We start from the raw sequence: 105,687 nt of genomic DNA, 5'->3' as shown, positions 1-105,687 counted from the left end.
AACATCACTGTTATATCAGTCAAAAAAAAAAAACCTTTTCAAAGAGTCTGTGTTCCAAGAACTGATACCTAGTTTTGTCAGCAATTGATTGATATTTTGTTACTAAGTAGCAATCAGTTGTCAAAAGAAACTAATTTGATTAATCTCTGATATTAATATTTTTTTTTAAACAAAAACATCTTTCATTCTGCACTACAACACGATACACTTGTTAGCGCAGACCAGGGCTTAGTGTTTGAGGTTAAAAGTTGCTAGTTATGTCACAAAAAAGAAGGAAAGTGTAAAGAGGGCGCCGTGCATGGCATAACGGAAATTGGAGTGGTCAGATCGTATAGCGAAGCCTCTCTGAAACCGCCACCTTGCCTTTTAGTCCGCTTCCTTCAGCATAAATTGAGCAGTGGTGCCTGCTCTCCTCAGGTTTCCTCTTTTTTGAAGATTCCAGCCTTTCATGGAATAAATCAATTCCTGCTGCTCTCAAGAGATCATCAGGAAAAATTTCCCAGCTTGCTTATGGGGTAGAGGGGAGGGAGGGGTAAGAACCCACATCTGTAGGTGTGTAAAGATGATTCATGTGGGAGTAGAAAAGGTTCTTTTAAAAAATAACTTTTCTATTTTTTCCTTAAGATAAAGTAAAAACAAAGACATAAAATATTTAAATATAAATACAAGGGATTTGATTTTTTTTTACCTTAAAAAAGCAAAATAGGAGACGTCGAGGAGTTGCAGCAAAGATAATGATCCGACATGGACCCATGCAACCATTATTATGACCTTTGTCATTTAAGACAACAGACTTGTCTTTGTATTTATCATGTTTAACGCTTAGTTTCCGCTTTCAAAATCCATACATCACTTAAATGTGTCTTAGGGATTAAGGGAGCCACATTAGGCTGGTCATATCTAACAGACTGATCCAAGTCAAAAGACTCTTTTTTTATCATTAAAAACTCATTGTAGTTGTTGTAAAGAAATTGTAATAAATAAAAAAGTTTTTTTCTTGTTTGTTTGAAACGAAAATTCCTCATATGATCTGATGTTTTGCTTTCAAGTTGTCGTTCATCTTAATTTCTTTTACAATTTGACACAACAGATAAAATGTGAAGGTTGAGAGCAGACATAAGGTAGGAGGGTGTCTGCAGACTGCAAAGATACAAACAAATCTTGGGGAAATAAATGCAGAAAGGACAAGACAGAGAAGGTCGAAGAACTGAGATGACACGGAAATGATAAGGGAGAAAAATACTTTTGGACCAAGAATGGAGGAAAGCAGCGCTGGCAAGGTTTTCTCCCAGACAGTGTGCCAGAAGTCCTCTCTCCTCTCTGTCCCATGTAAATGTCAACACAGCCTGAGGGCAATCAGGATGTGCACTGATGAAGATATGCAGCCAAGAGACGGAGTGATGGAAGATGGACAGCAGGTTCCTCACATCAAAATCCAGTTGGATGTGCAAGAAGGTTTGATTGATGAAAAACAATCAGTTTAAACTCCAGTACAACTAATAAGAGTTGGTAGAAAGTGATAAAAGCAAAAATATAGAAAAATAAATCCGCTCAGCTCAACCACAACAAAAGCGGTTCAGTTTTGGATCTCCTTTTTTTCTCAAATAACTTACATGTGCCAAAATGACACATAGATGCCAAATCAATGTTTTAATTGTATTAGAAGTCTCTAAAAAAACTATTTCATTAATTTCCATGGACAGCAAAACTTTCCTTAAAACTTCCTGCTGTCCACTAATTCCCTCGTTAAGACTGCCTCATTTTCTTTGGCGCCTCCTTGTGGATTATCTTTGTTACTGCATAAAAACAAAACAACTTGCCAACAATAAAAGAAAACAGCCACAAACCTAAACACAAGCCTACATTTTTGACAGCTTCTCTAAAAATCTGAGGAAAAAACTGTTACAAATCATCATAAATTAAACAAAAAACCCTTAAACTTGCATTTAGAATGCTACAAGCAGATGACTTATGCTTTCTTGGAGTTTTGACGCATGATTACACCTACATTAACTTTTATTTTAGTATCTTTTTGAACATTGAAAGAGTTCAATAGATAAGTAGTCGTATCAGCTGTATGAGTCACACTAGGAGGCCTCTTTGTCAGCAGAGTCAGGTGACAGATAACCATATGGGTCATGTTTGACAACACACTGTACACTGTGGACCAGGAACCTGCCCTTCAAAAATGAAAGTCGGGGAATGTATTTTATAACCAACGTGTTCTTCTCCACACTTTTAAAAATGCCACACATAATATACAAGACACAGAGCGTGTTACACCTTCGGGAAAGTCATCCGGTTGAAGAAAAGCAACAAAAAAAAAAAGTCATGTTAAACACAGATATAATAGTGAGATAACCAAGTTATTTTAATTTATGATAAACACGACAAAGCAGCAAACTAAAAGTAGAACCTCACATAATACAGTTAACTGACCATAAAATGACGTGTGTGTTCAGCTATAAGCTTTGCAAGCCAAATTAAGGCATCACAGTCTGAGGTCATTCAATAAAGTACAGTCAAAGTCTAAAGAATGTCTTCACGGTGCAGCAGAAAATTATAATAAATGTCGAAATAAATTATTTTGCTTTTATGTCAGGACAATTTCCCAAGGATTAAGTAGAAACAAAATGCCGGATCACCTTCAGAATGTTACATACTTTCATTTTACGCGCATCACTAAACGGGGCTGCTTTGCTGCACCAAAAGAGACTGATAAATCTCAAGGAAAGGAAATTCAACCTCTTAAAAAAGGAAGTAATGTTCGCATTTGAAAAAAAAATCCCCACCAAGGTACAGATGGAAGCCAGCTCAGATACAATCTGGTTTACATAAAGGCAACATTTCCCTAATTAATCAGTGTTTCTGTTCAATACTGAGAAAGCGGAATATGGATGTTTTTTGCAGAATAGGTTTTAGGCGTACAGGGGTTGGTAGCCGTTCCTCCGGCTTTTGCTTTTACAGGTGATCACACACACACTCAGCATCCCAAAGAACTGCAAAAGGAAGAAAAAAAAACAAAATTACAGTGTGCTTTCAGAAATGCCACTTTTCAATAATGTAATTGTGAGTTGTGAGACGATAATTAAGAAATGAGCAGGAGAAAATCCCATTTGAATGTTTTCCTGCTGTGTGACTTCATTTCTGAGTTGAGGCTTCTTCTAAAAACATAATTGAATCAGCAAAGTTTGTAAACATGTAGCGGTCAAGGGGTGACCCGGTTTTTCCGGTCCAGCGGCAGACGTGAACAGAAATCTGATGCAACAGGAGTCAACTCCACAGCAAAACCAATTCTTAACAAAAAAGTTGACTTTTCAGTAATGCTTAGCAAGTCATATTATTTAGGGTGTAGTTTACCTTTATAATAGCAAAACCAAGAACCACCAGCATGGCATAAGTCAAAGCATCCTGAAGGAAGCGCTCCAGTTTGACCTCACAACCCTATAACACAAACAGTTGAAAGTCCACAAGAGTTTTTTTTAGATAGAACAACAATGAGCAGCCCTGTGGTAAAAACAGCAGCAGTGGGGTTTACCTCGGTGTAAATGAGATTTGGTTGATCCAGTCTGCCAGTGCACTGTGACACATTTGACCTGCAGCAGGATATGGGCACACTGTTGTTGTGGCTGGCAAACCAGGTGGTGCTGGTCCAGCTGGTGTAGTTCAGGACACCACAACACTGAAGCTGCACAGATAAGATAATAAAATAAAGTCAGTTCGCCTTACAGGAAGAAGACAGCTGTCCTCAAAAGCTGTGCTTCTGTTGCAAGGGTTCAAAAGAAAAATAAAACCTTATTTTCTAGACCAAAATGAACTATTCTTTACTTTTAATAAGAATAGGAAAGGTTTATTAATTTTGTGAGGAGAAACAAATAAAAGTGACTTTAAAAAGGTCTAACTGTTTTGAAGATTATTAATTCAGTCACACAAAACACTTTGGATCAGCATTTCATTTACTGCTGACTGATAAGAAAAAGGACATTGTGATTCCCATGCGGAAAGAGCAAAACATAACAGTCAATATTTTTTTAACATACTGGAAAATTCAAAAGGGTAAAGAAAATGCCCCAAACTAGACCTGAAACGCAATAAAAACACAGTAAGTTCTGTATATTGACGCCCACCCAGCAATGGGTGAACGTTAACAGGAAATAAAAATATAATCTTCAATCAGAGTTGGCAAAATTAGTCATTTCCAGTTAAATATTATTTAATCCTTTAAGATTTTTTATGAGCTTTTTCCAACCATCGAGTCACTGTTTGCTTAAACAGAGATCAGGTTCATGGAATGCGGTTTTAGCCGTTTGAGATTGAAACTTCGAGTGAAGGAAATGCAACCAGGCAGGTGAAAGCATGAAAACAAGCAAAACAGAAGAGGTCGACGAGTGCGAAAGTAGAACCAAATAAAATGGCAGCTCTATTACAGAACATCAGAACATGACACAAAACCTGTTTCTGCAGTAAATCCACAGCTTTGGTCGCAGCATCTTCCTCTCCAGTGTACTTTGAGAAGGTATCATTCATGGAATGCTCCAGGTTTTGATTTATCTGCAGACCAAAGGTATCGTTTTAATTTCACATGATTTCGTATTTGTAAAAATAACAATTCAAACCTGAAAACTTTTTTTTTTCTAAAAGAACATATTTACCTTGCCATGATAGATGAAGGTAAGTACCAAAGCAGCCACTTCTGCTGCAAAGATCACCATGATAATAATGAAGAACTACAGAGGGAAAGGAGAGATCGGATTGGATTAGAAAACAGAAGCAAATCTAGTAAAAGTCAGATTTTAAAAAATCTGACACAGATGATCAAACATTGTCCTTTTTTATGTTTTTACTCCACAGCTTAACCAGAACTTTTTCTGTTACAAACACAGATGCTTACCAAAGTGAGGCCAAATTTGGACTCACGAAGTGTGGAACAGCATCCCACCAGACCAAAGATCAACATCACCACGCTTATGCAGATGATGGCGACTGCTGGGATCAGTATCTGCTTGTCCTGAATGAGGCCTTCAAAGGTGTCATAGCTCTGAATGACCCGGGCTCCAACCCAAGCCAACACACCGCCGGCGGTCTGCAGAGAAGAAGAGAGCCAGCTTGGTGACGCCACGACAATCCAATACAAAAAAAAACAAACAAAAAAAAAAACTCTTCCAACAAATGATAAACGGTCAAGAGTTTAGGTTGGTTGAGCTCATTACTTGTCTTTACATTTAAATATTTGATATTTGCACTTCCATGGACACAGAGAAGAAAAAGGTTAAAAAGATTTCCCTGCTCTGATTTGTTTCAGACTATGCCAAGTGAGCCATTTCAAGTATCAATCCCTTCATATTTTGATTTATTTTATATCTGTGCCAATTTTAGCCAAAATCTAAACACCTGTGTCATTTTCCAGGACATAGTTTCTGCAGAGCGGCAGGAATTCTTCAGAAACCCATCTCAGAGTTGTGGGCACAGAGTAAGTAAGACGTACGTGGATCTATTTGTCTGCAAGTGGAGGCATCAGAATGAAGAAGGGAGCTTTTGGTTGGACAATTGTAGTTTTTACGTCAAACTTACAAGCTTTTTTTCCCAATGCAACTTTTTCGTCTGCTCCTGATTCACGACGATTTGAATAAACAAATATGCAGAAAAGCAATTTTAAGCTCAATTTTCTTGATCCTTGAACTCGATCGTAAAAAAAAAATGCCACAAGAACATCAAAAAACGATTTTCATCAGAGTGGGTTTTTAAGCAAGCATGGGAATTATCAAAAATGGAGGGAGTGGGGCACTTTCTAATCTCAATATAATAAAAAACTAGAAGAAATGTCACAGTGCCATTGAATCGTATTTACACGATTCATTTGCAAGAAAGTCTCTAAACCTATCAATGCAAAGTCCGCAGGATATTCAACAACTTTCCCTTATTTGACTAAAGGACTTTCTTACTGTTTGGGGCAGTAAATCATAAATTGAAATCTGAAATGTGTTTAGTGTCTGTGCAGAAAAGTAAATATTGTGTAAACCTGTTCCACACTATAAAAGAGAAAAAAAAGCAGGTCAGGGGCGGGATCAGTTGTAAAGGACAATAATCCTCACTCCGATGCGGACTCTGGACTTTAAAGGCACAACGCAGAAGCAATAAAAGCTAAATGAGACAATGGAAGACTCAGAAAAGCCAACGAAAGACCTGAAATCGTATTTTCTTACATTCACAGTTGTACATACTAATTTAATTCGAATACACCTTCGTTGCCTGTAATTAGAATATCCTACTGTTACATGTCAGTGAAAAAAAAAAAAAAAAAAAAAAAAAAAAAAAAAAAAAAAGGGGGAGCCAGTTTAGCTCGTGCTGGTTTGCGGCGCCTTCCGTCCGTGAAACCCAGGTTCGACTCCGGGCTGCTCCCTGTTCCCTTCTCTACCTCTGCCGGTTCCAAGCCCGGTTTGAGAAGGTTGCGTCAGGAAGGGCATCCGGCGTAAAACATTGCCAAATTTACCATGCGACTCGTTCGCTGTGGCGACCCCTAATGGGAGAAGCCGAAAGTGGAAGTTACATGTCAGTGAAAAAAAGACAAAACAAAAGCCAGTGTTAAACCCTCATTTAATGACGGCCAAAGCTCTTTCCGTGTTATCTAGGTATCCCATGTGATCACCCCAGGCTGGGAAATTAGAGAGATTACTCCAGACTTTATGGAGGACTTCTATGGTGTCTACATCACCAGTCATGAGACTGCATGCATATGAGTCAACTATTTGTAAGATGTTAACTGTAAAAATGACTGGTTTGTGATTACTGTTCATTTTATATTTTCTTCACAAGGCCAAGAATGTGTTGCCTAAACTCCTGGAAACAGGAAAGACTGTTGAGAAAACAGTGGTAGTGAGGCGTTTAACTCTTTATCAGAAAAAACTTCCTTTAGTTCTATAAAAAAATGGGATTTGAAAGTAATGAAATAGAGAAATAAAGAAAAACAAACTAGCCTTCTAACTGAACCCTTTTTGTTTTTCTATGACATTTTAAGAGTTCAAATATAAAAACTGACGTTTAAAGTGAAGTTAAAATGCTAAAATCATAAAATTTACACACTTTGTGAAGTAAAAAAAATGTGCCCAACTTGTTGCTGGACATTAATGTTGTTTTAAGTTCTACAAACCTGGTAACAATTCACATTCTTTCTTACTGGGTTTTGTGTGTGAAGATGTGACTTTTTTACAATTCATCCATCAGTTGAGCCTCATGACTCACTTCTCTAATCACTCCACAGTCACGGGATCCCTGTGGGGTTGTTCTTCCACACCTCCTCCACTGCTCACCCCCTAATCTCTTCAAAAAATCTGATCTTGTGCCTTAAAAGCAGCACAAAGAGGCTTACACAACATATACCGAAATCCTGGAATGTGGGAAAACCACAGAGGCTGAGATTCTTTGCTTCGTGAGAGATTTTAGATAAAAATGTTGTTTGACACACAAAAAAAAAAAAGCGTTGGTATCTAGTATGCCCTAACGCTAGTGGAATGAAATTTAGGCCTTTAATCTTCACCTTTTAGCTTCATATAAGTATGCTTCTCAATACATTTTCATTGGAGCATAAAGCTGAGCGATTTACAAAAATAATGTCTTTATATTTCAAATTGTGGGTATTTCTTTAGATATATTCCTACTTTAACAAATATTTAAACAAAAACTAAACTAGTTGAGAAAACAATATACATATTTTTTGAAAAATAGAGACAGGCACTCGTGTTTTGATTGTAAACTTCTAGCTTAGGAGCAGCCATGACACCCTATTTAGCCAGCACATTTACAAGACTCAACTGAACACTGACCTAGCTTCCAAAAACAAAACAAAAAAATCACTGTGTTTGTGGCTGTTTGAGCAGAATTACTGATGCCTAAAGGCAGGAAAACATGATTTAAAGGCAGCGTTAAGTGACTTTAAAACACTAAACTGCCAAAGTAAAGGAAAAAAAATACGGAAGCGAGTAATGGAGATATGGTAAACAACAGGCAGATCTCCAAACAGACACATAGATGGACTGCTTTTACCACACAAAATCAAATTACACAGATATCAGCTGCTGACAAGCAGAAACAAACCAGTGAAAAAAGAAAAGATCCAAAACAGTACAAACTTCAATCTGGGTTTACTGTAAGTGTGACCTCTGATCAGACACAGGGAGAGTTAAAGTTCAAGATGAGATTTTAGGCCAAAGTTCCCATCATGTTTTAGAGAACCACAGCAAAGGAGAAGTTAGAAGCCCATTCAACAATTTAAACTAATATTTCTGCCTCTCATTTGGTTAGAAGAAGCTCTTCCTCAAATTGCAGGTGTTCTTTTGGTTTAAACAGCAACAGAAAGCAAATGAAGGGGTGGAGGAGCGCCTGTTGCGCAGCAGCAACCACTGCAGGTGGACTACTTTTTTTTACATTCATTTTTATCTTTTTATAAAAAAAAAGTAACAAACTTACGCAAAACACCAAGCTGAGGAAGAGGAGGATGGTCTTGGACGTGGCGACCCCGCAATCCATGTTGCTAGGCAGAGATAAAGAGGTAGGAGGAAGAGCACGCCGTTCACTTTATACAGGATCTGAGCCTCAGTCACAAGTTTGGCTCACACTCTGTCTGAGCTGCTGTGTGTAGGTATGAGTGTGATGTCACATGGTCACATGGTTTGAAGGGAAAAAAGAGCAGCCCTCTGCTGATAGGAGGAAGGCCTCACAAGAGAACCATGAGGAAAATAAAAACTTATATATTATTTTTTAAATAAATACTTAAAATGAAATCCCTTTTTAATTCCCTTTATCTTCTTTTCTTTTTTATTTAATTGGATTGTTAAAAGATTCTCAGTTTTATTGATTCAGAGTGACTTTTTCTGAGAGGTCTTAATTTAATTTTAGAAAAGCAAGATTAGCTGATGATGAATTGCGAAATTGATTTGATCAATCTTTTGAGGGAACACATCAGGTTTCAGCTGCTCTACTGACTGCAACAAACCTAAAAAAAAATCATTTTTCAAAATAAAAGACACTCAAACTACATAAAGTGGAGTTGCAACAAGTTTAATACAGTTCAAGACTAAATATTTCACGGTGAGTTGAACAAAGCCTGGTTGTGCAGCTAAACAGACTTTAAGCATGACTTAGAATTATATTAGACACAGTTGTAGTTTGTGTAATGCAAACACAACTATCTCTGACAGCAAAAGAGGAAGAAAAACTAGATTTACCCTTTGTATACTTGTGTTTTACAGGAAATACTTATGTCTACCACATGTGAAACTTGAAGTACAAAGCAGTAAAAACTGTTTACACTCCTTTTCCGCAGAGCCACAGACATTTGCAATTCTCTTATCTATTGAACACAATGTTTGACGTGTAATGTGTGACATATTTTCACAGATTCAACCCCTCCCTGTGAAAGATGTGGCAGAGCAGCCACAGAACATATCCATGTTTCACAGTTGGGACGATGTTCTCGTCTGTGTAGACTTCATTGTTGTGCCAATGAATGTAAAACTCACATGAATTACAGAAAGCAGCGATTTTGACTCATTTATCCTAAGGGCAATCTCCCTGTGGTTTTTAAATCTGCTTGTAATGGAAGTTTTCGGCTTTTAACAGTGGTATCTTCATTGGACATGTTCCACAAGGTCCACTTTGGCTCAAACTGTGAGATGTCACTCTAATCTTTCTTGTCCCTGCAATTAATTCCCTTTTCTTTGGGGGGTTTTCTGGGCTTTACATTTGCTATTCCTATAATCGATCTCCACAGTTTGTCACCATCTCACCAGCAGCATGTTGACTAAACAGGCAGACAGATTGATCAATAGATTAAAGATGATGCTAATAAGAGGACACACCTTTGCCTAGTGTGTCTATAGTCTAATGTTTTTTACTCCTTTGTTTTTTAAATTTTTGTTTGAATGGTTTAGTTTTAAAAAAGCCTGACTTTACTTTTTATTTATTTAGTTTATTTCTATTTTTATATATTTTTAATTTTTTCAGCTTTAAGTTTTTTTTTCAGAGACTTTTATGGGGATTTCCAGTATTTACAGAGAGGAGCAGCAGTTTTCTATTACTCGTGTAACATTTTGTCTGCATACACACATAAGACCTGCAAACATGGAATAATTACAGCAACTACACATAAATAATATGTAATCAACTAAAGAAAATTTTTATTTTAAGGAATTTAAAAACTTGTCCACTAGCGGGCCACATAAAATGACATGGCGGGCCACATTTGGCCCGCGGGCCTTGAATTTGACACGTTGTGTAAAGGCTATAAAACCATCTCTAAGCAGCTTGAAGTTCCTGTGACGACAGTGGCACATATTATTCAGAAGTTTAAGACCCACGGGACAGTAGGCAACCTACCTAAACGTGGCCGGAAGAGGAAAATTGATGTCAAATTGAGGAGACGGATAGTTGGAACTGTATCCAAAGAACCCAGAACAACCTCCAAAGACATTAAAAGGTGAACTCCTAGATCAAGGTACATCAGTGTCAGATCGCACCATTCATCGTCGTTTGAGCCAGAGTGGACTTCATGGGAGACGACTAAGGAGGACACCACTGTTGAAAGGAAATCATAAAAAACCAGACTGGGATTTGCAAAGATGCATGTTGACAAGCCACAAAGCTTCTGGGAAAATGATGAGACAAAACTGGAGCTCTTTGGTAAGGCACATCAGCTCTATGTTGGTAGACTCAAAAATGAAGCAAACAACGAAAAGAACACTGTCCTGAAACATGGAGAAGGCTCAGTTCTGTTTTGGGGCTGCTTTGCTGCATCTGACACAGGGTGTCTTGAAGTTGAGCAAGATAAAATGAAATCTCAAGATTATCAAGGCAATCTGGATAGAAACGTGCTGCCTAGTGTCAGAAAGCTTGGTCTCAGTCACAGGGCATGGGTCTTCCAACAGGACAACGATCCAAAACACACAGCCAAAAAAACCCAAGATTGGCTAAAAGAAAAGCGTTGGACTATTCTGAAGTGGCCTTCTATGAGCCCAGATCTGAATCCCATTGAACATCTGTGGAAGGAGCTGAAACATGCCATTTGGAGAAGAGACCAGTCAAACCTGAGACAACTGGGGCAGTTTGCTCATGGGGAGTGGGCCAAAATACCTGTGGACAGGTACAGAAGGCTCATTGACAAATGCAGAAACCGTTTCTTTGCAGTGATTGCCTCAAAAGGTTGTGCAAGTTATAAGTTAAGTTATAGGTACCATCATTTTTGTCCAGCCCTATTTCATTAGATTATTTTTAATAATTCTGTTAATCAACAAATCAAAAGTAATGGCGGATTTTGTTTTTCTTTTGATTTCAATATTTTTCCTTTTGCTTTCAATTTTTTTTATGCTTTCAAAAACTTTTTTTTGCTTTCAAAAACTGTTTTGCGTTTGCATACAAATGTTTTCACATGTGTTTTTATCAGATCTCGCTTTTTTAATATTTTTGATTTTGCTGACTACTCTGAGAGCGGCTTAGCATGATAAAACTGCCACAGGTAAAAAGTTTTTGCATGCATTGTGTGTCACATCACTTTTCTCCCTATCTTTGATTTTGCAGACATTAGTTCCAGTTTAGCCTGAGAAAGCTGCCATCAAACAGCATTTTATAGCATTATATATATATATATATATATATATATATATATATATATATATATATATATATATATATATATATATATATATATATATATATATATACTTGTTTGTTTTTTTTCAAAGTTGTTATCTTTCTTCCAGAACTATATAAGTGGCAGAAACTTGTTTTCTTCTTTCTGTTTCCTTTCATTTTATTGACTATTGATGTGTTATCCCTACCATGACAAAGGTGGAGAGGATTCCATGTAATCCATGGACACCAATGAAGATCACAAATCATTGAAGAAAATGTTCAGCGCACTGTCTTGTGGGGTCTAGATGACCCCACTCCCAATGTTAAAGTGCCTAGAATAGCACAAGGGTTAAAGCTCTTTTAAGATCTTGTGTAATATTTTCCTATTTTTATTGTTTTATGAAAATGAAAAGAAATAAAGGAAAAAGAAAATCAAGAAAGTCTTACAAAAACTTTGGTCAAGAGTTAGGCTGTTTTTAAAAAATATCCTAACTTAAGTGGACACTTTGAGTGTAAAATGGGATTATAAAGCTCCTCTTCACATGTTGCTGATTTCTGTGGTCATTTGAAAAACAGGTTTGTTTTGAACAGCACTCAATTGCCACTAAGAGGCCTTCAAGAGAACTGCACCTCTGTTGAGTTCTTCTGTCCTCAACACAAGGTGGTCCTATCAGTTCTACACAGAAGGCAAAGCCACATTTGCCAAATACAGAGATACTAGCATTATCTCATATTTATTAAGGATAAAAAACGCGGGAGAGCAAAATGTGCTCTTTGCTTTTTTTTTATGAACATGTTTTATTTTTTTCACTGCAAAGTTTGACAAAGAATGTTTACTTTTATACTATTATTGACAACAGGACAGAAAGTCTATTTCTATTTCTATTGATTACATTTTTACAAATCAATAATGTTGATTTCGTTGTTATTTCATTGCTGCACTAAGCAGATTTCTTACAATTTTTTTAACTTAGTTTATGTACCAAAGAACACAAATCAATTCTTGCAAGTTGGATTTTTTTGTCCTAAAAAATCAATATGAATAAGGTTTTATTACAACTTTATCAATATTTCTTATATTCATTATGAGTTTAAATATATTAATATTTTTATTGTAGAATGTTATGTTGAAATAAAACAGCAGGCAACAAACCTTAACCACAATGCTTCAGAAACCAAATAAAACACAAATCCTTTGAACAATACAACTTTTTTTTTGTTCTTTCTGATTTTTATTTAGAAAAAATAGAAAAAATAGAAAAAAATATGAAGCAGTTTTAGATCGTCTGGTAAATATGCAGTTGAATCTATTGACATTATTCACTAAAATAAAAGTGAGGTAGCCCAAAAGACAGAAAAACCCGGGAAATTAATCTTAAATTCTTTTGTCCAACCACCCTTTCTTACAGACTGATAACTAATTTTCTGGCTCAGGCCCATTTTTCGCCGAGATAAAGTGATTATTGTGGCTTTTTTTGCATTATTCAGTTACTTTATACATATTCTCCTAAGTGTTTCTCAGATAAAATCATCAAAATCCTTCTTTGTTTACTCCTGCTGCAGGCGTGAAGACGTCCCACCACTTTGAGATAACCTCAACTGAGCAGGGGGCTAGCTGTGTTTCTTTGTTCCTTTGTGAGAGGGTATAAAAAACAAAAGCAGCTTAAATGAAACAAAAAATTTTAGCTAACATGTCATAAACATTAACCTCTTGTAGTCTTTTGAGTTAGAACTCCCTTTACTTAACTGTTTGGACACGGTGACCTTATAACTTGTCCAAAATCCATCAGTCCAGTGAAATTTGGCAGGTTGCAAGCCAGAAATTCCTAACCATTTTTGTTGCTTTTTATCAATTTAACCAATAAAAAAGTAAATATAGATTGTTGAGGTTCTGGGTCTTCTCATAAGATACTTTTTGGTGCACTATTAAGCTTTTATGCCTACATTTTCCAGAATAATTCACTTAAAGAAAACACACTCATGTCAAAGAACCACAGAAGAGGCGCGTCTTTGTGGCGGGATGGTCTCCACACGGTTCTCATGGGGGTTTGAAAAAGCCAAGCTCTGCCAAGAGGGTAAGCAGAGATATCACTCTGTCTTGTCTGTGACCTTACTGACCTGACTCTGCCCTCAGAGATCCACGATGTCTTCTGCAGCTATCGCTTTGCCTGCAGCACCACCAGCTAAATCTCCCAAAAAGAGATCTACCAAGAAGGCGTCGGGCCCTTCACTGGCGAGCCTGATATTGAAAGCTGTTTCTGCATCTTCACAGCGCGGCGGTGTGTCCCTGGCAGCCCTGAAAAAGGCCCTGAAAGCGGGAGGATACGATGTAGTGAAGAACAAAGCCAGGATCGTGGTGGCCATCAGGCGACTGGTGAAGAACAAATCTCTGGTTCGCACCAAAGGAAGCGGGGCGTCTGGATCCTTCAAACTGAACAAGAAGCCTCCCTCACCGCGAAAGAAGAAGGTGGTGAAAAAGAAGGTCAAAAAGGTCAAGAAGGCTGGTGCCAAGAAAGCGGCAGGAGCTGCTTCTGCAGCCAAAAAGTCGCCTAAAAAGAAGAAGGCAAAGAGCCCCAAGAAAGCCAAGAAACCTGCTGCGGCCAAAAAACCCAAGAAGCCAAAGAGCCCCAAGAAGACCAAACCCAAGGTTGCTAAGCCCAAGAAGACCAGGGCTGCTAAGAAATGAAGACTGCTCTGCAGGACCATCAGCAGGCACTTCTTTCTGCCCCTCAACTCTGTGTGGACTATAAAGCATTCAACTTTCTTTGCTAAAGCTTTATTGGTTTCTGTTGTAGAAAAACCTTAAACTTGATGCTATTGCACTTTCCTCCTCCTCTTTCTGTCATAGTCTTTAAAAGACTAAAATGCAATAATAAAGTCATTTTTGATGTATTCACTTGTTTTGCTTTATTATTTAAAATTTACTTTGAGGGCTTTTTTTTTTCGTTAAAATTATTCTAAATGTATTCTCTGGTGCAAAATTGGAAATTATCACTTTTCTAAATAATCTGGGTTTTTAAACAGCAATACACAAAAAACATACCTGCAATGTCAGGATGCATAGCTAAACTCTACTGAATTATTAACTGTTTACTTTTTTATAAATTTGTGTGCATGTTTACTTGGCATGCTCTTAATTACCCTTGTGCTATTCTAGGCACTTTAACATTGGGAGTTGGGTCATCTAAACCCACCATACAGTGCGCTGAACCTTTTTCTTCCCATGATTTGTGATCTTTACTGGTGTCCATGGATTACATGAAATCCTCTTCACCTTTGTCCACCTTTGTCATGGTAGGGAGAATGTATCAAGGCAAGGATGGGGTCATAGGATAGCACAAGGGTTAATCTCTATGACTGACAGAAACATTGTTTCTTACATTTGCTTCCAGGCTTACAATTCCAAGTCAATAGCAGCTTTCCATGAAGCAGCAGGATACTGTAGTCAGTATATTCAGGCCTGTATTGTTGATCACAGAACAGCAGAAATGGGCGTAACGATCATTTCTCTTCTTATCTGCAAACAGACGTTAGACAGAGGGCCACACATTTTGCCCTCACCAAAACAAACAAACACAAGAATGTTGTAAAGTCTATGTTTGAGATGAACATTTCTAAAGAATTTTTTGTTGTTACATTTACAAACCGTTCAGTAGGTTGGACTACTGTGTACTTCAGTTTTTAGGCAATCATCTGCCCATTTGTTGCCATCTGCTGGACAGATTTAGAATGAATGTATCATTTTATTTTTTTATTTATCAATATTCAAACACAAGCAGGCTGTGATCTCAATTTTTAACCAAAATTCATAAGAAATGTACACCAATAGAACTTAACAGACACAAACTCCCACTAAAAGTCATACCCCAATCAGAAATCTTCCTGGTGGACTCAAACCCTCAGTCCCCCCAAACAAAACTATAATGAGCAAAAAGATGCTGCCTCTGTGCTGCACTGGTCCGATCATTTGGAACAGCTTCCTCTTTATAGGTTGAATTCAAATATTAGAATACAATAAAAAAAGAACAGTTTCTGGCAGAAGTTAGTCTAGGTTTATGATTAAAAAAAACACCAGGTTCCATGAAAGAAGAAGGAACTTTCGGGGTGGAGACTGGGGAATCAAAAACAGAGATAGAACAGAATTAGAATAGATTTGAACTTTGCTGTTGTTGCACATTTCACGAGTACACAGCTAGAATAAATTTAGCAATAGAACTATATAAATATACAAATGTAAAATGGAGAATGAAATCGTTTTAACAGGTTTAAAATATGTACAGTGTGTTTAGATTGATGGTCAGTGTGGAAGGGAGACGAAACTTCAGGTGTACTAAGACCAAGACTTTGTACTAAGACCAAGACTAAGACTTTGAGACGACTGTCATTAAAGATACTAAAAGAATACATTACTCATAAATATTTTGTTAGGCATTTATGGTTGAAACTTTGTTTTAGTTTGAGTGTACTCAACATTTCCTGATAACAGCTAAAGAGGCTTTATCATCTTTAGAAATCACATAAAAAAAGGAGATGAAGTTTACGTTTGTACACTGTTTTTTCATTGTTCTGAATATGGTCCCTATAGCAGACAATTATGAAAAGAACCATAATTTGTTTAAAGAAAACTACTTAAACTCTTAAAACACCAATATTTTTACATTTTTTTCATGCAGACAATGTAAACCAAATTTTAAAAACATACAAAATACTACTTTTAAAAGGCTTATCAAAAATTATTTACTACACTTTCTTGCTGTAAGAAAGTAAAGATGAAAACGGAACTTCTTTTTTTTTGTGTACCTTGCCTGATTCTGCAAAGAGGGAAATATAGACAGAACAGCAACACTGACATTTATATCAAGGAAGTAATGTAAAAATGGCAATAATTTACTATTTTGCATTAAAAGATCATCACAATATTAAACATTGATTGAAAATCAAACAGACCAACCTTCCAAAAGTAATAGAAAATATGGAATTTTTCTACATTAAAGGTCCTAGAACCAAATTCATTTAGCATTAACATTGTTCCCATTAACCCTTGTGCTATCCTAGGCACTTGAAATTTGGAGTTGGGTCATCTAGACCCCACAAGACAGTGCGCTGAACCTTTTTTTTCAATGATTTGTGATCTTCACTGGTGTCCATGGATTGATTACGTGAAATCCTCTAACCTTTATCCAGCTTTGTCATGGTAGGGATAATACGTCAATGTAAGGGTGGGGTCATAGGATAGCACAAGGGTTAAAATGCTGCGGTGTCAGATGTGTTCAAGTTCAGACATGAGGAGATTTTCAGGACTTCCCAAATGACACATATTCATGTGATGAACCTTGAAGCTACTTCTGTTCTGCACTCTGGGTCTTCGGTTTCAGATCCGTTTTTAATTGAGCACACTTCAAGTTACTTTTAAGGGTGTGAAACCTTATTTGTTTGTTCTTGCTAAAAGAAGGAAGTTGCTATAGAAATATACAAACAAGTGGTTCTTTGTTGGATTTTTTTGACGCAACTTCTTCTTCTTGGGAGGTTTTTGTGGCTGCTTGTTTGAGTTCTCTACCCTGAAAACTGCAAGCAGTTAGAAATGATAAATGATTGTTAAAGCACATTTTGAAAATTTCCTCTACAACAGCATAAAAAAGGGTTTCTGATTTTTATTGATAATCTTCAGAGTTCTGCAAAGATTTAAAAGGAGACATATCAGCCAAGAGTTAGATCCTTAAAAACTAGTTTGCTTGTTTTTTGACAATAAGCAGCTTTCTGGTGGAGTAAAGCACGCTTGAAAGCATATCTTCAAAATAAGAGAAGTGGAAAGTGAAACAAACACAAAAATCACCCTTGATATTTATACATAAAGCCTTTCCCTTTGTTTCCCCATGACAACCCACTTCAGAAAAGAGGTGGGGCGGAGCTCACACTTTAAATTAAGGTGCCCCAGCCTTCATCCTGACAGAGCCACCATGAAGGCATCACTGCTGCTCTGTGCTTTCCTGTTCTTTCACACCTGCTTTTCAAACCCAGTAAGTCGGCCGACCAACTGGCTCAGACAATGCCGTGCCTCCACCAACCTCTCCCTCACAGCACTGGAGGTGCTGCCGGGTGGAGGCTGGGACAACCTGCGGAACATGGATATGGGGCGAGTCATGAATTTTAGCTACTTCCAATGCCAGACCACTGAAGATGGGCTCTATCTTATCCCAGATGAGGTGTTTGTTGTTCCCTACAAGGAGACGGGCGTGGAGACCAACTCAGAGATCATCAGTTCCTGGCTGGATCAGAAAGGCTCGACAGCTGCCTCCATAAACGATGATGTTTCATTTCTCCCTGTCCTGAACGCCAAGTTTTCTGTTGAGATTACAAGGATGAAAACCCATCAGGTCAAGGACTCCTCAACTACAGCCAGAGTGCAAGTAAGTTTACTTTTTTTTTTTTTACTTTAATAAGCAGAAATTACATTTAAAATTATAGTTGGGTGAAAATTTTGTGTGCTTTGTCTTTGAGTTGCTTCAATGTAAGAAAGGCAATGATCTATCAAATCTAACCCTGTATACTCGTTTTGTCTGAAGGTGCGAAACTTCATCTACTCGGTTAAGTCTTACCCAGACTTTGCTTTGGATTCCCGCTTTGCTCACCAAGTGAAAGAAATCGCCGACGCTATTGAAAACAACCAGACGAGGCGTGCCGACTACCTCTCAGAGAAGATGGTGGTGGATTTCGGCACTCATGTAATCACAAGTGTTGATGCTGGAGCTTCTTTGTCACAGGAAGACTACCTTCGTTCCTCTTATGTCTCCAACAGCGTCTCAGACAGTTCCTCGATTAAAGCATCGGCTGGATTGAACTTTTTTGACAAACTGAAGTTTGACATAAGCAGCGACTACACCCAAAAGAGTTCGACTCTTCAAAACTACCAGTCCAACATTACGTACTCCATCATTCAAAGTCATGGAGGCACCCCCTTTTATCCTGGTATCTCTTTGCAGAAGTGGCAAGAGAGCACCAAAAACAACTTGGTTGCCATCGACCGTTCAGGAGTCCCCCTCCACTATTTGATCAATACCAATACAATACAAGATCTGCCACAACCTACCCTTAACAAGGTGGCTCTGACAGTGAGTCAGGCCATAGAGCGTTACTACAGGATTAACACACGCCCTGGCTGTGTCGACGTCACAGCTAAGAACTACAACTTCCAAGCCAATGTTGATGATAAGTCTTGTAAGGGTCCTGCCACAAACCTTAGCTTTGGGGGCGTCTACCAAGCATGCACAGAACTGAGCTCAGATGCAGGTCCACTGTGTGAAGAACTGGCCCAGAAAAACCCAAACACAGGGGACTTCTCCTGCCGCTCCCCTTACACCCCAACGTTACTGCGGTCAGAAGTAAGACAAAAGGGTTACACAACTTATGACTGCTATGACATCCGTTACTCATGTGGATTTCTGGGTTTGTTTACTTGCCACAGAAAACAATGTCAGGACAACTACCATGTACGCAGTGCTCGCATTTTGACCTACTGGTGCTCTGTTAATGGGAAAGCCCCAGAAAGTTCTGGGTATCTGTTTGGGGGCATTTACAGCCCATCCTCTCCAAATCCCATTACCAATGCCAAAAGCTGCCCTGCAAACTACATCTCTTTGAGATTTCTTTCAGATGGCCAAAGGATCTGTGTGAGTCAAGACTATGAATTGGCTACCAGATTTTCTGTCCCATTTGGAGGTCTGTTCAGTTGTGAATCAGTCAACCCTCTTGCAAACAACCAACGCAGGTGCCCTCCCGGGTACAGCCAACACCTTGGGACAGTCAGCGATGGTTGTGAAATCCTTTACTGCGTCCAGTCAGGGTTGTTTACTGGTGGTAAACTACTACCAATCCACCTGCCCCCCTTTACGAAAGCCCCACTGGTCAGCATGCAAGCAACCAACACTGTGATGGTAATGACTGAAGGAGACAATAGCTGGGTCCGTGTTGGTGGGACAAAAGCATGGAAACTGGCCAAACCAGAGGAAATCAATAAAATAATGAAAGAGATTCACCCAGAGCTGAATGAGATGTCGAGCGGGCAAAAAGCAGGTGTAGCATTTGGGGTGATTGGTTTGATGGTGCTCATCGTTATTATGGTGGTGGCTCTGAGGAGGAAGAGGAGGGGGTCTAATTTTAGAGCAGGAAGCTACGAGGCAATACCTGCTAGTCTGGAGAACGCAACAGAGCAGGAAGTGGCATAAAACTGAGGTTATTCTGGAGACAAACAGGATTTTAAAACTTTTATATTTTCTTACTATTCATGTTAGCATTTTATCTCTCCAAAAACGTTTTCTTTGTAGCAATAGATATTTCTTTCATTAAAAATGTTTTGATTTGTGTACTTTTTCAATAAAGGGAAGTTATGAGGTATGTGTAAACTTTAACATGAATGATTGCTGCCATCATGTGGCCAAGAGTCATAATTCCCTGTATTAGACACCAACATATCTTTTATGAACATCAGTTGCTTTCTAATAAACTACACACACAAAATATGTACGTTCAATTTTGTGTACTTTGCTATAATCTAATAAATATAAGCTTTTGTTTACATGATTGAAATGATTTAGAATAAAATATATGTTCCCACCTTTTGTTATCGTGGTGTTGAACCTTTTCCTGCTTTGTTCTCCAACCATGGCTGATCTTCCTCCGGGGTTCATCCCCCTCGTTTGGACCCCTGGAGCCTCCAGAGCGTGTTAAGTCAAAGAACCAGTATCAGTTCTTGTAGAAGAACTTTCTTTATTACTTTTCTCCCAACTACAAAGTTGCCTGCCTGAAATACTCCAAGGGTCGTTCATTTTTGAGTCAACGAACGCAGCTTCATTGAGAAAATGAAAAAGGATTTCTGGTATTGACTTTTATTTTTAAGACATAAATGCTTCTATATAACGCATCATTGTGGCTTGTATTCAAGAGTAAAATGACCTTCTCTGGCCAATAGAGGTACACTTTCACAGTGGTATGAGAAAGTTTGGGCACCCCTTATAATTTTCAATTTTTTTTCTTCATAAATCATTGGTTGTTCGGAATTTCTATTTCAGTTAAATATATCATATAGCAGATGAACATAGTGATATTTGAGAAGTGCAATTAAGTTTATTGGATTTAAATAAAACTGTGCTATAATTACTTAAACAAAAATAGACAGGTGCGTAAATATGGGCACCCCTGTTGTTTTATTGATTTGACTACGCTTAGCAATAATTATTGGAACCCTATACCCCACCCTTTCTTTGATGTGTTATTCCTACCATGACAAAGGTGGATAAAAGTGCACTGTAAACCCGAATAGTCCAATGAGCTCAAAAGTTTTATAATCACTGAACTCAAAAGTAACAAACAAGTTGAGTCAGCTTAAAACCTATAAGCCGATTCAACTTTTGCCACAGTTATATGTTTATTGGACTAAAACATTTTGAGTAAATGAAACCTTGGAGTCAAAACTTATGAGTAATGAGACGTGATGATGTCATAACGTACGCCCATGAACGTGAACTCAGCCACAGAAGTCTTCAAGATGGCGGAGGTCTGATGCGAGTGTCAGCTGGCCCAAGTTGATAACGCACATACGTCTAGGTAAGTCGTATTATTTTATTTTTTATTATATTTTATGACTTTCGCCTCTGTATTATATATTTGTTGCTTCTTTTGATGTTCCTTCAAGTATATCCTTTGTATTCATGACGTGCTCCATGAGTTTGTATGTATCTTCGAATATTTGTTCTGAATTAAACAATTATGTATGTTTTGCAGTATCATGTCATCAGAGAATTATTGCTTGTGGTTAAAAGAAGTTGTTGGGGCAAAGTTTCAAGTTTTACTTTTACCGAGTTGGTTGGCGCACATTTTAAATTATCTAACCGTTACTAGCTAACCGTTACTACTAGCTAACCGCTAGCTAGCTCTGGCAGAGCGGCTGCCACAGCCACAGATATACGACTCGGTGGGAATTGCCTTATTTTTCTACTACTTTTTACCATAGGCTCTGTGATTTGGTAATCGTTATTTTTTTGTGTAACTTGTATTTCACGTAGTAACCTAATAAATGCAAATGTGGGCTAAGCTAGCTGCCTTACGCTAACATGTTCTCGTATCTTCTTTAGTGAACCGGCGGTGCGTTTGAAAAATAAGAGCGGAGGTAAGTTTTGATTGTAAATAACATGGCTGCAATATTTAAGACACGAGCAGCTCCCAGTCCCACGAATCCTCCGGCTATGGAGAACATTTGACCTTATTGACAAATTAAATTAATTATAAATAAGTAAAAATGTCTAAGCTACCTTAATGTTATGTAGCAGTTATAACTTTGTCCTGGATTGGGCTCGAGTTAAAATACTAAATGTATCATAAAGTTTGCTTAAGACTCAAAAACTGTATTTTGGCCACTGGTTTGGTTGTGATTTGTGTTTCACAATGTCAAATATTTTAAAATAACTTTTTTGTCTCTTCCTAAAACATCCTCTATGTCATTCTAGCTAATGCACAAGTATTTAAAAAATATTAATATAAATCATAGATTACATATTGTGGACAGAGTATTGAGGCTATTGTGAAATGCAGCGGTTTTTCCAAGCTACCAGTAGCTTGAAAAAGCTTTAAAATGTGTTTAACATTTTAAAAAAATTTTTGTAGATGTGAGCTGAGTTTCATCGCATCACAAATGTCAAACTGTTAAAACAGTTTTATTTTGACCTGGACAGACAGACGCAGAGGATGCTGATCTTTTTGAGAGAGAAGGCAGCACGAACCGGAAGGCTCTATGCGACTTTCTGCACCTCTATGATAAACAGGTGAGGTGTAACTGCATGGCATAATCAACATTATGCATTAGTATAGCTAAAAGAAGGGGCTGACTTGGATTGATTCATATTGATCACTGAGCGTTTCTAATTCAGTGAATGAGTGTAAATGTTTACTTCACTGGAGAAAAAAACATCAATGTTGATCCCAATGCATTTGTAAATATGAATGTAATGTCATCTTATGTTTGGTGTATTTTTTGAAATAACTGTACAATTTTAAGATTATTAAAAAGACTAGATGAACTGAACTGAGCCAGACCAAAGGGTGCAGTCATTTGAAATATGTTTGCCATATTAATTTGTCTTTGTCTCTGTGCAGCAAGAGCAGACTGCTGATGTCAATGGTACTCCTGTCCTGTACTGGCTTCCCATATACAAACGTGAGGAGGACCCACAGTTCTTCAAAGTTTGGAATGTAAGTACTTTATGATGGATATGCTGGTTAATACTCCAGCTGTGTGGGTAATACAACTTAACCATAAAGTCATGCCAAAGCAATATTATGTGGCAGAGCACATAGTCTCCTAAAATATTGCACTCCAGCTCATCTGTGCTCCTGTACCTGACCGTGGACCTCGCCTCTGGCTCATCTCGGGCCCACAGCCGTCCCCTATTTCATCTGGATGACGCCAATCTGCTGGACTTAAAAAATGCAGTTGTTGAACTAGAAAATGTAATTCTTCTCAAAGAGTTCTGGTACATCGCCTGTCCGTCCTGGGGAGGAGTTTTTTTTTATTTTATTTTTATAAAGGAGTTTTTACTAACTGTGTAAAAGGGTCTAATGGCAGGGATGTGATGTGTGTAAATGTGATCCTGTTTTCAGATGTCATATTTTTTTGTGTACAGTGCCTTATGGAATCATGAGGACTCTTACATATAGTCTTATTTTGATTCCATTTGATTTTGTATTATATAAGCTCTGTTCTTCCAGATCCTTTTCAAGCAATAAATCAAGCTCTACATGACTTTAGTTAAAGATCACTGTATTGAATTAAGCAAATGTGATTTAATTGACGTTTTTGTTTTATTTTCTGTCTTTTTAATCAATGCATTTCATCATTTCTGTAATGAGTTTGATAAATATGTGTAAATTTTTTATTGCTTTGACTACAATCCTTGAAATCATTAATTTAAATCAATTTTAATAATTTTCCTGATGTGTCATTTCTGACCTTCTCTTAAAATGTCAATTTCAGGTTGTAGTTTTTGCATAAAGTTTTCTTCCCTCAAGCGATCAATTCTCTCTCTTTAATACTACACTGTTTTTTTTCCTTTGCAGATTAAAGAGTCACCAGAGGCAGACATCAGCAACACCTCTGTTGGCATTCTGACCGTCAGCAACAACAATACAAGTTCAGTGCATTTCTGTCCGCTCAGTAGAGCAGTTGTGGTGGAAGATGAGCTTGTGGTAGGCAAATTTCCTAAATGGGTATTTTTTTGAGCGCTAATGTTTATAGGGAAATGGCAGCCTAAGAAAATACAGTTTTATGTGGGAAAAGTATAAAAAAAAAGGCTGATAAACAATTTTTGCTTTTCTTGAAATGTAAGAATGCTCTTTTTTTATGAAGTTGTATAAGGAAATGGTGTTAAAAAGATTAGTGCTCATTTTTTGCTTTTCTTGAAGACTGATTTATTTATTTTTTATGGCTTGTGCACTTTTTCTTAACACAAATTGTGCTTTGTTTTACCTTTTTGTAGTACCACAAGTTGTTCAAATGTACTTGTGTAAGGTGGTTTAAAAATAAACTTGCAATTACAATTCTGCCTCAGTTTTTCTTTTGTAAGAATGGCCCTGACTAAGAAGGACAAATAAGACTAGTTTAGACTTCAAATGATTAATTTTGAGTTGAGATATATTAAAGTTTTTTAGTTAATTAACTAATGTATTAAGGTTCAATAAAAACAAAATATTCTAGTTCAGTAAAGTAAGAATCTTTAAGTTAGTTAAATAAAAAGTTATAGTTTAATTTTAGTTAAATTGTTTTATTTTATTCAACTCAAAGATTTTAAGTTCAAATAACTTATACTTTTTAAGTAAGTCAACTTAAAAATTATGTAATCTGTTTCCTCAAAAATTTTGAGTTCACTGAACTTATTCGGGTTTACAGTGTGGAGAGGATTGTAATCCATGGAGACCAGTGAAAATCACAAATCATTGAAGAAAAAAAGTGCAGCGCACTGTCTTGTGGGGTCTAGATGACCCCACTCCCAATGTTAAAGTGCCTATGAAGGCACAACGGTTAAGGTGGTCGAGAGCAAGTTTTTCTCCTCTTTGAATCTTCTCTGAAGAATGTCAACGTGGGAACCCAAAACAGCTGTCAGATGACCTGAAAACAAAGATTGTTAAACATCATAGTTTAGGTGAAGGATGCAAAAAGCTTGCTAAGAGATTTCAGCAGTCAATTTCCACTGTGAGGAATATAGTGAGAAAATGGAAGACCACAGGCACAGTTCAAGCAAAGGCCCGGCCCAGAAAAATCTCAGATAGGCAGAGGCGAAGGATGGTGAGAACAATCAAACTCAACCCACAGACTAGCTCCAAACACCTACAACATGATCTGCCTGCAGATGGTCTCACTCTGCATTGTTCAACCATTCAGCGCACTTTGCACAAGGAGATGCTGTATGGAAGAGTAATGCGGAAGAAGCCTTTTCTGCGCACATGCCACAAACAGAGTCGCTTGAGGTAAGCTAAAACAAATTTGGACAAGCCAGCTTCATTTTGAATAAGGTGCTGTGGACTGATGAAACTAAAATGGAGGTATTTGGACATAACAAGCAGCGGTCTGCTTGGCGAACAAAAAACACAGCAATTCCAAGACAAACACTTACTACCCACAGTCAAATTTGGTTTGGTGGGGGTTCTATCATGCTTTGGGGCTGTGTGGCCAGTGCAGGTACTGGAAATCTTGTCAAAGTTGAAGGTCGCATGGATTCCAGTCAGTATCAGCAAATTCTTACAAACAATGTTCAAGAATCAGTGACAAAGTTGAAGTTGCGCCAGGGCTGGATACTTCAACAAGACAATGAGCTTAAACACTGCTCTAATTCTACAAAGGCATTCATGCAGGGGAACAAGTACAATGTTCTGGAATGGTCATCTCCATCCCCAGACAGGAATATTATTGAAAATCTGTGGTGTGATTTAATGCGGGCTGTCCATGCTCGGAAGCCATCAAATCTGACTGAACTGGAGATGTTTTGTAAAGAGGAATGGTCCAAAATACCTTCAGCCAGAATCCAGGCCCTTATTGGAAGTTGTAGGAAGCGATTAGAGGCTGTCATTTCTGCAAAAGGAGGATCTACTAAATACTGATGGCATGTTTCTGTTGGGGTGCCCAAATTCACGCACCTGCCTATTTTTGTTTAAGTAATTACAGCACAGTTTCTTTAAATCCAATAAACTTCATTTCGCTTCTTAAATATCACTGTGTTCATCTGCTATATGATATATTAAACTGAAATTGATGATCCAAACAACCAATGATTTATGAAGAAAAATCTTGAAAATTATCAGGGGTGCTCAAACTTTGTCATACCACTGTATTTATTAGGCCTTGGTTGGATTACTGCCTCCCTACATTTGTTCTTTAATCACAAGGAGAAATGTGGAAACTTACTCCGTAAGATCAAAAGTCCAGTTGTTGCTTTCTGTTCCATATGCATGCACAGAGCTGGGGGGAAAAGCTTTTGTCCGCTCTGCTCCTTTTGCTTGGAATGTGCTGCAGAAAAACATGAAAATAACTGAACTGACATCTTTCAATGCTTTTAAGAACAAGGTCAAAGCATTAGAGACTGCAACAATAATGTGCAACTGCATTTTATGACTTATGGGATTTTAACAATATTTGTTTATATGTATTTTTTGCATAAAAATTTGTTGAATTTGTTTTCATGCAAAAGCTTATCAAAAGATTGTTTACTGCACTTTCATGCCATAAGAAAGTAAAGATGAAAGCAAAATATAATCTTACTTTGTTTTCCTTGTGTCCCGTGTCTTATTCTGCAAAAAAGAGCATGGGCACAGCAGCAAAAACTGATCTTTAAATTGAGAAAGTAATGTGAAAATGGCCAATAATTTTCTATTTTAATTTAAAAGGTCATCACAGTGTAACACCCATTAGTTACACTAATGACTGTATTTAGTTACACAGTCATTGTATGGCTTAACGTACTTCCTACATTCACCAGCAGAGTGTGCATTCAGAGAGAGCTGTTTCTTTTTTTCTTTTAGGATACACTCCTGAAAGTCAGAACACGCACAGAACGACGTTAACTCTGAGATTTACATACTCTCTGGGAGTAATAACTTGGAGCTCTTGACTGTTGCTTTTTTTAACCAATTCTACTTTTGGGAGTGAGTGTTGTGTATCGTGTACACACCAACTGTTCTGTTTATTTCTTTTTTATTTTGTAGAGTGAATCTTTGATGAGTTAAAGTGTGATTAGCCTCGAGACTAGAATTGTAACGACCCAGCACTTCACTGTCACTGTAACAGGGTAAGAGAATCAAGCTGTGATTTAATTGGCTGCATAGGAGATTTTCCATGTCCCATACATCACACGATTCCAGACAGTCACAAAGAGGAGGAAGTAGGACAAAATATGTATAATCTTTTCCATCATCAACACCCAGTCATTTGAATGCCACACAAACAGCATGGACCTTACTTCTGCTCACAGCCCCCTCACTCATGGTAAGCAACTTTACACCCAATATTCCTCACTTCCCATGAGCCTTAGGAGCTGAAGGCGGGGCTAACACCACAGACTGGGACGTCCACACGGGAAGGACACTGACAGTCTCACTGACTGCATCACGGACTATGTCAATTTTTGTGTGGAAAACACTGTGCCAGCAAAATCAGTGCGGTGTTTTTCCAACAATAAGCCCTGGGTTACTCCTGAGCTGAAGACCCTCCTAAATGAAAAGAAGAGGGCTTTTCTCTCTGGGGACAAGGAGGAGCTACGCAGAGTACAGATGGACCTGAAATACAACATCATAAAGTGCAAAGACTGCTACAGGAAGAAGCTGGAGCAGCGCCTGGAACAGAACAACATCCGTGATGTGTGGAGAGGTCTGAAACAAATCTCGGGCCACGGTGAGGCTGGAAATGGTTGCCAGGTCACAGGTGACCAAGCCTGGGCAAATGAGCTGAATCTGTTCTTTTTGATTTGATTCTGCCCAGCCCCCAGTCTCCACCCACACGGCCCCATCTTCACACTTTTCCAGCTCAGGCGTCTCCTCCCAGCTCCAGCTGTTATCACTTCAGCACCAAGCAGTCCACTCTGCCCTTCTTCCAACAGAAGCAAAGGGACCCCCCCCAACGATTCACAGCACCAGGGGTCCGAGTCGCCTTCACCTGCTGAGGAGAGTGAGGTCGTTCAGCGTGTGCAAACAGCTGCTGAGGACCTTTTACGACACTGTGGTGCCCTCAGTGGTCCTTTATGGAGTTGTGTGCTGGGCGCGTGGCAGTGCAGGCAGAGACTTGAAGAGGCTTAACAAACTGGTTAGGAAGGCCGGCTCTGTCCTGAGCTGCACACTTGAGTCCATCGAGGATGTGGCGGACAGGAGGATGTTAGCTAAGCTAACATCCATCATGGATAACCCCTCCCACCCCCTGCACCAAACTGTATGGGCGCTGACCAGTTCCTTCAGCACATGACTGTTACAACCACAGTGCAAGAAGGAGCGCTACCGCAGGTAATTCCTCCCCACACCCATCAGACTGTACAACACCGTGTTAAAGTGACACTCCACGGTCCCAGGGGTGTTTTTCAGCAATTGTTTGCATCTAGTTGATTTTATTTATTTAAATGTATGTCATGGGGGAAAATAAGACATTGATACAGTGAGAAAATACTATACTGTGCAGTAAATAAGATAGAGATATTTAGAACATAAGTGAGGCAGAACAAATTCTTCATTCTTAAATTGAGAAACTACCACTACTGCTTCGTGCAAGTTGGTTTTGTTTGTTCCCAAAGTGAGTTACAAAAATGGCGAGCCAGAACGTGGGTCCATAGACCAACAAGAGGTACGCAGGCCTACACGCATGGAGGGTTGCTGTTGTCTGGAAGGAGGATAACCATCTTTTCAAGCAGATAAGATGAGAGAGATGGACAGTGACAAAACACTGAACACTGACTAATGACAAAGACTGACGGGAGAGATATTTTTTCCTTTGTTTGGGCTCATTTTCTTCATTCCTTTTGTATTCAACTGTCATTCATGCTAAGTGATATAAAAAAACCATAGTTACGGTTAGTGAAAGGAACTTGTGAAAACAATTCATTTTGAAAACGCATTATCTACATTCTGTCATTAAAATTGTTCTGCTATTCTTTGCACCTCCTTGTCTATGTTCACTTTATCCTCCCCTAGAGCAACTTACCTCTTCTTATATTGGTCCAGGATTGTTGTGAAGTGATTTCCAGGTTTTTTTGGGTACCACAGCCTAACTCGTAGTGTTAAAACATCATTACACAATGATTAATAATCAGTGTAGAACAAAAGTCAAAAAGAGAACTAACCAACTTTCCAAGAATAACACTGAATGGGGGATTTCTCTACATTGAAGGTTACATTCAGTTTAATGACAAACAAGTTCGACCAGCTGACATTGTTTTCTTGAAAGGCTGTTGTGTTCAAGTTCAGATATGAGGAGATTTTCTGGACTTCCCAAAGTCCACACACTCATGTGAACTATGCAGTTACGTCTGTTTTGCACTCTGGGTCTTCGGTGTTAGATCAAATTTTATTAGAGCACACTTCAAGTTACTGTACAGGTTGTGAAACTTTATCTTTTTGTTGTGGCTAAAAGAAGGTAGTTGCTAGAGAAGTATTCGATTCAATTCAATTTGATAATCACAACAGTCGTCTCAGTGGGTTTCATACAGGTAATTATAAAGTAAACATTAAATCATGAGCATCAAGAATACATAGAATCTTTGTTGGATTTATTTGATGCAATTCTCTAACAACTTCTTCGTTTTTTTTCCTTCTTAACTTGTCCTGTCCAACAGCTGGGCAAACAGATGAGAGCTGAAGGCTTCTTGTGTTGGACATATTTTACTTTAAAAACAGGGGTTATGAATTTTCTGACAAGAATTTTCTGGAAGAAGAGAGAGGGATGTTGGGGGGGGTGGTGAAGGGTGATTATAAGGGGGGGGGGGGGGGTAAAACCATGAAGCATCATAAAGCCATAAGTTGCTGGGTGTTTATCATTTCGGTCAGGTTCAGATGTAATACAAATCTAGAAGGAGCGGGGCCTGTCCACACATGCACTCAAATGTTATAAACACACCTGTTGGCGGCAAAAATGTCCACATGTCAACATGTACAGACAACAGATTGTGTTCACACACGCATACTTACGCCTTCAAACCAACTAGTGTGAAATATTTCATTCAATCACACAAAATATTAGTGCAAATGTGAGCTAACACCTTTGCTTTAGTGAGTGTTTATGTTCTTCAAAAATGGATGGTGAAATGTGAAAAGAAGGAGGGAGAGTTCCCAGCCACCCCCAGACCAAGACCCCCGCCGCAAAAGCCACGGCAGCCAGAACCCAACAACGCCACTCGGCAGCAGGCAGAGAACAACCGCCCCCGGGCGATCACATCCACCACCCAGGCCAGGGCCAGCAGGACCGCCACGAGGCCCCCAGAGCCAGAGAGCAGGGGGGCACAAGGGGACAGAGAGCCCAGCCCAACCAGGAGAGCAGCCCCCCCCACTGCGCCGGGAGGGCCCAACGCCGGGCCCCACCCGAGAAGAGTGCCCACAGCCCCAGACGAGCACCCCATCACCACCCAGGAGTTCTGGGGATCCGCCTGCCCCACCCCTGGCTGATCATCCTCTCTGGTTCACCCCCACCGTTCAGACCCCCAGAGGTTCCAGAGCATGTTAAGCCAAAGAACCAGTCTCAGTTCTTGTAGAGAAACTTTATTTATTACTTTTTCTTAAACTACAAAATGACGACTGACTGCATGTGAATTGCGTTCCACTTACTCACAGTCGCGCTCTACCCCCTCTCCTCCTGCACACGCTGAGCTCAGACACACCGGTTTTGGCGCACACACACAAAGTCATCCCACAACACTACCCCCACCCTGGATGGCAATGAATAATTCCACTCCAGCAGTTTTACGAACAGGTACACAACTTTCTCATCTGCAGGCTTGAAAACAATAAAGAAGTAGTGTACATTACAAACAAAAAATATTACTAAACTGAAGCATGAGATTGGCTGTCAACTTTGCGCAATATTAGCTCTTTAAAAGGTGCACAGGCATGAATAATGTAATACACTGTATTTCCTTTTTTTTTCCAAACACAAAGAGGTTCCTTTAAAGATGAATAGAACTTATAACGCAAAACCTTTTTCTTTTTCATTCTAATTAATTGACAGAATGAAGAAAAAGCCGTTTGGCAGCTTGATTTTTCCTTTTATTTTTGAGTCAACGAACGCAGCTACATTGAGAAAATGAAAAAGCATTTCGGGTATTGACTTTTATTTTTAATTATGAGACAGAAATGCTTCCATACAATGTGTCATTGTGGCTTGTATTCAAGAGTAAGATGGCCGTCTCTGGCCACTAGGAGGAAGGGACATTGGTACACTTTTATTTACAAGGCCTTGTTTGGATAACTGCCTCCCTACATTTGTTCCTTAATCACAAGGAGAAGTGTGGAATCTTGCTTCCTAATATCAAGCATCCAGCTGTGCCTTCCTGTTCCATTTGCACGCAAAGAGCTGGGGAAAAAAGCCTTTGTCCGCTCTGCTCCTTTTGATTGGAATATGCTGCAGAAAGACTGGAAACTAACTGAGCTGGTGTCTTTAAATGATTTTAAGAACAAGCTCAAAGTATTACAGACTGCAACAATAATGTGCAACTGCTTTTTATGACTTATGGGATTTTAATGATGTTTGCTTGTATGTATTTTTTGTATTGAAATGTGTTGATTTTCATGCAAAAGCTTATCAAAAAATTGTTTACTGCACTTTGATGCTGTAAGAAAGTAAAGATGAAAACAAAATATAATCTTCCTCTTTTTTCCTTGTGTCCCATGTCTGATTCTGCAAAAAGGGGCATGGGCACAACAGCAAAACTGATCCTTATATTGATAACGTAATGTGAAAAAGGCCAATAATTTTCAGTTTTAATTTAAAAGGTCACAGTGTAACACCCATAAGTTACACTACTGACTGCATTCAGTTATATAGCCATTGTATGGCTTAATGTACTTATGTACTTCCTACTTTCACCAGCAGAGTGAAAGTTCAGAGAAAGACTTTTTTTTTGGTTGTTTTTTTTTTTTTTGGGATACACTCCTGAAAGTCAGAACATGCACAGACAGAAGGATGTGAACTCTAAAATATACATACTTTTTTGGAATAATAACTTGGATATATTGTATTTTATATTTTTAAGCAATCCTACTTTCTGGAGCGAGGGTTGTGGACAAATCCGCTGAGTGAAAATATCATTAGCCTCGAGAATAGCATATTAGGCGATGTCATTTTGCCTAATCAGTTATTGTATTTTGTGCATTTATGTACATGGTCTGTGTTTTTAAGTCTGTCAATAAAGAAAATCAATTCAATTTATTATTTTATAGCACTTATAAAAGCCAAGGCAACCAAAGTGCTTAACATAAAATCCAAAAAAAAAACAAAACAATATGATGCAATAAAGAAACAATAATAAAATCAATTGAACAATAAAAGCAATAAAACAATAAAAACATTAAAAGAATAAAATTAATAAAATGAACAAGTCCCACTAGATATGCTCACTGGAGTTAAAAGATGTGTTTTTAAAAGTGTTTTAAAATTACTGACAGTTCTGGCAGACCTCACAGAATAGTGGAGAGCGCGGTGCGAACGCGCGGTACGAAGCGCGGTAAAAACGCGGTGGGCGTGGTGGAATTTCTCCAGCGGTGCTCCGTGAAGCGGGTCCTGAGTTCCACTGACGTCACTCGTGGCAAAGGTCTCCTGAAGCAGGAGAGCAAGGTTAGTCAAAGGTGAGACGCAAGACAGAGAGCAAAGCAAAATCTGACTTGAGACCAGGCTTAGTCACCATAAGGGGTAACGATCTGGCGATGAACTGGTGGATGAGGTCTCCTTTTAACAGCAGGGTTTGATGAGGTTGAGTGACGACAGCTGGTGGTGGTTAGGAGAGGAGCAGCTGGAAGAGGGGAGGGGAACTGATCCGGGCACCATGACACTTAGGCTTGCTGATGTTTTCAGACACAACATTTGACATAAACTGGGTCTTGGAATTTTTTACAGCAGCCTGATACTCAGTCAAGGAGTTTATAAAAATCTGTAATGAAACATGAAGACCGTCTTTTTTCCATTTACGCTCCGCGCGACGGCAGGAGCGTCTGAGCGCGCGAGTATGGTCATTAATCCAAGGCTCCGGGGCCGGTTTACTGCGTTTAACCTTATATCGAGCAATGACATCTAAAATGCCTGTGCAAACAGAGTGAAAATCCTCCAGGAGCTTATCAACATGTCCATCCTGAACACATCCAAGGAGCAAAGCTTAGAAGCTGAGAAAGCTGCTGAAAACTGCAGCGCCGTCTGCGCGAGCTCATCAAAAAATAAAACCAGTCAGAGGTAGACTGGGTACATGTTGGTTATAGTGTTATTCGTGTGAAAATCCAATATTAATCCAACTATTGGAGTGTTGTAGTCAGCAATTGTTTGCATCTAGTTGATTTTATTTATTTAAATGTATGTCATGGGGAAAAAAAGACACTTTGCACTGGTAGGCTATTACAAAAATATATATTTTTATATACACAATTTTTGTGTTGCTGTAAAACAACACAAACTATTTTACAGCTGTGTTAATTTTATCACTGAAATCCCCCTTTCATTGATACAGTGAGAAATTACTATACTGTGCAGTATATAAGTAGTTAGAGATACTTAGAACATAGGTGAGGCAGAACAAATTCTTAATTTCTAAATTGAGAAGTTACCACTGCTGCTTCGTGCAAGTTGGTTTTAATAATTTGTTCCCAAAGTGATTTACAAAGATGGCGAGCCAGAACGTGGGTCCATAGACCAACAAGTGGAACGCAGGCCTATGGCATTGAGTGTGCGACGTCTGTCGGAGCTTCGTTGTTGACTGGAAGGGGGATAACCATCTTTTCAAGCAGATAAGAAGAGAGAGATGGACAGTGACAAAACACTGAACAGTAGCTGCGTTTACATGGGCGTAATCGGAAAGAACGCCTGATCGGAAAGAAAATGCGTCATGTAAACGCGCCGTTCGGAATACTCTGCCCTGGTCAGACTCGTTCGGATCAAAATTTCTTTCCGATCGAGATAGCTGGGTTATACCAATCGTTTTGTCACGGTGCTTGTCAGTCACCTCCCCCCTCCCTCCTGCTCCTGCTCTGCCGATTGGAACCAGCTGTCCTGCATCACCGATCATCCTGACTGCCTTCATAAGGGTTCTACTCACCAGTATCCAGTGCCAGTTTGTTATACTCACTCCGGTGCTTATGTCTGGCCTTTTAGTATCTTCTAAACCAAATCAAGTCAATTTACTTTACTTACCTCGATTGTGCTCAACTTCAGGTTCATCTCCCACTGGTCACGCTGGTTCCTGCGGCAGAGCTCCTCTCCACGTTCCACGCTGGTCCCGCCGTCTTCGGCGCCCACGCCTCACTCCACGTTGATCCCGCCGTCCTCGGCGTCCACGCTTCGCCTCAAGTCGCTCCGCCGTCCTTGGCATCCTGCTCCACCTCAAGTTGGTTCCGCCGTCCTCGGCTCCCCCACGCTACGCTCCTCAGGTTCCACGGTCCGCCGCACTCCTGGGACGTCAGCTCTTCATACTAAGATTATTCAAGCTATGCCCTCTTGGAGACTCTGTAAACCCCCAGGAGAATTAAAACCTCTTTGCAAACCATTTCTGGTCGAGAGTTTACTTCCGGGTTTCAGCAACTGGGTCTGCCACATCTACGACGTCATGACACGTTTATCCGATCGTGGAGCACGTAAACGGTCATTCCGATCGTGTGTCACTACTGCTCTGGTTCACGTCATGCATAGACGGTGTTTCGCTTAGAGAAAGCTTTGGAGCTCATACGGGACCGACCAGCTGCTCTCCCCTCTCTTACACCCCTCCCGAGGGAGATGCGTGGCAGGAGCGCTTCGTGCCCCCCGACGCTCACTCGGTCCACTGACACCCGAGTGAGCAGAGCAGCTGCATTAATAACTTTGTGTCTGAGAGGAGGAAGGATGCTCTGTTACATGTGCGTTTCTTTTGTTTTATGTGTGGGAGAATTCAAACTGCGAGCCGTCCCGCCGCTCTGGGTTAGCGGCTGCAGGACTCAGGAGAGCCGCCAGCTCACGCAGCGAGTTTGGGGAAGCAGAAATAAATGTCGCTCAGTCCTTAGAAACTGTTCAAACAATCACGTGGACTTGTGTTTCCAGTTGTGTCCCGACAAAATAAAGACTGTTATTCCCAGACATTTACGTGCAGCCAAGATGCAGATTGCAGGGTTTCATGGTCCTGGATTTTGTGTCCATCAGGCTAATGTTAGCCTGTGTTTATAGCCTGTCCTAACCCTTTTTCCAGCACTGATCACACGGATTAAATAAAACGATGAGCGAACAGGCGCTTCATAATATTCATGACATTAATAAAAGCACGTTTGGAAGATCGTCTCGTATATTACCGAGCTTCTGCATAAAATAAATGTCTGTGGCAGCGGTTTGTTTACAACGGGACCTATTTCCTCATCCGGGAGTTTTTTACACTACTCCTCATGCCCAAATGATTCATTCCGACCAAAAATGTGAGCACTGGGAACGTTTGTTCTAATCGGTAAAAGGTTTTCTGATCCCATGTCTTCTTTCTCTTTCGGCTTTTCCCATCAGGGGTCGCCACAGCGAATCATCCTTTTCCACCTCACTCTATCATGGACATCTTCTACCCTAACATTAGCCAACTTCATGTCCTCTGTTAAGACATCCATGTATCTCCTCTTTGGCCGTCCTCTTGCCCTCCTGCCAGGCAGCTCCATCTCCAACATCCTTCTACCAATATATCCACTATCCCTCCTCTGAACATGTCCAAACCATCTCAGTCTGGCTTCTCTGACTTTGTCGCTAACACAGGCAACATGAGCCGTCCCTCTGATGTACTCGTTCCTTATCCTGTCTAACCTGGTCACTCCTAAGGAGAACCTCAACATCTTCATCTCCGCTACCTCCATCTCAGCCTCTTGTCTCTGTCTCACTGCTACCGTCTCTAACCCATAGAGCAGAGCTGGTCTCACCACTGTCTTGTACACCTTTCCTTTGAGTCTTGCTGGCACTCTTCTGTCACACAACACTCCTGACACTTTCCTCCAACCGCTCCAACCTGCCTGCACTCGCCTCTTCACCTCTTTTCCACACTCCCCATCACACTGAACTGTTGACCCCAAGTACTTAAACTCCTGCACCTTCTTCACCTCAGCCCCCTGTAACCTAACGCTTCTACCTTGATCCCTCTCGTTCAGACACATGTATTCTGTCTTACTACGACTGACCTTCATGCCTCTTCTTTCCAGAGCAAACCTCCACCTCTCTAGCTGTTCCTCCACCTGCTCTCTACTCTCACTGCAAATTACAATGTCATCCGCAAACATCATTGTCCAGGGAGATTCCTGTCTTACCTCATCTGTCAGCCTGTCCATCAGCATAGCAAACAAAAAAGGACTCAAAGCTGATCCTTGGTGTAGTCCCACCTCCACCTTGAACTCCTCTGTCTGACCTACAGCACATCTCACCACCGTCATACTTCTCTCATACATGTCCTGAACTACTCTGACATACTTCTCTGCCACTCCAGACGACCTCATACAGTACCACAGCTCCTCCCTCGGCACCCTGTCATACGCCTTCTCTAAATCTACGAACACACAATGCAGCTCCTTCTGACCTTCTCTGTACTTTTCCATCAACATTCTCAAAGCAAAAATGGCATCAGTGGTGCTCTTACGGGGCATGAAACCATACTGCTGCTCACAGATCTCCACCTTCTTCCTAAGCCTGGCTTCCACTACTCTTTCCCACAGCTTCATTGTGTGGCTCATCAACTTTATTCCTCTATAGTTGCTGCAGTTCTGCGTGTCACCCTTGTTCTTAAAGATCGGAACCAGAACGCTTCTCCTCCATTCCTCAGGCATCTTCTCACTCTCTAAAATCCTATTGAACAACCTTGTTAGAAATTCCACTGCTGCCTCTCCTAAGCACTTCCATACCTCCACAGGAACGTCATCAGGACCAACGGCCTTTCCGCTCTTCATCCTTTTCAGAGCCTTCCTAACCTCATCCTTTCCAATCTCTGCTACTTCCTGCTCCACAACAACCACATCTTCCTCCCTTCTTTCCCTGTCATTTTCCACATTCATCAGCTCCTCAAAATACTCCTTCCATCTATTCTGTACACTCTCCTGAGTTGTTAGCACCTTTCCATCTCTGTCCTTAATCACCCTTATCTGTTGCACGTCCTTCCCATTTTTCTGATCCCATGTGCACGGGTGAATTTTAACCCGACCATTGATCCGATCAAGATATTCTGCCCATGTAACCGCGGCTACTGATGACGACGAAGACTGACGGGACAGACATTTTTTCTTTTGTTTGGGCCCATTTTCTTCTTTGCTTTTGTATTCAACTGTCATTCATGCTAAGTAATATAAAAGAAACACTAGTTACGGTTAGTGATAGGAACTTGTGAAAATAATTAATTTTGAAAATTACTTATCTACATTCTGTTATTAAAATTGTTTTATTCTTTGCACCTCCTTATCCATGTTTACTTTATCCTCCTAGAGCTATGAACTCTTCTGATATTGGTCCAGGATTGTTGTGAAGTGATTTTTTTTTGGGTATCACAGCCTAACTCGTAGTGTTACAACATTATTACACGGTTAATAAGAATCAATGTAGAACAAAAGTCAAAAAGAGAACTAACCAACTTTCCAAGAATAACACTGAATGGGGGATTTCTCTACATTGAAGGTTACATTCAGTTTAATGACAAACAAGTTCAACCAGCTGACATTGTTTTCATTGAAAGGGTGTTGTTTTTAAATTCAGGCATGAGGAGATTTTTTTGGACTTCCCAAAGTCTACACACTCACGTGAACTGTGTAGCTACATTTGATTTGCACTCTGGGTCTTCAGTGTTAGATCCAATTTTGTTAGAGCACACTTCAAGTTACTGTACAGGTTGTGAAACTTTATCTTTTTGTTGTTGCTAAAAGAAGGTAGTTGCTAGATAAGTATTCGATTCAATTCAATTTTACTTATATAGCCCAAAATCACAACAACAGTTGTCTCAATGGGCTTCGTACAGGTATTTGTAAAGTAAACATAAAATTGTAAGGATCATAAATACATAGAAACTTTTTTCTATTTATTCAATCTAATTATCTAACAACTTCTACTTGGGAGGTTTTTGTGGATGCTTGCTAGCCTTTTTTACCCTGAAAACTGCAAGCAGTTAGAAATGATAAATGATTATTAAAACACATTGTGAAAACTTCCTTCACAACAGCATAAAAACCGGTGACGGATTCTTATTATGTATCTTCAAAATTCTGCAAAGAGTTTAAAGGAGACTTATCAGTCAGGAGTTAAATCTTCAAAAACTAGGAGGGTAGTAGTTTTCTGGTTAAGTAAAATACGCTTAAAAACATATCTTCAGAAACAGAAAGGTGGAAAACAGCAAGTGAAACCAAACAAAAAATTCCCTATGATATTCATCAAGCCTTTCCTTTGTTTCCCCATGACTTTAGAAAAGACGTGGGGCGGATCTTACTTTATAAAAGTGCCCCAGCCTTCATCCTTACAGAGCCACCATGGAGGCATCACTGCTGCTCTGTGTTTTCCTGTTCTTTCCCACCTGTTTTTCAAATCCAGTGAGTCGGCCCACCAACTGGCTCAGACAATGCCGTGCCTCCACCAACCTCTCCCTCAAAGCCCTGGAGGTGCTGCCAGGTGGAGGCTGGGACAACCTGCGTAACATGGATATGGGGCGAGTCATGAATTTTGGCTACTTCCAATGCCAGACCACTAAAGACGGGCTCTATCTCAACCCAGATGAGGTGTTTGTTGTTCCCTACAAGGAGACGGGCGTGGAGACCAACTCAGAGATCATCAGTTCCTGGCTGGATCAGAAAGGCTCGACAGCTGCCTCCATAAACGATGATGTTTCTGATCTCCCTGTGCTGAACGCCAAGTTTTCTTCTGAGATTATAAGAATGAAAACCCATCAGGTCAAGGACTCCTCAACTACAGCCAGAGTGCAAGTAAGTTTTTGTTTATTTTAACAAGCAAAAATTACATTTAAGATTATAGGATTGGTGACAATTTTTTTGCTTTGTCTTTGAGTTGTTTCAATGTAAGAAAGGCAGTAATCTATTAAATCTAACCCTGTATACCCGTTTTGTCTAAAGGTGCGAAAGTTCATCTACTGAGTGAAGTCTTACCCAGACTTTGCTTTGGATTCCCGCTTTGCTCACCAAGTGAAAGAAATCGCCGACGCTATTGAAAACAACCAGACGAAGCGTGCCGACTACCTCTCAGAGAAGATGGTGGTGGACTTCGGCACTCATGTAATCACAAGTGTTGATGCTGGAGCTTCTTTGTCACAGGAAGACTATCTTCGTTCCTCTTATGTCTCCAACAGCATCTCGGACATCGTCTCGATTAAATCAACGGCCGGATTGAACTTTTTTGACAAACTGAAGTTTGACATAAGCAGCGACTACACCCAAAAGAGTTCGACTCTTCAAAACTACCAGTCCAACATTATGTACTCCATCATTCAAAGCCATGGAGGCGCCCCCTTTTATCCTGGTATCTCTTTGCAGAAGTGGCAAGAGAGCACCAAAAACAACTTGGTTGCCATCGACCGTTCAGGAGTCCCCCTCCACTATTTGATCAATAGCAATACCATGCAAGATCTGCCACAGCCTACCCTTAACAAGGTGGCTCTGACAGTTTATCAGGCCATAGAGCGTTACTACAAGATTAACACCCGCCCTGGCTGTGTCGACGTCACAGCCAAGAACTACAGCTTCCAAGCCAATGTTGATGATAAGTCTTGTGAGGGTCCTGCCACAAACCTCAGTTTTGGGGGCGTGTACCAATCATGCATAAAACTGAGCTCAGATGCAGATCCACTGTGTGAAGAACTGGCCCAGAAAAACCCAAACACAGGGGACCTCCTGCCGCTCCCCTTACACCCCATTGTTATTGCGGTCAGAAGTAAGACAAACGAGTTACACAAGTAATGACTGCTATGACTTGAGTTATTCATGTGGATTTCTGGGTTTGTTCGATTGTGACAGTAAATATTGTAAGAACTACTACCATGTACGCAGTGCTCGCATTTTGACCTACTGGTGCTCTGTTAACGGGAAAGCCCCAGCAAATTCTGGGTATCTGTTTGGGGGCATTTACAGCCCATCCTCTCTAAATCCCATTACCAATGCCAAGAGTTGACCTGCAAACTACATCTCTTTGATGTTTCTTTCAGATTACCAAAGGACCTATGTGAGTCAAGACTTTGAATTGGCTACCAGATTTTCTGTCCCATTTGGAGGTCTGTTCAGTTGTGAATCAGTCAACCCTCTTGCAAACAACCAACGCAGGTGCCCTCCCGGGTACAGCCAACACCTTGGGACAGTCAGCGATGGTTGTGAAATCCTTTACTGCGTCCAGTCAGGGTTGTTTACTGGTGGTGAACTACTACCAATCCACCTGCCCCCCTTTACAAGAACCCCATTGGTCAGCACTGTGATGGTAATGACTGAAGGAGACAAAAGCTGGGTCCGAGTTGGGGGGACAAAAGCATGGAAACTGGCCAAACCACAGGAAATCAATAAAATAATGAAAGAGATTCACCCAGAGCTGAATGAGATGTCCAGCGGACAAAAAGTAGGTGTAGCATTTGGGGTGATTTGTTTGGTGGTGCTGATTGTTATTATGGTGGTGGCTCTGAGGAGGAAGAGGAGGGGGTCTAATTTTAGAGCAGGAAGCTATGAGGCAATACCTGCTAGTCTGGAGACCGAAACGGAGCAGGAAGTCATATAAAATTGAGGTTATGCTGGAGACAAACGGAATTTAAGATACTTTCATATTACTATTCATGTCAGCATTTTTGAAGCAATAGATATTTCTTCCATTTAAATGTTTTCTTTTATGAAGGGGATTGGTGCTCCTTTTCAACAAAAAATTTCTGAGGTATGTGGAAACATCAGCATGAATGCTTACTACCATCATGTGGACAAGAGTCATAATTCCATGTATTAGATACCAACATATGTTTTTTATGAACATTGTTTTATGCAAATAGAAAACATCAGCTGCTTTTTAATAAACTACACAAACACAATATGTACGTTCAATTTTGCACATTTTGCTATAACATAATAAATATCAGCTTTTGTTTACATGATTGCAATGATTTAAAATAAAATGTATGTTACTTCCTTTTGTTATCATGTGAACCTTAATAAAGATGCCTAATTAGTTGGATGTTATGTTGCCACTTTGTAAGAGTTAAGGCAACAAGGGTCTCTTTAAAAAATAACAAAAACACAAACACATTCACTCTAACAGACAACGCGCACATGCATGCATCTTCACACTGTTCACACTAACACATTTCCAGTAATGCACATGCACACACAGCAAACACAGATCTGAGAGGGATTCACAGAACTGGGACTACATCTTGAATATAAACTCATTCAGGCTGCACAGATTCAAAAAGGCCTTCAGGGTAAAGAGAGTAAGAGGGAGAGAGCTGCAGACATGCAGAGATCCTCCCTCCTTTTCAGGAGGAGAGAAAAGACGGAAGAGTGCACCCACAGGCTTTCAGCACAGACGGTCGGCCATACTGAAGCTTTCTCAGTTGGTGCTTTGTTTATGGAGGGATCCAGGAATTCAGCAAACTTGTACTTCAGCTGTAATTTTCTGCTGAGCCATCGACAGCTAAATAGAGAAGAAAACTGAGGATCAAGGGAAAGAGATCATTGCAAAGTCAAGGCTTCTGCTAAATAACAGCCGACAAAAGAAGACATTTTTGAAGGACAAAAAGAAAACGGTATGAGTCCATTCTGCTCTATAGTTCCTCTCTGGGATGTTGTTTTGAACATGGTAATTGTGACAGGATTTTAAAATATAAAGGAGATTAACCCCTTGATGCCTGAATTTATTTCCAAGGATGAAAACAAAACTTCATGTGTTTTAATTTCAAGTACTGTATTTTCCGCACTATAAGTCGCCCTTTTTTCATGGTTTGGCAAGGGGTGCGACTTGTACTCCAGAATGACTTATATTTAAAATAAATTACATCGTTAAATAATTTCACATGTTCGTTATTTTCACACTGACCACCACAAGAGGGCGCTCCAGGCTCAGAGTGGTACTTAGTGGTACTTTCATACCCCTAAAAACAACTGAGGAGGGCTGAAAAATGCCACCAAAAAGAAAATCATATTCTGCAGATTACAAGCTGCAAGTAGTGAAATATGCAGCCGAAAATGGTAATCGAGCATTAGAAAGAAAGTTTGGAGTGGGCGAGAAACTTGTGAGGGACTGGCGAAAAGTGGAAGTTACTCTTACTGGAATGAAGAAAACCAAAAAAGCTAATCGCGGGCTAAAGGCTTGGTGGCCACAGCTAGAGGAACAAGTTCGCTTATGGGTGCTTGAACAACGTGCCGCCGGGAGAGGCTCGTCAACAGTGCAATTGCATCTCCACGCCAAGGTGGTTGCCAAGGAGATGAATTTAAATGACTTTGCGGGAGGACCTTCTTGGTGTTACCGCTTCATGCAACGCAATCGCCTCTCTATCAGAGCAAGGACAACGATGTGCCAGACACTGCCAGCAGACTTCCAAGCCAAGGTAGAGAGTTTCCGTGAGTTCGTTGCAAAGCATGTAACTGAGCACAGCTTGACACCGGATCATATCATTGACATGGATGAGGTCCCCCTCACATTTGACATTCCCATGGGCCGAAGTGTCGCAGAAAAAGGACTAAAGAGTGTGAATATAGTAACAACTGGTCACGAGAAATCACGCTTCACAGTGGTGCTGGCATGTTGTAGAGATGGATCAAAATTGCCACTGATGGTCATTTTCAAACAAAAAACAATGCCAAAAATCCAGTTCCCGTCAGTTACTGTCGCCGTGAATAAAACAGGGTGGATGGATCAAGAAATGATGGAGTTATGGCTTACCAAGTGCTATAATAAGCGTCCAGATGGCTTCTTTAAAACACACAAAGCCCTGCTCGTGATGGACAGCATGCAAGCGCACATCACGCAACAGTTCAAAGATAAATTAAAAGTTTTCAACTCCATACCTGTCATCATCCCCGGTGGCTTAACCAAAATTCTCCAGCCACTTGACATCTCCGTGAACAGGAGCTTTGAGGCAGTATTGCGTAACTTGCGGGAGCAGTGGATGATGGATGGCGCGCACAGCTTCACGGCAACTGTGAAAATGCGCCACGCAACTTTCCTGGAAGTCCTTGAATGGATCGACAAAGCATGGGCTTCAGTGACAACCGAAACCATCCTGTCCAGATTCAGAAAGGCTGGAATAATTGGAACCGCAACTGATTACAAGTCTGATGAAAGCGACGCAGAAGAGGAAGCAGGGCTTCGTCTACCTCCTGAATTGGCGGAGTTGTTTAGAAGTGACACCGAGGATAAAGAATTAAATGGATTTTCTACTATGGAGTGAGACTGGTTGTTTGATAAACTTGGCAGGATGTTCATTATGTTATAGTTATCTGAATAACGTGAATAATATGTTAATAAAGCGGGCACGTACTCAGTTCGTTGTGCGTCATGTAGCTACGGTAACCCTATTTAGCCTGTTCTCTAACCCCCTGTTATTTTAAGTTGCCTTTCAAGATGAGATGGAGGTTCTTGGTCTCAGATTTTGTCAAATAAATTTCCCGTCAAAATGCGACTTGAAGTCCAGTGCGACTTATCTGTGTTTTTTCTACTTTATAATGCATTTTTGGGCTGGTGCGACTTATACTCCGCAGCGACTTATAGTCCGGAAAATACAGTAGGTATTAAATTATCCCTTACATTGTCTTAAGGTCAAATTTGATCCATTTTCCCACTTGAAAACAGGTCAATTTTGAACTGAAGACAATATAAGGGTCAAGTTAGGAGTGGGATCCATTTGATGCACATTGGCATCAATTGGGCTACGTTCACACTGCGGGCTGAAACGACCCAATTCCGATTTTTTTGCCCCTATGCGACCCGGATCCGTCTTTTCATGACAGTCTGAACGACACAGATCCGATCTTTTCAAATGCGACCCAGGCCACTTGGGTTTGCCGGCCTGAATCCGATACTTGTCCAATCTTTTCAAATGCGACCGCCGTCTGACCGGCCAGGCGACTTGATTTCGAACCGTACTTCATTGATACGCAACAAACGTCATAATTCTGCGTTGAAGTAGGCGGGAACGAAAACATAAACAACAACCATGGCGGACGATGCTTCCGAGACCAGTCAGTGGAAGGAATCGAGGTCCCCGATTAGATTAATATTTGGGGTGACAGCTCTATTCAAGCCAAACTCCGGGGCTCTTCTCGCAACCGGGCAATTTTTGAAAATATCTCCAGCTAAATGGCCAAGCGTGGTGTTGAACCTTTCCCGCGATTACTTTTTCTTTTTCTTTCTCCCCTTTCCGACCGTGGTCAGAAGCGCGGGGGACCCAAGGCAGATCCTCCTCCTCCTCCCTGTTCTGACCCTTAGATTCTCCAGGATTCTCAAGAACGGGTTAATAAAGAGTCCGTAGCATTTATTCTGGGGGAAACATTCTTTTATGACTGTTCTCCTTCCTCCGTAACACCGAACATGAATGCGTGCCCACACTGCCCCCCCCCCATTCTCCACCGCTGCACGCGCTCTTCTCCTGTCTCTTACACATGTGACGCGCGCGGCCACAACACATACACATCCCCATTCCACTACAGTGGGTACAGACGATCCCGACTCCATTGCCTTCTTAAAATGAGAAGATTGTAATTGTGCTGGCTCCTTCGTGAAAATAAATTTAATACTGCAAAAAGAGCTCCACTGTTAACAACACTGTTGTTGGCATTCATTGTTCACGTTGGCTCCGCAAACAACGAGTGATCGTTCACCGTTGAGTACTCTTCTGCGCATGCGGGTCAGTTTTGGGTCGCTTCACGGTCACACTGGAGATCACAAAATTTCGGATTTACTTGGAAATGTGAACGGTCTTGCAAAAAAATCGGATTTTTCAAAAAATCCGAATTGAGTATTAAGCCCTGCAGTGTGAACGTAGTCTTGGACTCAAGAGGCATGTGCTTGCATTGAGTTTAATGGTCAGCTTTGGAAGAAAAAAGATTTGTTTGACATATTTTTAAAAAAATCATGCAGAAAAATCTACATTATCACCCCTCATTGTGCTCTGTTAAATTTAGGTAACCATGTCAGCAGGAAGACACCAGTGGGAGAGTTTTGTCTTGTTTGCAAAGGCTTTGTTGCTTGTTCTGGGGGTCCACAGGGTCCAGGCCTGTCGGATTGGCACAGGACCAGAGTGTGAGAAAGCTCCCTTTGTTCCTGGCCACAACCTTGCAGGCGAGGGTTTTGATGTAGTGCGGTTGCGTCGAACAGGAGCGTACGTCATTAATGTCAAAGCTCATCTGTCTGACAACCACACCTGTACGCTGTGTCCAAACCGCTTCCAGAAAGGACAGGTAAAAACTATAAAACCTTCTCTCTGCTTTTTCTCATTTTGTTTACTTTTATCCTGCTTCCATACATTTTTTTATCGTTCCTGAAAATTCCAAGTTAAATTTTTAGATTCTATATCCCAACAGTCTGTCTTTCCTCTCAGATCCAGAGGTTGCCAGCATCAGTGCTGGACTGGAGGCCTTTCAGTCGCTGCAGTAAGCAGCTTTCCAGTGCGCTCCACCACTCTGTGGAGTCCCTACTGCGCAGCTCCAACTCACTGGTAAACAACAACTGGGGGTTGGGTTTGAGCCTCGAGAGTATCGGCCATGGCGTGCTGGGAGGAAGCCGCTCGGATTTGGCCAAGTTTGCCAGTTCGCAGCACAGTGTGGACAAAGCCACATTTGCCCTTCACGAAATCAGCTGCACCTACTACAGGTAATATGGATGCACTGGGTAGAACATTGGTTGGATAAAATAAAGAATTTAAAATCATATACTAAATTAAATATTTTTGAGTTTATAAACTTGCCCGAATTGACACTTCATGGAAGAAAATGAAGGTTAAAATGTGTGCTCATCTTTTTCTTAAATCGAGACAAAGTAACAAACCTACTCTGACACAGAGCTGCTTGAAAGGACATCATGTATCTATTTTATTTTGTTTGAACTTTGGACCATTTGTGTTTGTAGCTTTAGGCTGGCCGATCATCCTCAGCTGAGTTCAGAGTTCATCAAGCATCTGAGAAAACTCCCACAGACTTTAAACTCCGACCAGAGCAAAGCCTCATACAGACGACTCATAGACACCTATGGAACACATTACATCCACCAGGTCAGTGAAACCTGCAGCTTTAACGTTATTATAGATGCTGCAGGTCTTCAATCTACTATCCAATGTTTTGGTAGGTCCACCTTGGAGGCAAGGTGAGGCGGATCACCGCCTTCCGGACCTGCCTGGCTACGCTAAAGGGCTTCTCAGAGACAGAAATTAAAAACTGCCTTAATGTTGAGCTCCGGGTTGCATTGGGTTTCATCCCTGCCAACATGTCTTTCTCCAACAAGTGCGATGGCCTCCTGAAAGGGAATATGAGCATGGGCTTCTACCAGGGTTTTATGACTCACAAGATTGAGGTGATTGGAGGGGAGAGGTACTTTCCCGACATCCTTTACCAGCAGGAGCCTTTGGATGCATACCACAGCTGGATGAACAGCCTTCATGAAAACCCTGATGTGGTTTCCTATGCCATCTTCCCCTTGCATCACTTGGTGGAAGACTCACGTGTTAGTGCTAACCTGAGAAGCGTGGTCACAGAGTACATCAAAGAGAACCAGCTGCAGGAGGAACTGCTGGGCTTGAAAAACTGTTCTCCGACCCCCAACCTGGATCACAACTGTTGTCCGTTAAGGGCTGGAAGAGGAACTCTGACAGTGGAGATCCACAGAGGAGCAGGACTGAGGGCAGACACCTTTACAAAAACAGACGCCTTCGTCAAGATCTTCTACAGCGGCATGTACGAGGAGACTGAGACGGTGATGGACAACAATGACCCAGTGTGGAACGCCACCTATGAGTTTGGTTCGGTGGAGCTGGGTCAGGCCCTGAGGTTTGAAGTCTGGGATAAAGACGTGCTTTACAACGACATGGCAGGGACGTGCGTCGTCTATCCCGAGAGAGGAAGGCACTCTTTGGGCTGCAAACTGCGCAAAGGAGTCTTCTATTTCACCTACACAATAACATGTGACGCCCACTTGACAGGGTACAGATGTGGAAGGTATTCTCCAAATGCAGAGTAATGGTTTTATGAAGGAACTTCTTCATTTCACTTTATCATGTACATTTAAAATGGTTAAATACCTGATATTTAGTAAATAGATATCTGTAATCAGCTGTCATTTACATTTATTTTGATTGTATGTGAGAACTGGACCGCGTGTGATGTCACCCATAAGAAATAACTTACTTCTGGCTCCAAAATGCATTCAGTAGCCATTTTATCATGAAATGGATGCTTCAATGTTGGAACCAGACTGCATCAGTAAGTAGTGACTGGTCTGAAGCAGTCGCAAATCAGGAGTGAGCCTTTTTGGAAGACCACACCCATTCCACTGAAAGTGGGCTTGGGAGAATCTGTCAGTCAAAAGTTTTGAAAGACGTGGAGGCCAGCGGGATCCTCATACTTTCATTAATTGGTCATCTTAAAACTTGAAAAACGGAAAAGGAAAGAAAACATAATGAAAAAAAAATTGGATGATGAAGAACCAAAAGTTATCGGATCAAGAATGGTTATTCTAACAAACAAAATGACTGAATGATAGCTGTGTGTTTCTCTATACAGGTCTATGGGATTTTGGCTTTTGGAGCCAGCAGGTACTTCCTGTTTGGATTGCGAGGAGGTTTTCTCACATACAGTCAATGCTTTTAACTGATGAAAAGTACATCTAGAAGCTTAAAACAGTGGTTAAGAGGTACAGTACATTTACTTTAATTAAATCTTTTGTGCAGTTCTTGTAAAGCTGTTTTATTGAAGGGGATTCTGAAGGAGACAATCTCTTCCAAGAAACTTATTCAGGGACCAAAAAACAGCCTAAACTAGGACTTTCACTGGGACCTACGTCCATTTCTGCTGATACACTGTTAAAAATGTCGTGAATGTCTCGATGTGGTGGTTACTTTGTTTCAAAGCATATAAATTAGGGGTCTGCAACATTTAACACTAAGAGCCTATTTCTTACAACTAAAACCCAGCTGTAGCAGCACAGCCCCACCTAACTAAGTAAAATACACTTATTTGTTTATGTTTTTGTGGCCTTACCTGTTAAGTTTTTCTATAATTTAATTATAACTGTTATAACAAAGTTATTTTCAAGATCATACACCCCGTGTCATATTAGATCCTCCAGTTGATACAGATTTACTTAAATTAAAAATGTATGACAGTCAAACATATTTTCTCTCGCTATGACTTTGATGCGTTGTCATCTCTTTTCTCCAATTAATATCCAATTTAATTATGACAACATTGGTGTAGAATCATTTTTTAATCTATACATGGAAATGCAATATTTTTTTCAAAACTGAACCACTAACAGATGAAATATTTTGCTATAATGTTGCTCAGTTATCTAACAAGTCTAAGAACAAATGAAAAAGCTTAATAAACTAAAAATCAACTACAAATCCATTATTTATTCATTTTGTAAGCAAGCCACAATGGACTTGGGAGAATCAAAAGATCTGAAAGACGTGGAGGCCAGCGGGATCCTCATACTTTAACAATGGAGGGATGCATGTGGCTCCGGAGCCTCAGGTTGCAGACCCCTGATTTATTCTAATGTTTGTCTTTGAGGCATGAACGCCAAACTGCTTTGAGGCACTTATGAACAACAGTCTTTCTGAAGCAAAAAGGAAGTTATTTTTTGTCGTTGAATAATCATAACTGGAGAGAAAAAGTCAACAGGTAACTCAAAAGGAATACTGAGGAAAGGCAAACATTGGCTGGAGTAAAACGTTTAAAGCTTTGAATGGTCAGAAATGTGGCAACTTCTCATCTCACCCTCCAGTTTTGATTAACTTTTGTTTTGCTGAGATTTTCAGTGAAGTATTTTTTCAAAGAGTCTGTAAAAATAAACAAACTATAAATAAAAATCAAGATTGCTCCTTAAGACCGTGCAAGTGAATGCAAATGGGTTGTGCTCTAAAAATGTGCGTACTGTAGTTTCTGTGTTTAACTCAAATAGCTTATGCAATATATTCTTATTCCGGTAGGGCTTTAAGCCTACCGGTATATTTTACCGTTCAAACTTTCTAGAGCAAATAAAATTGAAAACATAATTGTCTTAATTTTATAGAGAAAGGGTTCAAGATGTTTCTTCTTTCCTAAACATTTCCTCTCAAAGATTTTAAACTTTTTGTAGCTAATAAAGTAAAAATTGGCACATCTTTTGGGAAAAATGCAGCCTAAACTTTATATGTTTCAGAGCTTTAAAAACAAATGGAGCCCTGTAAGAATAAAAATCTTACATTTTTAAAACATTTAAAGCTTGCTTTACATATCAATCACTGGGTCACAAATATTTATTTCAATATTTATTATTCAATTTTAACATGTACCTAAAAAATATACAAAGAACACGAACAACTTCGGTGTTACACAAAAATCGTTTGGTAAAATGTAAAGAAAAACAACTTAAACATGTTGGCCCCTCATACAGTACATTGATCCAACAGCTGACCCAAATGTGCCTCTGCTGGCATAAGAACTTTGAAAGGAAACTCTTTGCTTAAACTTCTGCTTTACCTGCAGGAAAAGTCGAACTGATTTGAACTTAAACGGAGCGAGTAATGACCACATTTTAATGTGCTCTGATTTAGAAAAGATCAATTAATTTTTGTTAATAAATGTATCTAAAAAGAGGTGTGAGCACCTAAATGGAATCCTGTTCTAAAGTTTTCCACAACTTACGGCGTCTCGGTTGGTTTCTGAAGGGGGTTTTGTGTGCAGTATTTGGTCTGATATAGGCTCCCCTTTAGCTTTGGAGTTTAGGTGCATTCTTCATGTTTTTTTTTTTTTAAGTTTACTAAAGTGTGTATTGTCCCTAGGTAAAACCATATAAGTGCTGCTTATATGCACACCTCAGCTCTTTCTCAGTACAGCAGCAGACCATCATCATTATCAGCTCCAAGGCAAAGAAAAGAAACAGTTTTCAGGGCTCAGCTATGCAGCTGGAAGGGCCAAAACACAATCAGTCTAGCAGTTGAAAAGCAAAAACTGTGAGCATGCCCAGCAGTAGTCCAAACACAACTATGGATGTTCAAAACTTGATGAAAGGTTTCATGATTCGTTTGGCCTGGGAAATACGATCCCTCTCAAAACGACTTTGGTCCTCGTGGGATTTCTGAAGTGAACATATTCAAATTATGAAATAAAAAACCCTCAGCAGAAGTAAAACATTTTAATCCTTCCAACATAAAACATTAAGACGGCAATAAGTAGCTTAACCTAAACTACGCTGCTGTGGTTAAAAAGCACATAGAAAAACTTTTACAGATCAAAAGCACACAAGTTTGGTGTTTAAAGTCCCACCCAGATCATCTTCTGATCTATTCTAAAAGCGTTCCTTTTTCTTTTAATTATGACTATGCTATTTTTAGCCTAGATCTAAAAACCTATGTTGTTTTCTAGGACATTGTTTCTGCAGAAATTCATTAGAAATTTCCCTCCGAGTTGTGGGCGGGACCGTTGGCGGAACTGGACTGAGTGACCCCGACCCGCCCTCACGCTCCAAATAGGAAGTAGCTGCTGGCTCCAAGAAGCCAAAAAAATCCCATAGAATCATGTTATTTGACAGAATAACCATTCTTGCTCTGATCTTTTTCTTAACATCTTCTTGCCAATTGTATTGTAATTGTAAGTTCTTTTAAAACAGCATATTTTCATCTGCTCCTGATTCACAACTATTTAAATGATGAAATACTCAGAATTATACTCTTAATTTTCTTTCTGTTTGTCCTCATCACAAAAGTGCTACAAAAACATGCTAAAAAAAATCCTAAAACACCATTTTCATGGGAGTGGGTCTATAATGTGCAGTAAATAATTAGATAGAGATATTTAGAACATGAATGAGGCAGAACAAATTCTTAATTTCTAAATTGAGAAACTACCACTACTGTTTTGTGCAGGTTGGTTTTGTTTGTTTGTTGCCAAAATGAGTTACAAAAATGGCAAGCCAGAACGTGGGTCCATAGAGCAACAAGTGGGACGCAGGTCTATGCGCATGGAGGTTGTGACATCTGTCGGAGCTTCGCTGTTGTCTGGAAGGAGGATAACCATCTTTTCAAGCAGATAAGACGAGAGAGATGGACAGTGAGAAAACACTGAACACTGATGACGAAGAAGATTGATGGGACAGACATTTTTTCTTTTGTTTGGGCCAGATTTCTTCTTTCTTTTTGTATTCAACTGTCATTCAGACCAAGTGATATAAAAGAAACTCTGGTTACGGTTAGTGATAGGAACTTGTGAAAAGAATTCATTTTGAAAACTAATTATCTACGTTCTGTTATTAAAATTCTTCTGCTATTCTTTGCACCTCCTTGTCTATGTTCACTTTATCCTCATAGAGCTATTAACTCTTCTGAAATTGGTCCAGGGTTGTAGTTGAGTGATTTCCAGGTAGTTTTGGGTATTACAGCCTAACTCGTAGTGTTACAACATCATTACACAGTGATTAAAAATCAATGTGGAACAAAAATCAAACAGAGAACTAACGTTCCAAAAATCACACTATATGGGGGACTTTTCTACATTGAAGGTTACGTTCGGTATAATGGCAAACAAGTTCGACCAGCTGACATTGTTTTCATTGAAAGGCTGTTGTGTTCAAGTTCAGACATGAGGAGATTTTCTGGACTTCCCAAAATACACACACTCATGTGAACTGTGCAGCTACATCTTTTTTGGTAATTGGCGTATATATAGCTCTTTTCTACCTACAAGGCCCGAAGCGCTTTACAGTCAGAGACCCATTCACCCAGTCACACACACATTCACACACTGGTGGCGGCTCCGCTGCCGAACACTGGCGGCAACCTCCCACCAGAGGCAAGGTTTTGCACTCTGGATCTTCTGTGTTAGATCCAATTTTATTAGAGCACACTTCAAATTACTTTAAAGGTTGTGAAACTTTATCTTTTTGTCGTTGCTAAAAGAAGGTAGTTGCTAGAGAAGTATTCAATTCAATTCAACTTTATTTATATAACCCAAAATCCCAACAACAGTCGTCTCAATGGGCTTTGTACAGGTAATTATAAAGTAAACATGAGATCATAAGGATCATGAATATACAGAATCTTTTTTAGATTTATTTGATGACATTCTCTTACAACTTCTTCTTGGTGCGGGTTTGTGGCTGCTTGATTGCCTTCTCTACCCTGAAAACTGCACGCAGTTAGAAATGATAATTGATTATAGGATCACATTTTGAAAACTTCCTCTACAACAGCATAAAAAAAGGATTTCTGATTTTCATTCTTTATCTTCTGAATTCTGCAAAGAGTTTAAAGGAGACATATCAGTCAAGAGTTTAATCCTTAAAAACTACAAGGCTTGTAGTTTTCTGGTTAAGTAAAGCACGCTTAAAAGCATATCTTCAAAATCAGAGAGGTGGGAAGCAACATGTGAATTCAAAGAGAAATAAAAATCCCCCTGATATTTATACATCAAGCCTTTCCTTTGTTTCCCCATGACTTCAGAAAAGAGGTGGGGCAGATTTTACACTTTATTAAGGTGCCCCAGCCTTCATCCTGACAGAGCCACGATGAAGGCATCACTGCTGCTCTGTGCTTTCCTTTTCTTTCACACCTGCTTTTCAAAACCAGTGAATCGACCCACCAACTGGCTCAGACAATGCCGTGCCTCCACCAACCTCTCCCTCACAGCCCTGGAGGTGCTGCCGGGTGGAGGCTGGGACAACCTGCGGAACATGGATATGGGACGAGTCATGAAATTTGGCTATTTCCAATGCCAGACCACTGAAGACGGGCTCTATCTTATCCCAGATGAGGTGTTTGTTGTTCCCTACAAAGAGACGGCCGTGGAGACCAGCTCAGAGATCATCAGTTCCTGGCTGGATCAGAAAGGCTCGACAGCTGCCTCCATAAACGCTGATGTTTCTGATCTCCCTAGGCTGAACGCCAAGTTTTCTGTTGAGATTACTAGGATGAAAACCCATCAGGTCAAGGACTCCTCAACTACAGCCAGAGTGCAAGTGAGTTTTTTTTTACTTTAAGAAGCAAAAATTCATTTAAAATTGTAGGATTAGTGACAATTTTTTGTGCTTTGTCTTTGAGTTATTTCAATGTGAGCAAGGCAATAATCTATCAAATCTAACCCTGTATACCCGTTTTGTCTGAAGGTGCGAAACTTCATCTACTCGGTTAAGTCTTACCCAGACTTTGCTTTGGATTCCCGCTTTGCTCACCAAGTGAAAGAAATCGTCGACGCTATTGAAAACAACCAGACGAGGCGTGCCGACTACCTCTCAGAGAAGATGGTGTTGGACTTCGGCACTCATGTAATCACAAGTGTTGATGCTGGAGCTTCTTTGTCACAGGAAGACTACCTTCATTCCTCTTATGTCTCCGTCTCGGACAGATCCTTAATTAAATTGCAGGCCGGATTAAACTTTTATGACAAACTGAAGTTTGACATAAGCAGCAACTACACCCAAAAGAGTTCAACTCTTCAAAACTACCAGTCCAACATTACATACTCCATCATTCAAAGCCATGGAGGTGCCCCCTTTTATCCTGGTATCTCTCTGCAGAAGTGGCAAGAGAGCACCAAAAACAATTTGGTTGCCATCGACCGTTCAGGAGTCCCCCTCCACTATTTGATCAATAGCAATACAATACAAGATCTGCCACAGCCTACCCTTAACAAGGTGGCTCTGACAGTGAGTCAGGCCATAGAGCGTTACTACAGGATTAACACCCGCCCTGGCTGTGTCGACGTCACAGCCAAGAACTACAACTTCCAAGCTAATGTTGATGATAAGTCTTGTGAGGGTCCTGCCACAAACCTTAGCTTTGGGGGCGTCTACCAAGCGTGCACAGAACTGAGCTCAGATGCAGGTCCACTGTGTGAAGAACTGGCCCAGAAAAATCCAATTACAGGGGACTTTTCCTGCCGCTACCCTTACACCCCATTGTTATTGCGGTCAGAAGTAAGACAGGAGGGTTACACAACTCGTGACTGCTATGACATCATTTATTCATGTGGATTTCTGTATTTGTATACTTGCCAGAGAGAACAATGTCAGGACAACTACAGTGTACGCAGTGCTCGCATTTTGACCTACTGGTGCTCTGTTAATGGGACAGCCCCAGAAAATTCTGGGTATCTGTTTGGGGGCATTTACAGCCCATCCTCTCCAAATCCCATTACCAATGCCAAAAGCTGCCCTGCAAACTACATCTCTTTGAAATTTCTTTCAGATGGCCAAAGGATCTGTGTGAGTCAAGACTATGAATTGGCGAACAATTTTTCTGTCCCATTTGGAGGTCTGTTCAGTTGTGAATCAGTCAACCCTCTGGCAAACAACCAACGCAGGTGCCCTCCCGGGTACAGCCAACACCTTGGGACAGTCAGCAATGGTTGTGAAATCCTTTACTGCGTCCAGTCAGGGTTGTTTACTGGTGGTGAACTACTACCAATCCACCTGCCCCCCTTTACGAAAGCCCCACTGGTTAGCATGCAAGCAACCAACACTGTGATGGTAATGACTAAAGGAGACAATAGCTCGGTCCACGTTGGGGGGACAAAAGCATGGAAACTGGCCAAACCAGAAGAAATCAATACAATTTTGAAAGAGATTCACCCAGAGCTGATTGAGATGTCGAGCAGGCATTTTGAGAGATTGGTTTGATGGTGCTGATTGTCATTGTGGTGGTGGTTCTGAGAAGGAGGAGGAGGGGGTCTCATTTTAAAACAGGAGAGTTTGAGGAAATACCTGCTGGTCTGGAGAGGGCAACAGAGCAGGAAGTGGCTTAAAACTGAGGTTATGCTGGAGACAAACAGGTTTTTATTTTCTTTACTTTCATTTTCTTGCTGTTCACGTTAGCATTTTCTCTCTCCAGAATCGTTTTCTTTGAAGCAATAGATATTTCTTTCATTAAAAATGTTTTATATTGAAGGGACTTGTGTACTTTTTCAATAAGGGGAAGTTCTGAGGTATGTGCAAACTTCAACATGAATGATTGCTGCCATAATGTGGCCAAGAGTCATAATTCCATGTAATAGACACCAACATATCTTTTATGAACATTGTTTTATGCAAGTAGAAAACATCAGTTGCTTTCTAACAATCTACTCACTCAAAATATGTATACTCAATTTTGTATATTTTGTTATAACCTAATAAATATAAGATTTTGTTCTTGATTGAAATTATTAAAAATAAAATGTATGTTACCTCCTTTTGTTATTGTGGGAACCTTAATAAAGATGCCTAATCAGTTGGATGTTATGCCACTTCTTTGTAAGCACTGACCTCTTTAAAAAAAAACAACATATTTAGTCCAACAGACAACACACACATGCATGCATCTTCACACTGACACATTTCCAGTTGAAGAGCTCCAACCAATGTTTTTCTTTGCTCGAGTCTGCATAGAACTCTTCCTCCCCCACACACACATGCAGCAAACACAGATCTGAGAGGGATTTACAGAACTGGGACTACATCTTGAATATAAACTCATTCAGGCTGCACAGATTCAAAAAGGCCTTCAGGGTAAAGAGAGGAAGAGGGAGAGAGCTGCAGACATGCAGAGATCCTCCCTCCTTTTCAGGAGGAGAGAAAAGACGGAAGAGTGCACCCACAGGCTTTCAGCACAGACGGTCGGCCATACTGAAGCTTTCTCAGTTGGAGTATGGAGGGATCCAGGAATTCAAACAAACTTGTACTTCAGCTGTAATTTTCTGCTGAGCCACCGACAGCTAAATAGAGAAGAAAACGGAGGATCAAGAGAAAGAGATCATTGCAAAGTCAAGGCTTCTGCAAAATAACAGCTGACAAAAGAAGATATTTTTGAAGGACAAAAAGAAAATGTATGAGTCCATTCTGCTCTATGGTTCCTCTCTGGGATGTTGTTTTGAACATGGTAATTGTGACAGGATTTAAAAAAAACATAGAGGATTAACCCCTTGATGTCTGAATTTATTTCCAAGGATAAAAACAAAACTTCATTTATGTTTTTACTTTTAAGTAGGTGCTAAATAATCCTTAATATTGTGTTCAGGTCAAAATCGACCCATTTTCCCACTTGAAAACAGGTCAATTTTGACTCACATACAATATAAGGGTCAAGTTAGAAGAGGGATCCATGTGATATATATTGTCATCAATTTGGACTCAAGAGCCTATAACTCGAGTTTAATGGTCAGCTTGGAGAACATAAATTTTTTTGACACATATTTTTAAAAATCAAGGGAAAAAAACAAAATTTTCACCCTTCATTGTACTTTGTTCAACTAGGTAACCATGTCAGCTGGAAGACAGCAGTGGGAGAGTTTTGTCTTGTTTGCACAGGCTTTGTTGCTTGTTCTGGGGGTCCACAGGGTCCAGGCCTGTCGGACTGGCACAGGACCAGAGTGTGAGAAAGCTCCTTTTGTTCCTGGCCACAACCTTGCAGGCGAGGGTTTTGATGTAGTGCGGTTGCGTCGAACAGGAGCGTACGTCATTAATGTCAAAGCTCATCTGTCTGACAACCACACCTGCACGCTGTGTCCAAACCGCTTCCAGGAAGGACAGGTAAAAACTATAAAACCATCTCTCTGCTTTTTCTCATTTTGTTTACTTTTATCCTCTTTCCATACATTTTTTTATCGTTTTTGAAAATTCCAAGTTAAGTTTTTAGATTCTTTATCCCAACAGTCTGTCTTTCCTATCAGATCCAGAGGTTGCCAGCATCAGTGCTGGACTGGAGGCCTTTCAGTCGCTGCAGTAAGCAGCTTTCCAGTGCGCTCCACCACTCTGTGGAGTTCCTGCTGCACAGCGCCAACTCATTGGTAAACAACAACTGGGGGTTGGGTTTGAGCCTCGAGAGTATCGGCCATGGCGTGCTGGGAGGAAGCCGCTCGGATTTGGCCAAGTTTGCCCTTTTTGCCCATTTGCCCTTCACAAAATGAGCTGCACCTACTACAGGTAACATGGATGCACTAGGTAGAACATTGGTTGGATAAAATAAAGAATTTAAAATCATATACTAAATTAAATATTTTTGAGTTTTAAACTTGCCTGAATTGACACTTCATGGAAGAAAATGAAGGTAAAAATGTGTGCTTATCTTTTTCTTAAATCGAGACAATGTAACAAACCTATTCTGACACAGAGCAGTTCATTGCTGCTTGAAAGGACATCATGTATCTATTTTATTTTGTTTGAACTTTGGACCATTTGTGTTTGTAGCTTTAGGCTGGCCGATCATCCTCAGCTAAGTTCAGAGTTCATCAAGCATCTGAGAAGACTCCCACAGACTTTAAACTCCGACCAGAGCAAAGCCTCATACAGACGACTCATAGACACCTATGGAACACATTACATCCACCAGGTCAGTAAAACGTGCAGCTTTAACGTTATTATAGATGCTGCAGCCTGGTCTTCAATCTGCTATCCAATGTTTTGGTAGGTCCACCTTGGAGGCAAGGTGAGGCGGATCACCGCCTTCCGGACCTGCCTGGCTACGCTAAAGGGCTTCTCAGAGACAGAAATTAAAAACTGCCTTAATGTTGAGCTCAGGGTTGCATTGGGTTTCATCCCTGCCAACATGTCTTTCTCCAACAAGTGCGATGGCCTCCTGAAAGGGAATATGAGCATGGGCTTCTACCAGGGTTTTATGACTCACAAGATTGAGGTGATTGGAGGGGAGAGGTACTTTCCCGACATCCTTTACCAGCAGGAGCCTTTGGAAGCATACCACAGCTGGATGAACAGCCTTCATGAAAACCCTGATGTGGTTTCCTATGCCATCTTCCCCTTGCATCACTTGGTGGAAGACTCACGTGTTAGTGCTAACCTGAGAATCGTGGTCACCGAGTACATCAAAGAGAACCAGCTGCAGGAGGAACTGCTGGGCTTGAAAAACTGTTCTCCGACCCCCAACCTGGATCACAACTGTTGTCCGTTAAGGGCTGGAAGAGGAACTCTGACAGTGGAGATCCACAGAGGAGCAGGACTGAGGGCAGACACCTTTACGAAAACAGACGCCTTCGTCAAGATCTTCTACAGCGGCATGTACGAGGAGACTGAGACGGTGATGGACAACAATGACCCAGTGTGGAACGCCACCTATGAGTTTGGTTCGGTGGAACTGGGTCAGGCCCTGAGGTTTGAAGTCTGGGATAAAGACGTGCTTTACAACGACATGGCAGGGACGTGCGTCGTCTATCCTGAGAGAGGAAGGCACTCTTTGGGCTGCAAACTGCGCAAAGGAGTCTTCTATTTCACCTACACAATACCATGTGACGCCCACTTGACAGGGTACAGATGTGGAAGGTATTCTCCAAATGCAGAGTAATGGTTTTATGAAGGCACTTCTTTATTTCACTTTACCATGTACATTCTCATGTACATTCTCCTTAAGACCATGTGCATTTAAAATGGTTAAATACCTGATATTTAGTAAAGAGATATCTGTAATCAGCTGTCATTTACATTTATGACTGCATCAGTAAGTAGTGACTGGTCTGAGGCAGTCGTCAATCAGGAGTGAGCTTGTTGGAAGACCACACCCATTCCACTGAAAGTGGGCTTGGGAGAATCTGTCAGTCAAAAGTTTTGAAAGACGTGGAGGCCAGCGGGATCCTCATACTTTCATTAATTGGTCAGCTTAAAACTTGAAAAACGGAAAAGGAAAGAAAACATAATGAAAAAAAATTTGGATGATGAAGAACCAAAAGGTATCGGATCAAGAATGGTTATTCTAACAAACAAAATGACTGAATGATAGCTGTGTGTTTCTCTATACAGGTCTATGGGATTTTGGCTTTTGGAGCCAGCAGGTACTTCCTGTTTGGATTGCGAGGAGGTTTTCTCACATACAGTCAATGCTTTTAACTGATGAAAAGTACATCTAGAAGCTTAAAACAGTGGTTAAGAGGTACAGTACATTTACTTTAATTACATCTTTGGTGCAGTTGTTGTAAAGCTGTTTTATTGAAGGGGATTCTGAAGGAGACAATCTCTTCCAAGAAACTCATTCAGGGACCAAGAAACAGCCTAAACTAGGACTTTCACTGGGACCTACGTCCATTTCCGCTGATACACTGTTAAAAATGTCCTGAATGTCTCAATGTGGTGGTTACTTTGTACTGTTTCAAAGTATGTAGATTAGGGGTCTGCAACATTTAACAGTAACAGCCAATTTCTTATAACTAAAAACCAGCTGTAGCAGCACAGTCCCACCTAACTCTTTAGTAAAATACACATATTTGTTTGTTTCTGTGGCCTTACCTGTTAAAATTTTTCTATAATTTAATTATAACTGTTATGTTTTTCTATAAATAACAAAGTTCTTTTCAAGATCATACACCCCGTGTCATCTTGGATCCTTCTGTTGATACAGATTTACTTAAATTAAAAATGTATGACAGTCAAACATATTTTCTTTCGCTATGACTTTGATGCGTTGTCATCTCTTTTCTCCAATTAATATCCAATTTAATTATGACAACATTGGTGCAGAATCATTTTTTAATCTATACATGGAAATGCAATATTTTTTTCAAAGCTTAACCTTTAACAGATGAAATATTTTGCTATCATGTTGCTCAGTTATCTAACAAGTCTAAGAACAAAAGACAAAGCTTAATAAACTAAAAACCAACTACAAAACCATTATTTATTCATTTTGTAAGCAAGCCACAATGGACTTGGGAGAATCAAAAGATCTGAAAGACGTGGAGGCCAGCGGGATCCTCATACTTTAACAATGGAGGGATGCATGTGGCTCCGGAGCCTCAGGTTGCAGACCCCTGATTTATTCTAATGTTTGTCTTTGAGGCATGAACGCCAAACTGCTTTGAGGCACTTATGAACAACAGTCTTTCTGAAGCAAAAAGGAAGTTATTTTTTCTCGTTGAATAATCATAACTGGAGAGAAAAAGTCAACAGGTAACTCAAAAGGAATACTGAGGAAAGGCAAACATTGGCTGGAGTAAAACGTTTAAAGCTTTGAATGGTCAGAAATGTGGCAACTTCTCATCTTAACCTCCAGCTTTGATTAAAATCTGTTTTCAGATTTTCAGTGAATTATTTTTTCAAAGAGTCTGTAAAAATAAACAGACTATAAATAAAAATCAAGATTTCTCCTTAAGACCGTGCAAGTGAATGCAAATGGGTTGTGCTCTGAAAATGTGCGTACTGTAGTTTCTGTGTTTAACTCAAATAGCTTATGCAATATGTTCTTATTCCGGTAGGGCTTTAAGCCTACCGGTATATTTTACAGTTCAAACTTTCTAGAGCAAATAAAATTGAAAACATGATTGTCTTAATTTAATAGAGGAAGGGTTCAAGATGTTTCTTCTTTCCTAAACATTTCTTGTCAAAGATTTTAAACTTTTTGTAGCTAATAAAGTAAAAATTGGCACATCTTTTGGGAAAAGAATGCAGCCTAAACTTTATATGTTTCTGAACTTTAAAAACAAATGGAGCCCTGTAAGAATAAAAATCTTACATTTTTAAAACATTTAAAGCTTGCTTTACATATCAATCACTGGGTCACAAATATTTATTTCAATATTTATTATTCAATTTTAACATGTACCTAAAAAATATACAAAGAACACGAACAACTTCGGTGTTACACAAAAATCGTTTGGTAAAATGTAAAGAAAAACAACTTAAACATGTTGGCCCCTCATACAGTACATTGATCCAACAGCTGACCCAAATGTGCCTCTGCTGGCATAAGAACTTTGAAAGGAAACTCTTTGCTTAAACTTCTGCTTTACCTGCAGGAAAAGTCGAACTGATTTGAACTTAAACGGAGCGAGTGATGACCACATTTTAATGTGCTCTGATTTAGAAAAGATCAATTAATTTTTGTTAATAAATGTATCTAAAAAAAAGGTGTGAGCACCTAAATGGAATCCTGTTCTAAAGTTTTCCACAACTTACGGCGTCTCGGTTTGGTTTCTGAAAGAGGGTTTTGTGTGCAGTATTTGGTCTCACCATATAGGCTCCCTTTTAGTTTTGCTGAAAAACATCAGGGCTAAAGTTGATAAGGGACGAGGAACAGCAGCCACTGTCTTGAACCTATGTATTCTAGGAGAATTTCTATGGAAACATTGTGGCAGTTTAGCTAACTTTCACACACCTGCCCACTATCACTGTGTTTAGGTGCATTCTTCATGGTTTTTTTTTTAAGTTTACTAAAGTGTGTATTGTCCAGAGGTTAAACCATATAAGTGCTGCTTATATGCACACCTCAGCTCTTTCTCAGTACAGCAGCAGACCATCATCATTATCAGCTCCAAGGCAAAGAAAATGAACAGTTTTCAGGGCTCAGCTATGCAGCTGGAAGGGCCAAAACACAATCAGTCTAGCAGTTGAAAAGCAAAAACTGTTTGCATGAAAAATCAAAGCAACAATGCCACAGGTTCTACTGATGGCAGGTCGCCCAGCAGTAGTCCAAACACAACTATGGATGTTCAAAACAATGGGTGAACAGAAAACGCCATTATTCAGTTAGACGTGATGTGTTTGCGCATCACAGACCCAGTGAGGCTTTCAGCAAAGACGCCATGTCTTCAGGTATGGTTCCCTCTGCACCTAAAGAGAAATTCGTTTAAAATATTAGTGATTTTTAAAGGGTTCAAGACACTTTGTATCAAAAGATGCCATTATTTACATCATTTGTTTTAGATTTTTCTTCCTCTTATGGTTCATTCAAATTATATCCTTAAAACCTCCAAAAACTAGAATACAAAACTGTTTTGCCAAAATATTGCCATTTTCTTGTGTGAATATTTCTAAAACATTTTCAGAGTGTGTACAGGTGTCCTCACCTTCTTCAGTAGCAGTCATTTCTTGCTCTAGTTTGAGTTTCTTTTGGCCCAGCTGCAGGATGCAGTCCTCTATGGTGTCTTTACTGATCAGCTTTATCACCTGGACAGTCCTGGAGAACACAACGACGACACAAACAAATGCTTGTAAGTCACTGCCTTTCAGAGGAACTATTTCTGGAAAACATGAAAATGAAAAAGATAACAAAAACCATCCTACCAAATAAAACTGATTTCCATATCTAACTATCTAACCTGGTCTGACCGACGCGGTGACACCGGTCTTCGGCCTGTTTGTCGTTGTACGGATTGCAGTCGATGTCATGCAGGATGACGACATTGGCTGTTGTTAGGTTGATGCCAAGCCCTCCGGCACGGGTCGACAACAGGAACACAAATATGTCGGGGTCCGTGTTGTACTCATCTATCAGCACAATCCTGCAGGGAAGACAAGTTATAAAAATCGTTACATACGTGTGCAGATTCTATCAGCTTCTATCTCAGTTTTTAACCAAAACAAGACGGGAATGCCGCCCCGCCAGAATGAGAAAACCAATAACCTGTAAGAGCTGTAGGGAGGGGCTCATTCCTACGACGGAGTTTTAGGGCCACCAAAAAAAAAAAGGAAAATTAAGACATTTTATCTCGCAAATTTACGAGAAAAAAAGTCATAGATTAACAAGGAGAAAACACAGAAGTTGTCTGTTTATCGGAGCATCGCTTGAAGATGAAATATGTGGTGCCTTTTATGAAGCTTTATTTCCGGATTATTATAGGTTTAAAACAAAGAGATTCTGAACCTTTGGCGACTCAAAATCAGATTATTGTCAGTGGAGCCGGTTTTCCGGGGTTCTGTGTCAGTAAAGCGGAGTTTCATTTGTAAAATAAGGAGCTCAGAGACAATTTGGGTGCAGAGGATTGTTGCAGCTTTTGTTCTCCTTTTCATTCACAAACCCTGAAGTTCATCTGTCACCTTACGTCATGAATCTGTCATCAGATCCGAACACCAATGCGGAAGTAAACGTCCCGTTATATCATTAAACAACAAAGATGAATGAAAATAGTCTATTATATTAGCATTAGAACGTTGAAAATGCCAAAAAAAGTGCTCCTCCTCAGACGGAAGCGTCACACAAACGCAGAGATCTAGTCTTTGGTGGAGGATCCTGCAACCCAACCATCAATAAATAAAACTTTAATAAATTGTAAATAAAAAAAATGAGCTTCCAGATATTTGGAACGTTATCAATAAACATTCAGCTCACCTGTTCAACTGAGTTTAGTCGGTCTGCTCTGTTGCTGCGCGGCGTTCACCTGCTGCTCTGCATGCTCACTTCCACTTAATATCGTAAATTTGCGAGTTTTTTTCTCATAAATTTACGACTTAAAATTTTGTAAATTTACGATTTTTTTTTCTCTCATAAATTTACGAGTTTTTATCTCGATAAAAACTCGTAATTTTACTTTTTTTTTGGTGGCCCTAATACTCCGTCGTACATTTCACTTTCCTCCTTTAAAAAAAAAAATTATCAAGTCTTTTGTGTTAGAGTGGGTTTGTAGAATAATATTGAAATATTTTAGCTTATAGAAGCCAACTGGTTTCAGTGTCTGGATCTCACCTATCAGCTATGGGAGTGGATCCATCCAGCCGCACATAACGGTGCTGAAGATGTTTCAGCAGCACCTCCACAATGTCCAGCATCATGGTGAACTGACTGAACAACACCACTCTGTCTCCCTGGAGAACAAAAGGACATTCTATCTCTTCACACAAAGTCCGTCAGTATGATTTAAGTCCTCACAGGAGGAGATCCACAAACATCTACCAACCTTGCTTTTGAGTGTAGCCAGCAGCTTTGTGAGGTGATGAAATTTCCCAGAATCCAGCACGAGACCAATATCCAGCTGGTAAGAACTAATGGATGAGAACTGCTGACACAAACGGTGCAGCTCAAAGTCAGACATCACTTCCATGTCCTCCTGAATTAAAGCAGCATCTGCATCAAAGTGTGTTGGCTCCTGAAAAAAGAACAAATAATTCATTTAAGAAAGAGTCCAAAACATTAGAACAGAGTTTTGAACCAGGTCAGGATGACTGACCTTCAGCATGAGTTTGCTCATAGCTTTAAGCTTCTCCTTGGTGTAGTACTGTCTGTGAAGAAGAGGGTGGTTGGCCATCTTCCTCAGCTGCATCATTACATTGGAGAGCTCTCGCTCTGAGGAGGGGAAAACGAATCATTGAAACCTTCTGCTGTGGGGGATTGCAGCAGCAGAGAACATTTCAAACATGAAGAGAGACCTACTCTCTCCAATGACTGCAGTCTTTAGCTTTTTAAAGAGGTTCTGGTAGAGGGGGATCTGCTTCTCACTCATCGGGCAGAACTCCACCGTCTCTTCTTTGGCAGGAAGCTGCTGGAGGACCTGGGAAAAAAAACGAAAACATCAATATTTTTAGATCATTTTCTGTGAGGGAAATCAGGAAAACAAATATGGTAAAAACAATGAATAACTAGGGATGACCCTTGTTTTAATTCGGCAGACAGAAGAAAATGACCTTCAGGCTAATTGACTTGATAAGTAGCACAAAAATGTAAAAAAGTCATATATTTTAGTAATATTCAAGCATAAACATATTTATTTAGCGTCAACCACATCCATCTGCTGTAAGAGGTTCAATTTTTCAGCAAATTAATTTCTAACAGGGAATAGTTCTAAGAAAAATTAAAGAATAAAAACCAACATTTAATAGTTTACAGCCTGTTAGAGTATTTAAATGACAACCCTCCCAATGACAACAGTTTGAATGACTCGCCTCACTCTTGACTCTTCGCAGGATGAAAGGTTTCATGATTCGTTTGGCCTGGGAAATACGATCCCTCTCAAAACGACTTTGGTCCTCGTGGGATTTCTGAAGTGAACATATTCAAATTATGAAATAAAAAACCCTCAGCAGAAGAAAAACATTTTAATCCTTCCAACATAAAACATTAAGACGGCAATAAGTAGCTTAACCTAAACTACGCTGCTGTGGTTAAAAAGCACATAGAAATACTTTTACAGATCAAAAGGACACAAGTTTGGTGTTTAAAGTCCCACTCAGATCATCTTCTGATCTATTCTAAAAGCGTTCCCAGTGCTCTTTTAATTATGATTATGCTATTTTTAGCCTAGATCTAAAAACCTGTGTTGTTTTCTAGGACATCGCTTCTGCAGAAATTCATTAGAAATTCCCCTCCAAGTTGTGGGCGGGACCGTTGGCGGCATTGAGTGTAAATAGGAACTGGACTGAGTGGCCACTCCTCTCTCACGCTCCAAATAGGAAGTAGCTGCTGGCTCCAAGAAGCCAAAAATTCCCATAGAATCATGTTATTTGTCAGAATAACCATTCTTGCTCTGATCTTTTTCTAAACATTGTCTTGCCAATTGTATTGTAATTGTAAGTTCTTTTAGAACAGCATGTTTTCATCTGCTCCTGATTCACAACTATTTAAATTATGAAATACTCAGAAATGCAATCATACTCTTAATTTTCTTTCTAAATGTCCTCATCACAAAAGTGCTACAAAAACATGCTAAAAAAAATCCTAAAACCCCGTTTTCATGAGAGTGGGTCTTTAAAGTGAATAAGCACAAGCCAAAGCAGCTACTTTACAGTGACTTGGTGCTGTTAATTCTTGGAATAGCTCCAACAATCAAAGACATGTTAGCGTTACCATGGAAAACATTTTGGAGAGTTGTGATGTAGAGCTGGAAAACATTGAGGGCATAATGAAGTTCAGGAGGGACATCAGTTCCAGGAGGTTGTTCTGTAAAGGAGTTCCTGTCAGCAGCAGGCGATGCTTTGCCTGGAGGAAAAACAGACATGGTGACGTTCTGAACTGATCTGTGAAGGCTGTACATGTAAATGTGTGATTGTGAAATCTCTGGCCTGTTATCAAAGCTGTATGGTATGATAGCAATGACAGCAAAAAAGTATATTTTAATCAATCTGTGTAATGGTATTTAAAATAACTTGGGAGTACTTTTCTAGGGCTATCCAAAGGTACTTAAGTCGCATACTGCAAAATACTCTAAAAAAACTCAAAATTCTGAGTCTTTGTATTTCTGAATATTTTCCCTCAATTAGCGTATACTTTGGACCATAAAGATTTCTTAAAATCCCATAATTTTCTCAAAATTATTTTCAATGATTTGTCCCAAAAATCAACAGTGCATCTTATGTAGGAATTCTGGTTGTACTTACTGACTTCAAACCTATATATGTCTTATTTGGCTCAGCATAATAAACTGAGAAACTGACTACAGTAAATTGTTTTGTATTTTATGAGTTAAGAAAAGTTTGACTTATTTGTCGTGTTTCACTCTCTCCATAAGCAGATTATTGCGGGGGAAAAAGAGGCCCACAGTAATAACAACGCAGGTTTCCAAGCTAGAAAACATACAAAACTTTCCATCAACCCCTCTGACCAATCACCTACCTCTCTGCCCCTCTAGGCATTCTGGGTACTACAGTCACACTACATTTTTAGACTGTTTTGATTGACTAATGCACCTGATAATCTAGTGCGTTTTATGTATGCAAATAGACCGTATTTTGCCCGTTTAGTAATATTGTGACTTATAATCCGGTGAACTTTATGGTCAGAAAAATACAGTACTCTATGCCCCAAATCTCCCCAAATGCCCCAAAGTCCTTGAAATTCTGCGTTAGTGAAAGTTGAACGAATGTCCCAAAGGATTTGTAAATGCTCTTCTTAGACTGATAAAGGAGCCAAAATGTAAAAAGTGCCTTTGCTGGAAAAGTGAGGAATGAACTCACATTGATGGACATGAGGTGACGGTAGCGTAAAGAGTTCATGTTCTTCAGCATGTGGCCCTCATCGAACACAGCATAAACCAGAGGAAGCTTCCGAAAAAGGCTGCGGTCGCTGTCGTTTCCAATGGCCAAGTTATACCTGTAAATCACACACTACAATCTGAAAACGGCAAGATCTTAAAGCACGCATGCTTTTAGTTTTATAGTAGCATCCTTTATTAACAAACCCTAAAGCTGCGTTCAGGATCATCAGAAGTCTCTGAGCCTCTCTGTTTACTCACGTTGTTACAATGACGTTAAACTGCACGTAGTTGTTGAGGATTTCATGTTTGAGGTAGCGGCGCTCATCCACTGATCCTGTAAATCAACAAAAGAGCCACTTCATTTGGTAAACTGATTCAAAGATCATCAACACCACATTTAAAAATGTCGCGTTTGAACAAAAAAACCTCCCCAAATTTCTATGATGACACTATTTAATAAGTAATAAGTGCAAGTTCAACTGCAAAAAACATTTAAAAACTCTAGGTTTGACCAAAACAAGATATTAAAATGAACATTGTCAGAATAGGTCTATTTTTGCATTAAAAGTTACCATAGTAAATGAGAACTTCAAGGCTTGGACACCACAGTTTCAGCTCTCTGACCCAGTTGTCTGAAAAGCAGCAATAATAAAGATCAACATTCAACAAAAACTCCATATATGTGTCTATACACTAATCTTGTCATAAGACACAGAGCTCATTAAAAGTTGAGAAGTAGAGCAGCACAGCTAGTTTTTGTTGAGACAGTTACCCAGTGTAGAGGCAGGCACAATGATGAGGTGAGGACCGTCTATTCCAGTCTCAAAAAGTTTGGCCAAAAATGCAATAGCCTGGATAGTTTTCCCCAAACCCTAAGAAAAGAAAAAGTCAATAAAAGGCAAAAACAGCAGGAAAATATAAAAAATTAGGAGTTTTTTTAATGTAACATAATCAAACACAGAAAAGATGTATATAATGGAAACTATATGCAGATTTCAGGTTAGTATTTGTACCATTTCATCAGCAAGGATACCACTTAGGTTATGTTCATGGAGAAGCAAAAGCCATTTCAGACCGATCAGCTGATACGGCTTAAGCTTGAACCTGAAGGAGGAAAAAACACTTCAATGTTTGACCTTTTTTTAAGAAAAGGTATTATTGTATAATCAGCAAAAACACAAATTAAATTGTACCCACATTGTACAATAACCAGCGTTAGAAATGAGGGGGCAAGTCAACTTGGTTGTCCTTACCAATTTTTGTTTGTCCTTCAATACCAATATTCAACGGCAATGAAACCTACTCAGATGTCAGTACTTACATCTTTATTTCTTCTATACATCTAATATCAACTGCCTCTTATGATGGACATTTAAAAAACTCTTTAAATATCAAAAACAAAAATTTTACTAAATATTGAAGCATCTGGTTACACAAAGTATGCCCAAAAACCTGAAACTAATATCTTAAATATATTGGTTCTCTTTTTTTCTTTGGTTTTGATAATTGTTGCTTAAAGAATATAAAATACAAAGACTGTTGTAAAAATTTAAAATATCATATTAATCCCAGGGAAAAAGTTTTTTTTCAGCTCATGTCAGTCTGTTCTGTTATGAGTGAAAGTTAAGGTGTGTTTTATATTTTATGTATGTGCTTTAAATCTTTCTGCGTGTTTTGGAGACCTCTAGCGGTCGCGCCAGGTACTGTTGTTTAACACATTTTTTGAATAATCTTTATTGAAAAGTGCACATGTACAAACAGAAAGGATTGGTTAGCATGCACGCACTTCGTTTGTCAGTGGAAAGAATTTGCTGAATACGTCTCGATGCAGAGGTTGCCAAAAAGTAACCCTTGAAACTTGAAAAATAGTCGAAAAATACCAAAATGTTTAAAAAACCTGGTTGTCACACGAACAACCATCAGGTTCATTTTGGTTGTCCTCCGTGAAATCTGGTTGTCTCAGACAACAGGATAACCGCTTATTCGAACACTGACAACCAAATAAAATTATTCAAGAAGTCAAAGTTTAAAGCTTTATAGTAAAAAATATCAGTTTATAAAGTGAGCTTTTGACTTTAAATTAGTAATGAACATTTTAAAAGTAAAACTAAAAACAGGAAGAATCTAGGATTAAAAATGTAAAACCAAGTGCCAAATCTGGGGTTTTTAATCAGTCAGGATTCGATAATCAATAAGCACCGCAATCAAACTTGGTGATATAAAAATAATAATAAAAAAACTAAAAACTGTTGAGATATAAAAAGGTTTTTAGTTTTGCCTTTTACTTACTGGTTATTGAGTACAGAGGGCTGATGCATGGAGGCTGTTCCGTTCTCCATCACCTCTGTGACCTGCTTGACCATTCTTTTAGAAATGCTCTGACACTTGGACATGAGACCGAGGACAACCTTACGCTCTTTGAGGACGACCTTGCAGCCCAGCAGCAATTCTTCTGAAAGTCCGTTTCCTTTATGAAACACATCACACTGAAGACAAAAAAAAACAGTTGTTTCAATGTTAAAAATAGATTTTTTTACATTTTTAACATGATGCTTGACTTTCTGAGAGTGCAGACAAACTTTTCTTTGACCAACACTTTTAGGGATATAAAGCGACTTAAAAAACAAAAAGGAAACCTTTTTATTTTAAATAACATTTTATCAGAAATTTCCTTTTTTTTCATTTTCAATATTTCCTTTAATTTTTCAATGTGTACTTTTGAGTTTAAAACTGTTTTTAATCTGCTTTTTTTATTAATTTTAAGCTGATCCTGATTTGACCCCATATGCCTGGTTTCCACTATGCAGTCCGGTACAGTACAGTCCGGTAGTACGGTGTGGTCAGGTATTTATAGCGTTTCCGTTGTAAAATTGACCCATTAATACCAAACTGTACCTCTTGGGGGGCCTCCACTGGTCTAGGTACATTGAAAAGTGGAACGGAACGGTTGAGGGTGGAGCCGCTGTAGCCACCAGTTGATTGGCAGATAGTGATGACAACATTACAAAGCACCAATGTAGCGCTGGGTGGTCCAAACGGGTGTGTCCAAATTTGAGGGCTGCGACCTTTAATGGCAGCGGCCTTCATAGGCGACGTTGGCCAAGTCCTTCGTCGAGCAGATAGGATGTGAGCGGCTGTGAATTTGCAAAAGTCTAGTCTTTAGATAATTCCAGCCGTTACATTGGTGAATGTCCTGTCGCCTAGCAACCATGAGTCACAAACAAAGAGGTGTTGTGAACCAGGCATGGAGCTCAAACTTTTAATGGCTTATTTGATCCAACTTTTAATCTTGGAGTTGCAATTATAAAAAGGTGCAATTGTCTCAAACTCCGGGTCCAGCTTCACATACCGCCAATGTTGTCCGAAAATCTCCGGGTTCGGCTTTAATGAATCTTGGGATATAAACAGTATAGATCAGGGGTGGGCAATTATTTTGACTCGCGGGCTACATAGGCTTCTAAAATTGGATAGAAGGGCCAGACCAGGAGCAGATGCGTGGAGTGAGAAAGAAATAACATGGAATCTGAATAAAAAACATTTGGATTGAAAACTATATTTTAAAAACTTTTGTTCTCATTTTAGAGCCAATTGCACCAACGGTTTGATGTACCAACAAATCTTCCAACACCACATGGAAGCTAAAGGCAGAGTCCCCAAACCTTTTCTTGTGAGGGCCACAATAACTCTTTTTCTTTAAAACTTCCAACTTCTTTTATCTTTCTTTTATTGTAAAGCCCTTTAATAAAGTCTTAATAATTTGCTGCAGAAGGGTGGAATAAAATGTCACGCTCTATGCAGGTCTTGATCGTATGGCCAGGTATAAATAAAAAACACGTGTTTCTGATTTTGTTTAGTGGGCCGGACCAAACATGGAGGCAGGCTGGATCCAGCCCACGGGCCGTAGTTCGCCCACCCCTGGCATTTAAGGATGAACGAGACCCATCCTTGAAATCATGAAAAAGAAGGCTGTGTTCGTTGGCCGCATTTGAAGGAGTCGCTGAATTTGGACAGCACTTGACGCTGTGACGTAAGCTGCCTACAAATGCAGCCCAGGAAGAAATTTGGACACAGCAAACGTTTCCAACGTTTGTAAGTATTCTTAGCCGGCCGCAATATTCTTTCAAACAATAAATTCCTGTTATACACGATGTAGCAAAAGTAAAGAGATAAAAAGACGAGCTGCTGATTGACCTCCATTGTTGTTGCTTTTTGAGTCATCACACTGCAATGACACGCTGGCGGTCTACACCACCCATACACCGGGAAAACAAAACGCTCAGTGGAAGCGAGGTTTAACTGAGTGGAAACGCTCGCCAGAATAAACTGGGCCGTACCGTACCGCTCTGTACCGTACCGCTCAGTGGAAACCAGTGGAAATCGGTGTTTGTCACAATTTGGAGCAAAGCAGATACATAAGTATTGTACATCCTGCAATGTTCCAAGCCCCCTCTGTGTTTGTACTCACCAGCATTTCCCAGTTGTCAAAAGGTCTCAGTTCAACAATCCTCTGGGCCTTTTTGATAGAACAACCTGAGATGAGTGTGAGCTCGTCTATAGATGCATCCTGGAAAAATTGGAGAATCTCCTTTTTTGTTTCCGTCAAGCCGCGATTCTCATCAGGCTCCTCATCTGAATCCCCAAAATCGCTTGATACTGCCTCGTCTTCATCATCAGAATCATCCTCTGAACTAATTGGTTCATTTGAGGAATGGGCTTTTATCTTTCTCTCTGCAACTTGCTTCTGTGCTATTCTGCTCTCACTGGCAAATCTAGGCTTGGCCTTCGTCACTGAAGAGGTGGATGAAGGCTTTGGAGAGGAAGAGCTTTTTATTTCCTTTTCAGAAGATACTGAATCCGACTTTTTGGAAAGCCATGAAAAAACAGCTCCAACTTTAATTTTGCTTTCTGAATTTTTGCTGTTCTTGGGGTCCGTTTCTTCCTCGCTGTCCTCCGTGGCGTCGGTGCTGCTGTCCTCGGTTTCACTGATGCAGCTGATGAGATCTTCAGGTTCCTTCCACTCCCCATTTGTCTTATTGTTGTGGTTCCGCTTCGTCTCTTCACTGCTGGTTGTTCCGTCTTTGCTTAAAGTCTTTATATTTTCTGACTCAACTGACTTCGAACTAGAAACATCTGGCAAAGAAAAAATACACATTTTGTATGGGTGAAACAAATAATCTTCACATAAAAATGGAACCAGGATAACAGACTTGGAGGAGCCGTTTACCAACCTGTGTCTGAGAACATCTCCAGAACCTGCAGAGCCTCCTCAGCATTCCAGTCGTGTTCCTGCAGCACCATCCGCAGCTCCTGGACGAAAACGGATCCACAACCACTATTTTCATTAATGTTTGCAAAATGACAATAAACAATGAAAATATAATCATGGTACTGTCCATACAAACCTCATCATTTAACCAAGTCACAGAAAACTTTCAAGACGGTGCTTCGGAAAATTAACAGAGCAGGAGTTTAAATATTTTACAGGACAGCATTTTTAATGTTGTTTCTAATCACAGCCCAAAAAACACAGAATGTCAAAATTCGGCTTCCTGACTACAGTACCCGAGCTCAAGGCTGTGATGAGTGACGCATACGTTTTAAGGCAAAACCACAAACATCTTGAAAAACTTCATCATCATTACTGTTAAAACTAAAAACCTAATTGGACCTTGTTGAATATATGTATCCTATTGTGTTTTTTTAATTATACCTTTATTTTACCAGGAGGATCAGTCGAGAACAGTTTCTCAATCTACAATGATGAACTGGCCTCATTGTGACAGCAAAAACATCAGCTGAGAAGGTGTTTTAATCCAGATATTACTGAAGAGATCAAATCTGTTACAAAATTTTAAAAAATCCCCCAAAACGAAACGTGTTTTTAAAAAGCAGCATTTACCTCTTTGTCCTGATCTGGAAACCTCTTCTGAAGTCTCTTGACCATGGCTTCCTGCTTTTCCCAGCTAGGTCCATTACTCTTGTTGTCTTCTGCTTCATTGGAATCCTTTGAGTCAGAAAAAAAAAGGGAAAAAAGGTTTGTATTCAATCTTTAAAGTTAGTTATTTCAGATTTTTTTTAGATTTAGATTTGTTAGAAAGCATGAGTAGATCAGAAGACATTTTATGTGCATAAAAATGCAACTCATAGTTTTTTAAGGTCGACTGTCTGCAAAAAGAGCTTCACTGTCACATATGCAGCTTTTCAACTTAGTTGATGTCCATCCAAAACCCAGAAGGTTTGAAAGCAAAGATATTTGAGGAGGTTTTTCCTTCACACATGCCTGAACTTTCCGGAATATGCAAGTGCAAAGTTCAAAACCATAAAACAGATTTTCACTAAATGAATTTGAAAAAAAATATATCAAACGAACATGTAAAATTGAAGCAATTAAAAAAATGACAGAGAAGACTGCTAGTTTTGCTTCTTAGTGTCTAAAAAAGGACCAGATAAAATATAGTATTAAAAGATTTGCTTAAATAACCCCGGACTATTATTTTTATAAGTAAATTTTCTGTACAGCAGGGGTCTCAAAGTCGCAGCCCATGGGCTATTTGCGGCCCCCAAGATAATATCTTGCAGCCCCCGCCTTAATATGAAAGTTTAATGTTTGTGCGTCCCGCAAGATGTTTATGAATGACACTTTTTTAGTGTTGTGTGGGGAGTTGACAAACTAACCAATCACAGTGCGGTATATGACTCTGAAAGCAGGGAAACATTTAATGTATAAAGCCTGACAGCCCCCTCCCCAGACCACATTCAGGAGTTCCTCACTTTCCTTTTTAGAAAGTCTATATTAGCATGTAATTTTCTAAATACATGCAGCCAGTGATGAACTTGTTTCTGGGCCGCACGGACTTGGAGGAAGGTTGAGGTTATTGTTGCGGTTACGCGCGGCGGTGTATTAACCCTAACCAAACGGTTCTGTGACTGTAGCTCACCACTCCGCCAGGAGGTGGGTCATTGCACAGAATAAATGTCACATCTACATGCGTGACAGCTAACGGGGTTTTAACATTAAACATGTGCGAGAAACAACACGATTTAGACACACTTAAGAAGGTGAACGCTGAGCTGCAGCAAGACTGAAGGAGAACAGGAAGTTGGAATTGTCCATAACATTCAATTTAGTTTTAATATGCCAATCCCCCTTAGTATGATCTGTGTTATTATATCTTTTATAATTATTGTAATGTATGTATCCTTTTTTAAAATTTTTCTAAAACAACTTATGACCAGAGTTTAAATGTGCAAAAGGTCATAAGAAAGAAAATCCAAAAATGGTCACTGAATGGTCCTTTACTGATTTGTGTTTTAAAAAATAAACATAAAAAAAACATTCAACACATACTCAAAATTGGGAGCACATACTCTGTTCTCCACCTAAAGTCCAAATACAGTCCAGATTTACTGACAATCATCTTCATCCACACTGAGGGTCTCAGCTGTTTGGGAGGAAGTGCTGCCAAGTGACCGGCAGTTAAAGGTAAACAAGAGAAGGCGTGTTCAGAAGAACCCATTGATAGAGGTTGTAGAACTGTAAAATTAGAGTCTTCTTTTGTGTTTAATAGTTATAATTCAACAGTGTTAACTGAACTGTCATTTAAATCAGAAAACAGTAGATCTACTAGACTAAATAAACAGAAATGTATTACTGATTTATGTACTTATTGATTTTTTTATTTGGGTATATTATGTTTTTTGAATGAGAGTTTTATAAGTAAAACAGTTAATAATAGAGTATAGTTAATAGTATAGTATGTGTTCCATACAAATTTACTGGCTCTCAGACACTCACAAAACGTGTGTGTGTGCACGCTGAAGTTGCAGCCCTGCCTCAGCTAGACCCTGCCTTCAGTGGCCCCCACGTAAATTGAGTTTGAGACCCCTGCTGTACAGATTTCATTCATTCCCAGCACAGAATATGTTTTTTTTTTTAAATCATCATCCTTTTCAATCTCTTCAAACGTCTTCCACCCGTCCTGTTTACAAGCTCTCCCTTCCCTCCTTGCTGCTGACACCTGGTGTTTCAATATTATGACAGACTGAAAACACCTGATCCAGGTAACCAGCAGCAACAAGTGCACTGAGAGCTGGAAAACAGGTAGGGAGGTAGATCTTGAGGACCAGAGTTGGGCAGTCCTGACCTACAACACACCCCAAAACGCATCATCATCATCACCTCTTTAGTATTTGAAGCATTTCAGGCGTCGTACTAACACCAGTGATAAACACAATAATGTGTTATTTGTGCCTTTCTAAACTACAGAACGAATGGAATTGAACCCACCACCGATGACCTCCTCCTTTTGTTTGCTTGAATCTTTTTGTGGTCTTGAGACAAACTGGATAAATCGTGTTTTCTCTTCCGTGACTTGCCTGGATTGGAGAATAAAAGACTATTTTAAAAACAATCCATCTGACCAAGGCATGACTTTATTTTACAACAAACACACTTATGCTCAATACATTCAGGTCCTACCTGCCCATGTTTTTTTAACCTTATATTTATAAGGTTTGTAAAAAGGAAAACTCAATATTTGAGAAAATATGACAGTTTTCATTTCTCTTTGTAAAGCCGTCTCACCTTTCATCCAAAACAAAGGCAGATTAGTGGAAATTATGTTTTTTAGACATCCAAACTTGGGATCTTGCACTACGACTGGATATTACTAAAACACTAAAAGTATCCTATTTAAACAGAGCTCAACAGTTCGATTTGACTTCAACTAAAAGACAAAATTCACAACATGATGTTGCTGATAATTAGAATTCTGAATACTTATGGGACAGTTTCCTCTTCTTATAAGCTAGAGTCAGAGAAGAGTTCATATTTGGCCATCTTTAGGTCACATTTTTTTTAAGGATTTAGTTTCTAAAGTATTAAAAACCAAAGTAAAACACCTGTGTTACTGGTTTCAGAAAATGGACATATTTACGATGCTAACTCAGGGCACCAAAGGAGGGCAGCGATGGAAGTACAGATAAGTGTGTTGGGGTAAGCTGGTGTCGTCATGTGGTCAGAGTGCTGGATCTTTGTTGAGACGGCCACCAGGATCTTGGTTAGTCATAACAAAACCAGGTCCTTCCAGACCTTGAAGGTCTGACTGGGCCAATGTAATAATATTTTACTGAACTGGGTGTTTGGCAAAAAAATAGAGAATTAAAACAAGATGCCGCATTCCTTAGGACAGGCATATGTATGCGATACCTGAGGCCTTCTAGTCTCAAAAATGTTGAGCTGCAAATAAGAACTATAAGATGAATATCGATTTAATTTTTTGTTTTGTTATTTTAGTTTGGACTAAAACATTTTTTAGAATAAAGATTTAAACTAAACAAAGATGATACTTTGGTAAATAGTTTTTACATTTCCCCTCGTTTTAATTTGATTGTATAGAATGTTTCTCCCTGTTTGTTGTTGTATAATGTTTATAATGTATATTAGAACTTCTTAAACTAGAAAATGATTCAGAAATGTAATTATTTCACTTCTTAAGATGACTTCAATTCTAGTTGATTGATTTTAATTTTTAAAAGCCCTAACCTTAAATTTGATCATTTGACTTAAAATCTAGAATGTAGTTACAGTAACTCAAATCTGTAAATTACATTTAATTCCATTCCCATCCATCGAATGTAAGAAAAAAACAACACAATAAATATTTACCTTTGCTCTCACCAAACCTTTGCAAGCACAGAGCTACAGCCCCGTCCAACGTGCTTGTGCTGCTAATCACCTGAAGATACAAAATAATAATAATAATAAACAGGTTATGATTAAAAAGCAGAAACCACCAAAGCACAAAGTAAACACTGAGCCATTTAAAGGTATTTAATAACCAAATTTGGTTTTGTGTCCATCCCTGATATTACAAGAAAAATCCTGCATAGTATTCATAGAGATCCCTGGAGTCAAATCAAAGTGTCACTCACCTCCAATAGATCAACTCTTGACAACTGAGGAAACATCTCCAGTAAGCGGGACATTTTTTCGTCTAACACATCTTCATCACTTGTGTGATCCTCCTTTGTGGATGAGTTTTGCACAGAACTCCTTTAAAAAAAAAAGGAAGAAAACATTCATGGCACAAGCGAATGGGTTTACATAATATTAAAAAAAAATAATTTTGCCAGACTGATTCGATTTTAAATACAAACATCTGTGCACCTACTTGATTTTCTTGGTTAAAGATATTTTGGCGTTTGGTTCAGAAAGAACCTCCTCGTCTGTGTCCAAAGAAATGACATCCTCAAAAACAACTCCTCGTGGATTGGACTTGTGTGGGGTTTTGACAGGTCTGACAGGTTTTGCTACAAATAAAAATAAAACCCACAAATAATTATACTGATGTCAGGAAAGGAATGGCCTCCCCCACCCCCCACACATTTTTCAGGTGTTGAACGTAGAACTGCTGGAGTACACACAACAAATCAAATGTGTCACAACAACCAAATGCTAGAAATGGTTACATCCGCTGTGTGGGGCAATGAATCACACAAGTATCTGGTGTTTTACATGCGTGCTACTACACAACACAAGGTACAGTTAAGCGTTCTATCTAGCCAACAGACCCGGCTCTTTCGGCTAACATGAACATCTTTACCTGGCTTGTTCTCCTTTTCAGACTCGGGACTCTTGGAACCGCACTCTTTGTCTTTGCTAGCTGCAGCCTTCTCATAACGAAAACGGTCCAAATTAAACAGACTCATTTCAGCTTTTGCACGTCACCAAAAATTTAGCCTTTTGTCTCCTCCTTGTCGGCAGCGTTTTCTGTTGTCTTCTCGAGTAAAACGCGACGTTCTAGTTCTTGCTAGCCGATTCGGAAGTCGAGCCAGATGTTAGCATGGAAGCCAGGGCTTGATTCTGTTTAAATTCCGATTTGTCACCGTCTCTGTGGAAGCATAGCGATTTAAACTCAACAGACGATGAATACAGTGGATCAAAAAATAATGAAAATAAATATAGGGGGTAATTATTGTTCAGCGTGTCCCCTTTAACACCGGTTTCCCGCTAACTCTGTCGGCCCCTGTAGACGGCTGCTCCACCGGCACTGGTTATTGGATAAAGAAAAAAGTGGGCAGGAGCTCTTACCGGACACACAAGATGGTGAACTGCAACTACTTCCGTTTTTGCTCGAATCCGAAGTTTGCTGATCCCGCTTTGTACAAAAAAAAACGATGTTTTTTGCATTCGCCTTGTAAACAAATTAGAGCTACGTAAATTTAACGTTTTCCAATGGCTTTTATAAATATAATAATATTATAATATGGACGATAGCTCCACCGGCGTTCGAAAAAAAGAACATAGGGGCATTATCTTGATAGTTATGTGTCTATGATCCATAGTGATGTAACAAATTTTTGGCGTTGGCAAAGTACCGGTAACCACAAATTCCTCACTTAGTAATTGAGTGAAACTTTAGAAAAATCATACTGCGGGTACAACATTGTTGTTCAAAATTGATCTAAAAGTGCATTTAGCTTTAGTACAACCCTTTGCAAAAAAGTAAACCATTTAAGTGTACTAAGCATACTAAAATAGCATGTGGCAGTATACATGATGTTAACTTGTTATATACCCTCTATATAATGTAATTACCCTGGTGTGGTGTTCATATTCTTGTTACTCAGCCAGTGTTCGTGGGTCTGGTGGACCCGTTGGATGTTGTGGTTTTTAATGCCTCGCAATTAAACACTTTGATGTTAAAATACTCAACAGATGTTTACCTCATCCAATTACAATCAGTATATTTGGTTAATATTTGCCCTTCACCTTATTTAGATCACATTCATAACTCATTATTTAAACGTGATAAAGAAAATCAATAAAAATCAAGATATGAGTGGAAACAAATTTTCAGTGAAGCAAGGGTTTTCAAAACTACTGACTTTTATTTATTTGAACACAGAAACTGAACCCATTCAGGTGCACAACACAAGCTGAACATAGAGTAAACCTATTAGTCAAGACAACACATCAGCCCAATTGAACACATGGCCTTCTAGCCACTAGCCTATACAACACATGGTCCTTGCTGCTGACAGCCTGGTCCTGTGGCTGGGTGCTGATGGCTTCGTTTTGGAACTGGCTGATGCTCAATCTAAATTGCGTATACTTATATAGCGCCTTTCTTCCTACAAGGACAAAGCGCTTTACAGTCACAGACCCATTCACCCAGTCACACACACATTCACTCACACATTCAGGCACTGGTGGCGGCTCCGCTGCCAAGCACAGGCACCCGCCTACCACCAGAGGCAAGGTGGGGTTCAGTGTCTTGCCCAAGGACACTTCGACTCATGGGCGTGCAAGGCGGGAATTGAACCTGCAACCTTACTATCATGGGCCGACCGCCCTACCGCTGCTCCACGGCCACCCCAATCTAATCATCTTCTTCAGAGTCACTGTCGGACTCTGAATTTTCACAAATGCGATCCTCTAATTCTGAAACCTCCTCTTCTGAATCGTCTCCCTCTACATCCTCATCAAAAACGTCTCTCTCTTCTAAAATCAATTCCAGGGCCCTCTGCGCAGAAAGTCTTTTGGCCATTTTGATCAGTTGTGATAAGAAACCACACTGGCAAAGCTATATTTATAGTGTCCCGCCTCCAATTTGTAGCAGATAAAGAGCGAGATATTAAAGATTCCCGCAAGAAAGTCAAATGGTCAAATCTGCGGGACAACGAGAGCAAACAGAGTTGATGCTTGAATTATTCTAACAATGTTGCAACCATGTGCGGGAACCGCAGGTGCAGAAACAGAACTCACATTTACAGTGAATCTTTCTCTCTCTGCCACACTCTCTCTGTCTTTCTCACTGGTCACACACACACACACACACACACACACCTACACACACACACACACACACACACACACACCCACACACACACAGCAGGCCCAGACAGGTGGAGGACAGAGTGTAGGTACATAAAACATCAATTTCCACACTTCTATTAGCCCCGGGTCCAGTGGACCCGAACATCTTATATGTAATAGAAATGTGTTGGGGGGGTATACGGTTTGTGGTCATTAAAAATGTATTCTGATATCTGTTCTTCACAGAAAATGAGCCAAGGCCAGTGAGTCTGAGTTTGAAAAATTAATTAATTGTATCATTTTTCTTTTGATAAAAAATGAAAACGGGTCCCACAGACCCGAACACCACATAAGGGTTAAAATGTTTCAATTAAGAATGAAAAAGTGTTCAGTTAATATACTTCCTACACCACACGTACATGGCCTATAGCAGCGGTCTGCAACCTTGGGCTCTGGAGCCACATGCAACTCTTATTCCTCCATTGTGGCTCTTTGAGTTTGAAGAGAATTACTAACAGTTTGAGTAAATAATGGGCTCATAGTTTTGGTCCATTTATTTATTTATTTTTTTCCAAACTTTATTTGTGTCATGCAAAATGTCCATCAAATCACAGACACCAGTCGAAATAAAGCTACTTTTCCGCAATCTTCTTTTTTTAAGTTAAATAAAATAAAAAAGCTGAAAACAAAACTAAAACAACAAAAATCAAGAGAAAAATAAAAAAGAGAAACACAAAACCGCACCAACCCTCTCTATTAAAGCTTTAGAAAATATAAGAGATTCCAACAATTGTAACTTAACACATGCCCAGATTTCTCAGAAGAGTAAATTAAAATAAGCAAGAAGTAAATCTATCCATGTTGGTCCATTTATTTGAGTTAAATTGTCATTTATGTTTAGATTTTTAACATGTCACATAGCTGAGCAAAATGATGGTAAAAGCTATAATCTAATGTCAGAGATGTTTATCATTAAAATAAGTTTAAAGCACATATTCTCATGGTTGCTGTTCAGAGGCAAGTTTCTTCAAGTACATAAATGCATTTACATCTTCGAATCTCCTGCATCCTTGTTAATCCAGAAGGAAATGCAATAGGCTAACAAATGTGTAGTATAAAATAACCAGACATGTATTTCATGTATACATTTGCTATTAAAAGGAGAAAAAGGATAACAGCACATCATGTTGACAGAAAAAGCCATGATTGATAAGGCCTTCTTGCATATTTAATATAAGTAAATCTGCTGCAGTGGCAGGATCTAAGTCGACACAGGGTGAATATTTTGAAGTAACTTGTGTGCTGCTGTCAAAAGTAAAATAAATTAAAATGTTTGTCTAAAGAAAATTATAAGACTGTTATATTTCAATTATTTTAACCCTTGTGTTATCTTAGATGACTCCGACCTTACTTTGATGTGTTCTCCCTACCATGACAAAGGTGGATAAAGGTGAGGAGGATTTCATGTAATCCATGGTCACGAGTGAGGTTCACAAATCATTGAAGAAAAAAGGTTTAGCGGACTGTCTTGTGGGGTCTAGATGACCCAACTCCCAATGTTAAAGTGCCTAGGATAGCACAAGGGTTACGTATTTAAAAGCTACATTTTATGGCTAAATTACCACAGAAATGTAAATAAATTGTTTTTTTTTAATGGGGGCTGAGGGGGGTATCTTTTCCGGGTGTTGGTCAGTAAGAAACTGGATGTTTCTTTTTGACCATATGTGCTCTACTTAATAAAATAAACTTAGGATGTACTACATGGTAAATAGCGTATACTTATCTAGCGCTTTTCTACCTTCTTTCGAAAGGCCCAAGTGGCTTTAGAGTCACAGTCTCATTCACCCATGGGCACACACATTCACACACTGGTGGCAGCTCTGCTGCTGAACACTTGCGCCACCTTCCACCAGAGGCAAGGTGGGGTTCAGTGTCTTGCCCAAGTACACTTTGACACATGGCAAGGCAGGAATCGAACCTGCAATATTTCGATCATGGGTCGACCACCCTACCGCTGCACCACGGTCACCCATACTACATTTTACAAAGGGGTCATATACAATTCATTTGTGTAAATTAGTTTGCCAACAGATCATGACCTACATCTCATAACTAGTACAGAATACATAATGTTTCGAGCAAAGTGAAAGCTGCTATCTATAATATTATAAGGCACATGTGTCAGACTCAAGGCCCAGGGGCCAAATGTTGCCTGACATGACCCTTCATGTGGTCCGCGAGAGCGTAAAAGTTTTTAATATCTTAAATTATTTTTTTCTTAGTTGATTTCATACTATTTAAGTGTAGCTGCTGTTGTAATTATTTAATGTTCTCAGGTCTTATTTGTGTATGCAGAAAAATTGTCATCAATTCATCAGTGAGGAGGATTTCATGTAATCCATGGTCACGAGTGAGGTTCACAAATCATTGAAGAAAAAAGGTTTAGCGGACTGTCTTGTGGGGTCTAGATGACCCAACTCCCAATGTTAAAGTGCCTAGGATAGCACAAGGGTTACGTATTTAAAAGCTACATTTTATGGCTAAATTACCACAGAAATGTAAATAAATTGTTTTTTTTTAATGGGGGCTGAGGGGGGTATCTTTTCCGGGTGTTGGTCAGTAAGAAACTGGATGTTTCTTTTTGACCATATGTGCTCTACTTAATAAAATAAACTTAGGATGTACTACATGGTAAATAGCGTATACTTATGTAGCGCTTTTCTACCTTCTTTCGAAAGGCCCAAGTGGCTTTAGAGTCACAGTCTCATTCACCCATGGGCACACACATTCACACACTGGTGGCAGCTCTGCTGCTGAACACTTGCGCCACCTTCCACCAGAGGCAAGGTGGGGTTCAGTGTCTTGCCCAAGTACACTTTGACACATGGCAAGGCAGGAATCGAACCTGCAATATTTCGATCATGGGTCGACCACCCTACCGCTGCACCACGGTCACCCATACTACATTTTACAAAGGGGTCATATACAATTCATTTGTGTAAATTAGTTTGCCAACAGATCATGACCTACATCTCATAACTAGTACAGAATACATAATGTTTCGAGCAAAGTGAAAGCTGCTATCTATAATATTATAAGGCACATGTGTCAGACTCAAGGCCCAGGGGCCAAATGTTGCCTGACATGACCCTTCATGTGGTCCGCGAGAGCGTAAAAGTTTTTAATATCTTAAATTATTTTTTTCTTAGTTGATTTCATACTATTTAAGTGTAGCTGCTGTTGTAATTATTTAATGTTCTCAGGTCTTATTTGTGTATGCAGAAAAATTGTCATCAATTCATCAGTTGGATGCAAGACTGTGTGCAGCCTTTTTGGTCAAATCTTACACATGTAATACATGTTCTTTCTAGCTCAGTTGTATGTTATTTTTCTTTGTTCGCTTGAACAGTTTGATCCTTCATTAATGGAGTTATGTGGGTTTTAATAAACTGAAAAAATTTAAAGGACTTATTCTAGAGTAGCAAACATATGTTTTCTATGCAACTGTAATTGTCACTTTAAAAAGTTATAATTAATAAATAATGAGTTATTTAACACTAAGGAGTAGTTACATTTATTTTTCATCATATTTAGTTACCGGTACATGTATAAGTTCTATCTGGCCCTTTGAGGACAACCACTATGCTGATGTGACCCTCAGTGAAAATGAGTTTGACACCCCTGTTATAAGGGATGGAAATCCCAACCTTAACCATATTTTGGTGAACCAGTCGTTCCTCTGTTGCCCACTAGGTGTCAGAAGTCACAGGTTCTATCACACTGTTCAGAAGAGGACAGGCGGTCCTGTCAAATCAAAGAAAGGTATGCTGTTCAGTTTACCTGCAAAAGTATATGCTGCATGACTTATTGTTGGGTTTAACTGAGGCCTGGAAAAGCTGTATGCAAAAGTCAAAGTAACTTGACAGTGATAAAGAAAAAAAAAAGCGCTTAACATAAACAAAACTATATTGATACTAATAGATTTGTCACTTTTATAAATTTTAGAAATACTACATTGAAAGTTGATCTTGGTTCATTTCCAGCAAAAAAAAGGAGAAATCCAACCAAATTGAGGTATTTAGTTATTTATAGCATCAAGAATGCATCAGGTATGGACAAGAAAAATGCAGTCTATGTAGTGTAACTTATATTAATAGATTTGCAAAGGGATTTGAAATAAACCGTTTCCAGATGTGCATTACGCAAACAAATGATCTCGGATAATGTTAGTCTGATTCCTGTGGATTCTTTATCAGAACACCTCAGCCACCAATATAACATCCTCCTGCCGCCTTACTGTCGCCCCACTATTGTCATGGCAACTATGTAAGTTATAGCATTGCTTGTGTGTGTATATGTGTGTGTTTCTGCTCCAACTCGGACACAATAGGCAGACTGACAATGAGTCTGATAGGGGTCATAACCTCTCACAGTAGGAAGCCCAAACTGTGGCTCCTCGCTTCTCCTGTCCCCCTGCTCAAGTTCTGTATCTGTGTGTAGCATGTGTGTCTTTACTTTGTATGCTTGAGTTATGATCAATGCTTTTTTTCCCCTCTTTTCAAATTTGTTAAACTTGCCTTTTTGTGTGAGACATGCTGGCACAACACACACAAAAAAATCACACACAAAGACACACTTTCATGTCTGCAACACTCAGATATATAAATTTCAAGGCTGTCAGAGCTGTGGCAGCACATTAACATGCATAAACACATGCACACATAGACTCACACACTCAGAGCCAACAAAATAAGGTGAGTAATGAGGATGTTTTGATGGATGTTTTGATGCAGGCTATATCAAAGGCAAAACTATGGACTTCTTGCAAAAGATAAGCAGAGGATGCGATTCCCTGCTGCTTTAAAAAAGCAAGCTGTCAATGTAATACCAACATGAAAAGCCTGCAAACTCATCAGTAGAAATGTGGACAGAAAACAGGAAGCCTGTGTTGAGTCCCTGCTTATTTTGGGATCTCTATACTGTAAATAAAGGCAAGAAATTTCAAAAATAGTGGAACAGATTTTGGATATTTCCTGATGTATCAAAGTCTCTGCATGTATGTGAGCATTTTTTTTAGATATGACCCATGCATGGTGATTCAGTGGACCCGTCACAAAGTCTGTCACCACCCAGCCACCGTGGCGCCCAACTTGGCCGAGACCCGACGGCGACAGGGCACCTTGTCACCGTGGTAACATGTCTGGGATGTAACACCCCGCCGTCCCAAGAAATGCACAGAGACACATAGACAAACAACTCAGACTGAGGCTCTCCAGAGAATGGATTATGTTTATGGAAAAATAACTCAATATTTTAGACCTTCCGAATGATAAATGCAAATATTTTTCTGACCTTTTTCCTACGGTCATTTGTTGAAAAACTCCTGTGATCTCAAAAACAGAGCCTCTTGTTTCATTTGTAAAATGTTCAACATTATCTTTACCCTCTTCATCATCTTGATGACTATCAAACATTTTGATGAGTTTCTCTTATCAGGTTTACTATGTTTAGCTCTATTCTCTTAACGTATATTTGGCTTGTTTTAAAATTTGAAATTTTATTTTTCACAGCCAAAATACATAATAACGCTACAAACTTTTGCTCTTTGTAAATTTATCTCATGGAAATATTAACAACAAGGCTTTCCAAAATGCCTGGCCTGGCATGACCAGGCCCAGACCTCAGAGCCAGGCCCAGTGTTGGAGCTTCCAGGCTAGCACCTGCTGACTGGGCCTCTTCTCACTGAATCCAGTTGGGCTCAGCCCAACACAAAGCACACACCACTACCCACAGGAAGGGCCAAAAAAGACCCCATGATTTGGGCAGAATTCAAGGACAGGGGCCTCAATGGACCATTCCTTGAAAATGGACTCTAACCGTTGAGACAGAGAACATCACTTTATTGAGTGGGAAAGAGCCACTTTCTGAGGTACTCAATAGAGATAGTCGGTCTTGCCTCCACGCAAAGTTTGGGCTCTGAAACCCAACTCCTTAAGAAGGGGTTGTTCTCTCTAGTCTAAAGATTGGTGCTTTATAGGCCCAAGCAATATAGAATACTCGGTCCTCCTGGTCTCCTCCTTTTGCAGGTAGAGGAAGAGACTGGAAAGACTCAACAGGTACGACACATTTTATGAGAATCTGACATATGTCCGTTTGAGCTCACTGCTGGAAGGGTCTGTTCTGGATGAGTTACAATGTATCTGGACTTAGGATATGTAACATGGGCTACAAAATATTAAAATATTTACTTGTTTTAATATTTTTTATAAGTAAACAGGAACACATACACTTCCAGTCTAACTTACAGGCAAACAGCTTCAATATCATAATTATGTTGTTAAAAACTTTACCAATCCCTCTTCTGTTTGCAAGTTGCAAATAAAATGTGGTTGAGTACGTAAATAGAAATTTGTTCCTGCATGAGTTATTTGAATGTATTATTCATCCACTGAGTTTTTCATTTTTTTTTATTTTTTGTTTGCCAAATCGACAATAATAACGTTTTTTTTAATGCATGATAAAAAAGGTTTGGAACAAGAAATTAGTAAAAGGAAATCAGGTTGAGGAGAAAAACAGTGAAAAGCTATAAAAAAAACATTAAATTCTTTGGAAAGGTTGAAAAGATTACAAAAAACCTGGTGATTTTTGAGTTGTTCTACACAGTACATCCAATAAAGATAAAAGTCATCAGTGACAACAATATGAGCTCTTTTGTTTGTCTTTGTGTAGGTTAAATCATCTCTGAAACCTACTGTCAGAAAACGTGTCAAACCCTCATTTGAATCCTTTTGTAATGCCATCACTCATGTACACACTCTCTGCAGGCCAAAAGAAGCAGCAGCAGGGGAGAATTCTTGTGCTGCTGAAAGGTTATGGCTCTGTCTAGGTTAAAACAATGAGGACTCGTTTTACTAACTATTTCCAAGATGGCTCTAACAGAGTATCTTCATGTGACTTTACTATGTTGTTTTCCTGTTTTACTCAAATACTTTCATCCATTCATTCATCTTCTAATCCGTTTGATCCCTTTCGGGGTCACGGGGCTGCCGGAGCCTATCCCGGCCACTTTCAAGTTAACCTTTTCCTTGAAAAAACGTTGTCTCACCAACGTTCCAAACTACAATTACGGCTTTCTGCATCAATATTGACATTTGTTTTAGAGGTATTGTGAAAATGTGTACTTTGGAAAGACCCAAATGGAGTGCAGGATTTATTTCTTGAAGTGACTGCTAAAGTCACATTGTTAAAAGTGTCACATTATGTCTGCGATTTAATTAAACAGAAGTAGACGTGTGGATGGACAGGAGGACAATGACTGATCCCCAGGCTGCCTCCTCAGACAGAGCTTTGTTGACTCTGCATGCCTTTGCATTGTTCGTATGTCTGCAACTGCTTAAGTTAAATGGTTTAATCTAGGTCTTTGTCATTTGGACATCTTTTATTATAAATTCTGATATTCCACTATGAATAAATTAATGTCACATCTTGATAAGTTATGTTAATGTGCACCTATTTTGGAAAAAAATAAAGCACAAAAAAGCATAAAGTCTTTATTATTTCAAATTTATGAAATTTTAATATTAACAGAAACGTTGTTTAAAGTTGACTGGGGGGCTTTTACACTTGGTCTGCACCAGAGCTTGTTAATCCGCTTTCATCTGATCTTTGTTTCTCTGAGGCATACTATAACAATAAATAAGCTCTGACCAGTCAGAAGATAAGAGTATCAGCTTCCAGTGAACGCTGATGTGGAACACTAACAGTGTGAATGCAGACGGAGTTTTAGGCAGAACAAAAAGCAGAAGTAAATCAAATAGAATATGTGACGTGTGTGCTGTGAATTTAAAGTAGGGGAAATGAAGTAAAATTTTAACAGGGGTTACCATGAAGAAAAGTAACTTCATAATGTTTATATCCACCCATCCATCTACTTTACTCCTTTTGGGGTCACAGGACTGTCAGAGCCTAACCTGGCTACTGTTGGGCAAAGGCAGGATACCCTGGACAGTTCGCCATTTTGTCGCAGGGCACACAATCCCTCCCACATGCACACCTACGGATACTTCAGAGTAAATACAGAAAGTTCCCAGCTGGGATTTAAACTTGGGCCTTCTGGCTGTGAGGCGAGAATGCTAACTACTGCCCCACCGTGCAGCCAAAATGGTTAAATGATGTTCTTAAAAGAGTACAGTGCAGGTGCCATCAGTTGTTGCGTGTTGTCACGTTGACATTCTAGAATAGAATCGAATAGAATTGCATAGAATAAAATTGATAAGAAAAGTCCCACCACACTGGACTCGAGAACTGGATAGTGGTGCCATAATGGATCTTGCAGGATAAAAAGGGAGTAAATGCGGTAAATGTTCTGTATTGTGTTCATGTTAGCTGTCCCTGGGCACTGACAACAAAAAGAGCTTATGAGTGGAGCCAGGGAATTAGAAATCAGCCCCCTGTGGGGCTGTCACCACAGCGAAACTATTGAAGTCCAATGTTTGTGTTAGAAAAACTACATTTTCATTTTAACTTCCAATATTCTTTACTTTTTTTCTTATGCTGGCTTTATTTAGCAGCCACCAGCTGGGAAAGATCACAAGTCTGACTGAATTACGGATAGAATAGTGATCCTTAAATACAATTACAATCATTTAGAGCAGGTCTTCTTAGCATTCGTGTAATTATTTGAAGATGGAACAAATTTAACAGAAAAAAATATGTATTTTTTTGTGCTTCCAGAACTAGAAGTTGGAATTGTGATGTGTATGCACGTTTGTTTCCATGCTTGTCCATGCTACAAACTGACAGGGAAGTTAGGACAACTGAGTTGGGTATGTAAAAACAAGATCAGCACCCCTGCTGGCGGACATCAGTTGGGGGTCAGACACCCTGGGATGCTGATGAGTTTAAGTTTGTGTGTTAGATGTGGCTTTTGAATGCGTGTGTGCATGTTGACTTCAGTGTGTGCATCATAAATATGTTAGTGTTTGCATGAATGCCAGGGGCCAGTGTCTGGGCCTTTTCTTGGGGGAAGGGAGGTTAGTGTGATGACAGGCTCAGCTGTGTTGAATTGTGGGAGAAAAAGAGCTGACGCGACGGGAGTTGATGTCTGACATGACCTCTCTCAGCAGGCACGCTGCAGGGAGCTGGGAGCTGCCGCTGGCTGTGTGTGCTTGTGTGTCTGCCAGTTCAGGAGAGAGATTGGGGTAGAAAGTAAGCAAAAGAAAATGTCAGGAAGAAACATAACATTTTCTTTTTGTGCACTGATTCTTCGACATCTCTGTGGAAAGGCCGCTTTATTTATTTTCACCTTGATTATTTAGCTTTGTTACTCAATCTGCTAGCCAGTTCCTATTTCCTTGGCGTTCCAATTTTTAACTCCATATCAAATAGCCCCCCTTTAACCTTTTTGGTCTTTGTTAGTGTCCCTGACTTCCACTTTTTCACCCTTGCTCTGTCCCTCTTGAAGGTAGATTTGGTGAGTAAAGTGATCTAAAGGGGCTCATTGTGCTTTCCATTCTTCCAAGTTCAACTGAGCTCTTCGCAGTTTTCATGTCTCATCTCTATTTGCATCATCCCTCTTATCTTTCTTCTTCATTCTCCTCCACATCCCTGCTCCAGTGCAGACACATACTTATGTCCCATTCTAGTTCCTTTCTCTTCTCTCTGAGTCCAGTGCTTCGCCATCAGTCTGATAAGTGACAACAAAGCCCCCACTGTCTACTGTGACCCTTTTTTCCCCACCATCCCCTCCACCTCAGAGCAGCCAAGCATGAGGCAAAGAGGAGGAGACATTTATCTTGTGCACACACCCAGCTGGTTTTACTTTTACACCCTTTTAGTTTTTCAAGTCTCTTTTGGTCTGCATTATTGAATTTTTGGTTTCTGCTCTTGTTAAATCTTTGGCCATTCCCTATCTTTTATAACCCCTCTTCATCCTCTCTCTAGTTTGAGAACAAACCTGAGCCCCACAATGGATGCTGACAGTTTCAGCGGGGCACAATGGGACAGATCTGAAAGTTTAGGCAGTCTTTTGCACTGGAAGCCCATGCACTCTCTGCCATTTACCGACCCTTCTCTTTTTCTCTCTCACAATGACTCATAATTATTCTTTCTCAATAGTGATGGCTCATTTTATTAAAAAAATATAACAACTCAACAAACTTTAGATTAGCATTTCTTCTGCACTTTAGGGTGCCACGGTTTGAAAGGCGCATCGTCAGCACATTAAAGGAGACTAAAAAGTCCTTCATTTACATGTATTAATTGCGTTCACAGTCATTCCAGAACTTGTTTGGAACACGCTACCCGTTTGTTTGCAACACGAAAAATGGACTGATACCAAAAAAAAAAAAAAATGTTACAGTGACTACGCTAACTCCCACTTTTGTGAGGAACACATGCAAAAACACACACACAGTCAGACACACAACACATTAGCCACGTTAGAGTATTTACAATAAGACCCAACCTTACGTTTACTTCTCGTAAAAAAAAAAAAACAGACTGACATTTTGGCAAAGTGACATGCACCTCTCAAAATCGCTTCGACATTCCACCAAAATTAATGAATTTATAAGACAATGTGGATTATAAAGAAAAAAAAAAAGGAAAGCCCTTTGAATGTGCTTTGTAGCGCGGAAAATACAATAATTTATTAAGGAAGTGGACCCCAGACTGACCCACAACATTTTTATGTGATAAAGGCCTTTCTTCGAAGAGACAATCAATAATGCAACAACTTAAATATAATTTATCAGATTATGTAATCCCATTGAAATTTTAGAAGTCGTTGCTGTAAGTGAGTACAAAAGAGGATATTTTAGTGGAGCATTAATTGAAAAAACTTTTAAACTTTCCAAAAGTAAATCAAACAGAATTTAAAATTGTTGTCAAATTTTTGTCAATCAACATATAAACCATACTCTCTAAATTATAAATCAATCCTGAAGTCAACAATGAGCACTGTCTGTCATAGACCATTTCTTTTTAATAATCAGGTCATTCAACATTGTATATTGTTATTCCTGATGTTTATTTGCATTAAAAGTAATTGTAGGGGCAACAATGATGTAGGAACTTTCTTTTTTTTAACCTATTTACAAGTTGTTTTTTTTGCAAACAATGGTTCTTCAATAACTATAAAATATTAAAATTTGGGGTTTTAAGTTCTTTTGGATTAAATCTAAACTTTTTTTTTGCAAATACCGGTACTATATACAGCATAGTTGTCCTTCATCCTCCATTCCTGTCAATCTGCAAGCCGTTCAGGCATTCGTTTGCCAGCCAACCATCACTTTGAAAATCAAAGTAGTACAAATTACTCTTGTTAGCCACTTTACTGCCTTCCCTGCCCTCCCTCTCCCTGTAAGTATGAATGGAATAACTGTAATGGTGCTTGTTTGCTACTCAGCTGCCTTCCCTAATCCTCATATGGCTTTATTATTGCTGAGCAGCGTGCCTATACAGATAACTCTCTGTGTGACTTGTGCCATATCCTCTTCCTTGAGCTTTTATCAGGCCTTATCGGTGTATCTGAGGTTCTCTACGTCCGAGAAGGTCGTGTTTTCATTCACTCCCAATCGCTTTGCTGACCGATAAGACAATTTGTAAGGCTGAAATTAGAGAAGTCTCCTTTTTTCATCAGACAAGACGGAGAGGAAGGGGCTTGATGGAAAAAAAAAACATCCAAATTAAAAGTGGTATTCTAGAATTACTGGAAAATAGCTCAATTTGGTTGGTTTGAGATTTAAAAAAAAGAAAATTCTTTTAAAACTCTAGAATCCTTTTGCAGGACAGTTTTCAGCTCAACAATGTTGACTTTGATAATAGGTTTTCCAATCTAACCTTAAATAGTACATCGGAGGGACTTTTAGCTGAGATATTTTTTGTGTGTTTTCAAAGTTACATAGGCCACAAATAAATTAAAAAGAAGAATAATGAAGATGAAATTACTTTTGTCTGTTTGCCATCTGATTTGGGAAAAAAGCAAATAACGTCTTCACTCTGCAAAAACTTTCAAAGGTTACGTCTGGACCTTCATATCAGTATTCAGACCTTCTTTCAAAGGGCTTCTCACTCTGGTGCTCACTAATCTAATCTCCTCCTCTGCAGTCTCACATAAAGCCTCCAACAGTCCGGCCACGGCTCCCTAATCGACACGTTATTGCCTGCAATCACATTCACCGCACAGAGGCAAATCTGTGCAGATGCAATTGTGCCAGCTGCTAATCCGATCAGCCGTCCCTCATTTTTTTAACTCGCCATCTTTCATTTTTGAAAAAACAAGGAGACACTGTTTTAATTTTCATTCTTGGGTTACTCTCCGTCAATTTGGCTCACAGTGTGTGGAGGAGTTTATGGAGCGAGACACATGTGCGTGTCGGTTATTGTACAAGCTTTTATTTCTCTCCCAAGGGAAAATAAAGGAGCCAAGCCTTTGGTTCAGATGTCATTAAAGCAAGAGCTTTCTTGTTGTTTGTTCACACATGCTGTGCCAACTGGGTGAGACTGGAAAAAAAATTTGGCTGAATCTGGCTCTTTGGTTCTTAATATTTGGCTTTGATAATATTTTGATGGTGAGAACTAGATGTTTAAAAAAAAACACCTTACAGGATAGTATCAGAATCAAATCGAAAATTCACATTAGAATGGATGGCTTAAATGTCTTACTTGTAAAAATAAAAGTACGATCATCTGCGTAAATAACAAATGCTGGAATGTAACAGCTAAATTAACCAACAAGAAAAGTGTTGGATTCTAGATGGATAATAAAAAAAAAAAAATAAAAAACGTTCACACTTCCTCTTTTCTTTTGTTTTTGCATCAAGCAGTCAAACAAAATAACAGAGGTGAAACTGGAAATAAAGATATAATGGTGTCCTCAATAGAACAAAATAAATAAACATAGAAACAGAAGAAGCTACCCCGTAGTTTTGGGATTTAAAGCAAAATGTAAAAAGACCACAAACAAATGTTTTTCCTCCAAAAAAGAAATTTTCTGATTCCATACCATCTTGTAAGACATTTTTATACCAGTTTATTTTCAAAAGTTATGTATGAGTTACAAAAATGTAAATCTGTTCTTATAATTGATGTAAATTAGTAAAATGGTTGTACAAGTAACTAGTTCAAGCTGTCATAAAAACACAGCTGACCCTATCAGCTGCAAACTGCCAGGTCATCATAGTAAATGAGAATTTGTTTTGAACTGATCCTCCTGGTCAAATAAAGGTTCAACAAAAAAAGAAAAGAAAAACTGTATTATACTCTAGTATATACTCTAGAAAATGGCTGCCGGCATCTGCCTGAGCATGCAAACAAGAAGAATTGACAGGTAGAATTGAGGGGGAGGTGAGGAGCGAATGCGTGTGTGTGCTGCTGACCCGACCCCAGCTCTCCGGGTCAGAGTTCCCGACACACACTCACACCCAGCAGGGTGACAAAATAATTAACTCCAAACAAGATTGACAGAGCGATCAAAATATCCCTGCCCCCCCCACACATACACACACTCATGCATACACAAACACAAAAAAAGAACAAGACAAGAAGAAGAAAAAAGACAAATTAATAAAGAAGAATTGATAAAAGTTTGACATCGCATTGATAAGTCACACCTAGATTAGGAGCAAAAAGACAAGATTTTTGTACCTGTCTCATCTTAATGTTCTTGTTTGTACAGACAAAAATGGTGCAATTACACTGAACTTGCTTGTTGAACTGTATACTTTTTCAAATGTTTGTTGAAGACCCTATGAAAATTGTGTTTTTGGTGTTTTTAACAAATTCTTGTGGCATTTTTCTCATGATGAGGGACATATAGAAAGGACATTGACCTTAACACTGCATTTCTCAGTATTTTTTTATGCAAATCACGGTGAATCAGGAGCAGGCAAAAAAATGGCGTGTAACCCTTGTGAAATCCTAGGCATTTTTACATTGGGAGTTGGGTCATCTAGACCCACTAGACAGTGCGCTAAACCTTTTTTCTTCAATGATTTGTGATCTTCACTGGTGTCCATGGATTACATGAAATCCTCTCCACCTTTTTCCACGTTTGTCATGGTAGGGAGAACACGTCAATGTAAGGGTGGGGTCATCTAAGATAGCACAAGGGTTAAAAAAGATATATACCATAACGGGAAGGCCACTAGCTCCCTGCTCCACTCCATTCTGATGCATCCACTTGTAGACACAAATAGATTCATGTACGGTATGCATTTCTCATTTGAGCTGGCATTTGGCTCAAAACTGTGACTGATCGCCTCGATGTTGCTTGCTAATTTTGTTGCACCACTAATGTTAAGTTGGGTTGTGAGGGAGCAGTCTCACATAAAGAGGTACACATGTGACCGTGTACCTCGTCTTTGGCTCGTCTGTGCTCCTGCTCCTACACCTGGTTGTGGATCCTGCCTCTGGCTTGTCTCACGCCACCAGCCGTCCCCCAACTCCATCTGGATGAAGCCCATCTGCTGGATTATTTAAACATGTAGTTGTAGGGTTAGATAAGCTAATTCTTCTCTAAGAGTTCTGGTACATCGCCTTTCCGTCCTGGGGGAGGATCCCTCCTTCATGTGGACACCCCTGAGGTTTCTTCGTTTTTTCTGGAATCCGTTTTTTTTATGAGTTTTTCCTTACTGCAAAGGAGGGTCTAAGGGCAGGGATGTCCAGTTTAGTTTAGTCTGTTTAGTTAGTTCAGTTTAGAATTTTCCTATTGAATTATATGTATTCATCATCCTTATGATTTTATGTTTACTTTACAATTACCAGTGCAAATCCAATTGAGACGACTGTTGTTGTGATGTTGGGCTGTGTAACCAAAAATTGAATTGAATTGAAATGAGGAGCTGTAAGCTAGAGGGAGAAAATGTAGACAAAACCACGATGGGAAAAGAGTGCAAGCTTGCATCAGGCCAACGGTCCCGCCCACAACTCAGAAGCAAATTTCAAATGAACTACTGCCGCTCTGCAAAACCACATTCTAGAAAATGACACAGATTTTTGATTTTGCCTAAAAATGGCACAATCATAATAATAAAAAAAAACACTGGGAACGCTTTTGAAATGGATCAAATAATGATTTGAGTGGGACTTTCAGAAGTTTCAAAGCTGAGGGCAAATGGAAATAGCAAAAAGTAAAAAGCTGTGCATAAACCAGAAGGGCATGTGTCATTCTCTGTGAGACTCCAACACAAACTGCTCTGTTTCCAACTGTGTGTTTGGAGGACGCACTTAAAAGTGTGGGCGTGTGCTGTTGAGGAGCGGAGGGAAGGTCGGTCTGAGAGGGTGGATAGGGGGTAAGGTATGTATGGAATAAAACAGTTGTGCTTCCCCATGCCCACCCTCCATCCTCTTGATTCTGAAAGCTTGTTTTTTTTTTTTTTTCTCAGACCACAAAGAGAGAGGGGTTGGGTTGCTCTGGCACATTCATGAGCCCACTTTGTTTTCAAATGGTTTTGTTTAGTTGTGACACTGTAGACACCCAACACCTTCCAAGAATCTGAACTCTTCTGTGGGGAAGTTCAGTGGGCGAGTGGGTGGTGTGGAGGAATAAAAGGGTGGGGGGAGGAGGAAGGAAGCATTAAAGAATGCAGCATCTTCTCTTCACCAAATATGGCTTCTACTTTTCCTTCCATTATTATGGGTTCATGTCATGCTTACATTCTAAACTGTGCTCTCCTCTGTGACCTCCTCCACCTCTCCTGCTCCCGAGCCCCACCCTTTACTATCCTCTCCACATCCATCTCCTCTGCTGTCTCCTCCACTGCATCCAGCGCCTCCTCTCCCCTTGAGGCTTTTTGGACTGTTTAAGCGTTTCCACCTCCGAGTGTTTAAGTAGCTTAACACAGCAGGAGCTCAGCTGCTCCGCTCTGAGCTTGAGATGCTTAAAGCCTTTAATATGACTCTTTCCAGGCTTAGTAACACATTTACATGACATGAGTGACACTAAACATGCACAAATATGTAAGTTGTAATTACTGATGCAGTATGCTCTATCAAACTTGAAGATTATAGCAAAGAACAGTTGAAAGCTTTACAAAACTTGATACTGTTAAGTCTATCCATCCATTTTCTTAACCTGCTATATCCCCTTTGGGGATGCCGGTGTAGGTGCCATAACTGTTCGGCCTGTAACTTCCATTCGGGGTCCTTCGGGGTCCTCAGACTAATGCTGGCATCACATTATGTGATTGGCTGTACGTTGGTCCGATGACATGTCAGATAGTGATTGGTCTGGACAAATTATGATAAAAGAAAATATTATGAAGTCTGTTGTAAACAAACAGAGCTCCGACATAGAGCGACATTGTCTTCTAAACGTGCCTTTGTTATTGTCATGATTATTATTGAATGCATGTTCGCTTATAGTTTTTTTAATCAGTGCGCCCAGTGCTTTATTATTGGCAAAACAGACCCGGAAGAACAACATTTTGCCATGCTAACAATATTTTCAGACAGGGTTGAACTTAAACTCGAATAACAAGCAGATTGTGGCAAAATGTCTTTGTAAAAATTACAAAAGAAATTGTCAGACACAATTTATTAGGGAAAATAACTTTAGGTTACAAAAGGGAACGTGAAATGAACATTTGTAGAGCCCGAGCAAATCTCGAAGCTATGTAGTTTGTCCAAGTGGGGTTATCGTAGTGTGACGTTACCTTCAGTCAAAAGGACCCCGAACGAAGTTCCAGGCCGAACCGTTATGGTACCTACACCAGAGCCTCTCCTAGTTGCTGTTGGGCGAAGGCATGGTACGTCTTGCCTGCTAACACATGTTTTGCATCTAATCTGGTTAAAAAATAAATATTTTCACACAGGTCCCCTTTCCAGTTGATATGGACAATCACTTGCACGGTTTTTAATCTTTACTTTAACGCTAAGATACAATTAAGGAATCACAGTCTTTATTTCATGGATTTTACTATGAACTGTAAATCAAAGGCTGCTAAATAAAAATCTACTGTGCCAAGAATATTGCCAACAAAGACTCTTGAAAAAAGTGATTCTGCAGTTATTTGCAATATCTTCTATTTAATTTAAACTGGTGACCAGAGGACAAGCAAGAATAACTGGAAAAGAGAATGTTTGAAGTTAACACTATAGACGTTTTTATATGTGTTATGACAAAAAAGGGAATGGGGTAGGTTCATATATGTATACACACACACAAGTTTAATTTGTTCTACTGATTGAACACATTGGATTTTTAACACAACTTTACACTTTCCAAAGGACAACCTGGCCTGCATTTCCATGCATGGTTTTCTGCAGACTGCATCTTCAGCTTGAACACTGTATTGTGCTGCTGCACATAAGAAGCACGATTTAAAGAGTTGGGGAGGAAATCCATCTGTTGCAAACTAACAATTATTTTCCAAAACATCCCAATGGACAAATGATTTGGCAGCCAGTTTCAAATGTATGATCTTCTGCACTATTTCCAATGATTGTGTGCTTTTGAGCAGAGGAACAACCGCAGAAAGGGATGTGAGCTAAAAAAAGACAGAAAAAGAAAACAAGTGAAAAAGAATAAAGAGATAGGGGAGCGAGGGAAAGACTATCTGCTGCATTAACCTTCCCCTCCACAGTGCCAGTATAGTCTTTTCTGCACTTCTCTTTCAGCATAGACGACCCAGGGGACAGTAATGGTAATCCCCACTCCATTCTTTCACCAGAAACTTTGATTTCCTATTAGGTTCCTCCTGATGGGGACCGATGGGGAAGAGGGTGAGGAGGACAGGGAGGCAGGGAATAGACACACATGGTGACAGAGGGTGGAGTAGAATACACAGTGGTGGAAAAAAGGCACAAGTGGCCAAAAGAAGATCAGCAAAGATTGAAAAGTTCATGAAAAATATGAAAAAAACAAAACAATGCAGGAAGTACAGAAAGCAGGAGGTAGAGGACAAAAAATGAACACACGTGGCCATACTGGCTGTGCCCCTGTCCTGGGTACCAGGAGCATTGTTTACACACAGTCCATTTAATACTGACCTTTTCTAGCTGGCAGACGTACAGACTGAGAGGTAGAAAGGCAAAGCAAGAAGCAGACAGGTTGGTATGCAGACTCCAGGATGAGATAACAGGACGGCTCAACAATGATGCAAAACAGCAGAAAAGTTAAGAAAATGCATGCAGACTTTTATGCAGATCTTGGAGACAAAACAAATAAAGCAGATATAAAACTCAAAAACTGTTTCTAACATCATCATCGATTGTGATAAAACGGCAGGTAAGTTGTGGCACTAAAAAGTCCAAGTCACTTCCATGTTACACAAGTTACAGATTTGTTAGCTGCATTTAGTTTCACCCAACATGACCTTCATGACCTCTCCTGTGCAGGGAGCATAAGTTCAACCATCCTCCTTTGTTTCTTCACATCTCTTAACAGACTTGACCAGATCATGAAGATAAGTTTCTCTGATGTGTTAAAATCTTACAAATGCAGGAGTTTACTTGAAAAGACCATAACAAATATCCTACCAGATACAAGTTAAAGAACCTTCATAAAAATGTACTTTTGCAGGCATAATTTTCCCTTATAATTGTTATTTGTATTTGTTACTTTTAATTTATTAGTTGAATGTTTTCTGCAGAAATTTGTTGTTTGTGATTTTCCCTCAATTCAAGCTTTGGCACAGGGTCCCCTTAATAAATAGCTTATCAACCACAACAACAAACAACCGTGTGTGTGATTTTATTACATATAGTTCCCATGTCAGTGTGGGAAAAAGGGATTCGACAGATATTAAAGTTGTGTAGGCGACAGAGTGATGCAGAGGCAGAAACATACAGAGAGAGACAAAGGCAAGTGGGAGAGAGGTAGTCAGAGGGAAAATGATTGATTGATGTGGTCAGTGAGGCGTCCCTGATCTCCATGGGAGCCAGCCCCTTTGCCCCAGTGAAGAGGATGTGGATTGGCCCGCCTGATAGAGGGAATCCAGAAAGATCTCAACGCAAATCTAAGAGAAAGGACGGCAGTCTGAGCAAAAAATGAATGAACTTAAAATATTTTAAACTTAAATTTTATTAGAAATCACCTCGTTTTTTTTCAAATCAAGGTTTTACTTTTCTACTCGTAAGACTGCACTGCATCCATAAAGAATATACATGAATGTATACGCCACAAAAAAGGTCAAATATAAATATTGTATAATATTACATTAACATAATCAAAAAATGATTGCTTTTGTGGTTTTTGCAACTCCGAAAATATGATTAAAAAACACAGAAAGAAAACAGGAATAATTTTGAAGTTTAACCTGATCTCCTAATCAAATCTCATTGTGCTGTCCTGCAGAAATAATTCAACTAATTCCCATGCAAAGAAATGTTTTAGTTTTTCTCATGTGTTGTATCATGCAAAGGTTTGACACCATTGAAGACAGGTGTGAACAGACAAACAATCATTCTAAATATACATTAACTTAGACATAAATATTTTTTAGCATTATGGACAAAATCCCAAAATAAATAATTTGCATAAAAGAATCATTAATCAATTAGTTTAATATTCTTCCTTAGTGTTAGGGTATCTGTTACCAGACATATTAATATCTTGTAATATCAAAAATTAAATAAGAAATTATTACTGGTCTTTACTCCCCCCCCCCCCCCCCAACATTTTGCTATTGGTAACGTTATTTTTTACAGAGTAAACAAGTCTTTAAGTAAAAAGTGGCACTAAAAAAAAAAACATTACCATGTGGGACATCACTAAAGCATCACTGACTTTGACGATCTTGAAGCATGAATTCTTATCTTAATCCAACTCTTTCCTGCTAGCTGCTCATCCAAAACTATGCAGATTGCCACAACTAAGGCTAAATCCAAATTCTTCCCCGATCCCAACGGCTTCCCCCAACCCCGACAATTGTAAAGAGATTTGGAGGGGTGTCTGAAATAGTTTTTTAAGGGCTGTGCTCTGATGCACAGAGGTTTACATTTAAATATAAGTAATGACTTTTTGTTTTGGCATGACCTTTTTAAAGTTATAAAGCCATTTTTTAAATCCATTTTTGAGTAATAGCAGCTCCGCGCTGATGTAGCTGCCCTGCGACTATTGATGATGTCATCAAGGGGGAGTAACGTCTGAATTCAAAGACACTATTTTTCAATAACTCTCTGTTTGTAGAGCTACATTTAGGGGTAGGGAGAAGCCGTAGTGATAGGGGAAGAATTCAGATTAGGCCAAAGGCTCACTATATCCCCCTCATCCTCAAACCCTATTTATTGGCTTGCAGAAAATGTAGGTAAAAAGTTTTTTTGTTTGTGAAGTCACAAATGGTCTAACATCTCTGAACCTCACATTCCAGCCAAGTCTGTGGGCCAAGAGCTTCTGGCTCCAAGTACCAGACTTAAGATCAGGGGTGAGGGTGCTTTGTTGGTTGGTGCCCTCTGGAATTCCATCCCCTTTCTGTTTGAGCTGCTAGAACAGAGGTTAAAGTTAAACCACAACCTATACTAAACTAATTACTATCTGAGATCTCAAGCATTTAAGACTGTTAATTTTGTTTATCTACTTGCTTTTTAATTTGCTTTTATTTTTATTAGTGTTTTTCTAATTATGTATTTAGTAATTTGGTCGATATCTGTAGTTTTTTTGTAAAACAACGGTTTTAAGTAAAATTTCCTTCATTTTGTTGCTGAAGTTAAGGAGTTTTCTAAAACAGCAATTTTTTCCTCGATTTTTTCTTTTTTACTTTAACAAACAAACAGTATTTTACAGTCCATACCCGAACAGTTGGCTCTATTTGAAATTTTTAACATAACAATTTTGCCCATGTTCAAATAATCAAAGTGCAGTGATTGTTGCATTGAACAGCAGTGTTATATGATATACCTCTCTGGTTTATGCAATGGACTTAAAGAGTGTTGAAGAACACGGCATGATGACAGGAAAGGAATCCCAGAAGGTGTTCTTTTTCTGTGACATGTGCTTCAAAGTGTGCGAGTGACTTTGAACAAAGTTTTTGTTTGTCTAAATGCACTTGAGCCCTTTTTTTTCATATAAATGCATGTGTCACTCTTAGTCACCAGGTCTCGATTGCTTGCTTTTCAGTGCACAGAAATGGCTTTCCACAGCTCCATTGTGATCTGCCTCCTTTCTGGATTGGTGTGGCTGAATACACTGAATAGAAAGAAAGGGATGAAAATGAAAGGACAGTGTTTCTCTGATTGGTAAGTTGGAGAAAAAGATGTGCCTCCACAGCACATATGAGCATGAATTCATTTATGTGCACCTGTTGGATGGAGAAGGTAAAAGGGTGCGCTCTCTGTGTCTGTGCTCTCTGTGCTGTGTGAATGTGAGAGGCTGTAAGCGATACCCTTGTCTGCTCCCTACTTGCCCCACTCTGAGGCCGCTCCACCCAGGCCAGCCCAGCAAAGAGTGGGGGTCTCCTGGGAACTGGACAGGACAAGGACAGAGAGGAAAGGGGGAGTAGCATGGAGACCAGGCTTTCAGCCTCTCTGAAAAGGAGTGGAATCAAATACAAGCAAAATGTCCCGCAATATACTGTATCCCTCACCTGAGTAGGGCAACTAGCTGAAAGGAGAGCTGCAGAGGCAACTGTACAATGGGCCCTGGAAGGACAAGAGAAGAGATCAGAGGAGAGTGGGGCCACAGTTAACTAGGACCATTCCATCACCTTGGAGCACGAACAACAATAATTGATCCCTGTAATGTTTGCCATTTGAAACAGCCAAATGTTGTTGTGGAACAATGGTCAGTTACTTTAGTATAGCTTTTTTAAATGAACTTGTTAGATTTCCATTAATAAAAAAAAAGCATTTCAAACATATTTCCAGCTTTAAAGTAATTGCCAAAAGGCTCACCATGTAAGTACAGTTTAATATTTCAAGATCGTGTACCGTATTTTTTGGAATTGTATGCAGAAATCAATTGATCATACCTGAAACAGATGACTGAAGATGCTTTCAACTGTCAAGCTATGTACACACCGAGTATGTGTTGCACACTCAAGAATGCGCTATAAGTGATTTCGCAAACACACTTTTAGCATACAGAGTTTACATCAGACAAGCGGCGAGCAGCATGGAGAGGTTTCTTCTTCTTTAGCTTTGTTTTTTTTTTACTGTTTACAATCACATGTGCACCACCTACAGTTGGAAAAGGCTTGGTGCGAAATGTCAAAATGGTGCAAATCTTGCTCAAGGCTTTTTCTGTCACAGCTCTATTCCAATATCTGAAAGACTTGGTGTCATATCATTCCGTCCGGGCAGAAAAAAAACGACGCAATTATTAGTTTCTCCTTCATGATCACTTTTCAACCAGTTGGCACTTCCATGTTTTACTGTAACCAACAAGAAATTAAAAAAATAAAAAGTTTAAAATGCTGGTGAAATCTCTGTATGTCAGGGACAAGATCAAAAATCACAAATAAAGACCCATTAATTAGTACTGTGCTAAAAACTACTGCGATTCTTTGGCTATAATAGACCACCTCAGGAACATTGCCGACAGAAACAGTCCATGAATGGTGTGCTATATTTTTAACCTCTCAAAAGTTTCACTGATAGAACCAAGGGGGCCAAATTGTAGCAGGAAGTTTGACAGATTATAAAGCTTTAGATCTTCTTCCATCAACTCTTCTATTTTTTCAAGACAGGTTTATGTCATCGGTCTATTAAATTGTATATCAAATATTGTCTGACACTTTTATCAACTAAAAACTATGAAAATACAAGTTGATGAAAATATCGAGATCAGCATTTTTACAAACTATGACTTGGTATAATATGATTTTAACTAACACACTTAGGGACTCTGAATTCATGAAAAAAAAAAATTCTCAACAAACCCAATATGGGTGTCATTTTGACAGTAGTCATTGTCAAAATTGTATTCTTGTTTAAATTCCTTGATGACTATTAAATCTAGCCAAAAAACAAACGAAAAAAAGTTTTAGAACCAGACTGTAGATATATTTGTGCTTTATTTAAAGTCAGGCTGATTCACACACAAAAAACCTGATTAGCGTTGAAACAGGCCACACTGTTTATTTGGTTAATTGATTTGAGTTAACCACGGTGGCACAGTGGTTAGCGCACTTGCCTCACTGTTCAAGTCCCGGCTGTGTGACCTGAAACAGAACACCAATGGGGGACCTTTCTGTGTGGAGTTTGCATGCCCCCCCCCCCCCCCCCCCCTTGCATGCGTGGGCTTTCTCCGGGGACTCTGGCTGCCTCCAACGTCCAACAACATGCTTCATAGGTTAATTGGTTCCTTTAAATTGCCCGTGCATTGGTGTGTGATTTGTGGCCCTGCGACAGACTGGAGACCTGTCCAGGTTGTGCCCTGCCTTTGCCCACGAGTGGCTGGGATAGGCTCCGGCAGCACAGTTACCCTGAAAGATGAATGATTTGATTTTCTTTTTAAATTTGCTTCCTTGCCACTTTATGCAAAATATGATTGGAGCAAATTATAAAGAAAAATCTATCAACAAGAAAACTGAATGAGTTATTGGTACATAGCAGGTTAGCTGTGAAGATGGTAAAAAATCTTCTGAGAACATTAACAAGGAGACATCCATCGTCCCACAATCTTCCTCTCACAGTTCTAACATTCCAAGGACAGAAAACAGTGTAAAATGTCACTGAGTCACATTACTTCTGATGGTTTCTTTATTTGCTCTGCCAGTCCCTGTGTAGGTCTTTACTCTGAATGACCCTCACATGTCTGCACAGTCTGTAAGCTGATCCTGCTGGAGATCCTACCGTGTCAAATGGTGCAAACGCCCTTGAAATGAAGCTATTTACATACATGAAAGTATAACTACACTACACTCACAAGAAGCACAAACAATGTTGTTTATACCGGGTTAGGTGTTTTTAGCCAATATTTTCATATAAAAAATAAAGAACAAGATGCTGCAAAAATTAAACATATGCAAATAAAAACACACCGAAGACCAAATGAGGATTTAGAAAAGTGTTTGTGAAACAAACTCCATTGCATTGCAATACACATATGAGGATAAGAAGCATGCAGAGATTTTCAAAGAACAACATCTGAAAAGGATACCTGTAGGCATATCAAAGCTTTACATTAGCAAACATGCAAATCTGCCATACACAATCTCACACAAACACACGCACACACACTGATGCACAACAAACCATGTAACTGACTCCACAGGAGCACAGAGCACTGTGGATAATTGGTAGCACCATTGTGCTGCTCTTCAATGGGTTGGTTACCCAAGAAGCCTCATGTTCATGTTCATGTACACTTGCTTTGAAGGTGGTGAACACAAAGAGCTAAACCCTGCCCAGCACAAAGACTTGGAAGACCCAGCTTCACCTTGGATGTCTTTTATGGAGAGGACGGCAGAGATAAATGATCTTCTTCCTCTTACAGTGTGTGCATATATTGACTGTTCCTGAATCTTTTTTATGCTTGGAGGGATGGGCTACTTGTCACCACAGAAACCACAGGATGTGTTTTGTCAAAATAGTTCAGGACATCTATTTTAGAAGAAAAAAAATGTGTCTGGTATAAATCCTTTCAACATAATAGATGGAAGTGTCTGTGCCCTTGTTTTAAATTCTCTAAAATCTTTACTGTACAACTTGTTTTAGCCGTAATATTGACTTACATCTTCTCTTTAAATATGTTTAACTCCCTGCTGCTGCAGTGGTTATTGTTAGAATTTTTTTTTTTCTTATATGTTAGCAAAGTCCTTACATGTCGTTCCTGAATTAGAAGCAAACTTGGGAGTCCAAGCTGTTGCAGTTCCACAAATAACCACTGGAGGCTGATTTTAAAAGTGACTCCCATGATTCATATATATATATATATATATATATATATATATATATATATATATATATATATATACATCCAATTTTCCAAAAAATACCATAAACAAACAAACAAATAAATAAATATGACAGACTTGGGGGTAAACCTGGGGGGTATTCCAGAAAGCAGGTTATGCTAGTTACCACGGTAAGTTTGAGGCCAAGGAAGAGGATAACCTCAGCTTTGGGTTCCAAAAATGGAGGTATGTTTCAGGGTATGTCAAGTTGCCATATCAACTCAAGCTCTGAACATACTGTAAGCTGGTCTGGAGCAGGTTTAGTTGAAGGTTAGTTTGGTTTCAGAGAGGTGAAGCAGCATGGCGTGTCCATTTGAAGATGATTTAGTGGATGAAGAAGCTCAGATAATACTTTTTCCTCCATGAGAGGGTGATAAGACCACGTATGTTGGAAAAATAAACTTTTTTACATTCATCTAACTTAATTATTTGCTTCAGTTAAGATAAATCATTTTTTTAGTTAAGTCAGCTTAAAAATAGCACGTAGTGATCAGACAGTTATTTTACTTTCATTCAAATCAATTCAATTAAGTTGGTGTATCTTTGGTGCTGCTGTTAAATCGGCACTGCAAGGAATTGTGGGATACCATTCCCTTTGCCTGTCTGGATGGATTTGGGTTTAAGTGTGGGTTTTTGACCAAATGTGTTAAGTTGTTGAGCTGTTTTACTGTGTTTTGCCTAGTTATTTGTCCTGTTATATTTAATTCTGTCTGCACCGAGAGTGAGAGGGAGGGAGAGGAGGATGAGGTTATTTAGCACCCCTTCTGGTCAGTCCTGTAATGTCAAAGTAAAAAAAAAAGGTAAATGACTTCTTTCAGGTTGCACGTCTGTCTTGTTTCTTTCATTTTATTGTTATAAAAATAAGAATATCTGCAGGCTCAAACTTAGACGTATAAGAGTACAATAAAGTAAGATGGAAAAAAAATTAATTAAATTGGAGTACTGTAACATTTAGTTAGATAAATATGTAAATTTGAGTTGTGAAAAAAATATTATATATATTTTTGATGGGCATATAATCTTTTCCGTCTCACTGGAGTATAGCGCATTTCCATGGTCACCCCGGAAATCGGCGATCCATTGAGAATGTCTTAATGTACTTGCTGTGCACGCGGATCAACCCAGGGTTACCAACTCAAGTGTAATTACGCCAACTCATATCCGGTCTTTTGCAACCGAGATACCCAGAGTAAGCAAGTTCAGGCGGATTTCAGACAGGGAGTTCAGGGTTAAAGTCTGGGTAGTTTAAACGTGCCTTCTGGAATACCCTCCTGTCCAGGGTGTTCATATATAAATAAATAAATAAATAAAGTAGATCACAGCTAGGTGTACAAAAAGTATGTTTTTATTGGGTTGTACTCTTATTTCATCTTCCATTTATATACCCAGGCTACCTCCCTCCTTCTCTTCCCCAAA

General features: G+C 39.5%; 6 protein-coding genes, 1 long non-coding RNA gene and 2 pseudogenes across 12 annotated transcripts; 7 read left to right on the top strand and 2 right to left on the bottom strand.

Moving 5' to 3' along the window:
• Window positions 1-2,347: 2,347 nt before the first annotated feature.
• On the bottom strand, window positions 2,348-8,651 carry tspan36 (tetraspanin 36). The gene is made up of 7 exons (XM_011478997.4): window positions 8,464-8,651; window positions 4,892-5,083; window positions 4,653-4,727; window positions 4,453-4,551; window positions 3,539-3,688; window positions 3,361-3,444; window positions 2,348-2,999 (listed from the first exon to the last, which is right to left on the bottom strand). Exons 1-7 carry the CDS (start codon window positions 8,521-8,523, stop codon window positions 2,919-2,921), a joined length of 741 nt encoding a protein of 246 aa, XP_011477299.1. The 5' UTR covers window positions 8,524-8,651; the 3' UTR covers window positions 2,348-2,918.
• Window positions 8,652-13,685: 5,034 nt separating this feature from the next.
• LOC101167624 (histone H1) lies at window positions 13,686-14,514 on the top strand. The gene has a single exon (XM_004072237.5). The coding sequence runs from the start codon at window positions 13,766-13,768 to the stop codon at window positions 14,306-14,308; it is 543 nt and encodes a 180-aa protein (XP_004072285.1). The 5' UTR covers window positions 13,686-13,765; the 3' UTR covers window positions 14,309-14,514.
• A 3,031-nt stretch (window positions 14,515-17,545) lies between these two features.
• mpeg1.1 (macrophage expressed 1, tandem duplicate 1) lies at window positions 17,546-20,233 on the top strand. Its single transcript, XM_011478998.4, has 2 exons — window positions 17,546-18,029; window positions 18,186-20,233. Exons 1-2 carry the CDS (start codon window positions 17,580-17,582, stop codon window positions 19,842-19,844), a joined length of 2,109 nt encoding a protein of 702 aa, XP_011477300.1. The 5' UTR covers window positions 17,546-17,579; the 3' UTR covers window positions 19,845-20,233.
• Window positions 20,234-20,921: 688 nt separating this feature from the next.
• On the top strand, window positions 20,922-26,633 carry LOC144994445 (uncharacterized). 2 transcript variants are annotated; one of them, XR_013657984.1, is made up of 5 exons: window positions 20,922-21,222; window positions 21,750-21,784; window positions 22,347-22,436; window positions 22,768-22,863; window positions 23,728-26,633. It is a non-coding gene; the product is annotated as an uncharacterized LOC144994445 (long non-coding RNA). The 2 variants fall into 2 exon arrangements; XR_013657985.1 differs by having other exon boundaries at window positions 22,279-22,436.
• An 11,677-nt stretch (window positions 26,634-38,310) lies between these two features.
• Window positions 38,311-40,644, top strand: LOC105354716 (macrophage-expressed gene 1 protein-like; annotated as a pseudogene). The gene is made up of 2 exons (XR_013657983.1): window positions 38,311-38,775; window positions 38,923-40,644. The product of XR_013657983.1 is annotated as a macrophage-expressed gene 1 protein-like (transcript).
• Window positions 40,645-41,268: 624 nt separating this feature from the next.
• Window positions 41,269-48,871, top strand: prf1.5 (perforin 1.5). The gene is made up of 5 exons (XM_020705826.3): window positions 41,269-41,579; window positions 44,956-45,231; window positions 45,372-45,643; window positions 45,899-46,040; window positions 46,115-48,871. Exons 2-5 carry the CDS (start codon window positions 44,962-44,964, stop codon window positions 47,000-47,002), a joined length of 1,572 nt encoding a protein of 523 aa, XP_020561485.2. The 5' UTR covers window positions 41,269-41,579; window positions 44,956-44,961; the 3' UTR covers window positions 47,003-48,871.
• Window positions 48,872-52,496: 3,625 nt separating this feature from the next.
• Window positions 52,497-55,232, top strand: LOC101165946 (macrophage-expressed gene 1 protein-like). The gene is made up of 2 exons (XM_011494056.4): window positions 52,497-52,978; window positions 53,126-55,232. Exons 1-2 carry the CDS (start codon window positions 52,529-52,531, stop codon window positions 54,635-54,637), a joined length of 1,962 nt encoding a protein of 653 aa, XP_011492358.2. The 5' UTR covers window positions 52,497-52,528; the 3' UTR covers window positions 54,638-55,232.
• Window positions 55,233-55,618: 386 nt separating this feature from the next.
• On the top strand, window positions 55,619-60,856 carry LOC101165698 (perforin-1-like; annotated as a pseudogene). Its single transcript, XR_013657982.1, has 5 exons — window positions 55,619-55,874; window positions 56,249-56,524; window positions 56,665-56,917; window positions 57,182-57,323; window positions 57,402-60,856. The product of XR_013657982.1 is annotated as a perforin-1-like (transcript).
• On the bottom strand, window positions 60,500-77,757 carry smarcad1a (SNF2 related chromatin remodeling ATPase with DExD box 1a). Of its 3 annotated transcripts, XR_013657981.1 has the most exons (24): window positions 77,220-77,757; window positions 76,788-76,926; window positions 76,549-76,669; window positions 76,283-76,352; window positions 74,903-74,991; window positions 72,515-72,619; window positions 71,844-71,922; window positions 71,081-71,745; window positions 68,905-69,101; window positions 67,629-67,719; window positions 67,388-67,487; window positions 67,188-67,247; window positions 66,874-66,949; window positions 66,596-66,731; window positions 65,490-65,621; window positions 64,589-64,684; window positions 64,080-64,197; window positions 63,877-63,992; window positions 63,607-63,795; window positions 63,396-63,514; window positions 62,337-62,365; window positions 62,032-62,214; window positions 61,780-61,889; window positions 60,500-61,543 (listed from the first exon to the last, which is right to left on the bottom strand). XR_013657981.1 is itself a non-coding variant. In XM_011478999.4 (23 exons), exons 1-23 carry the CDS (start codon window positions 77,323-77,325, stop codon window positions 61,482-61,484), a joined length of 3,159 nt encoding a protein of 1,052 aa, XP_011477301.1. In that variant the 5' UTR covers window positions 77,326-77,757; the 3' UTR covers window positions 60,500-61,481. The 3 variants fall into 3 exon arrangements, 2 of the variants coding, with proteins under 2 accessions (XP_011477301.1, XP_078808421.1); XM_011478999.4 differs by lacking the exon at window positions 62,337-62,365; XM_078952295.1 differs by lacking the exon at window positions 62,337-62,365 and having other exon boundaries at window positions 63,877-63,986.
• Between the last annotated feature and the right edge of the window lie 27,930 nt (window positions 77,758-105,687).

Source organism: Oryzias latipes, chromosome 9 (genome assembly GCF_053564925.1).
Source record: "Oryzias latipes strain Hd-rR chromosome 9, Olatipes_Hd-rR_3.1".
In the NCBI taxonomy this organism is placed as follows: Eukaryota; Metazoa; Chordata; class Actinopteri; order Beloniformes; family Adrianichthyidae; genus Oryzias; species Oryzias latipes.
Note: the sequence above shows the minus strand (reverse complement) of the source record. Positions and strands in the feature narration are given on the sequence as shown.

Bases quoted from the DNA above. Each gene is read 5' to 3' on its own strand.
- mpeg1.1 (XM_011478998.4), top strand. From the start codon at position 17,580: ATGAAGGCATCACTGCTGCTCTGTGCTTTCCTGTTCTTTCACACCTGC. The intron at 18,030-18,185 runs GTAAGTTTACTT...TTTTGTCTGAAG, and splicing joins CAACTACAGCCAGAGTGCAA to GTGCGAAACTTCATCTACTC.
- LOC101167624 (XM_004072237.5), top strand. From the start codon at position 13,766: ATGTCTTCTGCAGCTATCGCTTTGCCTGCAGCACCACCAGCTAAATCT.
- LOC101165946 (XM_011494056.4), top strand. From the start codon at position 52,529: ATGAAGGCATCACTGCTGCTCTGTGCTTTCCTTTTCTTTCACACCTGC. The intron at 52,979-53,125 runs GTGAGTTTTTTT...TTTTGTCTGAAG, and splicing joins CAACTACAGCCAGAGTGCAA to GTGCGAAACTTCATCTACTC.
- smarcad1a (XM_011478999.4), bottom strand. From the start codon at position 77,325: ATGAGTCTGTTTAATTTGGACCGTTTTCGTTATGAGAAGGCTGCAGCT. The intron at 76,353-76,548 runs GTGAGTGACACT...TTGTATCTTCAG, and splicing joins CAAGAGTTGATCTATTGGAG to GTGATTAGCAGCACAAGCAC. The intron at 64,685-65,489 runs GTAACGCTAACA...TGTTCACTTCAG, and splicing joins TCTCCAAAATGTTTTCCATG to AAATCCCACGAGGACCAAAG.
- prf1.5 (XM_020705826.3), top strand. From the start codon at position 44,962: ATGTCAGCAGGAAGACACCAGTGGGAGAGTTTTGTCTTGTTTGCAAAG. The intron at 45,232-45,371 runs GTAAAAACTATA...CTTTCCTCTCAG, and splicing joins ACCGCTTCCAGAAAGGACAG to ATCCAGAGGTTGCCAGCATC. The intron at 45,644-45,898 runs GTAATATGGATG...TTGTGTTTGTAG, and splicing joins ATCAGCTGCACCTACTACAG to CTTTAGGCTGGCCGATCATC.
- tspan36 (XM_011478997.4), bottom strand. From the start codon at position 8,523: ATGGATTGCGGGGTCGCCACGTCCAAGACCATCCTCCTCTTCCTCAGC. The intron at 4,552-4,652 runs GTAAATATGTTC...TTTGGTCTGCAG, and splicing joins CCTTCATCTATCATGGCAAG to ATAAATCAAAACCTGGAGCA. The intron at 3,445-3,538 runs GTAAACCCCACT...TTTGTGTTATAG, and splicing joins CAAATCTCATTTACACCGAG to GGTTGTGAGGTCAAACTGGA.